The sequence below is a fragment of the Cnephaeus nilssonii genome (genome assembly GCF_951640355.1).
Source record: "Cnephaeus nilssonii genome assembly, chromosome: 10".
Lineage (NCBI taxonomy): Eukaryota > Metazoa > Chordata > Mammalia > Chiroptera > Vespertilionidae > Cnephaeus > Cnephaeus nilssonii.
The window spans coordinates 57,103,063-57,247,241 of NC_137081.1; the positions used below are offsets into that span (position 1 = coordinate 57,103,063).

Genomic DNA, 144,179 nt, shown 5'->3' on the forward strand with positions numbered 1-144,179 from the left:
CTGAACAGAGAGGGCGCCCTTCCACAGACCTGTGCACAGCCGGACCCGGTGGTGGGACGAGCCCGGCGGGAATACACGGGGGCGTCTCAGGCTCAGTCTAGTTGGAAAACCCCTAGGGCACCGGGCTACCCACGAATGCCAAGAGACCTGGACGGGTGGGTTTTCTGTAGCCAACTGCAGAGCGGACCACCAGAAAGCCATTGCTGCAGGGCTTAAGTTTTCCTAAAGTCTTAGCAGGGCTTTCCCTCCCGTCCTGACTCTCATCTCCAGTCCAGGGGGCTCCAGGCCACCCCAGTTCCTTGCTTCCTCCCCCCCCCCCCCCCCCCCAGCTCTGGGCGGCCTCTGCCAGCCAGCCCGACAGCGCCAGGCCCCAGGCGGTTCCGAGGGCGCAGGGGGCGGAGGCGCGGCGGGGGCGGGCCCTGGCACCCTCCTCCCCCCGCCCCGCTCCCCTCCAGCCCGTCCCTGGGGTCAGTGGCAGGAGCGCCGCGCACCGCCGGCCACGGGGGGCGTGAGATGGGGGAGGCCGAGGAGGGGTGCGCCCTCACGGATTAGAGCCCACCGCGCACTTCAGAAGGCGGTGGGGCTGCGCTTCCCTCCCGCGCCCCGGGAACTTCAAAGCGGCGGGCGCTGCCCCGGCCGCCTGGTCCGCTCCGGGGCCTCGCAGCCCCGCGCGGCCGCCCGGTGGCCATGACCCGAGCGCTGGGCGCTGCGCTCCGCCAGGCTCTGCTGCTCGCCGCGGCCGCCGCGCTCTCCGCAGGTAGGAGGGGCGCTGCTGCCCCGCGCTCACGCGGGTGGGAGTCGGGGATCGTCCGCGGGCGGGCGCGGCAGGTGAAGACGGTGCTCGGAGCAAACGGACCTTCCACGGGGCGGAATGGGAAGCGCCTGTTGGATCGAAGGGGCGCTGAGTAGGGCGCGGGCACCTGACGCCTGGCGGTCGTAGGGGCAGACAGGTGTGTTGGGGACGAAGCCACCAGGGGGAGGGGAAAAGCGACAGGGACGTGGGGGTGTGGGTAGTGAGTGAGGTGGGTGACAGATTTGGGGGCAGTTCGCAGAGGAGGGAGAGTGTGCTTCTGGGTGTGCGCAGGGCTGGGAGTTGAGTGGCACCATGAGTTCACCCTGCAAGTGCCTGGGGGACGCGCTGTGCTGAGCTCCGCAGAGCCGAGCCGGGTGGTGGGAGGCTGCGGAGAGGTGGGGGCGATTCAGACTGAGTTTGAGGAGGCCAGGGGTACCTCAGAAGCCGCTGGTGCCAAGCTATGTAGGCGGGAGTGGGAGCTTAAATCTGCGTGGTTTGCAACACACATTGCTTTCGAGGTACGATCTTTACCAAGAGTTACAGGGGAAAAAAATTCTGGCAAGCGTCCCAGCGTTTATAACAGGTCTGTTTCTTGATAGGCTAAGTAGCCCAAGCTAGAAACCAAACGTTTCTTCATAATGTTTACTAGAAACGGGCAAATGCATCTTTGGTAAAATCGTAGTGTGCTGAGATGAAAAAACACATTTAATTCAGAAACTATTTTGATTATAACATTATCCTGGGTTATGGAGACCAGGAGCGGGATTCCTTGCTAACTCATTCTTGAAACATTTCAATCAGACATTTAAGACATTTGCACATAAAAACCTGGTGCATTTCCGTAGAACTGCACTTTGCCCGGAGCTGACTTTGATGCATTTTTGTTTTCCCGGATGACAATGTGTTTGACGTTATAATAGCGATGCTCCGGGGTGGGTAGTTTTGCTCTTAGTGACAATTCAGGAGAATGTTGTGAATAAATAGTATGATTGCTGCATGTACAGATTTCAGTGTTTCAGATGGTCTGAGAGAACCACTACACGCATTTAAGTGAAATTTTGATTATTGGGAGGGGTTAATTAGGAAAGCAGTTACCCAGAGGTTATCAGGAAATTGATGAGATAAAGTGAAATATTTTCATTCAGAGGTAGTAAATTCATCAATAGGGAAAAAAAAAAACTGACTGCAGAGTCTTTATAAGAAATGGGTGGGAACTCTGCTAACTTGGAAGGAATATTCAAAGTACTGATAGAATTTACCCCCCCCCCCAAAAAAAAATAGTCTTCCAGATATTTTGACTAGACACCTGTGAAATTGCCTCCGCAGGCTGTCCATTCAGCCTTATTTATTTTGGGGAGCTAATAGCTTAGCTGCAGAGATTTAAAAAAAGACTCAATTATCTTTTTATATCGCTTGAAAGGTATGTTTTATTCTATGACAGAATCTTTTAGAAAATTTCAGAGACCCTGGCAAAACAAGCTCTGCTATGCTCTGAAAAAGGAATGGAAACTTTTGACATTGAAATGTACAAAATAGAAAAAAAAGAAAAGAATATCCATTCAAATTTGATTGTTTCCTCAAAACCTGAAGGCTAAGAAAAATGCCTGATGTGGAGATAATGTGTCGATATAGTAGAAAAGTGCTTACCAAACTTGAATTTTACAATGAACTTTTGAATCATTTTCAAATCTCTTAAAGAAACTTTATCCTTCATTGTATCCCACAGAAATTTGTACAAATCTTTGATTATTTGGTCGGGGGATTCAAGGTTATTTATTATTTATTTATTTATTTATTTATTTATTTATTTATTTTGTTGTTATTGTTGTTAATCCTCACCCGAGGATATTTTTTCATTGATTTTTAGGGAGAGTGGTAGAGAGAGGGAAAGACAGAGAGGGAAACATCACTGTGAGAGAAACACATCCATTGGTTGCCTCCTGCACGAGCCCTCACCAGGACTCGGGCTGGTGAGGAGCTTGCAACCAAGGTACATGCCCTTGACCGGAATCAAACCTGGGACCCTTTGGTCCACAGGCCGACACTCTATCTGCTGAGCCTAACCGGCTAAGGCTTATTTATTTATTTAACCTTCTAAGTTGTTTTTCTCATGTGGTTACCCGGTCACGTTTACAAATTACATTGTTAATGGTATTGGCCATTTTTGAAAATGTACATGCCATTATTGGTATGTTATATGAGAAGCTGCTATTGACAAGGTGACATAGCAAAACTGCATGACGGAAAACACCACCTTCCAGTTTGGCTCTGCTGAGCACCAGACCTAGGACCTTAAATATCTAAGGACATTGATAAACCAATAAAACGCTTTTTTGCTTTGGCTGTTCTTCGCAGCAGCTCTATCACCTCAGATCTGTCATGCATCAACAGCATAATAGAAACTATTGCTCCTTGATGAGAATCTCAGTGGGTAATCACTGATGAGAATTTAGAGAAAATATTTATTGGTCCAGATTGGCTAAAAACTAGGCTCCTCTGAGTTACTCTAATTATCTTGTTACTGGGTTTCTTCTGAGATGACCTCTCAACAGTTAACCTAGGTACTAAACAAAGAATTGACAGAAAATGTCTCAAATTATAAGTTGTTCTTTGGATATTACATAGATTCACACATTCTCCACTCATTTTATGGAATTCCTTGGTCTTCTGGTTGGGAAAGGATTACTAAACTGAAAACTGTTTCATTTAATAACCAGGGTGGGGGTTGGTCTTTCAGATAGTGAAATTCTTACCACACACACACTTCCCCCCTCCCCCCCCCACACACACACCCGCTCCTCACTACCACCAACAGCTAGCACTTCCCAGTCTATACTTTAAGCTTTGCTGGATGTGAAAGTGAACACCTTGGATTGACTGAGTTTATAAATGCTAAAGGTATTGTCACCTTTGCCCTTCTTTAAGCACAATCATTTGTTGGTTGATGGACACAAATGTGGCAAGAGGCTCTCTGTGTCCAAGGAACAAACTTCTCTAGCCCAGAGGAAACTCTGTGCAGAAGTCCTTGGGGGCAGATTTCTTCACTGACTATAATGCTTCAACCCGTTTTCTAGCCTCAGATGTATGAAGTGTAAAACAGAGAGTCCCCTGATTCACTATAATCATAGAAAAATAAAGGATTTGTGGTATGAGAGAGAAGAAGAAAAGATGACACCAAATTTTGACCCCAGCAATGGAAGAATAGACCGCAGGAGAAGCAGGTCTGGAGACAAGAGGACAGTGGCAGATTTGAAGCCCAGTTTTGGTTATGTTGCGTTAAAAATGCTTATTAGACATTGAAGTGGAGATATCAAGTAAGTAATTGGTTTTATGCACCTAAAGTTAAGGTTATAAGACTGGTCAGGAGATTAAAAAATATGGAGCTAAGGGCACTTATAATTTTAAAAGACACGTTAAATAGAGTCACAGGTTTAGCAATCACAGAACATCCAGTTAAACTGAATTTCAGATAAACAACAGATAATTTTTGAGTACAAGTATGTTCCAAATGTTACACGGGACATACATATATTCAAAGTTAATTGCTGTTTAATTCTACTTTAATTGGTGTTCTGTACTTTTATCTGGCAATCCAACATTAAAGAAATATTGTGGTGAGATGACCAGCTTCTGATACATGTATTTCCAGCTCTTGCATCAGAAAGAGTACTATAGTCCTATTTTCTAGTCCTCATCTCTTAAAACTCGTGTTCTAGCTCTGCTGCTGTCCCGTACGCATCTCTGAATGGGTCACTGCCAGCTCTTTGCACTATCTCCACTGCTTCTCAGTCAGCTTTTCCTAACCTTACAGGAGTAGCTTATTAGGAAAGGATGCGTGAAAAAGATAAGAATAACTCTCTAGACTCCCTGCAAATGATGGTTAGTGAAAGCAGTTGGTTTTGCCCAAATTTATTGTCTTTTGAGTGTGATTGTCATTTTCAATTGCATTTTTAGAATACTTTCCTTTTGAATAAGCATTTATATGTTTCTCTTATAGAGGAGCTGAGATCCAGTTTGTTGATGTTTTCTAGGCAGTGCTCGCATCACTTATTATAAATAAGAGAAGGTTAAGAGGAGAGGTGAATGGATAGAGTAGGGCTAGGAAGGGCTTGAGCCCCATAGGACCTGATAATCAGACACAGTTCGAGGTTTAAGAGCGTGTTCCTAAGAGAGCGATTGCAAGCCCTTTGGGAGAGGGGCAGGGACATGTAAATGTCAGCCAGAGGCTGTTTAGCTCCTGCTATAGCTATGTCTTGAGCTGCTACCAAATGACTTGTATTGGCTTTATTTCGCAGTTTGTAGGGGAAAGTGTCCTATGAATGAGTAACAATAGGCCTGGGTCATTAAAAATCTCAAACAGATATGTTCAAATGTAAAGGATTTATTTTAATAAACATTTAAAATGAGAGCTAATTTTTAAGTACAAATAAAAAAAGAACTAAACGGGGGGGGGGGGGAGGAAAAATTCTAAGCACAAAGAGTATACAAGGAATGTATCATTCCTTATAATTTATATATGTGAAATTTCTTCTGGATTTTCCATTGTTTTGGCCTTCTGTGTCTTAAATTTTTCCCAGCTGATATTGAAAATCTCAAGGTTTCTTCTTACATTGCTTAAGAAATTTGGATAATATTAGGATATGTTCATAAGTGATATAGAAATGCTACTTTTGCTAAGGGACCTAGGAATACCTAAATATGACCTTAGCTCAGTTGTTCCTCACCTCTAGTCTAGAAGAGGTTACTAGGGTATACCTAGAAAAGGGAGGCAAAATAAGGCAAAGTAATTGTTTTGTTACCTGATATTTTAATCTTAAATTGCATGACAGAACTCTAATATATTCCCCTTTTCTAAACTTTTACTAATTACTAAATAGCCTAAGGATAGAGAAAGAAAGTGAGTGATAAATCAGAATCCAGAATCCTGACACTGATACAGTCAAAAGTCTATGCAGTGCCTGGCAAAATAAAGCCAGAGTGCCAGAGCATGGAACCTCTGTCTTTAATACTTGACCTTGGTCCATCCTCCATGTCAGCTCTGAAAAGAGTTCTGGGCGATAAACTCAAGGGTCACTGTTCAGTGAGGAAAAGTTGTAAGTATGTGGAGAAAGGTGGTTGGATCTCTTCTATGAGGAAGCAGGTCCTGTTATTCCCAACTTTTGATAAAAAGATGCAAAAGAAGGCATCATAATCACGAGTCCTGTGCTTTTTGCATTCTTTGAAAGCTGGATCCCTAAGGCATGTGGGCCTCTTGGTTCCCTGGAATCTGAACAATACAAATCATTATTCCTCTCAATTGGGGATCCAATAAAAAGTAAAAGGGATGGAGGAGAGAGATTCAAGATGGCAGCAGAGTAGGTAGAAGCTACATGTACCTCTTTTCAGGATCAACCTGGAATTACAACTAAATTACAGAACAATCATACTGAATAACAAACTGAAGACTAGCTGAAGAAAAGTTTATAGCCAAGGATTTACAGAAGAAGCCACATTGATACTGGTAGGAAGAGTAGACATGGAAGGGGTTGGCCCTGCTCCCATGGGTGGCAGCTGAGGGATATCTCAGCTACAAGAGGGTTTCCCCTGAGAAGTTTGAGGTCTCAAATCCCAGCCCAGAGCATCAGAAGAGGGAAGAGGCACCCACATAACATCTGGCTGTGAAAATCAGTAGGAATTTTGTCCATCAGGGAGGGACAGGAGTCTGCTAGAGACAGAGGCACCCTTTTAAAGGGCCAACACACAACATTTGTTCATAGCCACTCAGCCAGGGCTCTGGCGAAGAGAGGGTGGAGCAGACTAGAGTCTGTGAGGAGAGTCTGAAGTTTCTGGCTCTGAGGAGAGCCCTGAAGGGACAGCCTCCAGGATCCCTGTGCTGAGTCATTCTCTGATACCACAGTTGCCATTGCCATCTTTCTGGGGTGGAACACTCCCCTCTGTGTGGCATCAGCCTGAGGGAATGCAATAGCCCCACCCTCTAGCCTCCCTCTTGCACCACCCTGTGGAGCTCACCTGCTACTGAGGAATCAAATGCCTTGGCCAGACTGTAGGGGTCTGGGAAGACTCAGGGTGTCAGTGACTTAGTTATGTGACTTTTGGATGGGGGCCATTCCCCCACTTTCCTGAGAACCAGACTGGTCCTCCCCTCTCACAAGAGATCCACTAGAACCACCTCCTGGGCTTCTGGCAGACCCACCCTGTGGGTTCTGGCTCCAGCTCAGAAGGCCCCACCCACCCGACTTCTGGTGGCTCCACTCTGCCAAAATCTGACTGAGTGGTGTGGTTCTGGGGAAGGGGCCACACCACCCATATTTCCCGAAGCCTGACCAATACCTTCCCCTCATGGGAGATCCACTAGCCCCATACTCCTGACTCCCCATAGCCCTACCCTGCTGAGCTTCGTTTCCTTGCAACAGAATCTGGAACAGATTGAGCTGTTGGCTTCACAACAGGGGCCATTTTTTCCCCTTGCACACCTGACTTGAGCAGAGCCCTCCCTTCACATGGCCAAATCTTGGTCTCTTTGGGCATGGTAAATTCTGCCAGCCTCACCCTGATAACTCCCTGAGACCCTGCTTCACTACAAAGGTGTGAAAGCACCCACTGGGTGGCAGTGAGGCCACAAGCCAGGCTCCCCAGCACTGGCACTGAGTTTGAACTTGTATCAGTCTGGCGAACATCACTCATCCCTATCAGGTGACTCATTGTGAATGTCTCATAGGCAACGTGAGTACAGCAGAGGCTCTTTCAGTGACCGAGCCTAACAGGTAGCCAACAGGTGGAAGCACATGGAGATGGATCTGGATGCCTTGGGACTTATGCTGACCTCCCAGGCAGATGCTGGTAGAAGCCAGCCTTGGTGTACAGCTTGGTTTTTCCTGAACACATCTAGGCCCAGCAGAGGCAACTACAAACTGTAGATTGCTTGTAGCTCCAAACAGATTGCCAAGGGCCAGTCACAGGCAGCATCATACATTACTTGTACTGGAGCCCCTCCCAAGAGGCCCAGAACCAATAACTCAGTGGCAAGCTTCAGACAACACAGAGAAGGATCCAATAAGCTTCACAAGTAGCATATCCAAAGGGAGATCTCAGCAGGCACCAAACCCTGCTGAGTCAAATTCCACTTCATTGGGTCAGCATCTGCACAGTGGGTTGCATGCCATGGTAGGGGTTGAGCCTCACAGTTAGTCAGCCTGAGGGTCTGTCCCATACATGAATGGGCCAGGAGCAATCAAGACTCAATTAAAATAAGAGGACTCACATAACACACACAAGGGACATTCCTAGAGTACAGCACAGGTGATCAAGGAGACTGAACCACTGGAGCCCAGAGGACACCTACTACATAAGGTCATCCCATGAAGACTGGGAGTCATAGCAAATCTAATACACAGAAAGAAACCCAAAGAGGTAGCCAAAAAAGAGGGAGACAAAGAAGCAGGCCCCAAATGAAAGAATAGGACAAATCTCTAGAAAAAGAACTAAATGAAATGGAGGCAAGCAATTTATCAGAGTTCAAAGTAATGATTAAAAGAATGCTGAACAGAATGAAAAAAGACATAGAAACCATAAAAATAAAAGGACCAGACAGAAATGAAAAATACAATATATGAAATGAAGAATACACTAGAAGGAATAAACAGTAGGTTGGATGAAGCAGAAGATTGAATCAGTGGTTTGGAAGACAAGGTAGAAAAAACACACACACCCAATCAGAGCAGAAAAAAGAGATAATAATTTGAAAAAAATGAGGATAGTTTAAAGTACCTTAGGGGCAACATGAAGTGTAACAACATCTGCATCATAGGGCTACCAGATAGAGAAGAGAGAGAGCAAGGGATTGAGAACCTATTTGAAGAAATAATGACAAAGCTTCCCTAATCTGGTGAAGAAAAAATACATACAAGTCCAAGGATTACAGAGAGTCCCAAACAAGATGAACCCATAGAGGCCAGGCCAAGACATATTATAATTAAAATGGAAAAGTTAAAGACAAAGAAAGAATTTTAAAAACTGTAAGAAAAAGAGTTAGTTACCTACAAGGAACCCCAGTAAGACTCTCAGCTGATTTCTCAGCAGAAACATTTAAGGCCAGAAGGGATTGGCATGAAATATTTAAAGTGATGGAAGCAAGAACCTACAACCAAGACCACTTTACCCAGCAAGGTTACCATTTAAAATTGAAAGAGAAATAAAGAGCTTCTTAGACAAGAAAAAGCTAAAGGTGTTCATTACTACCGAATGAGTATTACAAGAAAAGTTAAAGGGCCTGTCTTAATAATAATAAGAAGAAAAACAAAGTAGAGGAATATAGTTAAAAGAATAAAATGGCAATAAATACATACCTATCAATAATCACTTTAAATGTAAATGGCTTAAATGCTCCAATCAAAAGACACAGGGCAGCTGAATGGATAAGAAAACAAGGCCCATATATACACTGTCTACAAGAGACCCACTTCAGAACAAAAGATACACACAGACTAAAAATAAAGGCATGGAAAAAGATATTTCATGCAAATACAAATTTAAAAAAAGCTGGGGTAGCAATATTATATCTGACTAAGTAGACTTTAAAACAAAGGCTAAAGTAAAAGACAAAGTAGGATATTACATTATGATTAAAGGAGGAATTCAACAAGAGGATAAAGTGAAATAAACCAGTCAAAGAAAGACAAGCATCACATGATCTCACTTATATGTGGAATCTAATAAACAAAATAAACATATGAACAAAAAAGATCCAGAGACATTGGAGTATGGAACAGACTGACGTATTTCAGAGGGAAGGTAGGGTGATAGAAAGAGATTAGCCAATGAACTTATATGCACTTATACATAATCCATGGACAGATAATAGTGTGGGAAAGGCCTGGGGAGGGGAAGGGAGTAGGGTGGAGGAGGTCAAAGGGGGAGAAGAGGGGACATCTGCAATACTTTAATAATTTAAAAAAAGGAAATAAAAGGTTATAATCCTTCTAAATATTTTTGCACCCAACATAGGAGCACCTAAATATGTAAAACAAATTTTGATGGACATAAAGGGAGAGATTGACAGTAATATAGTCATAGTAGATTTTAACACCCCACTGACATCAATGGAAATATCTTCCAGAGAGAAAATCAACCAGGAAACAGTGGCCTTAAATGACACACTATATAAGATAGATTTAATTTACATCTTCAGATCATTTTACCCCAAAGCAGAAGAATATACATTATTTACAAGTGGACATGGAACATTTTCTAGGATAGACCACATCTTAGGACACAAAACAAGTCTCAACTTTAAGAAGACTGAAATCATGTCAAGCATCTTCTTTGACCATAATGGTATGAAACTAGAAATCAATCACAAGAAAAAAAACTAAAAAACACACAAAGCATGGAGGCTAAATAACATTACTAAACAATGAATGGGTTAACCATGAGATCAGGAATAAATAAATAAAAAATACCCTGAAACAATTGAAAATGAGAAAAAACAACCCAAAATTTATGAAACACAGTGAAAGCACTTCTAAGAGGGAAATTCATAGCATTACAGGCCTATTTCAAGGAAAAAGAAAAATCTCAAGTAAACAACCTAACTTTACACTTAAAGGAACTTGAAAAAGAACAGCAAACTCCACCTTTATAGTCAATATTTGACAAAGGAAGCAAAATCCTACAATGGGGTAAAGATAGTCTATTCAATAAATAGTGTTGGGAAAATGGACAGATATGTGCAAAAAAATGAAACTATACCACCTTCTTACACCATACACAAAATAAACTCAAAATGGATTAAAGACTTAAATGTTAGACTCAAAACTATTAATATCCTAGAAGAAAAATAGGAAGTATTCTTGGACATTTTTCATAGCAATGTGTTTTTTTTCTGATATATGTCCTTGGGCAATGAAAGAAAAAATAAACGGACTTCATCAAACTAAGAAGTTTTTGTACAGCAAAGAAAACCATCAACAAAATGGAAAAAAGACAACACACTGAATGAAAGAAGATATTTGCTGGTACATTTGATAAGGGGTTAATATCTAAAATTTATAAAGAACTTATAAAACTCATCACTAAAACAAACAATCCAGTTAAAAAATGGGCTAAGGACCTGAATAGAGATTTCTTTCAAGAGGACATACAAATGTCCAATAAACATATGAAAAGATGCTTAATGTCACTAATCATCAGAGAAATGCAAATTAAATTTGCAATGAGATATCACTTCACACCTGTCAGATTGGCTATCATCAATAAATCAATAAATAAGTGTTGGCGAGGATGTGGAGAAAAAGGAACCCTCCTGCACTGTTGGTGAGAATGCAGATTGGTGCAGCCACTGTAGAAAGCAGTATGGAGCTTCGTCCAAAAATTAAAAATGGAACTGCCTCATTACCCAGCAATTCTACTTCTGGGAATATATCTGAACAAACCTGAAATATTAATTCAAAAGAATATATGCACCCCTATGTTCATTGCAGCGTTATATACAATAGCCAAGATTTGGAAGCAGCACAAGTGTTCATCAGTAGATGAGTGGATAAAAAAAGCTGTGGTACATTTACACAACAGAATACTACTTGTTTGTGAATAAGAAGGAAATCTTACCCTTTGCTACAGCATGGATGGACCTAAGAACATTATGCCAAGCCACTTAGAGTAAGACAAGTACATGATTTCACACATATGTGGAATCCAATGAACAAAATTAACTAATAAGCAAAATAGAGACAAACTCATAGGGAGCAGGTTGACAGCTATTGGGGCCAGGTGAGGCTAGGTGGGTGGGGGGGACAATGGAGGGATTGACTAAAAAAGAAAAAAAAAAGAAAGAAAACTTATGGACATGTACAGCAGTATGGTGATTGGGGGAAATAGAGGTAGGTGGAGGTGGGTATAGGAGGGGTAAATGGTGATGGAAGGATACTTTACTTGGAGTGGTGAACACACAATACAGAGCACAGATGATTGGTTGTGGAATTGTGCACCTGAAACCTGTATGACTTTGTTAACCAGTGTCTCCTCAATAAATTTAGTAAAAGTAAAAAACAACAACAACAAAAGGAAAAGCTAGCAAGGAGGTGGACAGGAGTGTGAAATAGAGAAGGAATACTTTATTTCCATAGAAGCCAACACTCAGCTATTCTCAGGAGATGCTCCCTTGTCTTACCACATGGCTCTTGACTTCCTCTACTTTGATTAGCCAACCAGGCTAACAAGGTTATGCTCTGCCCTGATTCTTCCCTTTTTTTCCTCTGGACTAACTCCCTGTTCCTGTTCTCTTCTTCTTTTTCTTTTTCTTTTGTTGTTGTTGTTGTTATTGTAGGTATGTGAAGATACAGTTTCTTTGGAACTGTTTTAAATAAATCCCCTCAAGAATTCATGGGTGAATCATTTCGTATGACTCAAGAACTTGGCTTATTATTTTTTAAAACAATTTAAATGTGCCAGTGACTTAAGCATCCCAAATTAGATCAATCTACTTTTTCATTAAACTTTTCACATCAAGAAAATGATTAGTATACTCTAATTTTGAAAGTGAAACACATTTTCTCCTGATCTGTTTTACCATCCTTATCTCATGACAAGGTAAAATGACAAAGATAGATGCCATATCTCTGTATGTTGATTAAGTTTCTTAGAAATTTTTGTTCAAAGCCATAATTGCTTAAAATAAATACTCTGTGGTCAAAAACAGGATTGGAAAACAACCTAATCCATCCGGATCTGGACTATGATCATTTCATTTTATTATTTTAAATTTATCTTTATTGTTGAAAGTATTATAGATGCCCCATTTTATCCTCCCATTGACCCCCTCCCCCCCACTCCCACCCCTGCCTCAGGTCTTCACCGCACTATTGTCTGTCCATGGGTTATACACATATACATATCAGTTCTTTGGTTAATGATTATTTTAATACAAAATGCTTAGTTTCATAAATGCATGCTTATCCAAGAGATGTTAACTCGGAGAGTCATAATCCAGATTAACACAGCTTTAAGGAACCAGATTATTTTTAAATAGAACCACAATATATACTAAAGAGTATTAACTCATCACATCTCTCAGTTTTATCTGATGACATTTTCCTGACCTGCTCCCTTAAAGGTGGGTGCTTTTTGTTGTCTTCATTCCCATTATTTCTTTTCAGAAGAGTAAATATCTACTCTGAACATTTGCTTACTCTAATCACAGGGAGACACTGTTCTTAGTCAACTTCCACTTACAATCTGTAGTCTGTGTTTCCAGAAAATAGACAATACACTATAAATCTGAAACACTGAATAAAGAATAATTACGTAATTAACAGAAGATTCCTCACAGAATAATAAAATGCATAACTTAATGACCATCTCTCCTTTTTTTTAACCTTCCTTTCCTACAGCTGTTCTTTAGCTATATTAGCTATATTATATTAAAGGCATTGCTTTTTTTGCACAGAGAAGAAAGTTGACTTTGTCAAACAAATAGACCTTTTTAAAAGGCTTGAGAGTTATTGTGCCACATCAAGAGGAAAATTCTCCTTTAGAATTGCTTTTTATTAAGCTCTGCTTTCGATGTTGCCATTATCATAAAGTTTTTCATAATATTTCTTTATTATCTTTTTAATACCTGTAGTATTTGTAGTGCTATCCCGTCTTATGTTCCTGACATTGGGAATTTGAATTTTCTCTCTTATTATCTTGATCAGTTTAGCTGGAGGGTTATCAATTTTATTGATTTCTTTCAAATAAGTAATGTTGGGATTTATTGGTTTTTCTATGTTTTTTTAACTTGTTTTCTGCTCTTATATTTATTATTTCCTTCCTCTACTTACTTTGAATTTAATGTATTTTTTAAATCCTAGCTTCTAAAGTTGCTACCTTAGATTAAGAGTGGCAAAATTTTTTTAAAGGGTCACGTAGTACATATTGTAGGCTTGTGGGCCATACAGTCTATGTTGCAACTACTTAATAATTCTGCCATTGTAGTATAAAAGCGGCCAGAGGTAATAAAAAAAAAAAGGTGTTTCTGTTTCAATAAAACTTTATTTATAAATGGGCCAGTCAATGAGCTGTAGTTTGCTGACCCTTTCTAAAACCATTTGTTTAAGACCTTTCTTCTTTTCTAATATAACCATTTAAAGCTCTGGATTTTCTTCTTGGTAACTGCTTTAGCCCATTCATAAGTGGTGCTATGCCCTAACCGGTTTGGCTCAGTGGATAGAGCGTTGGCCTGCAGACTGAAGGGTCCCAGGTTCAATTCCGGTCAAGGGCATGTACCTTGGTTGCGGGCACATCCCCAGTAGGGGGTGTTGCAGGAGGCAGCTGATCGATGTTTCCCTCTCATCCATGTTTCTAACTCTCTATCCCTCTCCCTTCCTCTCTGTAAAAAATCAATAAAATATATTTTTTAAAAAAAGTGGTGCTATGTTGTGTTTTCAACTTGAAGATGGATCAATAGAAATTACCTTATAATTATGTAATTATACTATTATAAAATCATTACACTAAAGTGGGCACTGTCAAGAGGTAAAGAGGGAAGAGTGAAAAGAACCTAAACAGAGCATCCAAGAGGTCTGAGACAATATAAAGTGGTATAGCTTATATGTAAATGTAATCCTAGATGGATGAAATAAAAAATATTTTAAAAGGTATTGGTCAATATTTCTCCAAATACAATGAAAGATATCAAATTAGTGGAATAGAAATAGACTCATACATATATGATCAATTGTTCTTTTTATTTTTAAAAAGGAATAAAGGCAATTTAATAAAGGATAGTATTTTCACCAAATGATGCTGAGACAGGAAAAAAACCTAAAAACATGCCTTGCATGTCTATAATTGTTAATTCAGAATGACTCATAGACAAAAAAATCTAGAAAACTATAAAAACTTTAATAAAAAATGCAGAAGAAAATCTTTTGATCTTGGGTTAAGAAACATTTCTTAGATGACAGTACCAAAAGCATATTCCATAAAAGAAAATATTGATGTATTGGACTTCATCAAAATTAAAAGCTTCTATTTCTTGAAAGATGGTGTTAAGAGAATGAAAAGACAAGCCATTGGCAGGAAGATAGTATATGCAAAACACATATTAGATAAAGCACTGAATCAGAATATATAAAAGATTCTCAGAACTAAATGAGAAAAACAAAGAACCCAAAAGAAGTATGCAAAACAATAGGCATATGAAAAGATGCTTATCATTACTAATCATCAGACAAATGCAGATTAAAACCACAATAAGATATTACCTCATACCTGTATGGCTATTATCAATAAATCAACAAACAACACGTGTTGATGAGAATGTATAGAAAAGTGAACCCTTGTGCACTATTGGGAATGCAGATTGATGAAGCCACTATACAACACAGTATGGCATTTCCTAAAAAAGTAGAAGCACTTTATGATTCAGCAATTCCATTTCTGAATATATAGATCCACAGAAACATAACACACTAATTTGAAAATATATATGTACTGCTATGTTCATAGGTGCATTACTTTTAAGAGCCAAGCTATGGAAGCAACCCAAGTGTCCATCAATAGACAAGTGCATAAAGAAGATGTACATTTATCCAGTGGAATATTACTCAGCCTTAAAAATGACTGAAATTTTACCATTTACAACAACATGGATGGACCTGGAGAATATTATGCTAAGTTAAATAAATCAGTCAGAGAAAGACAAATACATATGATTTCACATATGTAGAATCTATAGAACAAAATGAACAAATAAAACAGAAATTGACTTATAGATACAGAGAACAAATCAAGGGTTGCCAGATGGGAGGGAGGTTGGGGGAATGGGTGAAAAGTGAACAGATTAAGAAATACAAATTGGTGGTTGCAAAATAGTCATGGGGATGTAAGGTGCAACATAGGAAATACAGTCAATAATATTGTAATTACTATGTATGGTGCCAGATAGGTACTAGAATTATTGGGGGGATCACTTTGTAAATTATATAAATGTCTAACTACTGTGCTGTACACCTGAAAATAATATTGAATGTAAACTATAATTGGAAAAAATAGCATTGATAAAAAGGCGGGGGGGAAGAATTGGGCAAAAGATTTGAACAGATAAAGAAAATATATAAATGGAAAAAGAACACCCAAAATGCTCAATATTATTAGGCATAAAGGAAATGCTTATTAAAACCACAGTGACATGCCACTGCACACCTATTTGAATGGCTAAAACAGAATGCAAATAATCCCCCAGCAACAAACAAGTAAATAAAAAACAAAGTTATAGTAACAATACCAAGTGCTGACAGGAATGCTAAGTAATAGGAATTCTCATACATAACCGGTGGCCTGTAAAATGGCACAGCCACTTTAGAAAACATAAATGCACACTTTCTATCAAACCTAGAAATCCTACTCCTAGGGTTTTAATGAAGAGAAATTGAAGTTATTTCATATAAAATCTGTATATTAATATTTATTACAGGTTTATTCTTAATCTGCAAAACCTGGGGAAAAGACCACACATTCTTCAACTAGTGTATGGATCAACAAACTGTTGTACATTCATGCAATGAACTACTGATATATGCAACAACATGAATGAATGTCAAATACCTTAAGGCAATGATGGAATCCAGAATCAACAGGCTGCATTCATTTCTCATTTTGGAGAAAGGAAACAGAAAACATCATTGCCTGCCAGGGGCTGGGGTGGCAGGAGGAGTTGTCTAAAAGGGTGTATGAGAAAATTTTGGGGAAGGGGTGGTTGAACTGCAGCTGTCAAATCTCATAAGACTATACACTGAAAAGGATGAATGTTATCATATGTAAATTATATTTCAACTAGAGGCCTGGTGCATGAAATTTGTGCACTTGGCGGGGGGCGCGTCCCTCAGTCTGGCCTGATCCCTCTTGCAGTCTGGGAGCCCTCAGGGGATGTCCGACTGACAGCAAGCCCGCTTCTGCCACTGCCGCTGCTCTCACCAGCCGTGAGCCCGGCTTCTGGCTGAGCGTTGCTCCTCCTGTGAGAGCGCCCTGACCATCGGGGGCAGCTCCTGCATTGAGCATCTGCCCCCTGGTGGTCAGTGTGCATGATATCGACCGGTCATTCTGCTGTCTGGTCAATTTGCATATTATGTTTTTATAATATAGGATAAACTTGACCTCCTCCCCAAATTGGAGTGCATGCGTGTGAACTAAGTCTTATATAAATCAGGAAGTCAGCAGATAACAATTCAAATTGGTTTATCAAGAACAGCAGTATATTTTTAGAGGTAATGTCTTAAGATAATGTCCTAAAGAACAACAACAAAAATAGTTAAAAGTGGGTGCTTCTGGGAAGTGAGACTTGGGTAGATGTGGGTCACTAGACAGATGCTTTACATTGTCATTCTTTCTATACTATTTTTTTTTTTACCATGTGCATTTGTGATACTGATTAAACAACCAAATAAAAGTAGTATAAAATTTCAAATATTTGATTTACTTTTGTTGTACAAGTTCTAGATAAGTAATTAAGTAAACAAAATGTGTTTTGTGTATATACTCTTCAATCTGTAAAATGGCATCAAGTAGATAGAAATGAAACAAAATAGGATGTTAGGCTGTGTTTTGTTCATTGGAGTGGTAATTTCTTCTCTGAGCAAAGGAAATTACAACTGAGGGACATTATCCATACATAGATAAAGCCCTTTGCAAATGCAGCATTACTCACCTGCTCTTTTAGGTTAAAGCATTTGGTTAAACTTGAAAGGTCATTTATCACCTCTAAGGGAGCACTTATGGGCTGTTTGGGCCCTTTTAGCTGGTTTACTATAGCATTAAGCTTGCTTATGGAGAGTTTTGCTTGCATCTGCAGTCTATACACGAGCTCATTAATGCATTAAGAAACCTCATTTTGCTGAGTCAGGTTAGAGGTATCCCTTGTTCAGTACAGTGTCATGCACACAGTGGGCAATCAGCATTTTTTTATTGTCTTTTTCACAGTCAGGGAAAGTCACTATGCCTGTTTTGACTCAATTCCAAGACAAATTACAAGATGAGATGAAAGGTTATGGGAAGGTCATCAGACTAGGCTAATCTGTTGGTGTTGGTCCCCAAGGTCAGGTCAGTTTCCAGTGTAGCGTGGGAGTCATACTGTGATACTCATGAATTTTCAGGGTCAGCCCTGCTTTCAAATATGCTAGCCTCTTTTCAGACTACAAATTCAAATTTTGAAAGAGCAAGAAGTGACTTTAACACAATAATGTTGCCATTAGTTTCTGATCAATGCATTTATATGCATTCATTATATGAAATTAGGGAAAAGTGTTGAAAAATGTAAAAATCATATTTAGTTTCATACGTCAGAGATAGCCACTATTAATATTTTGCTATATTTCCTTCCAGTTTTTATTTCTATGCATATATATATGTTATATATATGTAAATTGAGATTATATCATGGGTGTTCTATGCTCCTACTTTTTTTTCAAATTTATAGTGAGCAATTTCCACTCTAATTAAATATTATTAACAACAGGATATTGTGCCATCATACGGATTTTCAAAATTCATTTAAATGTGTTGTTGATTTGGGGACATTTAGGTTATTTCCATTTTTTTTCTTTTGTGAATAATAACTCTGCAATGGAAATTTGAAATAAAATTTTATCTTTTGATTATTTGATATAGAGGAAGTAGCAATACAACCCAATGATCATAAATATTTTTAGGACTCTTGAGACAAATACATAACATTGTACTCCTAGAAGTTTATACCAACTGATACTCCACCAACTGTGCATAAAGTGAAGTTTAATTGATCCTCCCCTGCCATTTCTGGGTGTTGCAATTTCCAGTTTGGCAAATGAAAATTATGTCTTTTGTATTAATTCGCTGTTTTGATTATTAATAAAATTAAAGCTTTTTATGTTTATTGACAATTTTCCTCTTTGTTCATCTACTTTGTCCTTTTTTCTGTTGACATATTTGTCTTTTCCAAATTTATTTGTCAAACTCAAGAGGTGATTGAGAAGCGAAAAGAAGTGTAGTAACCAATATGAGAGTTAACAGTTTAGAATTCAGTGACGGCGAACCTATGACACGCGTGTCAGCACTGACACGCGTAGCCATTTCTGATGACACGCAGCCGCTGAGGTGGCTGCATGCCGAGGATGAAACATTTGCTGCTCCTGAGGATGAAACATTTGCGAAATAATGTTTTTTCCTCAAAGTGACACACTACCCGAGTTATGCTCAGTTTTTTGGCGAAGTTTGACACACCAAGCTCAAAAGGTTGCCCATCCCTGGTTTAGATACTCCTACTCTTTGATCATGCTCAAATACCAAAGTTTTGTTTGTTTTTATTTTTTTAAACAAAAATGTTTGTTTTTTTGGAGGTGCTGATTTTATCACTTTAGTGTGGCAGTGTCATTATAGAAGGAAAAGTTCATCGAAGCCAGAAAGGAGTGTCAGAAACACGGAAAGTTATTTTTAAGGAGTATGGTTTGGGCTTTGAATGTTGAACTCTCAACAACTCATAATTTGTAATAGCAGGAGCTTAATTTTTAGGTGTGTTTTTTTTTTAAACATCTACTGTGTGTCTAAAATATCTTTTAATCACATAAAAATCCTGTGAGATAGGAATTATTATCTGTGCTTCACCATTGCATAATTGGATTCAGAGAAGTGGAGTCACTGTCCAGGGCACACAGCTGGTCTAGCAGTGGCTCAGGATTTCAGCTACAGAAGTGAAGTCTCTCAAAGCAACAGGATTCTTGCTGAATTCTTTAAGTTTAATCAACAAGATTAAACTCAATTGAACAAAGCTACTAAGATAAGGTTGTTTGCTGTTGTTTTTTGTTCTCACCTGCCTTTGACTTGCCTTTTGTTCAGTCTAATATGAATCTTTGAGAATTCTCTGAGGTTCTCCAATTTCCTTTTTGTAATTCTTCACTTTTATGTCCTGAAATGTATTTGTGTTGGTGAAAAAAAAAAGCAGTTATTTTGTTTAATAATGCTTTGATAAAGAAAAGGAGAGTATAATTCTAAGAAAACCCTTTAATCTACCTTCTAAAGCAGCTATGATATATATATATATATATATATATATATATATATATATATATATACACACACACACACACACTAATAATAGAAGAATATGCAAATTGTCCAGGATGCCGTCACGTAATGACCATTCAGCAGGCTGCATCCTCAACCCCTGCTCAGGCAGCTGCGAGACCTGGGGTAGGTAGGATAGGATACAATAGGAGGGGATAAGAAAGGAGATGGAGAGGAAGGCAGGCCTGCATGTAGACAGGCCAAGAGGAGAAACAGATATACAGAAAGGGAACAAGAAAAAGACGCAGGAATGGAAAAGGGAAGGAAATGTGGGGCTGCCAGTGGGAGGGGGTGGCGACCTCGGAGGGGGGTGGAGTGGCTGCACCCGGCGAGGGGCGGGGCGCAAGCAGTGTGGAGTGGGGAGCCCCGCCCAGATACAGGAGGAGGGTGGTGGTCCCCGGCACCGGCCGTTGGAACAGAGGGGTGGACGGTCAGGCCTTCCGGGCGGAGGTGCTTCTGCTCTGTGGCAGCAGCATCCGGGCCATGGGGGCCTTAGCCACCCTCGCTGGGCCAGGCACCCTGCGCTGGGAGGGGAGGCACAGCTTAGCTGGGGTGGAGTCGGACACTAAGGAGGGTACTGCTTTCGTCCCCGAGGGTTAGGTTGGTGGCGCGTTAAGTGTACTTTATTGACTAGAAGTTGGGGCGTCCCGGGCAGGGAATGAGAGGAAGACGGTGGCGGGGAGGCCGGGGAAGGGGGGGCAGTGAAGGCCTGGCCAGGCTGGGTCCTGGGCTGGGGGTTAACGCCCCCTGAACGGAAGCTTTAATATCAAAGTGCGCTCAGGCGTGGCTGGAAGCAGGTCCCAGAGAGGAAAGGGGAAGGTTTAAAAGAGAAACCAGTGAACATGGCAGGGGTGGTGGGGTGGGGGCAGTAATAATAGGGAAGGAGGGAGGGAGACAGGGTTCAGGCTCACAAGGAAAAGGCAAATAGGGGGGAGGGGGGAGGAGTAAGAAGGAGACGGGGAATGAAGGGAGAGGAGGGAGGAGGGAGGGAGGGAAAGGGGCTGCAGGAGGTTCAAAGGGAAGGAGGGAAACAGAAGGATGCTAAAATGGGGTGAGGTCAGGAAAATCTTACCTAATAATAGACAAATATGTAAATTGACCGTACCTTCGCTATGCCCACAGCCAATCAGAGTGAGTGAGTATGCAAATTAACCCACCAAAGATGGCGGTTAATTTGCATACGAAGGCAGGGCGGGCAGCACCATGGCCTGCTTCTGGGGGTACGGGTCCATCGGGGGTGGAGGAGGCCCTGCAAGCAGCGCCAGATACCACCCACAAGGTACCAGTCCATCGGCCAGGGAGGCGGTGGGGTGGGCAGTGCCAGACGGCACAGGAGGGGTCCGGGTCCATCGCAGGCCCCACGAGGGGCAGTGGCCTGCCTAGCCGCTCCTGGGGGTCCCTGGGAAGATCGCGGCCCCGGGGAGGCGAGGCCGGACCCGCCTAGCCACTCCCGGGGGTCCCTGGGAACAGCGCCGCCCCAGGGAGGTGAGGCCGGACCTGCCTAGCCGCTCCTGGGGGTCCCTGGGAAGATCGCGGCCCCGGGGAGGTGAGGACGGACCCGCCTAGCCACTCCCGGGGGTCCCTGGGAACAGCGCCGCCCCGGGGAGGTGAGGCCGGACCTGCCTAGCCGCTCCTGGGGTCCCTGGGAACAGCGCTGCCCTGGGGAGGCGAGGCCAGACCCGCCTAGCCACTCCCGGGGGTCCCTGGGAACAACGCTGCCCCGGGGAGTCGAGGCCGGACCCGCCTAGCTGCTCCCGGAGGTCCCTGGGAACAGGGCCGCCCCGGGGAGGCAAGGCCAGACCCGCCTAGCCACTCCCGGGGGTCCCTGGGAACATTGCAGTCATGGGGTTGCTGAGACACAGACCTGGCCTCTGGCCACAGATTCATAGCTTAGCGGAAATCGAGGGCAGGGATCTGCCTCATCTGCAGAGAGACAGAGGTTCTGTAGTGCCCCCAAGATGCGGGTGGGCCCATCCAGGGATCAAGGGGCATGGAAGGACTCCGGGCAGAGGGGCAAGGACCCTCACCCCTGAGGCGGGGGTTGAGGGATGGTACCACCTCAGTGGAGGGGTGCTGCACTGCAGGGTACTGGACTGACTGATGTGATTCAGAGAAGCTCTCAGTGCTAATGGGCCTCGCTCAGGCGGCCTTCACACTTCAGAGGCTGCGACTCCTGCTCCCACCTTGACCCAAAAGCAAGCCCGCTCCGCCCTGTCTCATGGCAGAGCATGCCTAGGCAGTGAGTGCGAAGCCTTCCACCTGCTCCAGAGAAGTGGGGGCAGTAAAGAATGGGGGGCAGGGGACGGGGAGAGGAAAGAATGTGGAGCATCTGCAATGAAGAGGTGCTCGAGAAAGAGGCTCCGAAGCCTGACTGGAAGGTTTGTTCTGTTTGCCGGGCGGCTGCCTCTTAGGAAGCGCAAAGAGCATGGCTCTGAGGGCTTCCTGTGTGCTGAGTCAAGTTCCACAGCCAACTGGAATTGGCCTCAGTTTCCTGGTCTGTAAAATGGATGAAGCGTGTCCCAGTGCCTTCACTGAGCTTTGATGGCCAATTGAGATACTATATAAAGAAAATGAGGGAAGAAGTGAGAAAGAAAAGGAAGGACGAGCAACACAAAAGAAAGACTGAAAGGAACCTGTAAACCCATTGTCACTTAAATAGGGAATATAGTCAATAGTGTTGTAATGATGGTATGATGCCAGGTGGGTACTAGAAATATCAGGGAACACTTTGTAAAGTATATGATTGCCTAACCACTATTCTGTAACTAATATAAAACCTGAAACCAATACAAAATAATATTGAATGTAAAGAAATGAAAATTGGAGTGAATTTTTTATAAATTTCAAAGTTTAAATAAAAGCTGTAAAGGAAGGGGAGAATAAAAATAGTGTTTTTTATTTTACCACTTCATTAAAAAGACAGTTGTCTTTATATGGTGCTTTTATACTTTTATACTTTTTTAAGTCATTATCTCATTTTAATTTCCGGGCAACTTAAAGACAAGATAATTATTCCCTCCACTATTCAAAGAAAGGAAATCTTGGTGTCTGGTCCTAATGATTCAGTCGTCAAGCCCTTATTGTACAGCAGGGTTAGTAAAATTTTCTATGCAGGGTCATATCTATACTAATAAAAGCCTTGGGGGTGATCAGGCCAGCAGGGGAGGGTATTTGGGGGCAATCAGGCCTGCAGAGGAGCAGTTAGGTGTCAATCAGGCCAGCAAGGGAGCAGTTAGGGGGCAATCAGGCATGCAGGTGAGCGGTTAGGAGCCAGTGGTCCCGGATTATGAGAGGATGTCCAACTGCAGGTTTAGGCCCAATTCCACAGGGATCGGGCCTAAACCTGCAGTTGGACATCCCCCGAGGGGTCCCATATTAGAGAGGGTGCAGGCTGGGCTGAGCGACACCCTCCCCCGTGCACGAATTTCATGCACCGGGCCTCTAGTAGTTAAATAAAAAGAAGAAACAGAATGTGAGTGTGAGGGGAGTTTCAAAGGAGGAGTTAGTAAGAAAATTAAGTAAGGGTGGTTTTTTTTAAAATGTAGTTGGATATCTCCTGAGGGCTCCCAGACTGTGAAAGGGCACAGGCTTGGCTAAGCCGCCCGCCCCCCCCCCCCCCGCCCCCCCCCCCCCCCCCCCCCGTGCACGAAATTTGTGCAAGAGTAGGCCTTCTTTCCCCTGGCTGCCAGCACCGCAGCTCCCACTGCCACCCATCTTCTCTGAATAGAGGGGCTGGTGATGCTGTCCATTTTAGTTTGTACAGTATGAGTTCTTCAGAGTATCTAAGCTAAATCTTCTGGGCTCAGTGTTAAGAAGAGGCCCAATTGGAATTAGTCTTTAAAAACTTTCCTTTATATCGCTTGCTCTCCTCTTCCCCTTTCAACTCTTCACTGCTATTCTATTTTTAGTTAGATCAGTTTCTGACTTTGGATAGCTTCCTTTTATTTCAAGATTAATAATTATCTATTCCTTACCATATCTGATTATATAAATGAATAGTTGTGGATTGTGATAGAGATTTCTGACAAGTGAGTCCCTGAGAACTCTTGAGGACTTTAACTTTTCCATTTTCTTTGCCACTTTCATGCTAAATTTGAGACAGTTTTGTGTCTTTTTCTATCTGCCTATTCTTTTTGCCCTATAGTTTGATGACTAATTGTTGATTCCTTACTTTTTCTTTACTGATTTTTTTAATCCTCACCCAAGAATATGTTTTTTAAAAATATATTTTTATTGATTTCAGAGAGGAATGGAGATGGAGAGAGAAATATCAATGATGAGAGAGAATAATTGATAGGCTGCCTCCTGCATGCCTCACACTGGGGATCGAGCCCACAATCCAGGCATGTTCCCTGACTGGGAATTGAACTGTGACCTCCTGATTCATAGGTCAACGTTCAACCACTGAGCAATGCTGGCCGGGCAGGATATGTTTTTGTTGTGTGTTTTTTAAAATTGATTTTTAGAGAGAGGAAGGAAGAGAGAGAGAGAGAGAGAGAGAGAGAGAGAGAGAGAGAGAGAGAGAGAGAGAGAGACATCTATGTGAGAGAGAAACATGGATCAGTTGTCTCCCATTTGTGCACTGAGAGAGGATTAAGTCCACAACCTAGGCATGTGCCCTGATTGGGAATCAAACCTATGACCTATTGGTGTACGGAATGATGCCCCAACCAACTGAGCCACCTGACCAGGGCTTTACTGATTGTTTCTTATTTGCCTCCTTTAAACAAGTCAGAGCTTCTTTAGCTTTTAAAACCTTATGTTTTTTTATCATTAAACTTTTGTATTTTCATCCATCTTTCCCAAACAGATAGACTGTGTCACACTCTGTTTTCACCACCAAACTCTCTGTACCCTCTCCCACTTGGTTTTTATCTCCCCTATCTCATGAAGATTAAAATATAAAACTAGACTTCTGTGATTTAATAGATATCCATAGTATTAACTCAGATTATTTACTTCAGTCTTCACCAGAGTGATACAGTACTGTCCTGAATGGTTTTTATTGTGAACTCGAACTCTAATTCCAGGCCAGCAGCTTCTTTGTTCTCTGGGTGTGCAGTCACTCAGAGTGCTTTTTCTGATACTACATGGCCATTGATGCACTCATTTCCTTGGGTCCTAGGACTTTAGAACAATTAGAGATCATCTAACTGAATTCTTTCTTAGACAGTTTAGGACACAGGGGCCTCAATGCCCACATTCAAGATCCAGGATAAGAACCCTAGGTCTCCCAGGTGGACCCTAAATGCACCAGACTGGATCAGAATTCCTCGTGTTTCTTATCTTTACATGGATTCATTTTCTGATACATTTCAGCCACACAGTAGAAGCTATTTCCCCCTACTGTGGGGGAGTGTGAGGCTGCTGTGTTTTCTTCAGGCTGATGAGGGCTGAAAGGAGGGTCTTTGAGGACTGCTGGGAGAGTGGGGGAGAGGAGCAGTACTCTGCATGGGTGAGGGGAGAGGACTGAAGTGATGAACAGTTGTGCTCCTCAAGGCACACCACAAAGAAGCCTTTACTATCGCCCCTGCCCCTAACCCCAGCTGTATTAACCAGTGCTCCACCTCTGTGTCCAAAGTCACTATGTAGCCCAGCTGGCATGGCTTAGTGGTTGAACATCCACCTATGAACCAGAAGATCACAGGTTTAATTCTCAGTCAGAGCACATGCCCAGGTTGTGGGCTCGATTCCCAGTGTGGGGTGTGCAGGAGGCAGCCAATCAATGATTCTTTCTTATATTTGATATTTCTATCTCTCTCTCTCCTTCTCCCTTCCTCTATGAAGTAAATAAAAATATATTTAAAACAAAACAACAAGAAAAACAAAGACACTATGTACACATCCTGACTTGGTTTACCATACTATCATAATACTGGTGTCCTGGTGCACGGATTCATGCACATTGAAAGGAAATTAATTAGAAGAAATATTTTAATATTGCTATTTGCTCTTTCTCTATAATATAAGTGTCAACCAAATTCATGATCAACAATGACAGATCTAAACACATGCGTGCAATTGGTGCCAGTGTGAGCATTATATGTATCATGCATGCACAAGTCAACTTAGCTTTTTAAATCTATACTAGAGGCCCAGTGCACGAGATATGTGCAGTCAGGGGGGTCCCTCAGCCTGGCCTGCGCCCTCTCGCAGTCCGGGAGCCCTCAGGGGATGTCCGACTGCTGGCTTAGGCCCGCTCCCCACCTAAGCTATCAGTTGGACATCCTTAGCACTGCCAGGGAGGCAGGAGAGGCTCTTGCCACCACTGCTGCACTCGCCAGCTGTGAGCCCAGCTTCTGGCTGAGCAGCACTCCCCCTGTGGGAGCACACTGACCACCAGGGGGCAGCTCCTACATTGGGAGTGGTCATAGAGAGCGGCTGTTCCGCCGATTTGCATATTAGCCTCTTATTATATAGGATATATGAAAGCCTAAGTGACCGAACGACCGATCGATCAGTCACTATGATGTGCACTGACCACCAGGGGGCAGATGCTCAATGCAGAAGCTGCTTCCTGGTAGTCAGTGCACTCCCACAGCCAACCTCCTGCAGCCGTCCAACCTCCCGCGGTCCCTTCCCCTGCCGACTGGCCCTGATCGCTCTGGTAGGGCTGGCTGGCCAACCTCCTGTGGCCCCTCCCCCTGACCGGCCAACCTCCCACATCCCCAATCGGTATGGATCACCAGCCATGTCAAGGGACCCCACTCATGCAAGAATTCATGCACCAGGCCTCTAGTATATAGATAAACTTGCTTAATTAGACCTGCTTTCTGATTTAGTTAAACTTTTTCCATCTCAGTGAAGCACCCCAACTTCTCTTTCAGGTAATTGTCAGCAACACAGCAATAAATATCAACATGAAGCCGATTATTATTGTAGATCATGCAGGGAGAACAAAGGGTAAAATATTTAACTATAGCAGTGTTTGACTATATTCTGCGCAGTGAGAAAACCTGAAATCATTTTCAAGTTCCACCATTTTTTACTTCTTTTCAGTCAGGTCAAGTTTCTAAACCTTCTAAATCTTCTTTTTCTGGCTAATGAAAAGAAAATTGGATTCTACCGAGTCTCCTATCTACTTACTCTAGGACTTCTGTAAGGATCAAATGAGATGAGGCACGGGAAAACGCTTCACAGACATTTGGTTAAATTGTAAAATGTTTGTACCTGGCTATAAAGCAAGTTGGGTTCCTAGAAGAAACTCCCAGGAGGCTAGTTGCTAGGGAGAGGAAGCTGGGCATTGCTACGTGACATCATTAACTGTCACCCACAGCAACCGTTTCTGGGCTGGGTTGGGCTGTGGGCCTCATTTTGCACCATGGTGTCTTGGCAGTGTCTGCTGCGATTTGGTGGGGTGTTGCTCTGGGGTGGTGGCGGGGCCTGTGTCCCACTTGGGGTAAGCCAAGTGTTGGTTTGTTGGCGCCAGGTTCATGGTGCCATTTACTTTTAAATGGCCAGTGTGCATCATGGCAGCTCCTGCATTGAGCGTCTGCCCCCTGGTGGTCAGTGTGCGTCATAGCTACTGGTCGGATGGACAGACTCTTAGTCTTTTATATATATAGATTTGTTAATTCAATAACACCTGTAAGGAATGTTCTTTTGGCTTTCCTCCTTCTTTTTCTTTCTTAGCTCTTATCATAGTATTTGACATGTAGTAAATACTTGTGATGGTAATTTTATGTGTCAATTTGGCCATAGTCACTAGATATTTGGTCAAACACCAGTCTGGATATTGCCGCAAAGTTATTTTTAGGATTAGATTAACATTTAAATTCATAGTCTTTGAATAAAACAGATTACACTCCATAATTGGAGGGCCTCATCAAATCAGTTGAAGGCCTTAAGAGAAAAACAAATTGAGGTCCCCTGAAGAAGAGAGAATTCTGCCTCCAAACTGTGTCCAGAGTTGCAACAACAACTGTTCCCTGGGTCTATAGACTGCTGGCCTACCCTCCAGATTTTGGAATTGTCAGCCACCACAATTCAGTGAGCCAATTTCTTAAAACAAACCTCTCTCTAGGTATAGAGATAGAGATAAACATATATATGTATGTATCCATTTATATCTTATTCTGTTTCTCTGAAGAACTTTAATACAATATTCATGGTTTAAAAAATATTTTTATTGATTTCAGAGAGGAAGGGAAAGGGAGACAGGAGATAGAAACATCAATGATGAGAGAGAATCATTGATCAGCTACCCCCCCGCCCCCTCCGCCCAGGCATCAAGCCCACAACCCAGGCACATGCCCTGACCAGGAATCAAACTGTTACCTCCTGGTTCATAGATTGATGCTCAACCACTGAGCCATGCTGGCCAGGCACATTATTCATATTTTTAAGTCTAGTTAACATCCATCACCATACATAGTTATAAAAAATTTAAGATTCCACATATAAATGAAATTGTATAGTATTTTTTCTCTCTGACTAATTCCATTTAGCCTTATTTCATAATGCCTTTAAGACTCATCCATGTTGTTGCAAATGGCAAGATTTCATTCTTTCTTTGTGGCAGAATAACATTCTAATATATATAAATACAGTAGTCTCTCCTTATCTGATTTCACTTTCTGGCATTTCAGTTACTTGCAGTCAACTGTAGTCTGAAAATATTAAGTGGAAATTCCAGAAATTCATTAAGTTTTAAATCCATGTTGTATATGCTACCTGCTTGTTAGTCACTTAGCAGCTGTCTCGATTATCAGAGAGAGAGAGAGACCACATTTACATCACTTCTATTACAGTATATTGTTATGATATTTCATTATTAGTTATTGCTGTTACTCTTAATGTACCCAGTTTATAAATTAAACTTTATCATAGGTAGGTATGTATAGGAAAAACATAGCGACTATGAGGTTTGGTCCTATCTGTAGTTTTAAGCAACCATTGGTGGCCTTGAAATGTTTTCCCCACACATTACGGAGGACTACCCTGCCACATTTACTTTATCCATTCATCCAGTCATCCATGGACAGACACTTAGGTTGTTTCCATATCTTGGATATTGTAAATAATGCTTTAGTGAATATGCGGGTGGATATATCTTTTCAAGTTAGTGAGTTTGTTTTCTTCAGATAAATACTCAGAAGAGGAATTACTGGATCCTATGATAGTTCTATTTCTAATTTTGGGGGGAGCCTCCATACTGTTTTCCATAGTGATTGCCCTAATATAAGTACGTTTTCACTAACAGTGCGCAAGAGTTCCCTGTTCTCCATATCTTTGCCAACACTTATTATTTTTTGTGTTTTTGATAATAGCAATTAAAAAAGGTGTGAAATGATCTCATTGTGGTTTTGATTTTCATTTCCCTGATGCAAATTCTTTAAAATTGTAACATTCTATGAATAATGATTTAAAAAATAATTTTTAACATCTGGAACTTTACCATAAAGTAATTCATTTACCACCTGTCAAAGAGATTGTGTATTATCTTGCACCACAATCAAATTATTTGTGAATTTAAGGGTTAACAGTGGAAGAAAATATTGAACATTTAGAAAATATCTGGGTGTGGGTTTGCCAAGTTTGAAGGCAAGAGAAGAAAGTGCTAACTAAAAGACTGGGAATCAAGAGGAAATATTTGCAAACAGATTTTTTTGTGTGTGTATGTGTGTTTCTTTTTCAAAAACAATGAGTGTGGTACGTTAGAAAAAAACATATAAATATGAAAGTGGGATAAGTTATATGTAACACATATGACAAAGGACTTATGTCTTTATAAAGAGCTCTTTCAAGCTGAAAAGAATAAATTTAAAGTTCATACAAAAGATAAATGGCATGGATAAAAAATTTACCCAAGAGGAAATCCAAAGGAAATATTTGAAAAACAAAAAATTCAACCCCATTAGTAGGGAAATGCAAATTAAAATATGATGCAACTTCCATCTGTCATATTATTAAGATTTTAGTGAGACTAATGCTGACAAGTGTATTGTGAAATGGGTACTTTCATACAAGGCCAGTGGAAATCTTAATTGGTACAACTTTTCTGGAAAGCCCTTTGACAACGCCTATCAAGAATGTCTGATGTTATCATTACAATTCTGGGACTCTAGCCTAGAAAATTAACTTGGTTAAAGATTAATCCACAAAGATATTCAACAGAGTGTTATTTAATTGCAAAAACTGGAAAGAACTGAAGTGCCTAAGAGTAAGGAAATTCTATAAGCCATCATTTAAGCTAATGTTCTAAACTATAAATGCCATCAAATAACTATAAAGAAGAGCTTATAAAGCTCATGACGTAATGCTGACAGAATAAAAAAAAACAACACTTAAAACTTTGTTTGTAGGTGGAATTTGACTATAAAAAACTGCTATAGGAAAAATACACTGAAAGAAAACATAACACAATGAGAATATTATAGGGTTTTGAGTCATTTTATGAATTTGGCTATTTTTCATTCCTTTGTACTTAGCAGTTCTCATAGGCCATATCCTACTCTAGGTGTTGAGGATATAATGGTAGGTAAGACTGGAAAGTTCCGTTTTCGTTTTAGTGGGGCCGAAATAGTAAATAGTAAATAACTAATTACAGATTGCAATAAGAACCAGAAAGGTTGGGGAGAAGGAGATCATTTGTCCAGGGGAGTGTGTGGAGGTTTGTCTTAGGTGATGTCATTGGAGCTGAGACCTGAAGAATTGGAAGGGAAAGAAGAGCAAGGGCTGTGAGGGGGAGAGAACATGTTATTTAAAGCTACAAAAGAGACCAGTGTGCCTGGGGCCTGAGATATAAGAATTGGGTTTGAGAAGTAGGAAGAACCCAGACTTACTAGCCTATTAGGTCATAATAACAATTATGGATTTTGTTTTATTCTAAATGTAATTGGAATCCATTGAGTATCACTCTTCTCCCAAGCAGGAGACAATAAAATGTCTCAAGACCGAGGGAACAGTTTGATGAGACATCACTTACGCTGCCAATGTAAGAAAAGAAAATACCTTCTCAAATTCCATGAGAATTATATGGGAGGATAGCAGAAGAAATGTGTCCTGTGATAAGGGACACTGTTTTTTTATTTTTATTTATTTATTTATTTTTTTGACATGATGCTCCAGATGGGAGACCCCAAATAGTTTTTTTTTTTTCCCTTCCTTACATGACTACAAAGTTAAAGTTGTGATCATGTGTGTATTGTGATTGAGGGATCAGGCCAGAGTCTGGATGTCTAACCCAACTAAGAAAGGCTCTGAACTTTCCCTCCACCTCCTCAAAATATCGTACTGGTATTGAAAAGAACATTAGATTCTCATATGATAAATATAGGACAAGAAAAATCATCTTATTATCCACTGCAGAAATTTCATTGAAATAACAGTGCATGAATTTGGGTACAGACCTGTCCTTCTTGGATGCTCATATTTGTAAACTCAACGCCCTCTTTTTATCTATCATGGATAAGATAACCCTAATGTTACTTATATAAAGAATTGGGATGCGAGCTCAGAGCAGCAGAGGGCTATAAAACTGGAGGGGTCTTTAGAAATCTTTTCATCTATGTCCTGACATCGTAATATTTTAGGAGAGGAATCTACTAGTAAGATGTTGAGGTTGAGAAACTTGCCTGAAGCCTTACGTGGTTCCTGGTAGAGGGGGGCTGAAAACTCAGGTTTTATTTAGGGCTGCTTTGGAACTGAGGACATTCAGAATGCTAGTGCTGTTCTTCAAAACATGCTAGGACCTCTCTAAACAAAGCCCTGTGCTGGAAGTGAAAGTTCTCCTGGGCAGAATCCAGTGAGGGTGGACCCATCCCTCCTCAGCTAGAAAGTTGAGGCTTTCTTGAACAGGAAACATAACTGCCACTTTGCTTAAAGGGACACTTTACCTTTGTTCTGCGTATATTCCTCCTGTATTTTAGGAATTCTGAATTTCCTTGGGTACAGCCTGGCAAATAGAATTTCTAAAAGTCGAGTATCTATTGAAAGCTCATTTGATCCAAAAGTTTGCATTTATATTGCCCATATATTAATGCTTTCTTCCTCTACTCTACTTTTCCTTACTAATAAGAAAGAAAAATGCTTTTAAATATTCGCATGACAAGAAAACAAAGTTCTGAAAAGGAACAGAAAAGGAAAAGAAAATCTTTGCCTGATTTTCTTTGCTCCTGTCTGGCACTACCTCACAGTCACAATTATTAGTATTGTATTGGCTTCTTTCCTGTTGCCATATTTAAAGATTCAGCACACTGATGAGATTGAGTTATATATATATATATTTAATTCAGAAGCCTGCAAATGATGAATATTACATATTCATCAGGTCAAACTATAGAGTGTTCTGAAATTTAAAAAAATATTTCATGTTCGGTAGCCTGTTCTAAAATTAGGAATATTGGCCTGGCCAGTATAGCTCAGTGGTTAAGTGTCATGTGAACTATGAACCAGGAGGTCACCGTTCAATTCCCAGGGTCAGAGCACATGCCTGGGTTGCAGGCTCGATTCACAGTAGGGGTTCATGCAGTAGGCAGCCAATCAATGAATCTCTCTCATCATTGATGTTTCTATCCCTCTCTTCCTCTCCCTTCCTCTCTCTGAAATAAATTTTAAAAATATATATTTAAAAAATAAAAATAAAATTTGGAATATTGAATTAACTAATGTTTGGAAAAGAGGAACGGGTATGTGTCAGAAATTTACATAACACACTGGTTAATAGTTATTTTATTATAGAGACCCAAAATGGAGAAAACCTAGGAAATATAAAACCAACTTATTGCAAATTGTATCTAATTCAAAACAATGATTATTTCTCAAGAAACATTTGATCACTTTGGTTTATTTTTTGTAGTGTGATAGTTTTCACATTTCTGGACACTAGCGTGTGCTTGCCATCACCTGTAAACATGGACAAAAAGTTATTTTCTGGTTGATTAGAAATGTGCACATCCATTGGTTTCATGCGGGTAACAGATGTCTTGAGGGTAACAGATGTCTTGGCTTTTACAGACTAATTGACAGAAAGGGGGAAAGAGGATAATTAAAGGGATGGGAGGAGACACAGGGAAAGTGCAGTCTTCCTTGTGGAGAAAAATCCAATAGACCTCCTTATTATGGGTAATTACCTTCTTCTTCAATTTCATTTGCTATCTCCTTCCATATGACTCAAGGAGAGTATAACGGGAAAGTATAAAATAAAGAAACATAGGGCCGGACTAGTCTGCTAGTAACAGGATTTATCCTGTCATGGAATATTCTAGTATAATTGACTCATTTAACAGCAGTTTTAAAAAAAAACCCACACAACAACAAACAAACTATGAAAGCTTAAGTCTAATCACTAATGGCAACTTATATTTTTATTGGCAACACAAAGGTTCTATGTTGAGGATGGTTGGCATAAATATGGTTTAATTGTATACCAAATGTGACCATGTTGTGGATTGTTGGGAAAGAAAAATTGCAAGACTGAATGAGCTGTATGTTAGATATACATCTTAGGCTCTTGTAATTTGCTTTTTGTTCTCTGTCAGTGCTACAGTACTGCCAATTGACCTGAAATAAATGAGAACATTTAGCAGATGTTTGCTGCTGTTATCATCAACAAATTCTCAGTTATGTCAGTGTATTCCATTGTGCAGCATTCAAGTAAGGTGTCATTTACTACCTCTTAACTATATAACCTGGACCTATATTATTCTTCTGATTTATTCCTTTCACTTTAAATGAAGGTAATTTTATAGCCTCTTAGTCAGTGAGTATCCATGTTATTCATTGATGAGAACTATTATGCAATCGTTTTCTAAGGAGCTAGTACTGCTTTGAAGAAAAAGTATCAGGTTAGGTACCTAGAAGCTTATACTTATTACAAAACTCAGATAACCTGAAAGATAAGGTTCTTTGTGCTTGATGCAAGGCCCATGCTATTGACTTTTATTGGACCACCTGTCTCCTCAGAAAATAGGTAGGTAGAATTGTTTTAAACATATTAAATGTTTTAAAAGGTAATTGGGACAATGCAGATCAAAATCTCAATTATTAAGTTGATTATTAATTTTCTTCTGCTGAATAGCATTACATTTTATTCACATTCACGAGAAACTGGTGAGATGGGAGAATGGTTTCTGTCCCCATTTTTAAAAAAATCAGCTTTAGTAAAATAGAAGCAACATTGCTTGAGTAGTCTAACGACCACATTAATTCACTTGATCTTTTTGAGCCTCATTTCATTATCTATAAAATGGAGATAGTGACAGGTAACACCCACAGTTGCACTGGGAATTATACGCAGTGATAAACACATGAGAAACTAGCATATGTCTGATTGTTGAGTACATTACGGTTGTGTTCACTCAGTGGGTCCATATTCCTTAATTGCCTTGGTTTCCAGGTTAGGCTTCTCCTGGAAATAGAAAATTCAAGGAGGCTCTGATGAGGTGTCTAGTAACAAATAGATTGAGATTGTGTGTCAGGAGATTTATAATCTCAACTTCAGCCCCTAAAAATATGAGATTGAAGAATAAACAGAGTAGAGTCAGTTTCTTTAAATAAATAAAAATGTTCCTTATTTTGTAATTGTGAAAATCCGTAAATTTTAAATTTATAAAGTCATAAAATGCTGGTACCATATGAGACTTCAAGATTTCAGGATCCACTGCCTCCCCGTTTATTTCTCATTTTTAGAGGAAGGCAGTGAGAGCCCATGAAATTAAACATCTTCTCCAAAGTCAATCAGCCTGTGAGTGACCGATCTGGGACTGGAACCTTCATCTTTTCCTGACCTTTATCTGGACCATCACCAGACACCACCCTGCTCTGGGACTGTCTAGGTTCTAGCATGAACAAAGAAAAGAATGAGAACATTGAACTCACTGAGCAGAGCAGAAAAAGATATATTTCCTTGTTATGCCTTTGAAATGGTCTGTGCACCCTAGTTATTTCAGCCATTCCTTTATGGATTACAAATATATTTTGATTATTTGCATAGGACAACTAGCTTCATCTCCTTCAGTAGGAAAAAATACATATTCACTAATAATTAAATAGTACTTTCTATGTACCAGGCACTGTTCTAAGGACTTTACATAGGTAAACTAATTTATTCTTCATAACAACACTATAAAGAAGTATATTTTTCTTTTCTTTCATATAAAGAAATGGAAGCACAGAGGGGCCAAGTAATGCCCAAGAATACAAAGCTAGTGTAACTAGGATTTGAAGGCCTTGAGGTTGGAATTGGAAGATGCTAGAGAGATTTCACTTTCAGAAGACACCTGGGTGGATGGATCCTCATTCTATGCAAAGAAAGTGCCTTAAAACTCAAATCACTTAGATTTTATATATCTAGTTCTACTGAATACCAACAAATCTAGATGATAAAGTTCCACCATAGCACACAAATATCAACAACAGAGTACATTTATCTTATTAAAAAAGTTAAAAGTATATCTACTTTATTCATGTCCTTTTCTCATCTGCCCTCTTCCCCTCACCATTTTAAAAAATAATTCTTTATTGATGAAAGTATTACATATGTCCCCTTCCCCCCATTGACCCCCTCCAGCCCGCCCCCGCCCAACAGAGTACATTTAAATTGATCACCATTGGAATAAATAGAAGAATGAGCCATTATGCTTGGTCCAAAGTTGTTAACAAAATAGTATTTTATTTTATGTTTGTATTTCTCTTAGCACATAGAAATAAAAATACTTATGGGGATGATATTCTACTAGTCAAGAAAAATTATCAAATGAAGATATAATTTCTATTAATCACTATGTAATTTTTTCTTCCTTACTCACCCTCTTATTTAGGAATATTATCCATATTTGCTCTTATATTGGTAGTTGAAGTTGAGTATATTAGTTGCTATTTATGTATTGAATATTTTATAGGTATAAACTCAGCTCCAAATTGACCAATTAGTAATTTAAAGACTTTCATTTGAGTAAAAATGATTGCATTGTAGAAGTTTGGATAGTCAGATAATTGTTGGGGGCAGTTATAATTTTTTTAAAAAAGTTTATTAAAGTAAAAATACAAAAGGCTTATTCAGTATTGTATTATTTGAAAACAATGGGACTAATAAAATTTAAATAAATTGCTCACCACCACTGGACTTTTCTGGCTGACAGATATTTTACATCAGAACACAAGTACTGCATTACTTGGACCATGTGAGTTACTGTGTATGTGTGCATGTGTGTGTGTGTTTGTGTGTGTGTGTGTGTGTGTGTGCACGCGCACGCGCGCTCATGTGAAGAGGGGAATGTGGAGGAAATCTGTGAAGTGAACAAATTAATTTAGCAAAATGTAGTTTTTTTGAAAGTTTTATTGCATAGATATATGAAATTCTATAATTGATGTGTTTTGCTTTATTGAATAGATGTGTTCATTAAAGAAAAGTGCCTGAAGGTCATAGTGTTTGTTCAAATGACTCATTCTAAGATGTATTCTTTAGTGAAGAGGGGGAAGTATAATGGCTCATCAGTGCCTTAAAGTTAACTAGGAGAATAACAATCATGTTAAATGTTACAAAATATACTTGTAGAGACTCTCACTATTTTTTTTTTTAGCTGTAAATATCGACGGTTAGGTTTGTATTTAGCACATTCACTTAAAAGATTACAGGAGAAAGAGTAAGTGAACAGAATAAACTGTGCCGTTTGGTTACACAGCTGCTGTGATCACACTTGAATGTTCCACAAGTGATGCCAGACAGGCCCCTCTTGGTTGCTGTGTTACTGTATCCTAGTGTTTCATAGGCGCTATTGATTTAGGAATGAGCTGATTAAGCTTAAGAAGAAGGGATTTAGACAGACCATGGATGAGAAAATTGTTTTAAAATATAATAGCAATAAATTCACAAGAATCCAAACAAAGTAAATGATGATTGGGCAACCTGTTTAAACCAAACACCTGACAGAGAGCGTTAATGTGTTCAGCACATGTCTATCTGGTGCTGTTTATTTAATCCCTCCCTCAATTTTCATTAAGATTGGGTTTCTACACTTAGGTTTGATGGAACGAATTTGCATGATGTCTTTTGTATCTTAAAGCTTTTTTGCTTGCCTTACACTTTTCAGGACTGAAGTGTGTTTGTCTTTTGTGTGACTCTTCAAACTTCACCTGCCAAACAGAAGGAGCATGTTGGGCTTCAGTTATGCTAACCAATGGAAAAGAGCAGGTGATCAAGTCCTGTGTCTCTCTCCCAGAATTAAATGCTCAAGTCTTCTGTCATAGTTCCAACAATGTTACCAAAACCGAGTGCTGCTTCACAGATTTCTGCAATAACATAACACTGCACCTTCCAACAGGTAAGGGGTTTATCTTTGTTCATTCCAAGTTTAATTTTACTCTTGGGAAATCGTACCCATAGTAGACATCAACCTGTTTTGTGTTTCTTTAAATAAAATCTGTTTTACAGTTCTCTTTCTTTTTTTTTCTTCCTTTGGACTGGTAAAATTGTCTAACGCTTAGGTGAGGTTGATTTTTTAAAATTGTGCAAGACTGTCAAAACATTGACAACACATTATAATTTTAAAGAAATTTGTCTATGTGAATTGCATTTTTGGAAGTGATGAATGGACCTAAAGTAAATGTAAATTTTTATGGATTATTTTAAAGGAAAGACATTTAAATATACATCAAGGAAAGAAAAAATAAAAAAAAGAGAAAAATAAAATATTGTAGACTTCCAACTTCTATGGGGACAGAAGCTTTTATTATGGGTACTTTCTGCATAGCTTCTTTATGTGCCCACACTCATGTGAAAACATTCAGTAGCAGAAAGATATTATTTTTCAGATATATTCCTGCTTTCCCCCAATGTCATGATGTTTTATCCCAATTTACAAAATACTAAAAATCTTAATCTCATATTTTATCAGCAATATGGGATGTGAAACTTTGGGGGATATCAATTCAAACCAAAAACTAACTTATGACATGAGAATGTCGTGTTAGTGAATCTTCTTCTGTATTTATTAATACAGTAAGAAGTAAGTGCTTGTTGATGTGTTAATGTCTATATACAGATACATACTCTTCCTTATAAATTAACATTTTAAGATACTGTTATCCACTCTTAGGCATTTGTATATCACCATATCAATATTTCCACTATGGTACTTTAAAAATTTTATTTTCTTTATTGATTAAGGTATTGCATATGTGTCCTTATCTCCCCATTGCTCCCCCGCACCTCCCCACTCATGGCCTCACCCCCCTGTTGTCTGTGTCCATTGGTTAAGCTTATATGCATGCATATAAGTCCTTTGGTTGATCTCTCTCCCTTACCCCCACCCTCCTCTACCTTCCCTCTGAGGTTTGACAGTCTGATCGATGCTTCTCTGTCTCTGGATCTGTTTTTGTTCATCAGTTTATATTGTTCATTATTTCCCATAGATGAGTGAGATCATGTGATATTTATCTTTCTCTGACTGGCTTATTTCACTTAGCATAATGCTCTCCAGTTCCATCCATGCTGTTGCTAATGGTAAGAATTGCTTCTTTTTTACCCCAGCGTAGTATTCCATTGTGTAGATGTATCACAGTTTTCTAATCCACTCATCTGCTGATGGGCACCTAGGCTGTTTCCAAATCTTAGCTATGGTAAATTGTGCTGCTATGAACATAGGGGTGCATATATCCTTTCTGATTGGTGTTTCTAGTTTCTTGGGATATAGTCCTAGAAGTGGGATCACTGGGTCAAATGGGAGTTCCATTTTTAGTTTTTTGAGGAAACTCCATACTGTTCTTCACTGTGGCTGCACCAGTCTGCATTCCCACCAGCAGTGCACGAGGGTTCCTTTTTTTCCGCATCCTTGCCAGCACTTGTCGTTTGTTTTTTTGTTGATAGCCATTCTGAGATGGTACTGCATTTGTTGTTTTGATTTGCATCTCTCTGATGATTAGTGACTTTGAGCATGTTTTCATATGTCTCTTGGCCTTCCTTATGTCTTCTTTTGAAAAGTATCTACTTAGTACTTTTAACCTATTTTAAAAATAAATTGGCTGTCCCTCTTTTTTTTTACTGAATAACCTTTATTTATTTATTTACTTTTATTTTCTTTATTTATTAAGGTGTCACATATTTGTCCTCATCCCCCCATTCCCATCCCACACCCCTCCCCATGGATGCCCCCACCCCCCTGTTGTCCTTAACCATTGGTTAGGCTCGTATGCATGCACACAAGTCCTTTGGTTGATCTCTCCCCCCTCCCCCCACCTTCCCCTACCCTCCCTCTGAGGCCCGACAGTCCGATCGATGCCTCCTTGTTTCTGGGTCTGTTCTTGTTCATCAGTCTATGTTGTTCATCATTTCCCCTAGATGAATGAGATCATGTGTTACTAGAAATCATACCTAATAAAATGGTAATATGCAAATTACCATCACTCCGCTACGCCCACGATTGGGCCAGCTGGAGGCACGGGGGGCGGGACTCAGGGTGGCCAATTGGCTGGCGGTAGGAGCCGGGGTCGGGGACTCTCGAGTCCCCGACCCCCGCTCCTCCCGCTGGCTTAAACGGCCGGCGCTGCTTAGGCCGGAGCTGCGGAAGACGCTGGTGGCGGAACTTGGGGTGGCCGATTGCGTGGCTGCTGGCACCAGTTTTCCGCCAGCAGCAGTTTTCCTCTGGCCACCCGCCGATCGGAGCGCCTCCCGATCGGAGTTCCTCTCGGGGTGGCCGATCGTGCTGGCGGGAGGCGCTCTGATCGGCGGGTGGCCAGAGGAAAACTGCTGCTGGCGGAAAACTGGTGCCGGCAGCCAGGTGAAGGAAAAGTCTATTGCACGAAACTTCGTGCAACGGCTCCTAGTATACTTATAAGAACCTAATGTGAGATGAGCAATAATAGTTATGCTGACAGGCAAATGAATCAGTCTGTAGTGAATTTCTTTCTGGACCAACAGTTCTTTTGAGACCCAATTTCAATGTCCACCAGTTCCTTATGTGTACATGTGTACTGACTTTTCAGCTCTGGATGGTGGACAAATGGTGGTAATGCAGGTCCGACTCCCTCTGGTTTGGTCTCGCCCGGACCCAGGGGCACGGCTTCACCCGGACTCAGGGGCGCGTGGCCTTACCCGGACCCAGGGGCGCGTGGCCTCACCCAGGCCCGGAACCCAGCCTCATCCGGACCCAGGGGCATGTGGCCTCTCCCGGTCCCAGGGGCGTGGTCTCACCCGAACCCACGACCCAGCCTCGCCCGGATCCAGGGGCGCACGGCCTCACCCGGACCCGGGATCCACCTTCACCTGGACGCAGGGGCACGTGGCCTCTCCCGGACCCAGGGGCGTGGTCTCACCCGAACCCACGACCCAGCCTCGCCCGGATCCAGGGGCGCACGGCCTCACCCGGACCCGGGATCCACCTTCACCTGGATGCAGGGGCACATGGCCTCACCCGGACCTGGGATCCAGCTACACCTGGACCCAGGGGCGCGTGGCCTCACCCGGACCCAGGGGCACGTGGTCTCACCCGGATCCAGGGGCGCACGGCCTCACCTGGACCCGGGATCCAGCTTCACCGGGACCCAGGGGTGCGCTGCCTTGCCCGGACCCGGGGGCGCGCGGCCTCACCCGGACCCGGGACCCAGCCTCACCCGGATCCAGGGGCACACAGCCTCATCCGGACCCGGGATCCAGCTACACCTGGACCCAGGGGTGCGTGGCCTCACCCGGACCCAGGAGCGCATGGCCTTACCCGGACCCAAGGGCGCACGGCCTCACCCGGGCCCGGGACCCAGCCTCATCTGGACCCCGGGGCACGTGGCCTCTCCCGGACCCAGGGGCGCGGCCTCACCCGGACCCGGAACCCAGCCTCACCCGGATCTGGGACCCAGCCTTACCCAGACCCAGGGGCGTGAGGCCTCCCCCAGACCCAGGGGCGTGTGGCCTCACCGGGCCCAGGGGCGCGCAGCCTCGCCCGGACCCAGGACCCAGCCTCACCCGGACCCAGGGGCGTGTGGCCTCACCCGGATCCAGGGGCGCGGGCCTTGCCCGGACCCAGGGGCGCGCAGCTTCACCTGGACCCGGGACTCAGCCTCACCCTGACCCAGGTCCCAGCCTCGCCCGGACCCAGGGGCGCGCGGCCTCACCCGGACCCGGGACCCAGCCGGGCTTCGTCTTCTTGATCCCAATTCCTGTCGGTCAATTCCCTCTCAGCAATTCCTTTGGCCATTTTCTCAAAGCTCCGGGGCGGCTGCCGCGGAATTCGTTGGCGGGCTCGGCGAAGCTCCGGTGCGCCCGGTGCACGGTGGAGGGCTGGTCCGAGGTCGTAGCGGCCGAACTGGGGTCTGCAGCGGTGACCAGTCGCAGGGCGAGCGCTCCTGGATCCTGGACCCAGCGGGGCCTCATCTTCCCGATCCCAACTCTCATCTGTCAATTCCTTCTCAGCAATTCCTCCAACCATTTTCTCAAAGCTCCGGGGCGGCTGCTGCGGAACTCGCTGGGCAGCGGGCTCGGCGAAGCTCTGGTGCACGGTGGCGGGCTGGTCTGGGGTCACTGCGTCGGCGCTCGGGTCTGCAGCGGCGGCCGGTTGCCGGGCATGTGCACCTGGCCGCTTCTGGGGCGCTGAGATTCTCGAAGGACTCGGAGGTCAGCAAGCACGGGGTCTCCCACCCCATGTCTCCCAGGGGCTCGTCTGTTCATGCTCGGCAGCGAGTGGAGCCGTCCCCTCAGCCGGAGACTGCCGGGGGAACTGCGTCGAGCACGTTCCAGGCCGCCATTGTGTCGCCAGAGCCGTAGTTCTTAAAGTGTGATCTTTGGCTGACTGGCATCAGCATCATCCCGCGTACCCCTCTCTTTTATTCTAGTTGTAGAGCATCTGCTCAGCCAGCCCTCCAGTGGTTCTGGATGGTGTCTGCTCTGTTTTCCCGTTGTAGTTTCAAAATTGTTGTGGTAGGCAACAATCAGGCGTCAGCCCTATGCCTCCATCTTGGTCCTCCTTTGTGTAGTTAAGTCTTGATTGTTGTTGGTGTCACTGGGAGGAATTTTCCTCCAGGCCAATTGGCTGTGAGGACCCGCTGTATCTATAAAGGAAGAGTTGCTGTGCAGGAGACACGTTTATGGGCCGGGACTTGTTCCAGTAAGGCTTTGGCGCTCACTGAGTCTGCCTCTTGAATGTGTCCCTTATGCGAGTGGTTGAAATCTGGTGTCATCTCACACCGACCACTAGATGCCCTCGTTTCTGGGTCTCTAATGGGGTGCAGGTCAGCTACTGTCTGAGGCCACTCAGCAGGAGTTACAACAGCAAAAACTGCAGTTTTCTCCTCCTGCTTGAGTGGTTTTGGAGCAGTCTGACTGGAACTGCAGTTTATTTGGTTAAGCTGACACAGAGCAGGCCATTTATATGCAAAAGCCACTGTTTGGAGCCTGGGCGGGTTTGTAGGATGTGCGGGGCGGGTCTCAGGGCAGGGCGGGGTCTCAGGGCGTCACTAGGCTAGGGCGTGGCAAACAGCAATGGCTGCAAGTCTGCCTTTTCTACCTTTCTGTGTTTCCAAGTCCCCGCGTCCCATGCTCCAGCGCAGTAAACACTGATTGCTGGGCACACCTCTGCAAGAAAGTCACTCTCACTTTCCGACACAATGGCCGAGAGTCCAGCTTCTCTGCGTAGGTGTCTGGGTCCCCCGCGTGTTCCCAGAAACTGGATTTCAGAGTGATGGGGAGCTTATCTCCCTTCGGGTTGGAAAAAAAAGCCGCACGTCCCTTCCCCCGCCACCAGCCCAACCCACGCGCCTCCGCACCTCAGCCCCTCCGAGTTTGCTCTTTCCTCTTCCCTCTTAGTTGTAAATCCACCATTCAGCCAGCTCTCCTGTGGTTCTGGGTGGCAGACACTCTGTCCTCTAGTTGTATTTTTGAAATTGCTGTGTGCGGCGCAGTTCATTTGTTTAACTTTGCCGCCATCTTGGTTCTCCTCCACCTTTATTTTATTTAGTACCTTGGGATCACTACCACAAGTGTAGTCAGGAACCATCTTCTTTTAAAAAACAATTTTATTATGGTATAATTTAGATATAATGCAACATATTTTAAGTGGATAATTTGATAAATTTGACACATATAAGGTGTCCCCAAAAATGTATACACTCTTTAACAGCTGATAACTTAATTTTGAAAATGAAATGTATTATAATAAACACATACTCTGTATATGAATGGTTTTTAATATCTCAATTTCTAAATGTTAATTGATAGTATATTAAAATTAATTTTGTATATTCACCATATTTCCTACAAAGCTGCCAAAATAACTTATATTATTTCTAGTAGATTTTTCAGGATTTTTGACGTTTTTACATATACAATCATCTGTGAATACAGGAAATTTTAATCTTCCACTCTGATCTGTATGAATTTTATTTCTTCCTCTTGCCTTTTCGCACTGGCTAACACTGCCAATATGATGAATAGGAGTGATGAGAGTGAAGTTCCGTGCCTTTTTCCTGTTCTGGGAGGAATGTCTTCACTTTTTTTTACCATTAAGTATGATGTTATTTAGTTCTTTTAATACATGCCTGTCATCAAGCGAGGAAGCTTACTTTTATTCTCACTTTAGGGGAAAGTGTTCTTATCTTGAATAAATATTAAACTTTTTCAAGTATTTTCATGAATTTATTGAGATTATCACATGATTTTTCTTTTTTAGTCTATTGATAACACGGATTACATTAATTGCTTTTCAACTATCATTCATAACAGGGAAGATGTGTGTTGTCTATCCAGTAATTATTCCTATGTGATAATTCATTGAATTCGTTTTCTTTTTACTTAAACTAAGAATTTGCTTCTGATCATGGCATTGTGTGATAAATTGACATGAAATTGAATAGCCCTGTGTATGCAGTCATCTGGTGGCAGGTTGTTCTCTCTGGGAGGCAGCACTAAATGGTTATTAGCTGTATTGCAGCAGCAGCTGTTTGGAGAGGCATTGGGAATCTCCAGGCTGAGCGCCGACACAGCCGGTGCCAAGAACGCCGCTGCTTCAGTGTCATCATGAGTGTGATTGATATCCCCTGCTCTGCCTAGCAGGGATTTATCACTTTTAAATGCGATCACATATAGATGATATATATATATAGGAGCGTTCTGAAAAACAGATCGTATGCCATTTCTAGGGTAATTAATACTCTGCATCACTTCCATGGGCCAAGAAAGGCAAGGTTGGGAGGTGATCAGAGGACGTTGGAGAAAATCTGAGACATCCCTTTGAGGGAAGCCAAGTGGATCCTTGCCTCTTTGGCTCATTCATTCATTACCCCGACTGTGGGGCCATTTCTGGATAGCTGTCTTGATGTAGGGACAGTAACTCAGTCTTGTCATATTTCAGCTGGCCCTCTTGTTCCTTAGACCCTGTGTATAATATTGTGCTCTTGCTTCATTTCTTTGTGACAAAGTTCCCACCTTGAATACAGCTTGTGACATTTTTCTCCTTGCTCCTCTCCCTACTGGTTCTCTAGTACTTGGCAATTGGAGAACTGTAGGAACTCACACTTGCCCTCCTAAATTAGCCTCTTGACTAATTCCTAAAACTTTATACTAGTGACATTCATACATGTTTCCATTGTGACACACAGATGTAAATTTTACATAATTTCCCCCAACCTGCATTCACACACAACTGAAACAAGAATTTTATAAAATATTCTTGCCATTAAAATGTGCGAGATACTCTATGCTCTTTCATTAAGTAAAAATGTTGGTTGACCCCACTAATAGGTTCTGTTTACAGTTTAAGTAACACTGTTTTGTTGATATTTAAAATGTAGTGATTTTAAATGGAGCAAGGACATTTATTATTTTAATTTATTAGTAAAATACCTATTAAGAATCAGGTTAATATTTTAATTTCAAGTGTTTTTTTTTTTCCTTTTAAAAGGCCTTTTTAAAAACCTCCTTATCCATTCACTTTTAATACTAAATTGAATTAAATGTAAGTGTGATTAACTCAGATCTTTGTAAGCAGTATTTGCTTTAGATCATATTAAATTCAGTCACTTGCCCTTAAAACATACTTTGTTCTCTGACATTACATGTGGATTTAATTTTTAGAAATTAATAATTTTTCGATAGAAGTAATTCTATAGTTTGGTAGAAATAGTTCCTTCCCTGAAATTTATTGAAGTAGATATGTTTTATGTCACTGGAGTGACTTTCCATGTTCAACTGTTATCACAGACTAGAGGCCCAGTGCATGAATTCATGAATGGGTGGGGTTCCTTGGCCTGGCCATCGATCAGGGCTGATTGGGGCTGTCTCGCCCAGTTTGGATCAGGGCCAATCGGGGCAGATCGGGGTGGCTGGCCTGGGGGAGGGACCACAGGAGGTTGGCCAGCAGCAGGAGGTTGGGTGTGGGAGCACACTGACCACCAGGGGGCAGCTCTTGCATTGAGTGTCTGCCCCTGGTGGTCAGTGTGAGTCATAGCGACCAGAAGATCAGTTAGGGTCAACCGGTCATAATGGTTGTTTAGGCTTTTATATATATAGATACTTAGAGGATTTTTTTTCTATGTAAAACTTGAAAGACAACAACCATTTCCAGAAACAGCCATTTATTTGACTAGTGCTTTAAGTTCATGTCCTTACAAATGGGAAATATGTTATTATTTTCACAAAAGAAATTTGAAAAATTAAAAATAGACTATGCAAATCAGTTAAATAACAAAAGCATATATATTTTATATAGTGTACCCTAATATCTTCTTCCTGTTTGTTTTCAGACCAGATAAGAATAGCTATCTTCAATTACAGAACTATCTGTCCATCTTTCTGGGATGCTACTTTTCTTGCTCTTTCTCCAGTGACCTTTGACCTAGTACTCTTAGACACCATTAATATACAGTAACTCTGCAGATTGTCCACTCTTAGCTTTCTTTGAAATTAGGAGAGGAGCCACGTTGGTGGGAAAAATTCACCTCCAAAAAGTAAATGATGTATTCTGAACTCTTTAAGAATATTTCTGGTTTTCCCTGACTGGTGTGGCTAAATGGTTAGTGTGTTCCATGCATTGAAGGGTCTCAGATTTAATTCTTGGTCAGGGCACATATCCAGGTTTTGGGTTCGATCCTTGGTCAGGGCACATACAGGAGGGAACTGGTAAATTTTTTTTTTCTCTCTCTCTCTCCAGATTCAATGAAAACAAAAACATATCCTCAGGTGACAAAAAAAAAAAAAAGAATATTTCAATTTCAAAAATACAAGACTCATTTATACAAATATTATGCACTTTTGGGGTAGGGGACACCAGGTAGAGTAAACAAATAATAAACAAAAAAGTTTCGTTCACATAGGAAGATGTTTTGGGTATGTGTTTCTTCAATGTGCTCTGTCTGTGAGCCCTCTTATAAGTTCTCTTCAGTTCTCACAATTCCTTCACTGATTTTGCATAAATGTGGCCTTCTGTAGCTATTCCCCATACCTCTTGAACTCTTTTTCTCATATTTGAATTTCTGATAATTCCAATATCTATAGTTAGTTTGCTGTTTTTTATTCTACTGGCTCATATTCTTGTTGGCTGCTTTCCTTGTGTGTTCTGTGATTTTTGATTATGAGGTCATGTTTTGGGGATCCATCTCTGGAGGAAATGTTTGAAACCTATATTTAAAATGTGTTCCTCCAGAGAAGATTTACATTAGTTCATGCCAGGTACCTAGGGGTGATGTTTTGATTAAGTTTTTTTGGCCAACATATGGCATGAATTCTGGCTTTAAGCCTGCCTGTATGGGTACATGCTTGTGGTAAGGAACTATTAAAGAGATTTTTTTTTTTCTTCTGTGCCCAAAATCAAGGTTGAGACAAATAGATGAATATGTTCACTGTCTGTCTCTGAACACCATGTTCTATTTTGTTTTGTTTCCAATATAATGCTATTCATAGTTTCCTAATTTACACAAGGATCTCTAATCTGACCTTTCACTATTTCAGGAACTAGTTTATTAAAAAAATATTTTTATTGATTGCTTTAGAGAGAAAGGAAGGAAAAGAGAGAAAAACATATGAACATTGATCATCTGTCTCCTGCACTCCCTCCACCTGCAACCTGGGTATGTGCCCTGACTGGGAATCAAACTAGCAACCTTTTGGTGCACAGGACCACTCCCAATCACTTTAGCCACACAGGCTAGGACAGGAATCAGTTTTATCTCCTGATCTTGTGAATCAGTCTTGTAAACTAAGCACTTAACCATCAAGAACTGGACAATACTTGTAGGGCAAATGGCAGCGCTGGTGCTCAAGCACCTCTCTCCCTTTGCACTTCAATTTTGCCCATTGAACAGTTCTTTTATGTTCCCACCAGCTTAATCATGTAATAGATTTCATTTATAGTTTATTCAGCATTTTTGTTTGTGCTACACCAAGAAGGGCGTCTGTGGACATTTAAGTGTAACTTGACAGAAGTGGAAATTCCAGGACAGTTTATTTTTGAAATGATGCTGGCATAATTATCTATCCATATGGAAGAAAACAGGGCCCTACAACAGTGTCATACCATATACAAAAATAAACTACAGCTCAATTAGATATCTAATTGTGAAATGCAAAAACAATTTAAATGTCAGAGGAAAATTTAGAAAAAAATGATTTTTGTGACTTTATAGTGTGAAGGCTGTTCTTAAATAAGATAGGAAATCCAACTGCTATAAAAGGAAAAGATAAATATAATTGACTACATGCAAACTAAAATAAAAATGAGTGGTAAAAGATAACATACATAAAACAAAAGATAAATTAAACATGGGATAGAAATATTTGTAACATATATGACTGAAAAAAATGGTAACTATAATATTGTCCCTATGATTTATTAATAAAGAGACTCAGTAAAGTCACCAGCCTACTTCCAGATTTCTTGTTATGTGAATCAATGAACACCCTTATTATTTAAGACCTTATTATCTAACTTTCTGATAATCTTATCTGATACTTTTTTCTCATGTGTATGTTTTTTATCTAATAAGAAAAATGTTGGGCTTTGTTATTAGGGATCTCAAGGTTCAAAGAAGATAAAAGTTAAGAAACATGGTTTGCTCAAATTGGGTTGTCTAATAGAAACCCCATGTTTAGCAGAGATATCAAGGTCTCTTTCTTTATTGAAAGTGTAAACCAGATATAAGCCCATCTTCTTGTAATCCCAGAGAGGAACCTTGGGCTTATTATGTAGCAGAGCAGGGGGGAAAATGAGAGAGAAGAAGAGAGAGAGAGAGAGAGAGAGAGAGAGAGAGAGAGAGAGAGAGAGAGAGAGAGGAGAGAGAGAGAGAGGTAACATAAAGAAATTATCCAAATATGTCAATAACACTAAAATGTAAATAATTTAATATAAATAGATAAAATATTTCAGTTAATAAACAAAGATTATCATATAGGATAATCCAATTTAATTTTTAATGTATAAAAATGAAAGTTTAAAGAAATGTTAAAATTATTGTGATGAAAAAAGATAAACCATGCACATATTGAACAAACAAAAATGTTGATCTATTTTGATATTAAGAGCAGACAAAATAAACTTTAATATTTAAAAAAAGAGTAAAAAAGGTCACTTTATAATGGTTACCAGGGATTCTTAATAAGTTGAAATTTCTGTGTGCTTAAAGAGCATGGTCTCATAAATAAGGAGAATGTTTACAAATCTATAAGGAGAAATAGAGAAATCAACAATCTCAAGAGGAGATTTTAATACACTACTATATTGGTAATTGATAGAAATAGATTTAAAAATTAGAGTAAGACTATATATGATTGAAACAACATGATTAATAACAACCTAATATTTTAGATAATTATAATTTACCAAAGCTGAATAGTCTTATGACATTAAAAAATTTGAATGAGTAGTTTTTAAAATGGTAGTAAAAATACCCATAAAGAAAAATTTAAAGCCCAAGAGGCTCTAACAGAAAATTTGCTAAACTTCTAGAAACAGGTAATTCTTGTACAAACTCATCCAAAACATAGACAAAGAGGAAACACTCCTTAACTCATCTTATGCATATCCTTGATATAAAAAACCACCAAAGACATGAAAAAAGAAATTATAACACATTCTCATTTATGAACATGTACATAAATATTCCAATTTCAACATGGAATCATATAGGAAAAGGGGTTCTGGGAAACACAGTACAAGGGCGAGGAAATGAGTATTCTCTATATCAGGATAATGGTTACTCTTGGGGAAAGGATAAAGTTGTGATCATGTGAGAGTAAGGGGACTGGGGGATTGGGAGTTTATAATTATTTGTATACCCAACCTATATACATATTGTATGTACTGTTTTGTATACTTATTACATTTCACAACAAAAGAACAAAACATAATTTTAAAGTAATTTTTGAATATAGTAACTTTATGGAAGTTACACATTCTATTAACATCTGGAGTTGGTATTGAGAGCTATCTGGTTAAGGACATTATTTAACCCTTTTCTTATAAATTCTTATACTGACTTGTTTTGTTGCATGTATGTTCCTTTTCTAATGAAAAAAAAAAATCTAATGGATGGATCAGAGTTTACTATGACTATAAATAAGTATTTCAAGATATCTAGTTTCTTTCAATACCCATTTAGCCCAGAGCCTAGACTTTTAGTTGGTTGTGTGGCTGTCCACCTAACAGACAGTATTTTCAGCTACCCATAAGGTAAGTGTGGCCATATGACTGAGTTCTGGCTAATGAGATGAGTGGCATGTTTTGGGGGACTTCTGAGAAGACTCCAAAACAGAACTGGCACATTGCCATGCCATCCTCCGTCACACTGCCTGGAAGTAAAGGATGGGATTTTAGCAGCTGCCCCGGACCATGGGGATAATGGCTATACCACAGGGATGGCAACAAGGGAGATGCAAGGAGCCTGGCTGAACACTCATGGAGCCACGTTCTAACATCGGATGACCCATCTTCCAGTTCCTTTTACATGAAAGAGAAGAGAAAACTTCTATTTGGTTTCCTTTGTTATTTGTAGCAAACCCAGTTCTAATGAACACGGAAACAGCAAAATAGGTCATCCAGAATTTTATCTACTTATTATATCTGGCCCACAGACAAGTTTTGTGTTATCTACACAATTTATGGACAATAAAAGTGAATTTTTTTATAACGTTAAAAGGTAAGAGTATTAATATGAAAATCCTAATGTGTGATTTTTCATGAAAAATCAGGAGGTCTGGCATCCTCGATGTCTTTCTCTTCTTATCAGTTGCCTGAAGCCGAAGAGACTGACCCTTCCTTATTGGGCATTGGCTTTCCCTCTTCATTCATTCATTCATTCATTCATTCATTCAATATGTATAGCCAATACATATTGAAGTTGGTTATTTATAGGATTCATTTTGATAGGAATTACTATTTAGTTCATGCTTGCACTAATTACTACCCTTCATATGGAAATAGACTATTCAACAAAAACAGTCAAGTCCCTGGCATCTTTTTTGTTCCCAAAACACAGTGTTTGGAAGGCTAAGTTTAATAATAATTTCTGATGTTTCCTTTCAGATTTCAATAGACTATTTTAATAAAGCTATTATATTTTTGACTAACTCAAATAATTAGTTTCAATAAAGAAAATACATGCACAACATTAAAACGTAGGTGCTTTATTAACCTCAGAACAATTTCCACCTTCCTGTTCTGTTCTTAGTGTGTAAAGAGAAAAAGAAAACTGATTATTTGTATCAGTTAAGAGTATGTGAACTATGCATATTTATTAGGTACATGTCTAAATGAGACTTTCAATATAAACCAAACTGAAGGAAGATAAACTGCCAAAACATTAGAATTTAATTGATCAAAAATTAATAATTTTAAAGCATGTTATAATTATAAAAAATCCAACATTTAGATAGTGAGTAATATTCTTTTGGAGTTTAAAAGTCTTATTTGCATTTCTTTACAAATTCATGGTTGTCTCTTTTATGGTTTTTTACTTTAAACATACATTCATTGATCTAGTCAGTGTAAGGTGACATCCACAGTCTGAGAAATGCTCATGGGACCCCTTGTGGACTTGTTCTGCTATCACATGAACAATCCATTTATAGCTCATTCTCTGAGAATTCAGTGCACACCTGGCAGGTGTGCCAGATGTTTCCCCCCTACCCCCATAAAATGAGAGATGCTATGAATTTTATATTTTGGAAAGTGCTGTGAAATACAAGAATACAAAGAAGTCGAACTTGTGCTTTAAAAGTTTAATGTAGGAAGATAGGAAGCATTTCTTGTCTCCAGAAACAAGTATACTGATTTCAGTTATGCAATTTTGTTCATAGGGATGTAATGGGACATTGAAAGTAAAATTTATAACCAATGCTAAATTTAAGATTTTGCATTATGTAAGTCCCTACTCTCTCAGTTCTAGAAATACTATTACCTATTTACTCAACTATCATTTTGGGTGATTGAACTAGGTCACAATATGATTATCTTACATCAGTCTTTTCTAAGTGAACAAGCTGCTCTGTGTGAATGTGCTACCTGTGGGAGAAATGATATTAGCATGAACTTTAGGACAGAAAACTGTAACTTTTCCTTTGTCATCAATATTTTAATGTGCCTTCTCTGAACAAGGCTCTCTGCTGTGAGCTGGGGAGACAGAGATACAACTATGGGTGGGGCTCCAAAGGAAGTTTTCTTTTTCCCATGTAGAAGGTTGGCTTGAGGAAAAACTAAAATATTCTTCTAGTAATTACTATCTAATGTCTTCACAGAGGATATGCGTTTTGATGACAGATTAAGAAATGAATCTCTGGGTCCATGCCCTGAAATTAAGAAAAGCGGTAGGGTCCATTTAAATTCTCTTTCCCTATGTTTTATTAATCTCACTTCTGCTTGAGTCAAACTTTTTTCATATCCCTTGTGCCAAAGACTATATTCTTCAGTCTAACATTTCTATTTCCTTAAAATATAAAAATATTATTATACTTACGTTCAGATGCTAGTGGATGAAAGAAGATTGGAAGCTTCTCAGTGTTCCTCACATACTCCCAGAAAATCAGCGGCACAAGAACTGTTCAGGAAATCTTTTTATGTGTGGTGTTCCCTGCCTGCCATACACTCATTAGATCAGGCCAGATGAAGACAGTATATGCTTTCCATTTATAGACTGAGCACTGGCCAACAAAATGGCCTGTCAGTGGCTCATCTGATACAGTTCAAAGGCAGAAATAATTCTCATGTTATTTCTATAACTGTCATGGCTCAGTGATAGAAATATTTTATAATCTCTAAAATAAAATATTTTATAATCTTTGATGCTGTTCAGTACTTGAGGTCCATGTTAATCAAAACCAACCTGTTTGACATGATTATTCTTGCTCTGAGAAAAGGGGAAACCATTTGCTCTTCTTTATAGTGGGGCATGTTGGAGGGATCTAACTGAAATAACTTCTAACTGGATTATTCCTGATGACATTTATAAGGGTGACTATGAGGACACAGGAGGCTAGGACAGGCTCAGGGTGTGGAGGGGCTGCCTGCCATAAGCGAGTATAGAACTGCATGGGGATGTTAGATAAATAAAACCAGTGTTTGTGCTCCAAAAACCTGTACTCAGAAAACTACAAGACATTGGAAAAAAGAAGTAGAGGAAAATACAAACAAATGGAAGAATATACTGTGTTTATGAATCGGTAGAATTAACATCATTAAAATGTCCATACTACCCAAAGCAATCTATAAGTTCAATGCAATCTCTAATAAAATACCAACAACATATTTTACTATGCTGTACACCTGAAACTAATATAATATTGCATGTCAACTATATTTTAATTAGAAAGATCTTTACACTCCAGAATTAAAATTAGACATGAAAACAAAAAAAATAAGGTGTTTGTGACTTAGCTCCTAGACTCATTAGTTACATATTCTTTTATATTGGACTGATTCATCATGAATGAAACTCTTCATGATGATTTTTTTTCTCCCACCTCCTTTGATCTTACATAAACTTTCCTCTATATTTTTACTTGCGAAGTTGCTTTGGAATTGTCCCCTAGCTGGATCATGTATTCATTACTAGAATCTAAATGCCACGAGGGTGTGGATGGTGCCCACCTTCTCTGGCATCCCCCTTAGAGAGTTGTCCTCAGTGCAACATTATACAAGTCAATCCATCTGGATCCAGTCTTTGGACCAATTTAGTAAAGCAACAAGAAACCAATTAGAAATGTATTTTCATTACCATCAAGCAAATGTTTGAAATGATGGTACCCACATAAAGATGCTTTAATTTTATTATTTTATTTTATTTTTATTTTTTAAATATATTTTTATTGATTTTTTTTACAGAGAGGAAGGGGAGGGACAGAGAGTTAGAAACATCAATGAGAGAGAATCATCGATCAGCTGCCTCCTGCACACCACCCACTGGGGATGTGCCCACAACCAAGGTACATGCCCTTGACCGGAATCGAACCTGGGACCCTTCAGTCCGCAGGCCAATCAATGCTCTATCCACTGAGCCAAACCGGATAGGGCAAGATGCTTTAAAATGGCAGGTTAAAAGATGGTCATCATGAGGTAGATTTCCCTTTGCTTAGTGTGTCACTATTTTTTTGAGGAATAAAATTATAAATTATTCATTTGTTACTACTCCCTTTCTCTGCGTTGTCTTGGTTTAATGCATGTGGAACTTACATAAGGGAGATATTTGTGGGCTAGGCTCTGACTCATCTAGACTAGTGCTTTCCTCTCCTTTGCTCCCCATCCTCTTCTATTTAATTACTAGGGAGTGAAGTAACTTTAATTAGCAATGCAGCATTTCCCAGACCTCACTTTTGGGATTAACATATCCCTCCCCATGGGGAATGCATCTCAACTGACAAGCTCAAAAATTGGGAATGATCAAATAATGCGTGTTCTCTTATGATAAAAAAATGTAAAACCTGCTCAAAAAATTAATATGCTAACCAGAGGTAACTTATCAAAATGTCTTCTTAACTGCACCATTGTCTCCTTCTACCATGACTCATGGGGTGTAGACTACAGTTTTTCTTCATTTATCTCCTATGAAGATGACAATCAACACTTGACTTAGAAGACTGTTTTACAAATGTTTGCTTTAAAAATTGCTCAGTGTTTCAGGAGGTCTTTCTGGATGGTGTTGCTAGCGTTTTTCTAGCTGAGTAATCTTTTTTCTTACTAACTTGTATCAGTAAATTTATTCACACAAAAAAGAAACATTACCCTTGTGTAATAAACATTCCTGAAAGCAGTAGCCTTCTCTAGAGCATTATTCTATTTTCAGGGTTGCTGACCTTTTGCTTCCTTATTGGTTGCCATAGTGATCTGAGCAATGCATTTATTCAAATGAGGGAATCAATAAGCTTTTTAACTGTAATGTTTATATTGTTAGTTCCTAATAACATATATCAAAATAAAATTTACCCATATAAATGTATCCAATAATGGAATTTTATTTTAAAAATGTTTAAATAGTTGTTTATGTAAATTGCAAGTGATTGAGTATATTCTGTGGCTTTCTTAGAATACTTTTGTGAGCACATAAAAATATAGATAAAACTTGAAATGTAAATTTGAAAGATCCATGTGAAATGCTTAATAATGCTTTTATAAGCAAACTTCAGAAGTTGCAAGTGCCATGGTTAATGATTCTAACGCAAAGTCAAGTTAGAAAACTCTTACACTTTGTCATAAGAACACTCAAGGCCAAGCTCTCCCCATATGCGCCTGTGCAACTTCTAATGATTTCACAGGAATCCTGAAACACTCAGGAGAAGGCAAGTTGGTGATCTGCCAAAATGCAGGAGGCAAAGTAGAAGAGTATGAGTTATGTTTGTTTCCAAAGTTCACTTAACAGCTTTAAATCTTTTACTCATTGGTTGTAGCTAGACTACTGTTTTTAGGATTATAATGAAACTTCTATGAACACAATTTTGAGGATTTTTATTATTTTTCCTTTAGAATTAAATAATAATTGTTTTAAAATTATATTAATATATTCTGGTTGCAGTTGTAAGTAAAATGTAATTACATGTAACATAACTCCATGGTTGTCAGTTGCAAAGAAGGAAGTCTGAGGAGTGACTTAATTCACAAGGTCCATTATCACTGTAATTTGTCTAGACTCTAAGGTGCAGGTGTTATGCTATTAATTCGATGTCTCATATCTATCTAACCCTCTCACTGGCCTATGCGGAGCAATTGGACGGGTGTTGGGGGAGGGTGCAGTTTGCTCAAGGCACAATAGCCACATATAACCTGCTTCTCTCTCCAAAGCCTGCATTTTTTTCTTCTCCTTGATGTTCGAGAACCGAAAATTAGGTTAAGACTCCAGAATTATGTATCCCTATTCTATTAAATATACCCTAAGGTTTATTGAAAACAAAAACCAACATCCCCTGCTGCTAGGACTAGAGGATAAAATTAAATTGATGCTGAGGCTGTCTGCAGTGCGTGAAAAAAACGAACTACGTGCTTATTTCAAGTGTCAAAATAACTTCTTTGAAAAACACAGGCAATATCTGACATCATAGACTTTTCATGTATCACTGTTTTTTTCTAAATTAAAAAGATTTCTTAGATATAGGGCGAACTTTTAAAAAATTTGGCTATATGTATTTTAAAATTAAAGTGCCAAATTTAATTTTATCCCCCGATGTTCTGTGGTTTCCACTATCATATTTATTTTTCTGAAATGAAAAATCTTATCCTTTACTTAACAAAGGTACAAAACTAGTAAAACTTTCGGTGACTCTGCTATTCAAGATCTAGTTATTGACCATCTACCACGGTAAACATGGGGCATCGTTGGGAACAAAGCAGGCGAAGTTCTTCCTTTGATGAAGCGCATGCTCTGTGGAGGAAATCAGATAATAGATAAATGAATATACGATGTGCCAGGTGGCAGTAAGATCCAGGAATTAAAATAAAACAGGAAAAGAGTATAGAGAGTGAATGGGGAATGAGAAGGAAGGACTATTTTAGATAGGGTTGTCAGCCAAGACCATCATTTCCTGCCAGGATTATTTCATTAGGTTTCTAATTTGTCTCTTCTTGTGCTCCTAGTGACTTCACATAGCAGCCACACAGAATATTAAGTTGGATCATATTTCACTTGCCTGCTCAAAATCCTGCAAGAGCTTCTACTTAGAATACAATTCCCAGTCCTTTTAGCCTGGAAGACCCCACATGCCCTTCCTCTCTTTTTCTTCCCTGGCCCCATTTCTTTCTGTCTGTCTCCTGGTCTACCTCACTCGAGGCCTAGGTTGTCCTGAACACACCAGTAGGTCTCTGTCTCAGAGCACCTTACTCTTGCTGTCCCTCTGACAGAACACACTTCCCTGAGACACCCTCCATGGTAGCTCCCTGACACCTGCCAGAGCAGCCTTCTAGGACCACTCTATCTAAAGTAGCGTTGGCCATCACTCTGTCTCTTCTGCTTCCTTTTTCATCATAGCACTTATCTCCTCTTGCTGGATGTGTGGAACGTAAGTGTCACAAGAGCAAGGATTTGGTCTCTCTCACCACTGTATCTCCACACCTGGAATGGTGGCAACATATTATTGCAGGAGCTCGGTAATTACTTGTGGCATGAATGAATCTGAATGAGTGTGCTCTAAGAATGGGCTGCTGAAAAATGGGGAGAAAATAGGAGAAAAATGTCAAATGCTTAGAGGTTTTAAAAAGGATTCCTGCCCTGGCTGGTTTGGTTCAGTGGATAGAGCATTGGCCTGAGGACTGAAGGGTCCCAGATTATTTCTGATCAAGGGCATATACCTCTATCCCTGGCCCTAGTTGGGGCATGTGTGTGAGCCAACCAATCGATATGCTTCTCTCACATTGATGTTTCTCTCTGTCTCTTTCCCTCTCTTCCACTCTCTCTAAAAATCAATGGAAAAATAGTCTTGGGTGAGGATTAACATAAATAAATAAATAAATAAGGAAAGAAAGAAAGAAAGAAAGAAAGAAAGAAAGAAAGAAAGAAAGAAAGAAAGAAAGAAAGGATCCCCTGTGTGAGCGCTTTCCGTGGTCCTAATTCTGTCTCCATTGGCACCTGGCATAGCCATTCCTAGCTGCAGCCTGACCTCAGCCTCCTTTCCCATCCTTGTTTACAACACAGCGAGCCTTTGCCAACTGTCATCAGTGTACACTGTGTAGCTGCACATTATAGATGTGAAATGTTGGTGATCACATTTCCAATTTCTAAAATATTTTAAATGGGTTGATTGATGGTCATGTTTTTTTTTAAACTGCAGCCTCACCAAATGCCCCCAAACTCGGACCCATGGAGCTGACCGTTGTTATTACCGTGCCAGTGTGCCTGCTGTCCGTGGCGGCAGTGCTGAGCATCTGGGCATGCCAAGGTCGACAGTGCAGCAACAGGAAGAAAAAGAGGCAGAATGTGGAGGAGCCCCTCTCTGAATGCAACCTGGTGAATGCTGGGAAAACTCTGAAAGATCTGATTTACGATGTGACCGCCTCTGGATCCGGATCTGGTATGTGCCCAAGGTCCATTTTTTAAGTAAGGAAACTTATTTAAATACTAGAGGCCTTGTACATGGATTTGTGCACTGGTGAGGTCCCTCAGCCTGGCCTGCGCTCTCTTGCAATCCGGGACCCTTTGGGGGATGTTGGACTGCTGGTTTCAGCCCGATCCCCGCAGGTCACCTGGGGCATCGGGCCAAAACCGGCAATCCAACATCCCCCAAGGGATGTTGTAGTGCAAAAAGCAGCAGGCGGCCAGGGAGGAGCCTGAGCCTGGGCCAGGTACCATGCCACTCCCACTCATCCTGGCCCCACTGCACCTGCCACTGCCACTCGCCACTCGCCACTTGATAGCACTGTTGCAGACGTGGGAGAGGCTCGCGGCTGCTGCAGCTGCACTTGCCAGCCATGAGCCCAGCATCTGGTGTCTGTCCATCAGCTGAGTGGTGTTTCCGCTGTGGGAACACACTGACCACCAGGGGCAGCACCTGTGTTGAGCATCTGCTCCCTGGTGGTCAGTGCACATCATAGCGACCAGTCAACCGGTCGTTCAGTTGTTTGGTCATTTGGTCACTTAGGTTTATATATATATATATATAAATAAAAACAGCCCTAGCCAGGTGGCTCAGTTGGTGGGAGCATTGTCCTATATCAGTACACCAAAAAGTTGTAGGTTTGATCCTCAGCTGGGGTGTGTATGGGAGGCAACTGATAAATGTTTCTCTCTCTTCCTTCTTCTCTCTCTAAGATAAATAAAAACATATTTTTGGGTTAGGATTAAAAAGTAAAGAAACCAGTAAAAACATTTTTTAACAAAAAAGGGCCCCAATATGAATTCTATCATTTCAAATGCTTGATCTGGTACATGCTAAGTTCTGACATAAAAGTTTATTTTAGGATTAGAAGAAGAGAAAAAACCGTCATGGCCTAAAGAATTAAGTCCTTTCCGTTGGCTTTTGAGGCTTTAGGTATTCAGATTCTTACTCTGACAGTCCTTCAGAATTCCTGAAGCATGAAAGAGTCTCTCTGCTCTCCCCTCTCCATTATGATGAGGAGGAAAAATTGTTGCTCTCCTGGTAATGGTTCCTGTGCACAAAGGAGTTACTGTATCTAAGGAGCTGAGTTCTGAGCAAGAGAACTCAGTTATGCAAAGTAATGTACTTAGAGCACCTTCGCTTGTGGTTATGAAGGTCTTCTGAATCTGTAGGTACCCCTGGGATGTGTGGGTGAAGTTCCCAGAGAGCTGACCTGAAATTAAAATCAAGAATATGTTCTTAAAGCACAGAAATGAAAGATGAAAGGGAAGAGCAGAGCATTGGTGTGCTGGCTTTTGCTGCTGAGGTTGTATGATAATTCTCTTCCTCTTCAATGGAACTCCAGGAGCTGCTGACACAACTCAAGTACAGGGCTTTGTTCTGGCCTAAGTGAGCCTTTCTTGTAGCACAAAGCGTCTGAGGGCTCTGTGGGTTTCTGGTGATAGAGCAGAGTTTCCCCTGTGATAACAAACTCCCTAAGGGGCAGCAGGCTCCCTGCTCTCACGTAGCGTCCGGAAATCCTGTCAGCATGCGGTGTTGCCGAAATGTGGACTAGGGCGAGGCTAGGTGAGCCACGTCAGATGCCCCTGCATCCCCCCCTTGCTTTGGGAGGATTATTAAGGATGATGACCCCAAACATATTTCAAGGAGCACACAGACAGGCACAATTAACAGGGGTTAACAACAGAGGGGCGCTGGCATCTATATGAGCATCCTATATAATAAAGATGGAATATGCAAATTGACTGTCACTCCAACACAAAGATGGCGGTGCCCACAGGGAAGGCGGGGTTTCCGTAACACATGATGGCTGCACCCACAGCGGAGGCCAAGTTCCCGTAACGAGCCTTAATGAGGAATCAGCAGGGACCTGAGGCTGCGCCCACTCCCCTGCCCCCATGGGGCTTGACAGGGGACCTCAGGCCATGCCCCCCGCCTTGGCACCAGGCCAGGGGACCTCAGGCCGCACCCCCCACCCCGCTGCCAGGCCGGGGGACCTCAGGCTGCTCCCTTCACCCCGAGCTGGGGGACCTCAGGCTGCGCCCCCTGCCCAGCGGGGCTTGACGGGGGACTTGAGGCTGTGCCCCCCTCCCGGTGGGGCTTGATGGAGGATCTGAGGCTGCGCCCCCCGCCCTTCGGGGCTTGACAGGGGACCTCAGGCCATTCCCCCCGCCCGGCAGGGCTTGACAGGGGATCTCAAAGAGCACCCCCCGCCCTGGCGCTGGGCCAGGGGACTTGAGGCTACACCCCCCCACCCGGTGGGACTTGACAAGGGTGGGACCGGCTGGGTCTGGATCTAACCCAATGGGGGGGGGGGTGCCGGCCGGGTCTGGGTTTCACGCGATTTTGAGGCGCATGTGGGTGGGCGGGGACTTGACTCTGGTTCCCGTGGTGTGCCCCAGACTCTGACAGGAGGAAGATTTTCATATACAGTTTACTAATTTTCTTTCATCTCTGACACTTCTATTATAGAGAAAGGGCAAATAGCAATATTAAAATATTTCCTCTAATTAATCCCCTTTTAATGTGCATGAATTTTGTGCACCGGGTCACTAGTCATATATAATATGATATAGCTATGGACTCACCACAGAGTCCAGAAAAGGGAGGCCCGGTCATGTCACCCAGGGAGCCCAGGTAGTTGGCTGCTTCTGGGGCAAGATGGCCTGCTCTCTCACTGACCAACATCTCAGCACTTACACCCTCACTGCCCAAATTAGGTGGCATGTGTCCAGGGGAGGAACGTTGGCAAAGTGTCTCCAAACTACAAAGTTTATAAAACTGAAATCCAAATTAAATTATTGGCTAGAAAGATGGTATTCTTTCTTTAAAAGTAAAACTTGTTCAGTTCACTACTTTTTTTCTTCCTTGAGTATTACATTTTGGGGCCCATTGTGCCCTAATATTTTGAGCGCTGGCAACAATGTAGGCACAGAATATGTGCACAGAGAGCTCTGATGTGTGCCAAGTTCCTTGAAACCTTAAATAATTTCTTCATGAGGTTCAAGTGATTAAAAAACCATCTACTTAATTACCACCCAGACATTTCAGTTCACCCGTGTTAGGTTGAATGTGTATTTTGGAGCAACTCTTTGAATATGTTTAATATGACCAAGGATTTTCCTTTTAAATAAACGTTCTAGAGATTTTTATAACTGGAGACTGTATATTTAATTTAACAAAGTAGTCATGAGCCAGGGCATAAAATGAAAAATTCACATTAAGTTTTTTTGCTCCTTCTGGGCGTCTTTAAACCCGAGTCTGGATTTATTGACTGCTGAACTCTCCTCTTTAGATTATCCTAAAAAGAAAGCTGTAAATGGACCCATGCATGGGTGACTTTTGTAATGCACAATTCGAAAGAGCTTTAGGCACTTTTCCCCTAAGCCAGCTGCATATATGTCCTTGGCAGTGACCGCTGGCTAACGTAAGCGGCGGCAGCACGGCCTTTCATAAGCAGAGCTGGTTTGTCTGCAGCAAGGCTTCTGCCACAAAAGCTCCCCCCGCTGCTGAGGGGATCGGGCGGTTCTGCTTCTCTTAATTGTCCGGTGACCTTAAACGAGAGGCCACTTTGTCAAATGTTGAGAAACAAAAACTTGTGAAGCTTATCCTTGACCTGGTCAGGGACCGATTTCAAGGAGATGTAATGCCCGTGAGAGAGGAACATGGACCGCCGTGTTCCTGGGCTGTCTTTGAGAGCGGACAGTGTCTCAGTGGCTTCTAAGAGACTGGATAGGCTGCTGCTTTGCTCTCATGATGGAGCACTTCTGACGGACGGTGACAGGAAGGTGCCGTTCCATCAGACGGGCATCCGCTCCTACAACAGCCATGAAAAAGAATAAAATGAACCAGGAGGAGAAGCAACGTCCATGTATCTTCAAATGAAATCTCCAAGTGTATAACCCAAGCATTAGATTATCTTGGGGGGCTGCTTTGAATGATACCGAGGCAACTTTCATTGAGTTTTACAGTCTCAACTTAATTGCTGTGCTGAGTACCTTAGGCCATGTCTTACTTTGTCCCTGGTGTGTGGCACTGATTGGGTGCTTGATCAATTTTCAGTTTGAAAGCATTGGCTTATCTAGTTCTCTAGCCAAATATTGTTGCGTTGTTGTTGGTAACGATTGTTGGTGGTGATGTTTTTGTGAGTGTGTGGGTGCATGTCGGGGAAGGGAGGAGAGAGACTGAGGTTGAGATTTGGCTTAATAATTGCTAGTACAACTTTTATTGTGTGTGGTCAAGTGGTAAATCTGACTGTAGCCTACACAAATAGCCTGTATAGTTTGCTGCTAGAAATCTTCCCAGCAGGGGAGAAATGCATCATATCCACTAAATGGTGAGAGAGCAAGAGTCTGGACTGAAGACCAGTGTTTTAGTTGTAGATCTGCCTCCCCACTAACAGCTTATTCCTGGGCCACTTCGTGATTACTGCGGCCCCCAATTTTTTCTTCCCTAAAATGATAAAGTTGAACCAGATGATCTAAGAAGAACTTTATGGCTGTGGGGCTTTGTGACTAATTGTTGAGACCCATAATAGCAAACTTACAGTCTGTGCTTATTTAGCCATAGTGGGTGGTTCTCATGAGGATGAGAACATGTGAATACACCTTGGCTCATCTCAGGAGCAGAGGCGAGTCCTCCGGAGCTTGCACAGTTGTTGCTCTGAGGGTTTCCCCGCTATCAAGTACAGTGACAACAACTACACATGACTTTCCAGAATACATTCTACTGTGACCTCTTTATTTGTTTTCCTCTAATTGTAAGAGTCATATATACCCACTGTAGAAAATGTACAATATTAGAAAGAAGCTTATCACAGTTCACTTTGATGCCACTAAATAGAAGTAGCATTTAGTATATTTCCTATTTCAGTCTTTTCTCTGTGCATATTTTGAATAGATAGGTACACTTACTTAAGTGGATAGGATTTACTGTGCTATTTTATTTAACACAGCAAAAGCATTTAACCAAATCATTAGGACATACCTCTTCATAAGCAGCATCATTATTATTGGCTCTGAGTAATTTGACGTAAGACATAATATTAAGGACTAACTATTATTGAGTATGTAATATGCTAGATACTGTGCTAAGAGCTTAACATGCTTGCTAATTCTCATAGTATCCCTATGAGATAAGGGATACTATTATCTCCTGTTTTTCAGTCAAGGAAGCCAAAGCTTAGAGAAGTTCAATAATTTGCCCATGGTTATCATGTGGCACAGCTGAAATGTGAAACCAGGTTTTTCTTATTTGTGCTCTTAATCTCTGCACTATCTATAATAATCTATAATAATAAAAGCATAACATGCTAATTAGACCAGACAGCCAAACGACCTTCCAGATGTCATTACAGACATCCTACCAGACAAAGCCGCTGTGGCAGGGGCCGAGGCAGAGGCAGTTAGGGGCGATCAGGCAGGCAGGCAAAGTGGTTAGGGGTGATCAGACAGGCAGGCAGGTGAGCTGTTAGGGGCCAGTGGTCCCAGATTGCGAGAGGGTGCAAGCTGGGCTGAGGGGACTCTCCCCCTGCCCCCCTGTGCATGAATTTCATGCACTGGGCCTCTAGCATTTAATAATTTTCTATTATTAGACACCTTTCCTTATTTTTTTTATAAATAATATGTTAAACATTTTGACAGAATTTTTGCAATTACATTGAATCTTTAGGATAGAATTATAGAGGTAGAGTTATTGATTCAAAGAATCTAAATATTTTACATGCACTTAGAATATATTTTCTCTGATGTTTTTTATTCTGCAGAAAATATCCAGTTGATATTTTCTATCATTGCATCTTGCTTTTAGATAACATGATTATCTTACTTGATTGTAGAATTTGATTCTTCACTTTTCAATTTTTATTTGGTTTAAAAAATTCTCAAAGAATTTTTCTGCATTCCCAGTTGTACTAGGAACCAATATATTTTATTTTAAAAGCTAACAGCATTTCTTATACTTTTGTGTACTTAGTAATCTGACTGGCTTTAATGTACAAATCAGGGAATTCGGCAGCAATTCTAGAAAGATCAGACATCTGCAGCAGCAGGCTATGTCCCAGAAATTTGTATTTGTGATTATGAGAAGAGAATTTGGAATATTTTTTTGAGCATGTTTGACATTAAAATTTTGGTATAAAGGTGCTTATTTCTTCAACATCAATAAAATTATTAAAGTGCTTAAATGTTGGCCTTTTTATGTGAAAATACCGGTCATTCTGACAGTTATTTTCTGGTACTTACTGTTATTCACCGTCCATCCCATCTTTTCTTCGGTTAGGGTTACCTCTGTTGGTTCAGAGAACAATTGCCAGGACGATTATCCTCCAGGAGATTGTAGGAAAAGGCCGATTTGGTGAGGTCTGGCATGGAAGATGGTGTGGGGAAGATGTGGCTGTGAAAATATTCTCCTCCAGAGATGAAAGATCCTGGTTTCGCGAGGCAGAAATTTATCAGACGGTGATGCTGAGACACGAGAATGTCCTTGGTTTCATTGCTGCTGACAACAAAGGTATTTTCAATGTAATTGGTTTCAGCAAAGAAAGTGTCATGTCTATTATCAGATGAGAATAAATCATATTTTTATTTTAATAAAGCCTACATAAAAGTCTAATTTCTTTATTGAGAAAAGAAAAGTCCTTTGTCTTCTCCATAGATACACGTGCATAACCATCCAATAAAGCAGGGCAAAGGGCAAACCTGTCATATGAAATGGTGATGACACTATAGCCAGGTTGACATTTTAAATATTTGATGACTGGTGAACCTCCCAATCAGATCAGAAATTTCAACTGGAACAGAATCCTGGGAGAATCCTGCCATGCTGGATTTTTATCCCTGTGGTTGGTGGATCATGAAGAGATCTGGAGGCATCTTGGTGGGGGTAGGGGGTGGGGTGGGGGCTGCTTTGAGTGTCCTGGGAAAAGGAATGTCACTGGGAGTTTTCAATAGTAGCTCTTAACTAATCAGGACAGACATATTTCAGTATTTTGATAATTGGTACAAATATATCAATGAATGCTAGTTGAATATTCACCTTTGCCAGGACTATAGTTTTCATCTGTGCAACAAGCTTAAACTCCAGGATACAAGCTTTCTGTGACCATTATGGGAATGGCAGCAAGTAAGACAATTTTAGTGAAATTTTCTATTACTGTATGAAAATCTATTTGAGTATGATTTATATCTTGACGTTTAACAGTAACAACCCCAAACAGTATCACTTCTTGAGTTTTGTGGAACAAGACAAAGCATCAACTTTCTGGTATTTAAATAATGCTTATAAAATATTGTATATATCACTGAGTAATCAGGTACTGGATATAAAGATTGTGGATTCCTATGCTCTCTTTTCTCTTTTTGCATAGCTTTTATTCATTTAACTGTGCATTAGTTTTCTTAAAGGGGAACAGGGAACAAAGGTGAGTGTATCTCCAGTCTATTGGTTTTTATTCAAATCAGTAATACATAAAGAACTTTGGGAGGTAGAAATTGTAACCTCTAGCTAAAAAAACAAACAAACAAATTATTTGTGAATATCAGGTACCTACCAATACCTACAAAAATTAAAAATCTATGATTATTTTTATATAATACTAGAGGCCTGGTGCATGGATTCTTGCACGGGGTGGGGGGGGGGTGTCTCAGCCTGGCCTGTGCCCTCTTGCAATCCAGGACCCCTCTGGGGATGTCAGCTGGCCTGCAGGGATTGGGGCAAAAACAGCAGTCTGACATCCCCTGAAGGATGTAGTAGTGCGCGAAGCAGCAGGCAGCCAGGGAGGAGCCCGAGCCCGGGCCAGGCGCTGCACCCCTCCCGCTCATCCTGGCCCCACTGCACCTGCCGCTGCCACTGGGTAGCACTGTTTCAGAGGCGGGAGAGGCTCATGCCTCCATAGCTGCGCTTGCCAGCTGTGAGCCTGACGTCTGGTGCCCCTTGGTCAGCTGAGCACATTGACCACCAGGGGGCAGCTCCTGCAATGAGTGTCTGCCCCCTGGTGGTCAGTGTGCATCATAGCGACTGGTCGTTCAGTCGTTTGGCCGTTCATTCGCTTAGGCTTTTATATATATAGACAATCTAGATCATGAAAGTATTTATTATTAATTACATGGCAAAAGAGAAACTTAAGTTATTATATATTTTGGCCATGATTATATTTGCTGATGATTTGTCTTATCTGATTTGCTAGAGAAAAATGGTGTAAAGCCAAGATGAGCTTTAAAGATTCTTCTAGGAAACTTATATGCATACTAAAGGCCCGATGCATGAAATTTGTGCAAGGGGCTTGGCCCTTGCAGCCGCGGTGGCTTGCCTCAGCCCTCACAGCCCCAGCTTCATCCAGAAGGTCGTCCGGAAGGACGTCCATAACGTCATTCGGCTGTCCAGTCTAATTAGCATATTATGCTTTTATTATTATAGATTATTATGTATATGCATAGCCTCTGGGCACAGACAATAATGTGGTGAAGGCCTGGGAGGGGTGGGTGCCAGATGGAGGAGGTCAATGGGAAAATAAACAAACAAAGAGGACATCTGTAATACTATGCTATATAATAAAAGCCTAATATGCTAAGTGTCTGGTGGTCTGGTCGGCCATTCAACCAATCAAAGCATAATATGGTAATGATATGCTAAGGCTGCTCAACTGTTCACTATGATGTGCACTGACCACCAGGGGGCAGACAGTCAACCAGTTGACCAGTTACTATAACATGTACTGACCACCAGGGGGCAGATGCTCCAACTGGTAGGTTAGCTTGCTGCTGGGGTCCGGCCGTGGAGCTCTCCCATAGTCCCTCCCCGGCTGGCCAACCTCCCACATCCCTCCCTGGCCCCGATCGTGCACTGGTGGGGGTCCCTCAGCCTGGCCTTTGCTCTCTCACAATCTGGGACCTTTTGGGGGATGTCGGAGAGCTGGTTTTGGCCTGATCCCTCAGGCCAGGCGAGGGACCCCACTGGTGCATGAATTTATGCACTGGGCCTCTAGTCAACAATAAAAATAAATTAAAAAGAAATAAAAGATTCTTTCCAAATTCTTAACTACATATTCTTTGAAAATATATACAGCCTATTGAAAATGAAACATTTCTTGTTAAGCTGTTAAGAAATTCTTTTCCTTCCTAATGTTGAGTTAAACTACCTACTGGTTAGATTAATTAGAATGTGGTGAAAGCAGTAATGACTATAGTTATACGGATCATCTTGATGGGCTAATTTAATCATGACGTTTTTTGGATTATAAAACAAGAAAGATCATTTGCACAAGAAAGATCATTCTTGATTTTCTCTTCTTCAGTTACTGGTCTATCTCTGTCAATGGCTTCCTTGTCAGTAGCTTTGTGTCTGATTCTAAATGGTCTCTAACATCACTTTCATCATCATGCATTTTTGTATCTTTTGCAACACTTACAGTTTCACTTTTTAGTCAACTGTCTGACAAAGACATTGATGTGAGAAGGCAAAGATAGCCACTGGTGCTAAGCTGGGAGAGAGGTGTGAGTAAGGGTTAGTTTTATATAAGGTCAGTTTATTAGTAAACTTTATTATGTTATGTGTTTTTTTTTGTTTGTTTGTTTGTGTTTTTTTTTTTTATTATTGCTAGGAAGTGTTATCACTACCAGCTTTGGAAATTAAATGTTTGGATAAAGAGGAGCTCTTGTACTTAACAATAGGTAGAAAAAGTCCTTAGCAAATGTTTTTTATAGTTTTGTTTCTCTGAGCATCGGAACTGGTCAGGAGTGCCCAGGGCTATTGTAGACACTTGATCCTGAAAGCTAAAGCTAGCTCTAGGACTATAATTCCTAAAGAAGACTTAGGTTGGTTTCTCTTCTGCTAAAAATCTTTTATAAGCTTGATTAGCTTTTGGTTAAATAGGGGAAAACTATTTGAAAATGTCTAGTTATTTTATTTGGCTCTTAATATGAACTTTTGGGGAAAATCGTCAACTTCATATTTGAAAGGTAAGTAACATTAGCATTCTTAGAATGTTAGAGCTCCTATGGCAGTACGAATACTTTGTGTAAATTTTTTATATTTCTATTTTTTATTGGTACAATATTTCTTAAAATCTCAAGAGAAATTTATAACACAACACTGAGCCTAAATGCATCTCTCAGTAGTTTCTCCTCTAATGTGGTTGCTATCATTGGCAAATATCAAGGGAATAAGAAAGTTGTTCAGTCAGAATCACGGCCTCACAGCTTCCAATAGCTATGGTGGGAACATATAACTGGTTGTAATATATCAACATCTTCAGGAACTCATTGAGACGTTTTATTTTACGAATTCGAATCGTCGGCATTATCCACGAAGGAATTAATTTTGTTAACAATACAGATTTACTAGAAGCACTGACATTTCTTAAAAACTTTTGGCTTCTTTTTCAACATATATTTACAGCACCCAAATTTTTTCCTGTTAGATAATGGAACTTGGACCCAACTTTGGCTTGTCTTGGAATATCATGAACAGGGCTCCTTGTATGACTATTTGAATAGAAACATAGTGACCGTGGCTGGGATGATCAGACTGGCACTTTCCATAGCTAGTGGTCTGGCCCACCTTCATATGGAGATTGTTGGTACACAAGGTAGGTATTTTATTTCTCAGTTTTTCTCCTTAAATATGAAGATAGGAACACTAAGTTGTATGTTATTTATTTACTAGAGGCCCGGTGCACGAATTTGTGCATGAGTGGGGTCTGGCTGGCCCACCCCGATCGGGGCCAATTGGGCCAGGCCAGCTGGGGGGAGGGGCCGCAGATGGTTGGCCAGTTGGCCCCGCCCCCTGTTCAAACTCCTGGTTGAACTCCCAGTTGAGGGGACAATTTGCGTATTAGTCTTTTATTATATAGGATTGTTATTAATCATCACCCCAGAATATTTTTTCCATTGATTTTTTAGAGAGAGTAGAATGGAAGAGGGGGAGAGAGAGAGAAACATTGATGTGAGAGAGACACATTGATTGGTTGCCTCCCACACACACCCCAACTGGGGCCAGAGATCAAACCTGCAACCCAGGTACATGCCCTTGACCAGGGATTGAACCCATGACCCTCCGGTCCACAGGCTGATGCTTTATCCACTGAGCAACACTGCCCATCTGCCCATGGAGGAATACTATGTTGTATTTTAGTATTTAGTTGTATTTTAATTTATTACAGTTATCAAATGTAAAGAAACACTAAAGGTTCTTTATAAAGCTGAAGATTTTGTCATGATAGAACCAACTCTCATCTACATACTTGTCATTTTGTATATTATCCATAATATTTTTATTCCTGGTGACTCCATATTTGCCATTTAGCGTGTATATCTGAGAGATCTGGCTTTGATGTCAAAGGGTTCATATTCAGAAAATACAAATAATTTTTTTTTTTACCTTTGATAATTAAAATAATTAGAAAGGGTAATGTGATCTTGAAAAAAAAATCTATATATCATGTACTTGAAGATCAAACAATACCCATTGTCTTTTCTATTTACTGAGCTAATAGAGAATTGGCTCTAGAAAGTTATTAGTTCCGTCAGAGTACTGGTTCTCCAATTTGGATTCATGATCCTTTTAATTTCTTAAAAATGATTGAGGACTCCCCAAAGTTTTTTTTTGCCTGTGAATTATATCATTAATATTTACTATATTAGAACTAAAACGGGGAAATTTAAAAATACTAATTTACCTAAAATAACAATAATGATTTAGCCAATTAAATATTAGCATAAATAACATAATTTGAAAAAATTCACATATCTTTTTATAATGCAAAAACCAGTTTAGTAAAAATTATGGTTTTGTTTTACATTTCTGCAAATCTATTTAATGTCTGGTTTAATGTCTGGATTTTCATGCCTGTTCTTCATTCAATCTGCTCCAACATGTTGCTTTGGTTGAAGTATGGGAAGAAAAGGTGACATCGCACAGACATATAGTTGGAAAACAGTCTCAAGGACCCCCAGGGATCTTCGGGCCACATTTGAGAACAGTTCATCTAGGATCATAGATGTTTGAAACTTATTTTGTAAGAGAATATTTGCTGTGTTTTCATGTGTACATAGCAATGCTAATTCTTTCCCTATTCATTCAGCAAACATATATGAGTGGCTACTAAATGTGAACTAGTGATCTAAGCATTTAGGGCACGGTGATGACTAAGACACAATCTCTGCCCTTATGCAGCTTATAGTCTAGTTGGGAGAGGCAGATAATTAAACATGTATATGAATAAGTAAGACATATGAAATAATCATAAGAGCTATAAAGAAGGCAAAACGGGGTATCTTTGGAGAATGACTTGGGATGCAGAATGGGTGGTCAGGGAAGACCTCTTTTAGGCGACATTTGAGCCAAGTCTTCCAAATAATTCCTTTTGGAGAGATTCAATCTTCAGTAATGACAAAAGTGAATATGCTTGTCTCATCCATCACAGGAAAACCTGCCATTGCTCATCGAGACATAAAATCAAAGAATATCTTGGTGAAAAAATGTGAAACTTGTGCCATAGCGGACTTCGGATTAGCTGTGAAGCACGATTCCATACTGAACACTATTGACATACCTCAGAATCCTAAAGTGGGAACCAAAAGGTAAGCCAACTTTGGCAGCACGCTAAGACTTACAACTGTCCCCTACGCATGAATGTCTGGGATGTGTGTAGAGACGGGGGCAGAGGTCCAAATGGGAAAGCATTAGACCCAAGTAAACAAAAAGTCTTCTCTGGTTCACTGAGCAATTAGTGGCACAATGGTTATAAAGCAAGGGGAGTTGGCATTTGGTCATACAGAAGGTAGCCATTTGGCCAGTGGAGAGGCTTGGTGAAGGAGATGATGGTATATTGTTTTTAGTGTGTCACATTCTGAGAACATATTTTCCTACAGAAAAGAGGAAAACAATGTCAGTAGTGTTCAGCTCCTCCAAAGCCTTTATACCTCACAAGTGAACTGAAACTCAGGGCTAGTTCTATGTGCTCAGATTCTAAACAACAGATACGAATCAATATAGTGGACTAGAGAGGTGAGGACTGCGCATAATGCTTACATATATACACTATTGTGTTCTCTCAATATTTGAAAATGTTCTGTAACAACTTCTGCATTTACTCATAGTTGTGTTTAACCTTAAGTCTCCCAAATTGATGATGAGTTTGGACAGTTTCCACATTCAATCAAGGAACAGAATCTCTGAAAGTTAAGAGCAAGCATGATATTAACCAGTATACCACACATGTGCAGGACGGCCCCATTTGTAGTGGGGCGTCTGGTGTTTTCTTGTTGTGGCCAGCCTGTGGCCATGGGGCCAGCATGCTTCATTTCCTTTTATTTGTATTTCAGGCTCTGTGCCCCTTTGGCATCATCCCAGGTTTCTTGACCTTGAAATGAGAAACAACCCAAACATTTCCTGGAGTTGTTAAAGGCCCTTGAGAAAGGAGAATTTCTAAGCTGGCATAGTCGGCCTCCAAGCCATAATTGAGAGTCCAGGCCAGTCCCTCTGAGTCCTCCACTTGGTTCCTGGGAGACTTTAATGAGGCCCCAGAAACACTCCAGGAGAGTTTATTCAGACTGGGCAGCCCTACCGGGCTTCTTTTCCCTATAAAAAGCAAGCTTTTGACTTTTGCTCATCACATTAGGGACCCTCAGGGGAGCCTTGGATGCCAGATTCCCTGGGATCTAAAACTTTTAAAAGAGTTAGGGAGCGTGTTGCATCCTCACCTGAAAACTCTGAGAAGTTCTCAAAGTCTCCCTAGGACAGCTCGCTAGGCTCAGTCAGGTCTCAGCAACTGTATATTACTTTGATTTAGTCCTGTTAAGATAAGACCGTAATTTTGTTGGAGCCAATATAAAATGTGTATGTTTCTTGGAGCCAGTGTGTCCATTCAGAACAGATATTTGTGGGCCACTGCTGAGCTCTGTGTTGGAGGACTGGGCCCACCATGAATAAAACCTACTCTTTGTCCTCAAGGAGCTTTCCTTGGCAAGAAGCTACTGGTAGAAATTGAGTTTCGTCTCTCCCATTGAGTGTTGTGCTTACTGAATCCCCTCCGGCTTGTGCTTTCCAAGCATTTGGCTCCTGGCACACATGCTTTAATACTGAGGGCGATGCCCCCTCATTCTATTAAAATATTTTTTAAATGATGGTCGAGTCAATAACTTTATTATTTAATTTTATTCTGTTATAGCATAGTGGTTCAGATCCACCTGTAAAACTGATGTAAACTATCTTCACTTGTATTTTGTATCAGGATTTAGTAAGATTATGTTTTACTGGACTGCTATAAAGCCATACACAGAATCTGACATGTGCATGTTTTGAAGGTATATGGCCCCTGAAATGCTTGATGATACAATGAATGTGAATATCTTTGAGTCCTTCAAACGAGCTGACATATATTCTGTTGGTCTGGTTTACTGGGAAATAGCCCGAAGGTGTTCAGTTGGAGGTAAGATGTTGGGCATATTCTTTGTGTCTGCTTTTGTTTGATGTTCTGAATACAATATGTGATTTTTTTTCCTAAGCACTATATTGAATGATTTCTTACTAGTTAAGAGAACACCTATTGGCATATATTTTAAGTGGCAAAAGTAGAGTGTACTGCACATAATGGGAGACTTTATATTATGACTAGAGGCCCAGAGCACGAAATTCGTCCACGGGGGGTGCAGGGGTGGGGGAGGTCCCCTCAGCCCAGCCTGCACCCTCTTCAGTCCATGACCCCTCAGGGGATGTCTGACTGCCGGTTTAGGCCTGATCCCCAACTGCACTGCCTGCCAGCCTGGTTGCCCCTAACTGCCCCCCCCCGCCCCCGCTGGCCTGGTCACCCCTTACTGCACCCTGCTGGCCTGGTCGCCCCCAACTGCTCCCCTGCCAGCCTGGTTGTCCCCAACTACCCCCCCCCCCCCGCCACCAGCCTGGTTGCCCCCAACTACCACCCCTGCCAGCCTGGTAACCCCCAACTGCCCCCCCCCCCCCGCCGATCTGGTCGCCCCCAACTGTCCCCCAGCCGGCCTGGTTGCCCCACACAGGCTGCTGTTCAGTCATTTGGTCGTCCCTCACTAACCCCCTGCTGGCTTGGTCACCCCATGCAGCCTACTGTTCAGTCTTCCGGTTGTTTCAGTTGTGACAGCCCCTGGCTTTGTATATATTAGGATTATGGCTTATGTGGGGGTGACAGTTCTGATAATTTTGATTTTCATAATGATACTTAGTGAAGCACTTGAAATTTTTACTTGAGTTTGTATGCCATTAGCTATTTCCCCATTTTATACCAGAAATGAAATCCAAAGAAGTGAAATAGCTTGCCAAGGCCACAGGACTTGAACTGAAGTCTTCTGATTCTCAGACTTTTCTTATTCTTTTCTTTCCTGTGATGAGGAATGTGTGGGGTATCAAGTGGAGGTTGGAGGTGAGCCAAGACTAACTTCCTGATTCTACTGCTCTCAGCAATTTAGAGATGAATAATGAGAGGAAGAATTTGAGAGAATGAAACCCTACCAATGCAGTCTGATGGTACTCTTTCATCAGTGGGAGAAAGTAAATACTGGGATTAAATAGTTTAGAGTTTTATCTTTCAAGTGAGACAGATTTAGGGCTAAAGCCTTGGTTTAACAACTTCCTGAACATCTAACTTTAGGCAAGTTACTTGGTATCACTTTCCCCAAGTGAAATGAAGAAATGATAAAATGGACCCCACTGGCTTTGAGGATGTAATGGATTAATTCAATTAATTCAGGTGAAGCCTTTAGCACAGATAAACATTCAATGAAAGAGCTGTCCTTATTTAACCACTACTAACTTTTTGCCTTTTGTTTTGGTCTCATTTTACCTTACATCAATCTCATTTAAAAAAAAAAAAAAAAAAGAAAAACTTAAAATTGTGTTTGAATGAGGGAACATACTTTCCCCCTGTATTCACTGATGAGTTAATAAAACATTCAGAAAGATGAAACTATTTCTAGAAGCAATGTAAATACAGTGATGTAGAACACAGACACTGGAAACCCTGAGCCTGGGGCTGAGTTCCAGATCTGCCACTAATAGCTGTGTGACCTTCAGCAATGTCACGACTCTCTTTGTGCCTCAGTTTCCTTGTTCTGTAAAATAGGAATAATATAGTACTTTCTTTAGTCAGTCGTTTTGGGGAATGATTAGTTAAAACATCTACAGGGCTTAGAACCGTGCTTGTTAAATATCAAAATTCAAACATATTTGTCGTTATTTATATTGATATTTGTCTAGCTTTGCTTTTTGGTTTTTGTCCTTAATTTTTCTTCAACTGTCAGAATAGTAATGTACTATTAACATGTTTTGTAGTTCATTTTCCAATATTATGACACATCTTGAATGTTTTAAATTAAAAGGATTGTGGTTAATTCAAATTATTTTGTTAGGAAATTCTTGAATTCAAGTACTAATCTGGTAATTAAGGTTTAGTCTTTGTCTAAGTATTTGAGACTCTTTACATATTAACCTTCATGTTAAACCATCCATCTTCAAATATTGGTTGCTTCTTCGGAACATTCTTAGTTATAGAAGTTCTAAAATTCAAATGTAACAAATTCAGCTCTTAAAAGATTGTCTAACAATTTTTTTTAAAAAGAAAGCTATTTTATTTTGAAAAAGTTAATTAATAGAGAAATATACTTCACTCATAGCAATAAGGCCATGCTATAAATTTTATAATTAGGTGTTATTTTTTTCTGAATTGCACAGTGGAATGACATGTAAATAAAAATTTATATACTTTTCATAATATAAATTATATTTTATATAATTATTAAAATTATATAGATTTAATGTATTTATATGAAATTATATATAATATGTAGTAGATAGTTATATAATAGTATTATATAAAATAATTATATAATTTATATCTAAAATTTATGTAACTATCAAGATTACATAAATTTTTATGAAGGTGAAGGGATTAGTTAAAGAACATATTTGAATAGCCCATTGACACAGACAATAGTGTGGTGAGGGCCAAGGGAGGAGAGTGGGGGTTGGGTGCTGGTGGGCAGAAGGGTGGAAATGGTGGACATCTGCAATAGTAGCAACAACAAAAAATTTAAATAAAAAATTTATAAATGTATATAATAACTATTCAACCGAACACTTTAAACTTATATATTTAATTTTTAAAAAAATATTTTTATTGATTTCAGACAGGAAGGGAGAGTGAGAGACCAATAGAAACATCAATGATGAGAGAGAATCATTGATTGGCTGCCTCCTGCACGCCCCACCCTGGGGATCGAGCCCGCAACCGGGGCATGTGCCCTGACCGGGAATCGAGCTGTGACCTCCTAGTTCATGGGTTGACATTCAATCACTGAGCCACACCAGCTTATAAATTTAATTTTATAGTGATGCATAATTTTAATAGACCTGACTTTCTAGTTTTCCATGGTACCATTCCATGGTGCCTAGAAGACTTAATTGTTAAATTATTTCAAATTAAGCATCTTTGTTTATTATTCACACTGGGACATTTAATGTGCAAATTTCTTATAGGAATTGTTGAGGAATACCAGTTGCCTTATTATGACATGGTGCCTTCAGATCCCTCAATAGAGGAAATGAGGAAGGTTGTTTGTGATCAGAAGTTTCGACCAAGCATCCCAAACCAGTGGCAAAGCTGTGAAGTAAGGCTAAATTCTTATGTATATTTTTCCTATTGTAATTGTGAGGTAAGTATCAGGGAGGATTTTCACAGGCCATATAGTTCTTCTCTTTTAATCTAGGCATCTAATTCATTTCATATATGTAGGTATATATCTTTGATGTTACTCCCTTTAGCTGTAGTATATACACCTAATGCTAAGTTATGGGGCAGTAACAAACCCAGGTTAGGCAACTTGCAACAACATTTGTGTTCCCTGTGGTGATTCAGAAATCCAGGTGATTTTGATCTTGGGATGCTATCTCAATGCATAATTTTTAGGTGTCTAGGCCAAGAAAAGAGAGACGCTAGAGAGTCACACACTGGCTCTTTAATGATTTGGCTCCAAGTGACTCACATCCCTTACACTCCCAGTTCATAGACCAGAACTGGTCTCCTGGTCCTATCTAACAGCAAGGGGCCAGGAACTGTGGGGAGCGAGACATATGGGGGGTACTCAATGTCTTTGCCACACAGAGTATTACAATTTCAGTCATCCTTTTATTTCATAAATTATCCCTAATCCCAAACCCTGCAGAAGCTTGAGTTTATTCTCTTTCCTCGGAAAAGCTTCCTTTTCTGGCAGGGACGGTTGTTGTTTACCTCTTAATCCCCAACAACACATGTACTAACCATCACAGAGTAGACACACAGTAAGTGGTTATTGCAATGCTTGTTCTGCCTTACCTGAAGATACTTTTCTGGCTTCCACAAAGAGAAAGGAGGGAAGGTGGGGAAAGACTGTAAACCATCTCCCCTACCCCGGTTATTACTGTGTATCTTCTGCCATACTTAAATGTAATGCTTGAAGTCTTTTTGTAAGTTACATGTTTTAATTTGACTTTGTCATAGGCATTATTTTATACAGTTGCTTTTCCCCCTCCATGCTTCACTCAACTCTTTCTATTTAAGGCAAGACTTATGTCTTGGTGTTTTTATGTAGATAGTTTACCTACATACTTATTTTAGAGGTAGAATTTGAGGCATTTATAACCAAATTGAAATTAAAATTTTTCTTACGTTAATAATGTCATATATATGAAAGAATAAATGTCATATCTGTAAAGTTTAACGTGTAATAAAAATGAAAGGCAGAAAATTCACTACCAAGCTTTAAAAATGGAAAATTTCCAGCACCTATGAATATTCTTTACTCCTCTGAAGGATTTCTGTCATAACTAATTATTTATTGCCTTGCTTTTCTTTAGAATTTTGCCATATATATATATATATTGCTTACTTTTGTATATTGTGAAACTTATTAAATCTCACTGTACATACTTCTTAAAATTTTTATTTTACTCTCTCTTACATATTTATCCCAAATCTGTTCCTTTTTATATCTGTATAGCATTTCATTGTATAAACATAGCACAGTTTCTTTAACCACTGTACTGTTGATTGTCAGATCTGTGATTTTTCATTTTTTTAAATAATGCTGCTATGTATATATGTATCTCTGTGTGGAAAAATTCCTTTAGGATATTAAACTATAGACTCTTTTGGAGTGCGCACACATATGATTATGTCTCCAAATAATGAGAGTTTTGGGACCAGTCCTCAAGCCTTCTCCTTCTTTCTATTGCACTCTTGAGGATTGCCAGTGTAATGTCGCCTAGAAGTGGTGATAGTGGATATCTTCGTCTTGCTCCTTAGAACCTTGCATTTTCTACACTTAAATATGATGCTTGCTGAGTTTTGTTTTTAAAAACTTTAATTAGGGTAAATAAAAGCTAACTTTTGTTTGATAAAAATGTTTGTGAGGTGATTATATAGCATTTCTGCTTTAGTCTCTTTTTTAAAATTTTATTAAATATATGGGGGTGACATTGGTTAATAGGATTATATAGGTTGCAAGTGTGCATTTCTATGATACATGATCTGTATATTGCATTGTATGTCCACCACCCAAAGTCACCATATATTAGGCGTCTCCCCACCCCAACCCCCTCACCCTCTTCTCTCTGGTAACCACCACACTGCTGTCTGTGTTCAGAGTTTCAGTTTTATGTCTTACATATGAGTGAAACCATATGGTTCTTACCTTTTTCTGACTGACTTATTTCACTTAGCATAATATTCTGAAGGTCTATTCATGTTGTTGCAAATGGCAGTATTTCATCTTTTCTTATGGCTGAGCAGTATTCCATTGTGTACCACATATTCTTTATCCAGCCTCTATTGAAAGACACTTTGGTTGTCTCTATTTCTTGGCCACTGCACTCCCAGAATAGACCTAACAGTCATTTTTTTTTAATGTAATCAACTTTTTGTACATATCAACATACACTGAGTGGCCAGATTATTATGATCTCTGAATGCATAATAATCTGGCCACTCAGTGTATATCCTATATAATAAAAGGCTAATGTGCAAATTGTCCCCTCGACCAGGAGTTCGACCACCAGGCAGGCTGGCCAACTGCCCATGTCCCCTCCCCCTGACCAGGCTGGCCAGACCCCACCCATGCACGAATTCATGCACTGGGCCTCTAATATGTGTGTGTGTGTGTGTGTGTGTGTGTGTGTGTGTGTGTGTATATATATATATATATATATATATATATATATATATATATACTGAGTAGCCAGATTATTATGCATTCAGAGATCATAATAATCTAGCCACTCAGTGTATATTGCTGATATGTACAATTTTTGTCTATTTTGCCCAGTATTTTAGTTCTATCTTATTTTGTTTTAACCCCATGTATTAGATATTGGTGTGATTTTATGCCATTATTATTTGTTTAGACTTATGAACATGTTTATAATTTTCTTTGTTCAACATTCCTTCTTGGCTCTCAGAGCTTTCTCTAAAGATCATTTTCTTATTTTCTAATGTGCATCCTTTAACCATATTTTATTTAAATTGTTTTTTGTTAGTGAGGATCTAGTGGTTGTAAGCTCTTTCAGCATTTGGGTGTCTGAGAAAGTCTTTATTTTGTCCACAATCTTAAACAAATAGTTTATATGAGCATAAAAATTTAGGTTCAGAATTGTTTTCTCTAAACACTTTAAAGGTATTATTTCACTGTCTTCTGGCTACCTTTATTGCTATTGAGAAGGTATCTAATTTGTATCTCTTTTGAGTTAATTTTTATTTTCTTCCTGACTCTTTTAGTATTCTGCAGTTTCTTATGGTGCATTTGGTGTTGATGTCTCTTGATTAGTCTTGGTTGGAATTTTTGGACTTTCTCATTCTGAGGATTTGTAACTTTCCTTGATTCTGCAAAATTCTGAGCCATTATCTCTTCAAATAATTTCTCCTCTCATTGTCTCTATTACTCCTTTTTAGGAAACTCATTGGATGCAAGTTAGACCTTTTATTTTACTTTGCTATTTTCTTATTCTCCCCTATTTTCCATATTTGTGTCTTCTTCATACAGCAACTCTCACATTTATCTTCCAGTTCATTAATTCTGTCTTAAGATGTATCAAATTTGCCATTTAACTCACCCATTTAGTTATTTTAATGGTTATGCTTTTTCTTTGTTTTGAAGAGAGAAAGAGAGAGAGAGAGAGAGAGAGAGAGAGAGAGAGAGAGAGAGAGATGAGAGAGACATCGATTGGTTGCCTCCCACAAGTGCCCCAACCAGGGATTGAATCCACAACCCTTTGGTGAATAGATGATGCTCCAACTAACTAAGCCAGAGTGGCCAGGGCTTAATGGTTATACTTTTTATGTCAGTAAGTTTTATTGATACTTTTCTTTTTAAACTATCTATGCTCTTATTTTATATTTATAGTTTGAATTTCTTCTTTGCTTTAAACAAATTATTTTATATATTTATTTTACATGTTATATCATTTAGTTCTAGCATCTAATGTTTTGATGGGTCTGATTTTACTGCTTCTTGTTTCAAATGACTCTTGCTTATGTTACTTTATTTCCTCACCTGCTTGTGAATTTTCATTATGAGCTCAGGCTTACTGCAACAGTTTAAGAGTTGGGTTTGATTAAAAAGAACCCACAAAAAACGAGAGCTAAGAGTTAGACAATTTTCTTTACAAAATTCCTTCTAAGTCTGATTTATCCTTACACTCAGAACTTTGCAAACATCTTGCTCTGACACCTTCTGGGTGCTTCAGGCTGTGTTTCCTCTCTCACATGTGGTCCATCAATTCTGAAATTCTGCAGTGAGTTCAGCAGATGCCACCAGAACAGCCACTAGGCTTTAGTGACTTCTTATATCTCTCTGGATTCATGCAGTCTCATTATCTTCCACTCGGAGTATTTATTTTACTTATTTACCAATTCACTTAAACTGATTTATTAAATTCAGAATTTTCAATATTTCTATTTAGATCATTATTTTATTGTGGCATAATTTACATATGCACAAATCTTAATATGTAATTTGGTGAACTTTTTAAAAATGTATGCATGTGTGTGCTTACCATCCAGATAAATATATGGTAAATTTCTAAGCCATCCCATTTCCCTTTTTTTTTTCTTCATGTCCCTTCTTAGAATATTTTAAACGATAGCCATTCTACCATACCCCCAGCAATCAATGGATGAATTTTCAATTAAAAGTTAGCCTCTGTCCTAACTGGTTTGGCTCAGTGGGTAGAGCATCAGCCTGTGGACTGAAGGGTCTCAGGTTCAATTCTGGCCAAGGGCGTATGCCGGGGTTGCAGGCTCGATCCCCAGTGGGGGGCTTGCAGGAGGCAGACAATCAATGATTCTCTCTCATCATTGATGTTTCTCCCTCTCCCTTTCCCTTCCTCTCTAAAATCAATAAAAAAATATATTAAAAAAATAGCCTCTGTAAGGTAAATACACATGTGTGTGTGTTGTCAGGATTTTTGAAGAGGTTTGGTCCTAATCTCCTTTTCATATTATTTTTTATTTACTATTTGTTCATCAGAGATTAGCATCAATTTCTGGGTTTGTTGTTTTGCTTCTCATGTACGTGTTTTGTGTGAGTAAAGTCTTTGGTATCTTTCTCTCTTAAAGGCACTCCGAGTCATGGGGAGAATAATGCGCGAGTGTTGGTATGCCAATGGGGCAGCCCGCCTCACTGCCCTTCGTATTAAGAAGACTATTTCTCAACTTTGTGTCAAAGAAGACTGCAAAGCCCAACGATGATAATCACGTTAAAAAATCTCTCGCAGCTTTTTTCTCTCATTTTCCCTTTTTATGTGAATGTGTTTTGCCTTTGTTGTTGTTGTCTACCTCAATGATAATGCAGTACAGTATTTAAGTGTGCAAAGGCAGCATGAAAAAAATAACTCACATCAAGCAGGAGTTGACTTTATCCAATCTTCATGTTGTCTAATTTTATTTTGAAAAGCAACACATCAGCTCATGTATTTAATAAGAAAGATACTGTAAAGGTGTAAAATAAGCTATATAAAATAGTAAGCGTCATTAAGGTTTTATTTTACTTGAACCAAGAGTGCATGAATGAATGGAAAAAATGTGTTGAAAAAAGGTGAGATGAAAACATTCATTAAAAATGTAAACTAGAATATGTAAAAATGTAAACTAGAATATGTACACCTAATCAAAATGTAACATCATGCAGTCTATGGTGTTCTCCATTTTTTAAATTAAGCAGGATCTTTAAAAAAATAAATGTTGCTCCAAACTTCATATACAAAACATGGAAAAGTGGAGCTTCTCAGTTGGAAGGTGGAAGTGAGGTCTAGGTCCCAGTTACTTGGTCCCCCAACCCCTACCTTTCCCTACTCTTCATAATCCATCACCACAGCAGCCCCTGAAGCAAACAGTTTGAAAGCCACTGAAATTGTTACTTCCTCTTATTTACAAAAGAGATGCTTGACATTTGGAGACATGGAGAAATGTCTCAAAGTCACACCACTAGTGGTAGAGCTGGCTCTAGGTCTGAGCCTTGTGACCATCCGCACTGTAGAGTTAGCTAGCTTCTTACTGCCCTTTTAATTCCAACATTATTTTTCTTCCTGTGCCAAAACAGCATCTTTCATGATGATATTTGTGGTTTAGTAACACAAGACAAATTGAGGGGTTTTTGTTTGTTTGTTTGCAGAATCATAATGGACCTACATGAACTCTTAGGACAATATCCATTGATGTTTTTTTCATAGAGTTGTCATAGTCACCCTATTTGTTAGATAAGTATTAATGTTTTCTAAAAACTTGCAGAGGTAAATCAAACAAAGATCCATTGTCAGAAGATGTCTTTAAGATGCATTTCAGAGGTCCCTGTTACTTTTGTGCATACACATTTAGAAGGAAAAGAACAGAAAAGGAAGAGGAAACGAGGAAATATCTTGAAAAAAATTTAAGAAAACCTTAAATGAAGTATAACAACCAAATTCTACAGAGGGTATCAGTAAGTATAAATAGACATTTCCTACCCTTTCAAAATGAGTGAGTGAGTGCAGAAGAAGGCTCATGATAATATTGCCTGTATTCTACTTCCTGTGGAGATAGAAGTGATGAATTCTGAAAATACATAGAACATTAAATATTTCCTACAAATCTATAATTCTGTTTTGGTGAAGGAGTTTAACATGGTATCTTCTATTGTTCTAAAATATTATTTTCTAAACTCTGTTCCTTAGAACACTCTTCTACTGAGATGATCCAAGACCAAAAGGATTATTTGATAGATTCTTAGAATGTGATACTGCACATTAGTGTGTCGTGTGCTTTGATGGGTCTAGCAGTAAAGAAATGTTACTTGGATTTCTTTAGACTGGATTTCCCAAATTATTTGACCATGGAACCCTTTTATTAAGAGGAGGGGAAATCTTTTACTACCCCACATTTCAATGTTCTACAAAGCACAATTTTGGTAACAGTGTTCTGAAGAATACATTTTTTTTTTCCACATAGACTGAACTGCAGTGCTTATAATTTACTTATCTGTGGACCTGTGTTACTGAACCCTTCTTCATTTGACTGGGATGATATATCAAAGCCAAAACCCTTGCAGCTGTAGTTTGTATATACTTTCATTCTCACTCACCCATTCTTTAAATAATGTGGGGCATCCCATATCTTCTTGCCACAATATTGGGCCCAATAGGGAAATTAAAAGATAGATAGGTTCTGCCCTCAGGGATTTTAAACTCTAACTTGGGAATGGCAACAGAAATGTAGGAGTGTGGGGGAAGAAAGCAAATTGACAAATAAACATAGCACAAAGTAGGATGTTTTGAGTTCTATCTGACAAATTAAGATGATTTGACTTCTATACGACAAATTAGGATGTTTTCAGTTCTGTTGACAAAGTAGGATGTTTTGAGTTCTGTATGACAAATTATTTTCATTTTGCAATACATTTAGAAACTTCTTTATTTGGCTATTCCAGACGATCTAAATAATATGTGACCTTTTTAAAATTGCATATGTGAAGAATTTTTTAAAAAGTTTATGTGAAGGGAGTAATCTTGCTCATGCTTGTTACCTTCATTTCTCATAGATTGTTTCTGCATATATGAGAATGAAGTTATTTATTTACTATGGTTGTACTATAGTTTCAAATAAATGAGAATAACATTTTCTGTTTTACTCACTTATGTTGGGTGAATATACTTAATTTTTAAGAAAGGCTGTTTTAATCTCTCCATTTTCCTTGTCATTATGTTTATAATTTATTTGAGTATGTCCAAATATAATTTCACGTTTTTATTGGTTCAACTTTCAATCCAGAGAAATCTGTACATTTTGAGATTTTTGTTTTGTTTTTATGTTGGCTAACTATAATCCTAACTCAATAGTTTTATATTTCAGTTACCAAGTACATTATTTTTAAGAAAGGGGGTAAATTAACAAAATGATTAGAAAATTTAAAAGTTCTAATTTTTCTTAATTCTTAAAATTGTAAACAGAAAATGCTCACTTAAAAATAGGATAAAGTTTAGAACATTAAGCCAATTTACTGTATATATCTATGCTGTAAAACTTTATGTTTTTGTTTTTGATGGAGTCTTATTGTGTAATATTTATTTCTTTTGAATTGTGTTAAAAACAAAAAATATTGTTCTTTGACTCAAAGTGTCATTGTTCTTTGCTCCTTTTAAATATTATCTTTGAGTATAATATAAAGCTTGGGAAAATGCTATTTATGAAATTTCAGTACTGTATAAAATAGTGAAGGAATATATATATGCAGCGTCACTTCCTTAAAATAAGGGAAACAATATTTGTTGACAATTATTTCAGCATGAACTTGTTGCCTTATCATCTTTGCATGTAACTGGGTACAGATTCTGTCGTGTGCTTTCTTCTATGTCTAAAATATTTGGCATGTAACATCAAAAATTCTTAATTTTTGTTCTGACTTGAAAGTTAAGTGAAATATGACTGTGTCATGCACTATTTTAGGTGTAGCACTTGCTTTTCCTCTTTACACTTTCAGTTAACTTTGCATTTTAAATTCCATGATTGTATGAAAATAGTATCTGATTGCAGTGTCTGAAGATTTAAAAATCAGGTTTTAATTTAAAATGAAGATCTTCAATAGATTCATTAGAAGTCTCATAATAATTTAGTACTGCTTTTACTTTAGTAGAATGATTAAACAAAACAAAAGAAAACTACTGCTATGCTGGAATTTTACCACCATGTGACTTATTGGGGGCAGAGAGAACTTGCCTTTGAGTTTACACAACAGGACGAGGGCCTCTACTAGCAAAGCATCTGAGAGCAGGGAGTCCACATTTGCCATTATTCAAAATCCAACGTAAAATTGCTTGGCAGGGAATAGTTTTTGATTAATTATTTAAAATAAATATGGAAATGTATTTTGTTTAAATAAATGTATTTAAAATATGGATATTTTATTTCCCATCAGGAAGTTAAGTAAAAGTAGAGTATCAAATGAATACAGTTGATGGCAATTGATGTTTTCAGTATTCATTCCTTTAAAGAAATTTACAAATATGCCATTTTAATTTACTTGGAATGTTTGATAATTAGTATCTTAAAATGTTATTGCTGTGGTCCTTGGAGATATTCTAAATCTCATTTCTTTTGGGAAACATACTACTTTTATGTGTGACAATGCTTTGTGTTAGCCCTCCATAAACTAAGACCTAATGTGGACTTTATGCACTATTTAGTGAAAAGGCTAATCTTTCTGCTCCTGAGGGCTTCTACTAAACAGAAAAAAATGTCAGTTGGAAAATAAGAAAATTAATCAAAGAGCTAATGTTAAAAAATGTTATAATACAGGCAGTTTTATGAAACATTTCAATGCAAATTTTCAGATATTTGACTTTCTTTTTCCCCCTCTAGATTTTTTTTTACATTTCATTCTTTTTCTCACCTTCTTTTTCCCTCACTGTCTTCCAAAATTAGGTTTAGTCTCTAATTAAAAAAACACACTAGTTATTATTTAATTTAATCATCTCAGTACTTATTCTAATGACAGAGAATCTATTGCTGGTCTAAATTATTACAGATGTGTCACAGACAAAAACAAAACCAGAACTTGGGAATCATAAAGGATGTAAAAGATTTTATAATTCAATTCCCATATTTTATAGATGAAGAAACCAAGGATCAGAGATGCTATTTATTAGCAGAACTGATATGAGAACCCATGGGGCCAACCACCATGGTGCCCTACTATATCCAACATTTATTAATGAAAAAATAATTAACGTGCATCTAAACCTACCTTGAATGTGCCATTTGATGGTGATGATCAAATCCTACTCTTTATTTCTGCTGAAATAATTTGCTCACTCATGGTGAGGTCAGTGAGAAAAACGAAAATGGGCTAAGGAAGAGTTTTAAATAGCTAGGTAGTGCTGAATAAATTTTAGGAATTATGAGAACATGGAGTTTCTTAGTGCAAGTAATGATAAGAGATGCTTCATAACTCTCTTTTTCTCTCCTTTCTCTAGGATTGCTCTTTCTCTTTATGCATTGGAATGGGAGTGAAAGATGATTTGGCAGTTGAATTTGAGACAATGTTGATAGCATATTATCTTCTCTCCTAGTTTCTCATTAGTTATCTTCGGCACTCATCTTTTTTATTACATTAAAAATTTGTATTTTGAATCCTCAATTCTAAACAGTCTGTAATTCCTGTTCTAATACTTCTAGCCCCTGTCAGATTGCTACACATCAAACTTCTCCACAAGATTTTACTTTCCCACACCCACATATGAGAGGTTGCATCTCATGCTTTCTCTAGTAATGTTTCACTCAGCCTGATGAAGAGGGTGTTTGTTAAAGGCAGAGTGGCTTTCTTTTACACTTTAAAGAAGACTATCAGTCTACTTATATTCTAGCTTTCAGCTAACATATAAGGAATGTGTCTACATTCGCCTTAATGCTAAAGTTCACTTAAGAAATAGTGACTTGAGCAGAGAATGTGAAATGTATGTCCCATAATGTGATTGCTAATGTTATTTCTGCATACTACTGCTTATTTTGCTTTGGCCATCTTTTAAAATTAAGCTATTATACCATATGGTTTAAATACAATATTATATTGAAATTAGGTAATAATTCCCATTTTAATATCTCTCTAATGAGGGCTGTCAGGGTACTTCTTAATTTAGTTGGGAGAGTATCTCATCCTAGATTTTAATATTGTCAGATATGACTACATTTTCTTATTATTGGTCCATGTTATCCTACACACAGTTTTTCTCTCCAGATCTAATAGTTCTGACTGCAAGATGCTTACCCTGGGTTACATGCACCTGAACGGTAAAAGAGCCACTATGAATCTGAGTGTATTGGGAAATTAGCCTATACCGAGTGCCACCGGATCCAACTGGGCCTGTGTGCTCTGCACACACTCTCAGGGGCAGATAGGGGCTAAAATCCAACCTGTAACTGGCTCCTCAATGCAGAAGTAGTTTTCTATTTTCTAGAAAAGGGCCCTGCTTATACATCTTCAGAAAATGAGAATTAAAATTTCAAAGTGATTTTGGCATCTGCAAACACAATAGAGAACTGAGAGGGGAAAAAAGACATTAGATTTTCATCATAATATTCCCAAGGCAGCAAAAGAGAGTGTATGATTTACCCTGTTGATTAAAATTTTCAACTCAGACATTCTGCACCAAAACACATGGACCCTAATTTTGGTATCTCTGAGTTTTCATTCCATGTGCAAACATATTCATTGACTTTGCCTATAAAGGGGCAATTACATGCCTAAGTTCTGATTAATGCAGGTATAGAATGAGATTTACCAATGTCCCCATTTCCTCCAGTAGGCTAAATACAAGTAATTAGAATTTTTAAAAATAATCCAACTATTTTTTGCCTTTATATAAAGTAAGGACATCTGAGCCAAAATATTAAAAATTCCAGTTCATTTCCACAATGACTAGTGTCAAGCTCTTCTACTCTTTGATCCTAGACTGGAGAAAATTATTCAAACTTAATCTGAGTTTCAGGTTTTAAAATGTCCTAAAAACAGAAAATGAGATTCAGATCTCAAAAAAAGGGGGATTTTGGATTGCCTTTCAAAGTACTAATACTAATTATACTTTTGGTAGTGTGACTTTTCTTGTACCTGAGAGCACATTACAAATGTCAAAACCATTGCAGTTTGACATTGTGAAACATGCCTTGAACTCTTGAACTACTGTGAAAAAAAAAGCACTGTTGTAAAGACTTATTGTAAGCTAGCTGATGTTCTTAAGTGTGTAACATATAGTATCTTTCGATAGGCCCAAGTGAATGTATATAAGGAATATGAAGAAATCGGTCTTGAAATGAAAATTGGGCAATAAATGGTAGCAAATAGTATGCAGGTAGCAATTTTAATAGTTGCAATTAATTGTTGAAGCTGAAGAGAATTCCAAATTCCAAAGAGAAATGAATGATATTCAGGTGTTTCATTGATTTCTAGTCTGTGGAAATATGCATTTTATAGTACATATAAAATATTATACTATTATTTTTGTTTAGAAATAATATTATTTTAAATTTAGTAAGAACTCAGTGATAGTCTTCATACCAAAATGTTTAGCTTTACTAACAGCAAGTCATAAAGTATTTATTTTAAAGCTTTTTAAATATAACTTTTAGCTGCTTCCTGATGTAAATACTTATTGGCCTAAATGTTATATTTTTATGTATGCATTTTCTGAAAATGTATTGTTTTGTAAAGTGGCAAAGATAATAAATTAAGCACTCCTTGCACTTGTTTCTGTGAATCATATAGAGCTCTATTTTAAATAAAATGAAAATGTGTCATCTTTTGGTTTCTATGAAATTATGTTCTATTATTTAAAAATTATGTTTACATATGAATGCATTATATGGAGGGCGTTTTGGAAATTGAAATATTGGCCCTTGAACTTTGCTTCCTTCCTTTCTGGCAGAGACACTTTCTTCAACAACCCCTTCTCTACAGGGCACATAGGATAATAGTCTTTGATTTTTCTTGAATAGTAACCATTCTTTGCATGTATTTAAGCATTTATTCAAAGACTCCTGGGTTGGTCTGCTCTCAAGCCTAAAATAGCTTCTTGAACACTTAAATCTCTAAATAATCACATGGTCTACCAGTGCCTTAGGCACAGGGAACCTGACCACCTCTCTGCCTTCATTTCCGGTATCCCCCTACCTCCAGCCCCAACTGTTTTCCTGCTTCTTTCTGTCACTAAACTTGGCATGCATGTGCCTGTCCCAGGGGATTTGCTCTATTTTCCTTGGCCTGGAATATTCTTCCTCTGGATATTTGTATAGTATCTCTTGTCACCCTTACTAGATAGAATAGCACCCTTTGTCATTCACTATCCATTAATCTGCTTTATTTTCCTTTATAGCACTTTGCATTAACTATTTATATCATATATCTTTTAGTATATATTATCACAGTGACTAAATCCTTGAGCACTAGAATTGGGAGTTTTGCACAGTGAAAATACACTGTGCTACTCATGGCCCACCACCTCTCCCCACAAAAGTCTGTAATAAACCCTAAGAGATATTTATAAACCCAACCAAGAATAGCTTAGCCAAATTCATAGTGGCTTTTCCAGAATAACATTATGAGAAAATTAGGTTGTTCGGTTTATATTTTCAACCCTACAATGATGCCCTCCCTCCCTGCCAGCCCCGTGGGACTTAGCATGAGAGAGGCAGAACACAGGGTTGGTTTTACTTTTGGTATGGGTTCTTAAGTTCTTTCCTCCCACCTCCAACCCCCATTTGGGGGCAGTTCTGTTATTATGTTCTCATAATCTGCATTAAGTTGGTACTAACCAGATTCACAAGCCAGATATTCTTGCTCAACAGTCATGAGGTCAGGTTCTCATCTGGCTTCATTTAGCTTCTTCTTGGGATTGTAGGGAAAGGAGAAATATTTATTTCACATCAATCTAGATTGTGAAATTTATGCATGAAATAAAACAAATGCTGTAGATTCAACAGTACCACTAGTAGTGTTTTCTTCCTTCAGTTGTAATAACTTTTCAGCATTTTGATTTTTTAACACTAAAGTGCAGAAGTTGGTGAACATCACATTGTTGACATAGTTTACCTATGAGTGAAGTTGAAATTGAAGTTACTTTTGTCCCCTTAGGATGACTCCTAGAGATTGAGGGAATCACTAAGTCCAGGCTGTTTTATGGGGTGTCCTAAAGTGAGATTTTTAAGAATACTTAAAAGAATAAGAATTGAAGGGGTCAATGGGTGAAATAGAGGGACATATATAATACTTTCAACAATAAAGATTTAATTAAAAAAAGAACACTGTCTGACTTTTAGAAGAAATATACATATGCTATGGTTAAGGATAGTTATTAAAACTTTTATTTGACTACTTTCTTTAAAATTTATTTAATGAGAAACATTTTTCTATAGAGAATTTTTTGTTAGCACTATATCTAACAAAATTGTAATTATAATCACTTATATTGTTAAAACAGATTAAAATATTTTCCCCTCAAATATTAGCCAACAAATCTTTATCAAACATTGCTACTAAGTGCATAGTATAACCATCATTGCCAGGGGTGCTAACAATAAGCTCCTGCATTTAAGAAGATAATCTATTTAGGAAGACATGTCATAGGGAATAAATTATTAAGGCTGATTTAGAGTACAGATATTGGGGTATGAGTTAGGTTGGAAAATTCAAGAAAATGAACAAGTTGAAGATGTAGGTTAGGAAAGATTTTTATAAGTGTTATGTAGACAGAAAGGAAGTCCCTGGTAAGAAAAATGTAAGAATGCTCATGGCAGTGAGTAACCTATAGGACTAGAATGGAGGGTTTTTTAAGGTTCAGATTATAGCATTTGAACTTGATTTGCTTTGAGGGAGACTAAAGATTTTACAGTAGCAACGATAATGTGAATTTGGTGTTTAATAAAGGCAGTAAAAGTTACCTTCTTAGAAGATTTATTAAAGAACCCTGAAGAGTCTATCCTTACTTCCCCCCGCCCTAATTGGTGAATATTTGGAGATAGATAGCAGGTAAGGAATTTCAAGATGAGCTGTATAGTTGGTGTGAAGTAGGTGTCTTTCTATGGTGCTTCCCCCCTACATTCTAGTGTGTCTCAAAAGCAAAGCAAAATATATTCACAAGAAAGAGAAAAAAGAAATGAAAGATTATTAAAGACATGACCCAGGGATTTTTAAAGCACACACGGAGAAAAAAAAAATCGTTTAAAAAGGTCTACCTCGTAATTCCATCTCCGCCTGAAGAAATTCCCAGTGCCACTGAACTGTGCGCAGTAAATCTTAAATATAATCAAATTGGATTTAGAAATACTAATGGTGATTTCATAGAAGAACCCTTGCTTCAGCAACTTAGGAAATTACACTTGATTTTCTTTTGAGTGTTACTCAATTGTGCTTGAAATTGTTCATTTGAACTCTTCTAAACAAGAAGCAGGTGGTTCAATGTGGGTGCTATTTAACATTTACACAAAACATTCCAAACACAATGCACTTTTGCCCTTTGAATGTCATCCAGCTTTTGCTGTCCCTTTTTTGCCGGTCGATTTGACCTCACTGCATCCCTGAAAGGAGAATCAGTTCAAAAGTAGTTACCTGCTAGGGAGCATTAGACTATTTTTATAATCTTCCAGCTAAAGCTTTTAATGTGGCAACTGTTGGTTACTGAAGCATTTTAAGAAAAAGGAACTGCTGAGTTTGCCTTTAACTTTTAAATGGAGAAACACAAGGTGACACAATCACATGAGATATAAATGAACCAGAACAGGGAAATACAGCTTAGTTTTCTGCACAAGAGCGAAAGCAAGACTTTGCAAAAACACATTTCAATTCTATAACGCAATCTGGATCTCTGCTTTTACATAATACATGAACTAGTTCATGAAATCCACTTTTCTCTAAGTCAGCTTTTAAAAAAAAAAAAAAAACAACCAGAAACACATGGGTGATATTATGAACCTCTTACTGAGAATCCACTTGCTGCAAAGTAACTATTAAATATGCCAAATTTACAAACAGGTAGGAAGATGAATTTCAGAAATGCACAGATGTGGCTATTTCTTTGTTTCTTGTTTCCTTTCTGGAATAAACTTTTGTGGAAGTAGGGTACATTCTCTGTCCCTATGTCCTCCCTGCTCACTTACTCTTCGATCCACCACAATTCACCTTTTGCTTTCATTGCCCCTCTAAACATTGACTTCTCTACACTCACAAATGATATAGCCTAGTGCAAGGAGCACTTTACTCTTTTCTTACTTAGTCCCTCTAGGATTTTTGACACAGAATGTCCTCTCCCAGAATTATTTTTCTTCTGGCTTTCTTCCTTATTCTCTTTCTTTTTCTCAGTGTTCTTCACCTATTTCCTCCCTCCCTCCCTCCCTCCCTCCCTCCCTCCCTCCCTCCCTCCCTCCCTCCCTCCCTCCCTCCCTCCCTCCCTTCCTCCCTTCCTTCCTTCCTTCCTTCCTTCCTTCCTTCCTTCCTTCCTTCCTTCCTTCCTTCCTTTTTTCGTGTCCCTAAAATGCTAATCTTTACCCAGGATTCTGTCTTTGGCTCTCTTCATCCTAAACCTCCCTTTTTGGTGACCTCATTCACTGTTTTGTCTTTGACAAAACTACATATTTGTTTCTGAGTTCTCTTCTAAGATCCAGTCCTAATTTTCAATTGCTTCTTGATGTATCCACTTGAATATATTATAGTTACTTCAGACTGGAATGCCAAAATGTACTTTTGTTTGTGTCTGACTTCTTTTGCTTAGATAATGTTTTTGAGATTTATTCATGTTGTTGGATGTGTCTGCAGCTTGTTTTTCTGTATTGCTGAATAAAATTCTAATGTGCTAACATGTTACAATTTGTTTTTTCATTCACTTGTTGGATTTTTCCAGTTTGAAGCTATTTTGAATAAATCTGCCACAACTATTCATGTACTAGTATAGGTCTTTTGTGGTTATACATTTTCATTTCTCTTGAGTAAACAACTAGGAGTGCAATTTCTAGGTCAAATGGTAAGTGGGGAATTATTGTCCAAAGTATTTGTACCTTTTTACACTCTTGCCATCAATGAGAGTAATAGTTGCCCCATTTTTTTTTATTTGAGCCTTTCTAGTGGGTATGTGTAGTGTATCACTGTTATTTTAATTCCACTTTTGTGATGGCTAATTATATTTAGCTTCTTTTCCTGTGAATATTGACTCCTATACTGTGAGGTATATTAAAATATTTTGCCTGTTTTTTTATTGGTTTGTTTTCTTATTATTGAGTTGTAAGTGTTCTTTATATATTCAAATATTTTGTCAAATGAACTCATTGACTTATGTCCTTCAAGACTAATCTATGCTCATGCCTATGATCCCTCTTGTTCCCCCCCCCCAAATGAAGTTGTACTGTTTCTACTTCCTTAGGATATCTATCTCTCCTCTCCAACTTTATGCCACCACTGTTTTAATTCATTTCCACTCCTATATGTTTTCTTTCTTTCAGATAACATTAGCAATTGTTCTCAATAATAAATATGATGGTTCTAAATAATAAAAAGTAGGAAGGGGCAAAACCCATTCTCCTTCTTTCCACTTCTCAAATAAGAACGAGCAAGTTTTACATACTTTGACCAATAGGTTCCTGGAAAAAAGAGTATCTTCCCAGTGGTTTGCAGTATTTCCCCTTTGCAGATATGTTGTCCTGGCTACTGGGATCAGTATCCTGAGCCCAAATCTAGTTCTACCTACTCATAGTTTTGTCCTGAGTTGTCCATACTAAAAATGGTTTCTGTCTTCTTCTATTTATTGAGATTTGATTTATGGACCTGAATATGTTTGATCTTGGTGAGTGGCTTTCTGTGTGCACTTGAAAATATATGTATTCTGTAGTTTTTGTGTATTGTGTTCTATAAATATAAATAAAGTCAAGTGGCTTAGTAGACTTTTTAAAAATATATTTTTATTGATTTCAGAGAAGAAGGGAGAGAGAGAGAAAAAAACATCAATGATGAGAGTGAATCATTGATGGGCTGCCTCCTGCATGCCCTTGACTGGAATTCAACCAGGGACCTTTTGGTCCACAGACTGACACTCTACCCACTGAGCCAAACCAGCTAGGGCATTAGTAGACTTTTTAAGCTATTTTTGGCATGTATTTCATTTGTTGTTACCTTTTTGCTATTTTCTTATGTTGAATGAGTTCAGTATTTTTAGTATTCTATTTCCTCTGTAACTTAATAGTGATATCTCTTTTCCTAGGGATTGTTCTAGGGTTTACAATATGAATTTTTTTTTATGATAAATGTTAACTTATCATAACCTACCTTCAAGTACTATTGTGCCAGCTTATATATAATATAAGTATTTTAGGATATATATTTTCATTTTCTCCCTCCTGTCCTTTGTGCTTTTGTTATTATACAATTTACTTTTATATGTGTGTAATTTCACAAAATATTGATTTAATTTTACCATAAACTGTCAATTATATTTTAAACTAGAGGCCCGGTGCATGAAAATTCATGCACTGGAGGGGGGTCCCTCATCCCGGCCTGCCCCCTCTCACAGTCCAGGAGCCCTCAGGGGTGGGAGGCGACCTGGTGATCAGGGGGAGGCGACACCCCCATCACACTTCTGCTGCTGCCACTGCCAGCAGCGCACGCCTTGGCCAGCCCTGGGTGGCTGGGCAGCCACCATCCAAGGCTTGCCTGCACCTCGGGCTTCGGCTGGGCAGTTGCCATCTGAGGCGCAGGCAAGCCTCAGACTGGCCCTGGGTGGCTGGGGGCTGGGGGTGGGTCTGCCCGCACTATGTGCCTGCCGCTTCCCTGGCTGGGCTGAAAGGACTGTGGGACTTCAGTGGGGCTGAGGGGACTGGGCACCGCCATCTTGTGGATATGAGCACTGCCATCTTTGTGATGATGTTATGGTCAATTTGCATATTCTCTCTTTATTAGATAGGATGATTAAATTAAATTAAACATTTTATATGAGGACTATTCCCCCATTATATTTACTACATACAATGCTATTTATTTATTTGTGTATTTTTGAGTTTTAAATCTGATACTGTTTTCTTCAATCAGAAGATTTTTCTTTAATATTTCTTATATGCTACAACCTTTGCAGTGAGGTTCAGGATCTGAAGGAGGGGCCAATGCACAAATGAAAATGCTATACAAGAAATATGAATTTAGAAGGCATTGGGGGTCAGGTGGAGACTCTTTCTTGAAGAGATACACCGACTTCTGGCCTGGTGTGCTATTTATTTATTTGAATATACATTTTCTCTTTAGCAATGCATACAGGCATATCGAAGGTAAAGTTTGGTAAACAGTAAAAGAATTATCAGGTTAGGGAATTGCCTTGAGCCACCACTTATCTCAACATTAACAATTGGTGCTTAGTGTCAGCCCTGCTAACGCCCAAGGTCCATCGGCCTTCCGCATTCCTTGGTGCACTGTCGTGACAGTATCAGCAAGTAGTGGCTTCCCACACTTATATAGTACTCAATTTTCTCAGCTTTTGTTAATATGAAAATACTTTCATTTTTGAAGAATAGTTTTACTGGACATAGAATTCTAAATTAACAAGTTCTTGGTTTTTTGTCAACCCTTTAAAGGTGTTGTTTCATCATCTTCTAGCTTGTATTATTTCTGATGGGGTCAATGGTAATTCGCATCTTCCTTTGCTTGTATTGTACCCTCCTAAGATTTTCCCTTTTCACAGGTTTTTAGCCATCTGATTATGATGGACCTAGTGATTTTCTTTGTTATTATTTTACTTTTGTTTTTATTGAACTTCTTGGATTGGTGTTTGTATAGTTTTCATCAAATATGGATATTTTCTCTGGCCCTTAACATTTTTTTCAGATTTTTTTTCTACCCCATGCACTATCTTCTCTTTTAAAGGGGCTTTAAATACATGTATATTAGGCAACTTGATAGTGTTATATTGGTAACTGAGATTTTATCCATTTTGTATACTTCTTTTCTCTCTGTGCTTCAATTTGATTCATCTAGATTATGACTTCCAGTTCATTACTCCTTTCTTTTGCATTTTCCAATCTCCTGATATACGCTTATACTGAAGTTTTTACTTCAAATATTGTATTTTTTACTTCTAGAAGTATCATTTGGATTCCTTTTGCATTCCTCTAGGTCTTTTTCTTTTAATTGCTTTTTCTCTTGTTTATAGATTGTATTTTACTTCTTATTTGCATGACTAATAATCTTTTATTAGATAGTGGACATTGTAGATTACCTTATTAAGTGTCTGGATCTTATTTGTCATCCTTTCTGGAATGTTAAAGTTAGATTTAGAAGCCATTTAAGTGGCTTGAAAAATAGTTTTATCATTTCAAGTCTTATTTTTAAAACTTTGTTAGGGTAGGCCTAAAGCAGCCCAATTCTAGGGCTAATTTAATCACATTATAAAGTACTAGAGGCCCGGTGCACAAAATTCGTGCATGGGGGGGGGTCCCTCAGCCCAGCCTGCACCCCCTCCAATCTGGGACCCCTCAAGGAATGTCCGACTACCCATTTATTATACAATTTACTTTTATATATGTGTAATTTCACAAAATATTGATTTAATTTTACCATAAACTGTCAATTATATTTTAAACTAGAGGCCCGGTGCATGAAAATTCATGCACTGGACGGGGGGGTCCCTCAGCCCGGCCTGCCCCCTCTCACAGTCCGGGAGCCCTCAGGGGTGGGAGGCGACCTGATGATCAGGGGAAGGCGAAACCCCATCACACTTCTGCTGCTGCCACTGCACCCTCTCTAATCTGGGACCCCTCAAGGGATGTCCAACTGCCCATTTATTATACAATTTATTTTTATATATGTGTAATAAACGGGCAGTCAGAAATCCCTCTCACAATCCAGGACTGCTGGCTCCCAACTGCTCACCTGCCTGCCTTCCTGATTACCCCTAACCACTTCTGCCTGCCAGCCTGATCACCCCCTAACCACTCCCATGCCAGCCTGATTAATATCTAACTGCTCCCCTGCCAGCCTGTTTGCCCCCAACTTCCCTCCTCTGCTGGCCTGGTCACCCCTAACTGCCCTCCTCTGCAGGGTTGATAGCCCCCAACTGCTCTCCCTTGCAGGCCTGGTCCCTCTCAACTGCCCTCCCTTATAGGCCTGGTCCCTCCCAACTGCCCTCCCCTGCTGACCATCTTGTGGTGGCCATCTTGTGTTCACATGGGGGCGGATCTTTGACCACATGGGGGCAGCCATCTTGTGTGTTGGAATGATGGTCAATCTGCATATTACTCTTTTATTAGATAGGATAGAGGCCTGGTGCATTGGTGGGGGCCAGCTGGTTTGCTCTGAAGGGTGTCCTGGATCAGGGTGGGGGTTCCCTTGGGGAGTGGGGCAGCCTGGGTGAGGGGCCTGTGGTGGTTTGCAGGCCAGCCATGCCCCCTGGTGACCCAAGCAGAGGCCCTGGTATCTGGAATTTATTTATCTTCTATAATTGAAACTTTGTAGCCTGGAGCAGAGCCAAGCCTCCTGCTTCCTCCATGGTGGTAGCCATTTCTGTTGGAATTTATTTATCTTCTATAATTGAAACTTTGTAGCCTGGAGTGGAGGCCTAGGCCGGCCAGGACTGCAGAAGCTTGGCTTCCTCCATCGCCGGGGGCAACCCTAGCCTCCTGCTCTACCAGCTCCGTGGCTGCCGCCATTTCTGTTGGAATTTATTTACCTTCTATAATTGAAACTTTGTACCCTTGAGTGGAGGCCTGGGCCAGCCAGGGTGTGTGGAAAACTTGGCTTCCTCCATTGCCAGAAAAACCCAAGCCTCCCTCCTGCTCTCTGTGGCCGCAGCCATCTTGGTTGGGGTTAATTTGCATACTCACTCTGATTGGCTGGTGGGCGTGGCTTGTGGGTGTAGCAGAGTGATGGTTAATTTGCATATTATTCTTTTATTAGATAGGATGACCTTCATGAGATTTCAGCTGAACACCCCAGATTTTATTTATTTATTTAAAAAAATATATATATATATTATTGATTTTTCACAGAGAGGAAGGGAGAGGGATAGAGAGCTAGAAACATCAATGAGAGAGAGACATCGACCAGCTGCCTCCTGCACACCCCCCACCGGGGGATGTGCCCGCAACCAATGTACATGCCCTTGACCGGAATCGAACCTGGGACCTTCCAGTCCGCAGACCGACGCTCTATCCACTGAGCCAGACCGGTTTCGGCATGAACACCACAGATTTTAATGAGCCCTCTCCACTCTGCCTGGTCTATACTCAAACATCTCCTAGTCCTGTGAGAACTCTGGGAATTTTCCAGTTTACAGCTACTCAAAAATTGTTCTTTATCTTGTTTCATAAAGATTCACCTAAGTAACACTACTTAGCATTTAGCAAAAGACTCAAAGGTACCTCCACACAAACTTTGGAGTCATTTCTCTGTAAAACTTGCTCCTGTTATGCAAATATGAGTTATCTTAGCTTTCGCAATCCCAATCTCTGTCTCCACAACTCACTCTCACTGAGACTACCATGCTTACCTTGGTTCCTCCTTTTGTCTTACAATCCTCCAGGAAGTGCTTCCAAGAAAAGATTCTGGACCAATGGAGGGATGCTTGTTTCATATATTTTCCTTGTTTTAGGAATTATACTCCTGTGTTTCCTATGGTTGTATGTCTGGAGATTATCATCTATCTATTTATCATCTATCTACCTATTATCTATCTATCTATCTATCTATCTATCTATCTATCTATTTATCTATCATCTTTCTATCTAACATTATATGTAATATAAAATATATAACATCTCATGTATATTTCACATATCTATTTCACACTTAACCTGCAGCATTGCACATATATTTTGTTTATTTCAGATTTTTAACTATTTATGGCAGGAGGACAATTATTGTATTGAGAGTCTGTCATGATGGAAACAAAATTTGTTTTTATTGTTAAAGCTTTTACTACACTAGATTTGTTTTTCCAACTATTTATCAAAAAACTTGGCTATTTATGTACTAGGTCTCTAAGACTCAATCAAGTTGAATGCATTAGCACAAGTACCTAAAATAAAATATTGGACACATTTAACTCATTATAATTTACTAATAATGTAAAAAGTTCCATGTATTTTCCTTGAAACTCTTTACAGGGAAACAGGCAATGAGAAAAAGATCAGAAGAGCTTCAAAATCATTTGCTCATATTGAGGAATTGGTATAGACCAGTGATTTTCAATCTTTTTCATATAATGGCACACATAAACTAATTACTAAAATTCTGTAGCACACCAAAAAAATACCTTTGGCCTACCTGGCAAAAAAATAGGTATAATTTTGATTGATTTACAACAATAACAAAATAATAACAATAATGGTAATTAGCTACCTTTTTTTGTTCCAAAGTTACTTTAAAAAAAAAATCAGGTGCCTATACTTCTATATAAAGATTTCAGGTACCAAGAATTAACCAATCAGATGCAACCTTATTATGTGGTGTGACCAATAAGATGCAACTCCACTCTGACCTATATCTTTATGGTTCAATATAGGGCATTCACACCAGATCCTATTGTTGTGTTGGCTGTTGTAATTTTTTGATTTGACAATCTAAGGGAAAAGAGGTCAGTGCCCCTGACTAAATAGTCAGGTACTGAATGTTTTAAACATTCTTGTGTGACACTTGTCCAAAATCGTTGGTATAGACAGATGGTGGGAGATGTTGAATAATAGCTTTTGAGGGATGGATTACTTCTTAGCAGTGCAAAATCTCCAAAATTGCTCCTGAAATGTTAAGTTTCATTATAGGCATAGTATGAACATAATATTTTGTATGGCATCTAAATTACTTGTATCTTTAGTGTTAGTTCTCTATGAATTTTACAATTTTTACAAAACTCTAGAACAAAATCATTATTATTCTAAATGAATGTAGGTAATTATGCATACTTTTGACACTTCTACAGTTACTTTTTCTTTCTCCTCTGGAATAGTTGGGATTGGAGTGCTAGGTGATGAACATGCTTCCTAATATGGCACTAATGCTCCCCTTTATAACTATTACTTTTTCTTCTTTTCCTGATTGTGTGTATTTTTCCATTTTCCACTCTTTGTACTAAAAAAGCAGTAGATAATGAGAATTGATTTAGAAGCAGAAAATAATTTTGCTTCATTACTTTCTCCAAGGCTTGGTCACCTAGGTGCTCTGGCCAAAATAATCTAGCACAATTGATCTGCAGCATTACAGGAAATAAGTCCATTTTCTAATAATATATTTTTAAAGCATTGCACTCTATGATATATACTATAGCATTAGTTCTTAATCATATTTTTCCTAGTATTTTAAGAATCTGATGGGTTCTCTTCACATAAGAAAAATTATACACGCATATATACTCATGAGATTTTTCATTCAATTTAAGGCATCTTTAAAGACCATGAATTTACCCTATGTTAAGGTACTACTGTGGATGAGGATAGAAGACAAATGTATGTTTTTCTTGAGGCAGGGAGCTGACATGTGTTGAGCATTTGTTTTTTGTGATTTATTTATTTATTTATTTATTTATTTATTTATTTATTTATTTATTGTTTTACTTCAGCACCATTTATTAAGTGATCTCAGCTGTTATAGCTGCTATGTGTCAGCATGTTTTTAAACATAAAATGCTCTTCCAATTCCTCCTGTCCAGGAAAGAAGGATTTTCCAGGTAGCACACCAGCAGAACAAGAGACTCCGATGATGACAGCTTCAATGATGGTGCCATTCTGAGAGGGAGAGGGTCATGGCACATTCAACTGTGGCTTCCTGAGGTTTTGACAAAGAGTTCATTTAACTCTTTTGAGGTAGACTGTATTTTCTAAATATGGAGGCAATAATATTTTTAGTCTGACATGCTCTTCCAGAAACTTGCTATTGCCCCATCTGTGAAATATATTTCTCCTGCACTTGATCTTATGGGTCCTGTATGACTGTCTCAATGAAAAGAATGTGGCAAAAGTGACATACGTGCCTTCTGAGGCTAAGTCACAAAAGACAATACATCATATACCGGCTCACTATTTCCCCAAAAATGTTCACTCTTGGAATTCAGCGACAGGTTGGAAGCTCGGGACACATAGAAAGATCATGTGTAGGTGCTCTGGCCAACAGCCCCAGTAAAGATCTCAGCCAACAGCCAGTGTCAACCATCAGGCATGTGAGTTAAGAGGCCCTCAGATGATTCTAGGCTCCATCCTGAGAGTCATACATAGGTTTTAATTCTACCAACCAAGGTCCCAAACACATCATGGAGCAGAGGCAAAATGTGAATTCAGTCCTCAGTCAGTGAGTTGTCCCTGATAAGGCTGATTTAAGCAGAGATAAGCATCACCCAGAGTCTTCCTCAAATTGTGGATTTCTGAGCAAAATAAATATCAATCTTTTAGGCCATTAAATTTTAGGGTGGTTTATGGGCAGCTGTAGGTACCTGGAACACATTTTGATTTCAGGAAATAAGTGCAGCCAAACTCAACCTAATACATGTGGTAGCAGCTTTAGGACCAGAAGGTAGGTGGAAATGAAAAGCATCTTTACAAGATGGTTATTGAAATCTTAAAGGGGCCAAAGAGACTATTAGAGGAAACCTCATGGACCATGAGAATGTTGTTGGTGAGGACTTTAAGAGAATAGAATAGTATTGAAAGCTAGAGGAGAGGGGACTCTTTTATGTAGTGATGGACAGTTTAGCAACAATGTGTCCTGCAATAAGGTAGGAAATGAAAAATATACCTATTTCTGAGCTTAAAAGATTTGCAGAAAGAGGATTGAAAGCACGTTGCCTCCTATCTGCTTCTAGCTTCCTGTAGTAAAATATAAGGAAGGAATATGAGCTAAAGAAGGAAATGTTATATATAAAGTCTCCAAGACTTGCTGGGTTGGAAAAGAAAACTGTTTCTCATTCCCAGTCTCTCCAGATGGCAAATGATGCTAAAATTAAGATATGGCTTCTGAGTAGAGATCAAATCCATGGTGCTGTCAGGAAAACATGACTAAATATAAAACCTTTTGTTAAGGCCTCATAAAGTTTTAAAATAGTGCCTTATAGACCATTTCAAACAGACAAAAGGCCCTTCAAGGATCTTATGGGGTGCTTCACAGATTCCTTCTATAAAACAATCGAGTTTCTAGGAATCTTACGGTAGGTATTCTTAAAGGGGGTTCAAGTTAGAAAGAGGCTTATCTCAACAGGATTTGGATATACTTCAGTTGTTTAATGGGGTGGATTTTAAGTTGATTCATAAGAAACCCACAGAGTGTTTAAAGGAATTTTTCTCACCTTCTACGGAAAAGGATAGAAGAGACAGCGCAAAACACAACAGATAAAGAAAACCACTCAACTGCAAAGATTGCCTACATTTTATGGACTAAGAAAGATAAGTTAATGGGTTGAAAGAAGCCAAAAGGCAAACAGCCATGGAGAATCCCTAGGTAGTAGGGCTGAGCCCTAACCAAGGAACTGGTAATATGCACCTGTCTGTGTTTCAGAATTGTTATGGACCAGTGATGGCTAAATTTAATCAGTTTTCCCTTTTTTAATGTGAATACATTTAGTGATTATCCTCCATCTATCATATCTTTACTTGTCAGGGGTTTGTGAAATATTTGAAAAATCTTCTTTAGTTCACAGTTCTACAGATCAAGAGGAACCACACCCAAAGAATTTCATCTGATTTAGATGACAATTTCCTGGACCTCAATCCTATGCCTGTAGAGCTTGGGAGATGGGTGATGGGGAAGAAATTAGTGTATTTTTCATGTGGAGTAAATGTGAATTCATGTGACCCAAAAGTGGATTGTGGCAGATTTTAGTTCTAAGAATAGTGGGATCAATACTTTTGGTCCCAAATGTTCTTCCAGAATGTTGCCACTCCTCTATTAATAGAATATATATCTCATCCCCTAAAACCTGTGTAGTCCATAGTGACTACCTCAAAGAATAGGATGCTGCAAAATTGATGCTGTGTGTCTTCTTAGGCAAGGAGCATATAATGAAATAGAGCTTCCAACTATGCATTCTCTTAGAAGCTTACCTTTGGAACCCCATATGTGAGGAAGCCCAAGATACAGGGAGAGTTCACGTATAGATATTGGATGACAGTACCAGCTCAGGTATCAGACAACACCCAGAAAAATTCCACACTTGTGAGTAACTAAGCCTTTACATGATTCTGCCCCCAGCCTTCAAGCTGCCCCAGTGACACTGAGTGGAACAGACAAGAGCTCTCCCTACCAGACGTTGATCAGATTATAGAATGGAGAATAAAATACATAAGCACATTTTTAAACCAATACATTATGAGTGTTTTAAAAAAAAGGGAATAAATGACTGAAACAACCGCCAAGAATATTGTAAGACTAGAGGCCCGGTGCACGAAATTTGTGCATGGGTGGGGAGGGGTGTCCCTCAGCCCAGCTTGTACCTTCTCCAATCTGGGACCCCTTGAGGGATGTCCAACTGAGGGATGTCCAATGGGCAGTTGGACATCCCTCTCATAATTCAAGACTGCTGGCTCCCAACTGCTTGCCTGCCTGCCTTCCTGATTGCCCCGAACCACTTCTGCCTGCCAGCCTGATCACCCTCTAACCACTCCCCTGCCAGCCTGATTGATGACTAAGTGCTCCCCTGCCAGCCTGATTGCCCCTAACTGCCCTCCCCTGAAGGCCTGGTCACCCCTAACTGCCCTCCCCTGCAGGCCTGGTAACCCTAACTGCCCTCCCATGCAGGCCTGGTCCCCCCCCCCCCATGCCCTCTCCTGCAGGCCTGGTCACCTCCAACTGCTCTCCCCTGCAGGCCTGGGTCCCCCCCCCCCCCAACTACCATTCCCTGCAGGCCCAGTTGCCCCAACTTCCCTCCTCTGCCAGCCTGGTCACGCTTCACTGCCCTCCCCTGCAGGCTTGATCGTCCACAACTGCCCTCCCTTGTAGGCCTGGTCCTTCCCAACTGCCCCCCCCCTGCTGGCCATCTTGTGGCAGCCATCTTGTGTCCACATGGGGGCAGCCATCTTGTGTGTTGGAGTGATGGTCAATTTGCATATTACTCTTTTATTATATAGGATAGAGGCCTGGTACATGGGTGGGGGCCAGCTGATTTGCCCTGAAGGGTGTCCCGGATCAGGGTGGGGGTTCTCTTGGGGCATGGGGTGGCCTGGGCGAGGGTCCTGTGGTGGTTTGCAGGCTGGCCACAAGTGGAGGCCCTGGTATCTGGGATTTATTTATCTTCTATAATTGAAACTTTGTAGCCTTGAGCGGAGGCCAGGGCCAGCCAGGGCAGGTGGGAAGCTTGACTTCCTCCATCGCTGGGGGCAACCCAAGCCTCCTGCTTGCTCCAGCTCCGTGGCCTCTGCCATATTTGTTGAGTTAATTTGCATACTCACTCCTGATTAGCTGGTGGGAGTGGCTTGTGGGCATAGCAGAGGTATGGTCAATTTGCATGTTTCTCTTTTATTAGATAGGATAGGTATGCTTGTCTATTGCACAAATGATGAAATATGCTGATGACCACATATGTAATGGCAGAGCTGAGCTGTGGATGTGAGGGTGTCTGAGTCCACAGTTTGAATTCTTTCCACTCCTTGACCCACTCCTGAAAGAGAGCTTAGGTGGACCAGAAAGACCACTAAGCTCTACCCTGAGAAGACTGAGCCCATAAGAAGGATGACGAGATTGCAGCCTGCCAGATGTGGAGGCCTTTTTTAAAAACAAGACACGCTTTGCAGTAAAAAAAAATTGATGGTCAAATTCTGTCCTCATATTTGTGAGCTTTGGTGCAACCTTGAGCAAGCTACATAATTTCTCTGTGTGCAAGTTTCCTCAATCGGGAAATAATGATATATTGTGCCTTGCAGAATAGTTGTATTTTAATTTTTAAGTTATAATTTTAAATGGAAATAAGAGAAACTATTATTATTAGTCTGAATATCTTAATGTGGTCATGTGAAAGTCCTGCTCGATTATGAGTGGCACACATCCATTGCTCTCTGACCTCTGATCAGATGTCAACACTGAACTTGACCATTATCCCTTTCTCTTTTGAAATCCTGCTTCCATCTTTTCCCCTAGTTTACAACACTCACTGCCCTCAGGGCCTCTAGCTACCAGTTCCTCTACTCCTTAGAAAAGTGCTTGACATCTCCTTCCCCTTCCACACTATTCTGCCTTGACTTTCAGCTAAAATTGATTATTTGTTTAATGACATTCAAGTGCAAATGAGCTTTACCCTATAAGAACTTTGACTTTAAAATAACAGCTTATTAACTACCATGAAATCTCTAATTGATAGAATTAGTGGGAGAGACACTTTTGTTCAGAGAGTTCTTTGCCTACTCTTTCTTTCCTCCCACAATAAGCAAAAAATAGTCCTGAAAGCTACTTTGTAACCTCTCTGCACCCATTTTAGAAAACACTATATAGGGTGGGGCAAAAGTAGGTTTATAATTGTTCATATGGAAAATGATACAATAATAATAATGTAAGAATAAATTGTGTTTTGTGTACTCACAACTGTAAACCTAATTTTACCCCACCTTGTATATCCCAACAGGGCCCAATAAAAATAAATTTGTTGCCTTGGGAGAGAACTAAGGCAAAACACAAATCAACTTTATTTTAAAACTAGAGGCCCAGTGCATGGATTCGTGCACCAGTGGGGTCCCTTGGCCTGGCCTGCGGGGATCAGGCTGAAACTGGCTCTCTGACATCCCCTGAGGGGTCCCAGATTGCGAGAGGGCAGTTCTCGGGTGATGCACTACAAAATCAGGTTCCCTCCTCTCTGGTTCCGGATGCATCACCTGAGAACCACAGCTGCCAAGTCACCACAGCTCGGCAGCTCCTGCATTGAGCATCTGCCCCCTGATGGTCATTGTGCATCATAGCTAACAGTCAGCCGGTCAAACGGCTGGCTGGTCAGCCAGTTGCTTAGGCTTTTATATATATAGATTGTGACTTTTTTCTACCTCTTACCCTCCTCAAACAGTGGACAGAGTTGGGTGGACAGAGTTGACCACCCTTACATAGCAAGTCTTGATGCAGTTCTCATTTAATGCCATCACCTTCTTGTGTTTAACTGTCTGGATTAGCCAAAGTTTATTTTCTTAAAGATGTACTCACTATTAGTGATTATTTGGATCCAATCAGATATATAGAGAGAAATAAAAGGGTAATCGGGTTGTTTCTTTGACTATGGGTAAGTTCATTCCATTTTGACTGACATTGAAGCATTTCTCTGTGCTGTGCTGTGGAAGCTCAAGAGGTAGAAATTACAGAGAATAAAGAGTATAACTATAAGATATTTTGAACAAGCATTTGATTAACTCTTTAGGAAATATGCAAGGGAGATTTTTATAGCTCAGGATAAGGAGGGAGATGAAAAGAAATAGGAGTAGATAGACTTGTATCACATATGTTTGTATCCATCCATATACTCCCCCAAATACATAAAATAAAACTTTAAATGCATAATTTAATAAATATAAAATATTTTATAATAAACAATATTAAACAGCCTCCATTCAAACTTCTGGCTCTGTTTCTAATCAATGTAGAATTGTCCATTTTATCACAGTCTTTTTGGATTTATTATTTTGAATTTTTGTTTTGTTCAAATGCTTTGTCTTATACTAACTAAACCTGCAATTTTGCCGTGGTAGCCTTCCATTTTCCTTAGCCTCAATCTGGTTTCCTTTGAACACTAATTTCTATGTCCAGGGCTCATGTCTTTATTAATGTCACCATATGGTACCAGTACCCATTCTAGTCTCAGAGTTCCTATGCCTGGCTGTGTTTGGAATTTTCTGGGGAGCTTTTAAAAATTACACATTTCTAAAGTCTATCCAGAGCTGCTGCATCATAATGCTTTTCATATATGTCTCTTTCTTTACATTCTCATTACTTCCACAAAGTCCAATCTCTATTAGCTGGCTTGTTGCAATGATGTATTAATTGGTGTCTCTAACTAGTCTCTTGTCTCCCCAAGAATGCCTTTGCCAGATTAATCTTCCTAAAATAGTACATCACACAAGTTGTTTCAATGTTTAATAAACATTAATGGATCCTTATCGCCCTCAGGAAAACAATCAATTATCTTTAGTCTGACATTTAAGGCTTCTACAATTTATCTTCTACACACCTGGTCAACATACTTCAGTACTTATAGCAAATAAGTCTATGAATCTTTCTGTTTCAGTTTGGGCTGCTATAACAAAATGCTTTGGGCTTAAAAAATAAACAAGTATTTTCAGTTTGGAGTGCTGAGAAGTCCAAGATGAAGGTGCTGGAAGATTCAGTATCTGATCAGGGCCTTCTTTCTGGTTTGCAGATCCAGCCTTCTTGCAGCATCCTTGTCTTATAAGGGCATTAATCCCATCAAGGGGCTCTACTCCCATGATGTCACCTACACCCAATCATATTCCAAAGGCCCTATCTCCTAGTACTATCACATTGGGTGTTAGGGCTTTGAGGGAGACATAAACAGTTGGTTCATAATGCCTTCCTTCTTATTAAAAGGCATTCTTCCTATGATTTCTTTGAGATCATAAATTCTTTTAAATTTATGTTGAAATAATTTCTGACTTACAGAAAAGTTGTTAGTACAAACAATTCCTGATTACCCTTCACTCAGCGTCCTTGTTAACCGTTTACCACATTTTTCTATACTATTCTCTATCTCTGCCATATATAATATTTACATTCTCTAAACACAAGGATATTCTCTTAGATAACCAAAATAGGAAATTAACATGGATACAATACTACCCTTTAATCAACAGAAAATGAAAAGATAAGACACTAAATGGAAGAAAATATTGGCAAAATATTGTATTGACAATATAAAAAGAACTTTTATAATTTAACTATAAGAAGATAAATCCTCCCCTCCCCACTGAGCCAAAAACTTGGATATTTCACAAAGAAGAGTGACAAATAACCAATAAGCATAGGAGAAGGTACTCAATATTAAAAATGCAAATTAAAACCACAGTAAGATAGTATTACACATTCAGTAAAATGCCTAAAAATACAAAGTCAATATAACAACCCCAAATGATACAAAAATATGGACGATTGGAGCTATCATGCTTATGGATTATAAAATCATTCAAACATTTTGAAACTGTTTGGCAATTTATTACAAATATAAACGTAGATTTTCCCTATGATTTATCAATTTCACTCCTCTTTACTTATCTGAGAAAGATGAAAACATATGCCCACAAAAATATTGTACAAAAACACTCATAATATTTTTATGTAGAAAACCCAATTACTAGAAACCCCCCAAATGCTCATGAATAGAAGAGTTCAATTGTAATACAGACATACAATGGCATACTATTCACAATAAAAGGAGGTACAATTATATAAGGAATCTCATAGACATGATGTTGAGAGCAAAAAGCAAGACACCATAGAATAAAAGCTCTGTGATTTCATTTATAGTTTGAAATGGGCAAAAGTAATCTGCGGTGCCAGATAGCAGTGTTTGCCGTGGCAGAGAGTGTACTGACTGGAAAGGGTCGTGAGAAAGCATTCTGATATGATGAAAATGTTCTATATCTTCATTGGAATGTGGGATTTCCAGGTGTATACATTTGTCAGAGTTGCTTGGCTCATGTGTATTTCACTGCATTGATTATACCTTAATAATAAGTGTAAAACAAAAGGGACCTGGCTAGGTAGCTCATTTGTTTAGAATGTCATCCCTATAAGCCAAGTTTGCAAGTTTGATCCCTGTCAGAGCACATACAAGAATGAACCAATGAATGCATAAATAAGTGGAACAACAAATCTATTTCTCTCTGTTTCTGTCTCCCTGGCCCCTCTTTCTCTCTTCCTCTCTTTAAAATCAATTTTTAAAAAGTTGTGGGTGCGTGCAATGGAACACAGGTCCACTAGGAGTGAAACTACTAATATCTCTAGATGTGAAGGCTTGAATGGGAACAGAAATTTCCAACATTTAGGAAGGAGAGTGAGCCCCTACAGCAGGCCAGTGAGCTGACTTCAACAAGGGACACAGATAAACTTTGGTGAATTTGTAGGGATGGAGTCAGTGGAATAACCAGAACTCAATTATCCTCTGTCCCTTCTATTTCACACCAGGGCTTGCCATTGGATGAACCATTTAAAAAGCCAGAGGGGCATGGGAACTTTGCCTATGTATTCCTTATAGGTCAGCTTCTCAGGACACAGAGTGGGGAGGAGAAGGAAGGAGATCGGGTCCAAAGGGGAAAACAGAAGATATTTGGCATACACTTTATTTTTTACACAATTCCAAAGGGCATCACTTATTTGTATAATGGTGGCTTTTCCAAGATATTGTATATATTGAGCATAAAGGGGTTGAAGGTTTATGAAACAGAATTGAAGCTGTTTAGAAGTGAAAGTGAGCATATGTTGGGATGAGGGACAGTGCAATAGTGAGTGGTAAGATCAATAGAATGTAGGGCCTGATAGAGTCAAAGGATGATTGGAGTTGGAGTATTAGAAGGAGTTTTTGCAAATGAGACTATGGAGGGATTTCAGTTAATAGTAATAAAAGGTCAAGCATCTGTCCATGGGAATCAGTGGCTAAGGTGACATAAGAATACAAAATGATGGAAGGAGAGGAAACCAAGTAACTAAGCAACCAGGATAATGGCAGGATTATCTGTACAGATATTGAGAGCATCAAGAATTATTGCAGGATATAGAGAGCAACAGAAAGCTAGGAGTTAAAAGTGCCAAAAAATGATGAGAAATGGTGAGGGGGAGGGCCACAGATGACTGAACAAAGGAGAAAAAGTGGGTGGCATAGTCTCTTAACTTGAGTCATCCTTGATACCTTTCTCTCTCAGCCCCCTGAGTCAACCAACCATGAAGTCCTGTCAGTCTATTGCTTTTCTCAATATTACCAACACTCCAGTCACCAGCCATTTAAAAAAATATATTTCTCACTGTTTCAAGGCATTTGTTTTCTAATTGGTCTTCCAGTAGCTACTCTTGCCAGTCTGCTTTCTTTGCTGCAGACAGTGAACTCTTTTCAGTAAATTTGATTATGTCATGCCATCCCCCTTATCTTCCTCTAATTCAGCACTTAAATTTTTTTTTTCAGTGGGTCTCCACTGCTTTTAAGATTAGGAGCAAAATCCTTCAGGCCTAAAAGGACCCAGATGATCTGGCCTCAGGTCTGCCTGTTTTGTCTTATCTAGCAATATATTCCCCTACCACCTCTCTGTGCACCAGTCACACAATTTCTTATCATATCCTCCTCCAGGGTCTTTGCATGTGTTGCTTGCTTGGTCTGGGATGTGCCCTCCTTTACCTCCGGGTGTTTCACCAGGTTAATTAGTATAATCAGTGAAAACTCGGTTCAAATATCACCTGCCCAAGGAAACCATTCCCAACATTGCCCAGACTGAGCCTATGCTCTCTAGACCCTTCATTATGGAGCCGTATGAGTGCTTCTTAAGGGAGACATTCAAAGGACAACCTTGTAGGGGACATGTTTAAAATTTATGTTGGCTTCTCCTTTGTCTGGGGTTATGCTCAGCTGGTTGCTGGGATACAAGGGACTAATTCACATGAACAAGAGAATACACTTAAAAAAGTCACCAATGAAGGTGGGTTAAATGGCATGGTTTCAGCATGAGAGTCTAGTGGAGAAGAACTGGTTTAGACAAGTGTGTAAGGTTAGCTGGAACTCCCTCAGATGCAGCCTTTAGAGCCTGATGCTGATTCCACTTTGAAGAATAAGGACTGGATTTTGAGCTGCATGCTTTGCTTCAATGTGAAACACGTTCCCCTGGATCTAAACCTGCAGGGGCGCTGCCGTGTAGGAAAATTGCAGTGGCTTCAAGTAATGACACCACGTGGTAGCAAAAAGCACCAATAATAGTGGGCCAGTTTAGAGCTTGAAAACATACTGATTCTGGTCATGTTTGCACAACTCCATAAATTTACTTTAAAAATTATTACATAGTACACTTAGAGTGTGTGGATGTATACCTGGGTAAAGGAATAGAAGGTATAAAAAAGGATATCAATTCTCATCCAGACTCTTCAGCCAATTATGTCAGAACCTTTGGGGGTAGGGCTCAGACACTGATAGGCATTAAAAGCTCCCTAGGAAAATTTAGCAATATCTAACAAAGATACATATGCATTTGCCTTCTGACCCAGTAATCCTGTTTCTAGGAAGTTGTTCTGAAGACACACACAATATTTTTTCATTGGAACGTTGTAAATGCAAAACATAGGAAACCATCTGAACACCCATACACAGGAGAGTGGTTGAATAACTATGGTATGTCCACACAATAAGGAGTATATGTGGCTATTAAAAAAATGAGGAAGACCATTCCAAACCAACATATAGGGGTATCCAGGGTATACTTTGATGTGAAAAAAGAACAACATAAAGTGCCAAAATATGTCTATATCATGGCATTCTTCAAGTATAAATGAAGGCGATATAAGAAAATATGCATATATATATATGCTAATTTATGGAAAAAGGGATATGGCAAAGATAAATTAGAAATGAATGTAATTGGTTATCCACAGAGGTGGGTGGGAATGAGTGGAAAAAATGAAGAAGTGAGAATGGGTAGAAGGCATGAGTGGAGACACTTCTTTAAGCACATCCTCTTGTACAGTTCTGAGTTTTAGAATCAAGTACTATTTCAGATATTAAAAAATAGATAATTAATATTAACCAGGATGTGTGGGAATCTAAACAGAATACAAGTGGTAACCAATGAATCTAACTGTACTAGAAATGAATACCATAACCATAATAAATGGGATTAAAAAAGAAAATAATAAACCTAAGCAATATTGGAAAACAGTATTTTGAATATATTCTACAAGGCCCAAAACAACAAAACTGCACAAATAGTGCACACTTTTGAGTAAGTTTGTTTTTCACAGAGATATGTTTTAATAATTGTTTAACTATCTTAAGTATATTGCAAATTTTAGTAAAGGAGTAAATAAATTGTTTATAATCAGAGCCAATTTATCACTGTCAGAGAAAGGAGTTACAATTGAGGAATGAGGGAGACTCTCTGAACTCTATACATTAGAATGGAAGGTATCAGTTTTAATTACCTCTATCTATCTATCTATCTATCTATCTATCTATCTATCTATCTATCTATTTACACATCTGTATCTATTTGTATTATAGCTCTCTATATATGTATACATACAAATAGATACAGATGTGCATGTATTTGTGTATGTACACATGTATATAACGCCTCACTCTGTTCACTTAAAAGGCCTAGAAGCCTTTGACACCCCAGCAGCAATGAGCATACCCAATACCAGAACTCATTTTCTAAGTACCACTTTCCAGTAAAAGGCTGAATCCAGGGCTGAGTACAGAAGCCCAGATTATCTTGTGGTGCCAGAAAGTTAGTGTTCAATAAATGACGGGAGCATATTAAAAAGTTTAGACACCAACCTGTAGCATCTCCCAAGTGCCAAAGCTGGGACAATTTGGGCAACAAAATAAACGATGATAATATTGGATTATAACCCATAGAATAGAATAAATATCTGTGAGTCTGTAATGATAAAAATAGATAATTGAATAAATATATAAATAAATAAATATGAGAGAAAGGACTGCTCTTCTTACCTCAGGTCTTTTCTCCTCACCAGGCTTGATTACTTCAACAGAAAAGAAAGGCCTTTGGAGTTTTGAGTAATGATTTTCAAATTGTTTTAAAGGCTATTTTGTTGTTTTGATTACAATGAGTAGATTGTATGTTTGCCTATTTTTGTAGGCCTCTTTTCTTGAAAAGGAAATCTGTATATAGTGCCCAGAGGGATACATAAATAATACAGGTAAAAATTAAATTGCTTTTGTCTGATTGGGGGAAGGGAGGGTTGAGGAAGGGGAGTGAGTTGGGAAGTGATGCAGAGCCTGACCAACCAGCCATTCTCCACCCAGATGCCAGCCAATTCTGGAAGCCTTCTGGTACTGATGACAAAGTTCTTGTCCGTAGTTTGAAACTCTAAAAGATTGCTACAATTTTTCTGCCACATTCAAAAGCACTGGTTAGTTTCTCTTTAATCATGATGAAACATCAGATAAACCCAAAATGAAGAACGTTCTAAAAAACTTTTGACTGAACTGTGGCATTTATGCTTGTCCCCTTCCATTTTGCATTTACCATGCTAAAATCTGGACTAGAAGGAATGGGCTATATCTTTATAGATCTAAGGCCTAATATTGAACCTTCACCTAGTAGTTCACTTGCTAGGAATTCAGTTGGTGAAAGTTTGATGATCACTGGGGCCAGGATCTCCAGAAACTGCCTGGAGGAGGTCCCTTTTGAGTTAGCTCTGGGGAGGGAGAGAGGATTTTAATTAGTGGGCATTGGGTTATTAACCCTTATTAGTGGGGGCTGTGCCCTGTGCTGGGATGACAGACCAAAGAGGCCATGCAGTGGGGAGCCATTAGGAGTTCTGAAGGACAGAGAAGGATAGCAGGTGAGGGTTGAGCTGAGATGGGGAACCCAAGACAGGGCATGAGTGTCAGCTGTGACATGAGATGACCTAAAACCAGAAACAGAAATTCTTATGCTATATTTAAATTAATTCCCCAGTGTAGCCTCCTCAGCAAGATATTCCAGAAAGATAATTGAAATTGGCTAGTGTCCAGGTATCTTCAAGATCAAGTCCAAACAAAATGTAGGCAGCTTCAAAAGCAAAACTTTTCCTGACATTTCCCAGGACATGCCCCACACCCTTATTCTCAGCTCAAGCCCACATCTTTTTTTCAGATCCAGGTGGGAAAGGATGACGGCTGTACAGTCAGAGCACTCCACCAGGTAGTCGCTCTGGTTGGGCTGGCAGCACCAGCCAGCCGGCTGTTGGTGGGAGCATCCTGCCCTCTGCTGGATTTGGCAGGAAAAGGATTTTGCATTGCCTGCTAAGAAATTAATGAAGGTTGAAAGTTTGGGGTTTTATCTGAAAATAAACATTTGCTTGCATGTGGCTCAGGTCTAATTAACCAGGGAATGCATCCCCTAAATGACACATGGATTCTTAGGGGATTCCCAGTACCCAGGAAAAAATATTGTTGTGGATCATATGTATACTTTCTGCTCAGTAAGCGGGGCAAAATATACAGAGCCAGCATTTTTTAAAGAAATGCAAAGAATCAAAGCTGCATCTCTAATAATTGTTAAAATAGTCACATAGTATGATGTGATAGAAAAAACCTTGGGGGGTACTATTAGCTTGTGTCTATATATTAATTCTGCAAGATACTAAGTTTTTCTGAGACTCGATTTCTTCATTTGTACAGTACCTTACCCACCATAACAGGCTACTGTGAGGGTCAAATGAGCTAATAATAATACATGTGAAAGAACTTCACTGTGCCCATTAAAAGTGTGAGGTTCAGCTCTAACCGGTTTGGCTTGGTGGATAGAGCATTGGCCTGTGGACTGAAGGGTCCCAGGTTAAATTCCAGTCAAGGGCATGTACCTTGGTTGTGGGTACATTCCCAGTAGGAGGTGTGCAGGAGGCAGCTGATGGATGTTTCTCTCTCATTGATGTTTCTAACTCTCTATCCATCTCCCTTCCTCTCTGTAAAAAAATCAATAAAATATATATTTTTAAAAAGTGTGAGGTTTAAACATATGCTCTGTGCAAGAGGACCCATATATATGGTGTACACAAGTTCATAAAAAGTACAGAGCAACATTGTTCAATTACTGACTTTCTGAAATTTGGCGGCGGGGGGGGGGGGGTAAATTTAGGAAACATATCAATATTTCAAGAGAATGAAAGGAACCTTCCTAGACACATTGAAAGAAAGCAGGATGCCCTTAAAATAATTTTTGTAAGAAGCTCTAGACACAGAACAACTTTTTTACTGGGTAGTCTTTATCTTCGACTGCCTATCATTATGCTCTGTACAACCTATAAGAACATCTATATTTTTCAGTTTCCAAAAGATAAAAATGGCAAACATGGATTCTAAGGGTAATCATTCACAGCAATCCAGCCCCTCCCTTTCCTCCTCTCCGCTTTGTTCTGGGCCCTTCCCTATCCCTCCCTTCTGTTCTCCTCTTGTTTGATTTGAAAGCAGAAATGAGTAGCCTCAATTAGCATTGCCATTGCTATCAAGCTTAACTGTTTCTTATCTCCTTTACCCATTCAGGAAATCTACTGTTTTCAATGCTGTTATTACAATTGGAGTAGAATATGGTCCCAGCTCTTGAGCTATTGGCCATCCCTAAAGGTGAACAGCTGAATGACAATGGTGTTGATATTAATGTAATAGTCCTTTAATTTAAAAATAGATGTTTTTAACTTAATAATTTCTTGGATTGCTTTTATCCTCTTTTTTTTAGCAGCTCTGTTTAATAAAGAGGTTTTAATCATCCCATTTGTGCTTCCATCTGCAGAGTAAACCCAAGTGCAACCCATCCCCTCGCCAGCCTCAGTAAGTGCTTTACTGATGCTCTGTAGAAAAGTCAACTTCAACAAAGATTTGAAACTAGGCGCTGAAGATACAAAGGAATAAAATGTGATGGCTCTACATGAAATATTCAGGCTTTAGTTAGATACCTATATAAATGTGATAAGCTAATGGTGTGGGAAATGGGAAGATGTCATCTGATCTTGAAGAATGAATACTTTTCCAGGCGGACAAACTGTGTGTGTGTGTGTGATTGTGTGTGTGAGTGAGGGAGTGTGTGTGTGTGTGTGTGTGTGTGTGTGTGTCTTTGTGTGTGAGCGAGGGAGCAGCCTTCAAGGCAGAGGGTATAATGTAGGTCTGATATAGTAAACATAAAAATCTGTGGTGGCTAGAGTACTGGGGAGGTGAGGCTGCGGCTAGCAAGGTAGTTTGGGGCCAAATGAAGATGTTGTTTAACTGATAAGATATGGAGCTTGAATTTCACTGAGTATGTGTGTTGTTAACCAAAAAATACACTTGAGTAGTGAATCAATATAATACTTCTATTTAGTTCAGTCAGGGATGTGTTTATTAAAAAGGGAAGTTGAACTTCAGATGACGGTGTAATTTCCTAGGACTTTTAAAATATGTGTAAATTTCTGAGTGAAAACTGCAGCAGCCTGGGTTGGGTTAGTGACTCCCAGAACATACTAGAATCCTTATCTAACATCCTTAAAACATAACAGCTTAAATCCCTCTTGATTCATCAGAAAGTCATGCATTTTTAAAAAGCAGTCACCAGCCTGGTCCAGTTAATCGTAAATAAAATGTCTGGAGTCTGTTGCCTAAGGAGAAAGATGTAGAAATGGCATAAGTCACTTCCTGCACCTGACCTGTCATTTTGTCACAGAAAATAAGAAAGAGGCCAGGAAAAAAAAAATCTCATGGATAAAGGCTCTCCACTTCACCAGACATAAGCATGTCTGATTAATCATTTTTAAAAGCCAGGTTATTTACATAAACTGCTTGGCATGTTATTTCTGATCTTAACTCTCCTTGTCCGGTCTAGTAATTCCACAAACATTTCAAAGGGACAGGATTGCTCACAATCAAGCTTTGTTTGTAGCATCTTAAAAGAAAGCACTTTCAAAATATTTTTTTCTTTAGTGTGTTTGCTCAGCACTTAGCACATTATAGACATTCTAAAGAATAGGGCACAATCCATTAAACAATTTGGACCAAAATAAAGTGTAAATGAGTGTAGTCAGTAGTGTTTCCAACTGCTTAGTACCCTGTCTAAGGGGTAAGCAAGTGGGCATGGCCTAGTGTGAGAGCCTGTAGGAGCACCGACCTTGTCTGTCATACTCCCTTTCTTAACTGCAGTATCCAGCACATAGTAGGAGCTCAATAAATATCGGAGGAATTACAAAACAATGAACAGACTTGCTTTCCTAGTGACTTTGCTTGCAATGGTTATCTGAAGAGCGTCATAAAGTAGTAATTGCTCTATGGCTGCTTGGCCTCATGAGTTAATGTTTGCAAAGTGCTTTGAACTCCTTGGGAAAAAGAATGGTGCTTTTCTTGGCACCCTATCATGTTTGCAGTGGCACAGAAATTACTCCTCCTTCTCTTCCTCCGGCTGCCCATACTGTGCCCTCCCCCAGCGCCGTGCTGGGCCAGGATCTTCCAAAGGGCAGCCACATTGCTCTCACTGCCTTCTCCAGCCCTGCAGGAGAGGTAAGGACAAAGTACACGCCAGACAGATTTCTTTCTCAAGAGACGCTGGGGAAATGGAATTTAGGTAGAGCTTAATGATGCTTAGAGCGATTGCTGTAGAGAGGAAGGCAAGTTCTTGGCCAGGCATGGAAGAAGCTACTGGGACAGACAGGCTGATCTGTGAGGACACATCAAACTAAATCCTGGAAGAGAGACAGAGGTTGTTACATGGGTGATGGCGAGGATGTGCCCAAACAGCTGGTCTCTAAAGTGCATATGGTTATATACCCATAATATAAGACCTGGACTCTAGCTGGCAGAAACTACTGTAGTTTTGTTAGAAGAAACTCCTAAGACAAGCCAGATTTCTTTCATATGGGCAAACATTTTAACCACTGTGATTACATTCCCCACAATTTTTAAAAAAATATTTAATGATGGCACATAAAGGGGTTCTGTCTTGCAATAGATAATCATAGGCTGCAAATTTTCCAACCTATTTATTACTATAAAAATTGCTTTTATTTTTAGGAACTTAATAGTTAAATAGTTTAAATATGATTTGGAAAAATAAAAGCTGTTTTTCTATTTAAAATGGCTGTTCTTTATGAACAAATTCAAGAAAAAAATTTTCCTTTTGAGGTTCTATTCGCTTTCAACTGATCATGCATAATCATTATCTCAAAGAAATGCCCAGAGAGCTGGTTACAGGTGCGGAATCATGAGAAGGACTATAGGTGGCAGATCTTGCCTTTAAGGCAGGAACAGGTCCTATTTTCCACAACTTTGAAGTGACTTGCTTTCTAAACCAAACCATGAGGTTTTCTGTGTATGGACTTTTTCATGATACATATTTATATGCTGGTTGCTATACATACGGCAAACTTGCTGTTTCTATAAATTGTTTCTAGGGACTGGCGATGAATGTTTTGTGGACAAAAGCTAACATGGGTTTCTGTTAAAAAGATAGACCATGTAGCTGGTGTCTGTTTTGTACTTGCTATTAATCTGAAACCAAGATCAAGCACAGTGAAATTCGTAGTTAGACCATAGTAAGCAACATTGAAACTCTGAAAGATCAGCACGCCCATAAAAACCACACGTGAAACATTGATTTGAGAGTGACTCTGGATAAGAAATGGTTTGTTTTTCCACTTCATTCATTACAGAATGAGGAACCCCGATTTTCCACGTGTATAGGGCTTGTGAATCACATAGGCATTATTGAATTGTTGTTGGTTTTTCCTCTTTTATTTTAAGGTATTTGGTACTAGACAGTTTGTCCAAGTCCTGCAATAAACACATGGGAGCGTCCTTGGAAAGGGGAGGAGGGTGGCATGAGTTGGGGTGAGATCGAATTTCCTTTCCAGAAGGCCAGTGTCCTGTTGCATTGCAGGGCGCTGTAAATTCATTTAGCACAGAAGAGGCGAAACCTCATACCTTCTGGCTGGGTGACGAGGAATCACTGTCGGTGATTTGCCCACTCAATTCCATTTGCCAACTGAAGTTCTATGGTAAGTGTGGGTTTGAAACGTACGGGTTGATTCTCATTATGCATTATTGTTATTTTCTTTGATGTGGGGAAGTGGAGGACATGAACACGTTTTAGTGTAGTATTGCATATTAAGAAGAATAAAATATTAGTGGAATTATTGCTGGAAATACATTATTCAAATGTTTCTTGAATAAACTGGTTAGCTTTTAGGGTTTCCCCCCTTTAAATGTTCCAGACTTTCACTTGTATTTTTATTGTAGTTATTCTTGTTACTAGGTCTCTTCTTACATCATAGCGTCAGTGAATTTAATAATGGGTATTTCTTCTATCAGGTCAAATATTGGGTTTGTGACAGCCAGACAATTTTTGGTAATAACCAGAAAGGTGCAATAAATACAGGTGTGTGATATCATTGAAAGGAGAAGGGGGAAAAGACTGGTCAAGAAAGTGAAAGTTTCTTAGTAAAAGAAAAAAGGAGTTGGTGAGAGTTAGCCAAGTTTAAAGTGGCTAAGCACTAGAGCTCAAACATGATATTCTAATGAAGACAGGGTAAAGCAGCTCATGGAAAATTTCTCTCTCTCTCTCTCTCTCTCTCTCTCTCTCTCTCTCTCTCTCTCTCTTTCTCTCTCTCTCTCAGAGGTTTTTTCCTTATCTATAGATACATTAACATTTCTAAGACTAGGAATCCTGTCCTTTCAGTTCTGCATCACCTGCTAGTAGACAATTGATAAATATTTATTGATCAAAAAGTATCTCTTTTTGTAGCTGCTACCAAAAAAGGTTATCAAATTAGTTGCTTTGATGTGCTTTCTATGAGATAGGCCAGAACTCAAGCCAGAGGCAGCTGATACTTAATCAAATAAAATTCGGCCAAAGGTGAGCTATGAGCTTATCACAGAGTATTTTCTCAAATCCCTATCATGGCAGAGTCACACTTTTGGGTTAGACCACCAGAGGTCAGCCCATTATTTCCAGGAAAGTTTTATTAAAGGACATTTTCTGTGTCAAAGAAGAAAAAACAAAACAAAACAAAACAAAAAAACAAACAAACAAAAAACCTAGGGCAGTGGATCTCAAACTTTTAAGCATGAAAGGCGTTCAGGACTGGTTCCTGAGTCTTATTGCTATTTAAGTCTTATTATATAACTAGAAGCCCATTGCAGGAAGATTCCTGCAAGAATAGGGCTTCCTGTGGCCTGAGCAAAGCAGAGAAGGGAGCAAAGCCCGCTAACCTACCGCCTCCCTGTGCGTTCTCTCCCACTGCTGCTGCCGCCCTCGCCCCACTTTCCCTCCCTCTTGTACACTGTCTTCAGTCTTCGCTCCTTGCCTGCGTATGCAAATTAACCACCATCTTTGTTGGGTTAATTTGCATACTCTCTCTGATTGGCTGGTGGGCGTAGCAGAGGGGTGGTTAATTTGCATGTTTCTCTTTTATTAGTGTAGATTTTTTTCTTGAATTTGTTCATAAAGAACAGCCATTTTAAATAGAAAAACAGCTTTTATTTTTCCAAATTCTTCTTGATTCTGATTCAAGAAGTTGGGGGAGGAGTGTCCCTGGGAATCTTCATTTTGTCAAAGCTGCAGGTGTTGGAGGACCTCATGTTTGAGGAAAATGTGCGGGTTCTCTCTAGCTTGTTTATCTCACGAGAGGACTGTAGGTTCGGAGCCCGCCAGGAGCCTGGCTCTCAGACCCAGAGAAGCTCAGGTGAAGAAGCAGTGCCTGTTCCAGAGACCCGGGTTTGGATTCCCTGTGGCTTTGCACAAAGTGCTTTTCTTCTCTAAGAGACAGGTTTCTCCTTTTTATTTTTATTCATTGTTGAAAGTATTAAAGATGTCCTCTTGGTTGGTTGGTTGGTTTTTTTCCCATTGACGCCCTCCGCCCCACACCCACCCCTCACAGACCTTCACACCCTATTGTCTGTGTCCGTATATGCATATAAGTTCCCAGGTTAATCACTCCCGCCCACCACCACCCACGCCTTCCCTCTGAGATTCATCCGTCTGTTCCATGCTTCTGTGTCTCTGGATCTATTTTGTTCATCAGTTTATTTTGTTCATTAGATTCCACCTATGAGTGAGATCATGTGATACTAATCTTTCTCTGACTGGCTTATTTTGCTTAGCATAATGCTCTCCAGGTCCATCCATGCTGAGAGGAGAACCATACTGCCTACCTTATGGTGTTTTGCCAGTGAAAATGGGGTTCTTCCATGGTGTCACAAGGAAAGCATTTTAGGGACCCACACATGGGAGGGCAGGGTGTAGTGGTAAGATTTATTGAAGCTGTAGCAAACACAAAGGGCCATCCCGGTGTTGGGGGTTTCATCCACCACCAGGTAGCTTAGCTCCATCCCGCTGTGGAAGAAGTCTTCATCAAGTCCATAAAAAGGGCCAGAGTCCAGAGATGTTGTGCCACTACCTGGCATCAGCAGGGCATATGAAGTTGTCGTCATTCAGTTTAGTCCATGCCAAAGCTTAATCCAGCCCAATCTCTGTCCCCACCCCTTTCTGGCTAGCTTAGTCTCTGTTTTAGGCTGTGCTTGGCTGGTGCTGAGCTGTTGCATGGAAGCCGGTGCTGGGAGCCCTGCTTGGAGCCCACGCTTGGGTGTGCACAGCTGCCAGGCCTGCATGGCTGCAATGGACCTGCATTTGGAGCTGCACAGCTACTATGGAGACACAGCAAAGAACACACAAACAGGCCAACGAAGAGGTGTTACCAAGGGGGCCTTTGTTAAGCTTTGATTATATTACATTGGGCTTGGGAAGAAGTAAGCTTTTTTTTCAAACTAACCAATCTCTTTACTGCCTCTTTGCGGGCTTGTATTGGGTCCTCCCCCTATCCAATCCAGTCTTTTTCCCAGTTCTTGGATGTGGGGGTCCAAGGCCAGTGTCTGAACGTAGGTTCTAGAACAGAAGATGAATATTCCTCCCCCTTTTGGTTGCCATTTTGGCTCCTACTGTACATGCACCCAGCAGATGAATTTTCTCTTTATTATTTTCTCTCTCCCTGGGTAATCCTGGATAATGGCTGGTCCTGACCCCACAGCCTGCTTTGGGGATTAAGTCCCCTTGTGACAGGGTGTGGTGGACCCTGGGAAGCCTGTGAATGTTATAGCTTCTTAGTAAGTCAGGCTTAATGTCCGACTCTGCTCCGTAGTTTATTATACTTAACTAGAGGCCCAGTGCATGAAATTCATGCACTGGAGGGGTCCCTCAGCTCGGCCTGTGCCTTCTCGCAGTCCAGAATACCTCGGGGGATGTCCGCTGCCCTGAGAGTGGGCCTAAGCCAGTAGGCGGACATCCCCCGAGGGGTCCTTAGAACTGCCTCAGAGGCGAGAGAGGCTCCTACCACTGCCTCTGCACTTGCCAGTTGTGAGCCGGCTACTGGCTGAGCAGCACTCCCCCTGTGGGAGCGCACTGACCATCAGGGGGCAGCTCCTGTGTTGAGCATCTGCTCCCTGGTAGTCAGTGCATGCCATAGCGACTGGTCGACTGGTCAACTGTCTGCTCCCTAGTGGTCAGTGCATGTCATAATGAGCAGTTGAGTGGCCTTAGCATATCATTAGCATATTACGTTTTGATTGGTTGAATGGCCGACCGGTCGACCGGACACTTAGCATATTAGGCTTTTATTATGTAGGATGTCTGATTCCCTTTGCTCCCTTACTTTATTAATAACTAGCTACCTATGCTAATAATGGGATTGAAAGAAATAATGCATACAAAGCACTTAGTGGAGTGATTGGCATATAATAAAGCACTTAGTAAATGTTAGCTCAAGGTAGGGAGAGAAGGGAAATGTCAGTGACAAGCCCTCTGTAGCTAGGAAAATGACTGCAGACAAAGCCAAGGTGTGACTAACCCGGAGGTTAGTTCTTGGATGTGGGGGTCCAAGGCCAGTGTCTGAACGTAGGTTCTAGAACAGAAGATGAATATACATGAGGATGGGAGACATACTTTCTCACCATTACAAATTTTCCCCAAGAGTGGTAATGAACAACCCAGATGGCACAGTTAATTGGAATTATAATTGATTCCCAAATAGTATTTAAGTCAACAGTTTAATTGACTTTCCTCAGGAAAACTATGATAAGAACTTCTAAAAGGGAACAAAGTGGAATATATCAAATTTGGTGATTTGTTCATATCTGCCACCCACACTACGTGGAGTGATGAACGAAGAGAAAAACGATCAAAGGAGGAACGGAACAGGGACCACGAATCAAATAGACTGCAATTAAATGAAATCCTTGTCTGGTAAATGTCAGGTTGTACTGAATTTGCTGGCTGGCTTGCAGGTGGCTGTTGCCAAGTGCTCTCTCAAGATGAAGCCTGAAGAGCAGAGTAAAAGGGGCTGACACCTTAGTTAGCTGCCTTTCTTAAAAGACAAAGATGAAATTGAGCAGCACTTGAATGCTGCAACTGAAACAGCCAACAAGTGTATAGATGTGTGTGTGTAGGGGGAGGGGGGAGGGGGTGTATGAAGGATAAGTAGGGATAGGGTGGATCAGACTGTCTTAGGCAAACCATGTAGCTTCTTTGGGCTTTCCTTTCCTAAGTCACCTTCTAGTCCTGAGACATTGTGGTAAGGTACAGAAAGTGGGCTGAATCCCAACCCTTTTATATTTTTCTCAGCTAGAAAAGTAGTCCCTAAACTAGGGTACCTAAGTTATTGTCAAATGCTAACTATTTTGAGGAATTTTGTTTACCCGGAACTATGAATGTTTTGGTGCTGTGGGTTTATATGTTTTTTTTGTTTGTTTTTTGCATAAACCCTGATTTTAACTTAAATACATTTTTACCAGAGTTGTTAATTCTCTGGATATATAACTATGATAATAGATGGCAATCTATATGTATAAAAGCCTAAGCGACTGTTATGACTGGTCAACCGAACGACCTGTTGACCGGTCGCTATGATGCACACTGACCAAAGGGGGCAGATGATTAACACAGGCGCTGCCCCCTGGTGGTCAGTGCACTCCTACAGCCAACCTCCTACAGTCCTTCCCTCCGGCCTGGCCAGCCTCAATTGGCCCTGATTGGGACTGGGAGAAACGGCCCTGATCGGCCCCAATTGTCCCCGATTACTGTCCAGGGCAAGGGGCCACACCCCTGCATGAATTCGTGCACAGGCCTCCAGTGATAAATAAATGGTAAAGAAACAATGCCGATAATAGTAGCCACCATTTTCTGAGCACTTATCATTTGTTAGGTATTGTGGAGGTTAAAAAATATGAATGCTTTTTCTCCCACCTTCTAAATTCTTAGGTAGGGCTAATCATCAAATTAACAGAGGCAGATTAACAGGAGAAAATCAGTTTTAATACATGTGATATTGGTGGAAATGGAGTTCTTGGGAGAATGGGATGTGGTGGAAAGCTTTATTGATATTGTTAAATTAAGGGGGTTTCCCTGCAAGTTCCCATCTCTGTCCGTCTCACTATGGATAAAGTCTGATTTTGTCTTCAGCAGGGCCAGAATAGAAACCAGTATCCAGAGTTACTGTTCCATAGTAAAGTCCAGCCCAGTCCAGCATCTGGCTAGCTTAGATTGTGTTCCCAGCTGAAGTCCATTGTGTGAGGGGTTCACACGGCTGTAGGCATGTAGCTGCTTAAGGCCACATGACTATGGAGAGAATATACGAACACATGGGCAAGTGCAGGTCACAGAGCCAGAGGAAAAAATGCACACAGGAGCAGGAGTGAGCAAGAGAGGGGGAACTCTTTGTCTCAGGATTTTAACCATCTAAGATTTGGACATTTTTTGATGGGCTCCATTCCTAGCCAATCTATTGTTCCCCAGGCTAGACTGACAGGCAAGCACTTTCCCTATATCACCCTGATTTCACTGCACCCTTCCCACCTTTGTTCGAGCCCTTCCCCCAGTGACCTGCAGGGAATGGACTGGAGGTTCCCTGGGGAGTGTGAAGCTATAGCTTCCTGGTGAAACTGCCCAGGTGACCATGCTTATAATGTCTGGCCTTCCCTTCGCCCTCTTCCTATTATTAATATTAATAAGCTAGCTAACTATGACAATAACACATATGCATGGGGAATTCACATAGGCATGAAAATTCCAAAGACAGTGAGGCAACATTGGGTATATAAGACATTTTGGACAAAGGAGAAAAGGAGGGGAATAGGGTCTTATTTCAGAAGTGAGAATGGGCAATTTACAGGTAGTTGAGGAATTGGGGGACATACATGCAAGACATTTCTTACAAGGCAACTCAGAAATAATGGGATACAGGGGGCATCTAGCTCATAGGCACCTGCCTGAAGCCTTCCTGTTTAACACACTTAAATCAAATTAGTCTGAGGTGAACATCCTAAGATCCCCTTTTGGGAGCAATATTTTCTATCTGAATCTCTTGGGCAGGAAAGTGGGGAGGATCAAAGTTTCCCTTTGAGTTCTGCTTCCCAACAAACAGCTTAAAAATCATCATCCCAAAACCCTGTTTCCTCTCAGTAGTAGGCTTGTCACTCTTCATCTGCAATCCTTACACTAACCTTGTTAGGAGGCACTATTGTGGCCCTTTTCCATGAGGATTTGAGAGGTCACAGAGGTAGCAAATAGCAGTCAGGATTTGAATCCAGCTCTTTCTAATTCCAACACCCATGTTTCTCCACCTCTAATAAAACATCAGTCTGCTGTGCTGAGTGCATTCATAGGAATAATGCTGTATAGTTTTCTCTTTAGTTCAGGGTCTCCTAACTATTAATAAAAAATACAATGTAATGAAAAAAAAAGATAAAAACTAAAAAAAAAAAATACAATGTAATGTGTCTTCCTCCTTAACTTTTCACTTGTGACCACTTTAGTGGATCACTTTTTTCCTAATGGAAATATCATATTATTTTGTTTGCTCTGAGTAATGACTTTGCTGACTAGTCTGAACTTGCCTGGGGCTTATACATGAGAGTAACAATTATTTTTTCTCCTTCAATTACTTAAGCTTTGTCAAATTTCCCTTTCCTTAGGCAGATACAATAATCTTTTGGTCCTTTTTCTTCTTCTTCTTCTTCTTTTTTTTTTTAACAAAACTACTAATTCTGTGTTATAAAAATTCAATTTCAATCCATTTTAAACTATCTTAACTGACATCATAGGTTAGATGCAGGACTTGGGGATCAGAAGGAGAGGGGTGTGGTATGTCCCTCTTTTAGCTATGACAATTTGGGGAGATTTGGGACAGGGACAAAGGGGAAAAAAGGACAAGTCTCTCACATATAATAGTCCTTCCTCTGTGTAAAATTTTGACTTTTTCCTGGTTCACATGGCCTGGCAGGCTGAGGTCCTCTGTGGTTGGCATTCACACGAGTTCTCAGCACCTGGGGGCATCCCCAAGGCAGTCATTGATGTGGGAGAACCAGTCCAGAGAGATCTTATCCATTTGAACATCCCAGCCTCCTGCACCTGGGTCTGCTCATTCAGCAGCCAGCCCTCATGCATGGAAAATGGCAAGTTAACCTTTTGCACTCAGATGTCGAGTGTGACTCGACACGGTTAGCATTGGTAGCAGCTCATATGTCGAGCCACACTCGACACGTAGTTTCACCGCGGGGGGGGGGGGGGGGGGCGGGAAGGGGGATTTTTGTCTATTTTTCCAGTATCTTTTTTGTTTTCATTAGCATGAAAGGAAAAGTAAAATGTAAATGCCATCTCAACTGATGTCAATAAAGAAAAAATGAAAAACCGATAACGCATGTGAAATTTATTAGGAAACTAGTACATGATCTTGTTGGAGAATTCAGAGATGGTACACTAACTTCCAGGGATAGATTATTATCCACTAACTGAGAGCAACGTTTAGATGGAAAGCTCCATATAATCACACCTCACCCTAACAAAAAACACAAAGATTGTGTTGTTTGTTCTAACAGAAAAATCAAAGGAGGAAGAAGAGAGACGATTTATATTTGCGAAACATGTGAATGTAAACCAGGTCTTCATGTGGGTGAATGTTTCAAAAAATATCACACCATGAAAAATTATAGGGATTAAAATTACTCTTTGAGTGTATCAATAATTTGAAATATAAAAAAATCCAAATAAATAAGTTTGTATGAAAAGAAACTCCAATTTTTTATTCTACTGCCGCACTTTGTAAAATCTGGGGTATTTAAAAAATTAAATCCCGAGTAGAATAAAGGAATGGAGAAAAAAGCAAGCGAGTGCAAAGGGTTTAACACAAACCCGGCCACTGTGCCTGAGTTCACTCAGCCCACGGACACAGGTTGTGAGTTGCCCCATGGTTGTGACTTCTTTTCCATGTCTCTTTTTCTCCTTAATTCAGATGGGGACAGGGTAAGGCCACTGCATATGCAGAAGTCCAAGCTGGAAAAGAAATAGTGGCATTCCCTTCCTACAGGCACCCCTCCTGGCTTTAAGAAGGGCTCTCTTGGCAGTCCCCCAGCCCCCATACTCGGCTCTGCTCCGGCTCGGTGGTGACAGGCGTGTCCTTGGGGGAGTGGATGGAAAACCGGCAGCATCACTCTCTTCCACCCTCCCCAAGGCCACCTCACAGCGTTGCTAATTTTCCACTTCTCTTCCACAGCGCCGTCTCCTTTAAGACTCCACCAGGGAAGGGAAGGGCATGGTCTGGGTGACCATTGAGAGCAGCACAGCCTGCTCCCTGACCCATAGTATGTCTGAAAGAGGTGATGGCTCCAGCTGTTAGTTCTGTAGCTTCTTTATCCCAGTATTGGGGCCCTAATGTCTAATTCTGGGGTTACAGGAAAACTTGCACTTAATAGTCTGTTACACTTGTGCACTTTGGGCGGCAAAGTTAATTAATGTAAAATTTAAAACTTATTTGTGAGAGACACTGTTAAGATAATGAGAAGACATGCTGGGAGAAAATACTTGCAAAAGATGTATCTGATCAAAGACGTATCCAAAACATATTTGCCAAAACTTGAAAGCAGCCATGGTGTCCTTAAGTAGGTCATAGATAAACTGTGGTACCTACAAGCAATGGATATTATTCAGTACTAAAAATAAATGAGCTGTTGAGGCATGAACCTAATCTGTATATTACGATGGTGGATACAGTCCTAATATACTTGTCAAAACCCATGGATTGAACAACACCAAAGTGCACCTAATGTTAACTATGGACTTGGGTGATTATGATGTGGCAGGATAGGTTCATTGATTAAAATGAATTGACTGATGTGGGATGGTGATAGTAGGGGAGGTTTTGCATGTATAGGGGCAAGAGGGGATGAAAACTTGGTACTTTAGGGTCCATTTTGCTGTAAACCTAAAACTGTTCTAAAAAGTAAAGTGCATTAGAAATTAATTTATATTAAAAATATTATAAAAAGTCAAACATAGCCAAAATAGAGAAATCTATTTTCTAAATGGATAACAGATTGCTTTACTTTTTTGCATGGGACTGTGTGATGTCTTGTTATATGACTCCATCCCTTGGACAGGGAATGTCTGGCAAATGATAGACATGGTTCGTTCTTCTATCTCTTCTCTGTATTTTATACTCATGGATACAGATCCTGAGATGACTGGGCAGCAGCACAGGTGGGTGAGTAGAGAAACCTCTTCCTGGAAGCCCTCTCCTTGGTAATGTAGCTCCCTCAGGGCTGCACAGAACTCTGCATCACAGTTACTGTTGTGAGTGATGCAACTCTGCAGTGACTCATTATTACCTAAAAAAACAGGAATCCCCAAAAGTTGTGATTCTGTCTTCTTAGAACACTCTTTTCTGTGTTCACAATTTTAGTCTGTCTTTAAACCAGGTAAAAGCAGCAGAGAAAGACAGAATTGAAGCTGGCAAGTTAGACATGGTATAGTTCTGAGAAATTTAGCTACTTGAGCAAAACTGGCATTTGCCTATTATGTCATTCTTTCACGTTTAGTTACAAACACCCATTCTGAGCCTTGGTCTCTCAGACTAGCTTCATATCAAAACTGGAGGCCCAGTGCATGAATTCGTGCACGGGTGGGGTATCTCGGCCTGGCCGGTGATAGAGGCCTATCAGGGGGCCAGCCAGCCAGGGGAAGGGACCACGGGAGGCTGGCCTGCTGGACCCCTGATCAGGGCCTGGGGGGAGGGGCTGTGGGAGATTGGCTGTTGGAGCACACTGACCACCAGGGAGCAGCTCCTGCATTAAGCATCTTCCCCCTTGTGGCCAGTGCATGTCATGATGACTGGTTGATGGGTTGTTCTGGTCGTTTTGGTCATTTGGTCATAATGGTTGCTTGGGCTTTTATATATATAGATAAGAAGTTTTGCCCAACTAATGAAGAGTTAATATTTGGTAATTTCCTAGCTGGATATAAATAACATGTATCTTTGGGTGATGGGTTATAAGTGATTTAAAATTATATTTATGCATTTTCTGAAAAATGTTCCTATAATGGACATACACTTTTTATTATCAGAAAAAATAATATATTTTCATTTGTAAATGAAGGTTTCCTGAAAGAAAAACAAACAAAATATTTTTGAAAGATAAGATTTTTAAGGACTTACCTTATTAATATGGGATGACAATGGCAGTAATAGTTAACATTTCTGTGACACTTTCTATGTGCCAAGAACTCTTCTAAGCTCTTTATTTTATTAACCAATTTAATCTTCACAGCAATCTCATGATTGAAGTAGTATTGGTATGACCATTAGACAGATTATGAAACTGAGTCATAGAGAGGCCATGACTAGCTTATTGTTAGATAGCTAGTAAGGAGTAGATTTGAAATCTGAGAACATGCAGAGTAGAATTCTTAATCATTCTACTGGGTTCCAGAGTAGAATTCTTAATCATTCTACTGGGTGCAAAAGCCAAATAGTAAGAACATCATAGTACTAGCTAAAGATCAGAGCTATGAATGTAATAGAAATAAATAGGCTGTTCAGTTCCTATAGAAATGAACCCTCAGAGAATTCCAAGCTTGGCCTGGGGTCAGAAGATAGCCGGCTAGAGAGGGGAGTGGTTCCATTTCAGTAGACTGGCCCTGGCCTTCACTTGTTTTTCCAACCTCCTCAGCCTCCCCCACTCCCACCTTGTCTTGCACTGTGCACCTCTGCCCTGCACTCCACTCAGCCTCCACTGCAGACAAGCGCTCCACCCTCCACCTTCATTTCCCCACCACTGCAGCCACCACCAGGCCTGTTGTTATATGCCAATAAACAGCAGCTGAAAAAAAATATGTTGGCCATAGAAACTAGAATACGGAAAAGTTTAATAATGAATAAAACACCATAAATCCGTGAGATAGGGCATGGGTAATTTTATAATGCTATTTGGTAAAATTCATTATTCAGATAAAAAAAATTCAGGTTAGTGCACACACACATACCCTCCAACCCCAAGGGAAAAATAATTACCCATTTTTACTCCAAGTAGATTAAGGAGTTAAATAGAAATAGCTAAACCCAAAATATTTTGGAAGAAATGTAGATGAAGATTTCTCTGATCTCTGGATAGAAAAGGACTTTCTAAACTTATAAGCAATTAAAGAAATTACAGAGGAAAAGGTTGATGGAGAAAATAAAAAATGTCCATATGTCATAAACAAAATGAAAAGATAACTAACACATTTGATAAATTGTAATTTTAAAAATACATATCTGTAAGAAAATCACAGAAGAAGAAACATAAATGGTTAACAACGTATGAAAAATATCCTATTTTGTAATACAAAAAAGACAAAATTTCAAAAATCAAATAAAAAACAACATTAAGGTAGTATTTTTCACAGAGCACATATTAACAAAGATTTTTAACTGGTAGTAATAAAAATTTTCAGGAATTTTGCAGGATCAATGACTTAATACACAACTTTTTGGTCAATAATTTAGCAATATCCATCAAGAGCATTAAAAACAGCCATATTTTTCAAAGCAAAAATTTTTATATAAGGATTGATCCTATGAAAATGTTGACAAAAATTTAAATTCAAATTTTTATCATGCATTATTTCTAATGCTGAAATAACTTGATAGTTAATAAAATTGGATAAGTTGAATAACTAGAAAAGATGGTATAGCTAGCTATAGGATGTACTATTACAATTAAAATCATGTTGTAAATAGTGAGAAAAGAAAATGCTTATTAGATAGCAGTTTAAGTGGTTCAAGAAAGGATACATAATTATTTAAGCATAATTGTCTCATTTGGTTAAAATTAGTAACAATAAAAAAGGACTAGAAGGCTCATGACAAATGTTCACAATAGCTATTGGTTGGTGGTGGAGGGATATCAATATTTTATAAACTGCCTAAAACAAACAGATAATAATTGAGAAAAACTTATTTTGAGTAAGAAAAAGTTAATACAAGGTCTGGGTAGCTCAGCTGGTTAAATAATTGTCCTGATATGCCAATGTTTCAGATTTGATTCCCAGTCAGGGTACATACAAGAATCAACCAATGAATGCATAAATAAGATAACAGATATCTGTCTCTTAAAAAAAATAAATAAAAAAAATAAAAGAAATGTTGTATCGTAAATCAGTGAATGAGATACAAGACACCTTAATGAACCAATTAATTAGGAGTCGTTTATTGCGAGCAGCCCAGAGGGAGGTATCTCTTCCAAATCTCTGAGCAAAGTCACACAGGAAGTTTTTCGTATTTATACCTTTTGGGTTTCTTTGTCTGCAGGTTTTATAAAGGGCTTTGTGTAAGTTATTGTTACAGACAGTTGTAACCATGAACACATAATGCGTTAGTACTTGGCATAAGAATATGGGAATTATTATCAGTATTAGTCTATATTAGTCTATTACATTGGATGGCTAGCTTGCAAGGTCAGACAGTTAAGTTTATCTTTTTCTATTATTTGAACTAAAAACAAAGTCATTTTATAGAATAAGAGACTGTCTTAAAGTGACAGAGTTTACAATGACAGAGTTTACAGGACTAGGGACTAGCTAACAATAGCAGAGAATTCAAACAGCAGTTTTATAAAAGATGGAGGTTACTATGCTTCAGAAATACAGAGGACAATACAACAAATTAAAAAGTCAGATCATTGAAAATGGTGAGGAGTACATGGATATGATCTCATATCTGAAATGATGGCAGAGCCAGGATGGAGCTTAAAACGGATAAAAATATTAGAACAATTTACGCTCTTGAACAGCACCTTGAAAGTTAGGGTCAATAGAAGAACTAAAAGGACAGGACTTTGCTTCTCTCTCTACATTTGGGAAGAGATACCCCTGGGAAATGTTGATAAAACCTGTGTTTTTTTTCTAAAACAAACCAGTTCCCTACCCAAACTCACATTTTCACAGATGTCACATAGATGTTCAATGTCACCTCTAAAATATCTGGTTAAGATGTTTCAAAGGAATGAGTCTTGGAACTCAGTCTCTAGCGTTTTCTCCTTATTTTGTTTGAGTCTGTGAATTTTCCAATTCATACTACAGTATACATTTTGGAGAGTAGGGGGAGCAGCAGGAAAAGGAAAAGTAATTTATTAATTTGTGTTTGTATTTTTTTTTATAGTCGAAACATACAGAAGTTTCCAACTCTTCCTACCCTCATCTGAATTGCACTTCCTAAAACGTCTGAGAGGAGTTTGAAGCTCTAATTATTTTCTTTAAATGCTTTTCTCCCCTGGGAAATTGCATGCATTTATCTCTTCCCTGTAGGCTCTGCTCCATGGCCAGGAGAATTTATTTCCCCACATTTTTAGTTCTCATGTGGACCTCTTATTTTAGAGTCGAGCCCTTCCATGCTTCTTCTCAGGGTACTGGATCCCTGGTCCACACGGTCAAGTTTACATGTTCAGTTTCCATCTTTTCATGTTGCTCTGGGCCACTCTTCCTGGCTTCCCTGGCTCTAGCCTGCCTACCACCACCTAATCCCATATCCCAACAGTGAGTGACCTCAGGGAAGCATGATAGAAAATAACATAATTTTATTTCCTTCCTTTTTAGGAGATATCAATGTATTTTGGTTAAATCGTGAACATAATTTTCTTATGTCTAATAAACTTGAACAGAAACACAGTGTAATTAAAGCTGTATTTTCCATTGAGTCATCATTGAACTGTTTCATGTAGAGAGGAGCATTTTTTTACCCCTCAGTCTCAGTAAGATTCCATGGGGTTCTCCATCCAACCAAGAGATGTGATTCTGGTTGTTGGCTCCACAAAGCACGATGTCACCGAGCCCCAGGGCATTAATCATCATGGCATTTGCATTGTTTTGCTGCTTTGCTCTGCTGAGCCAAGAGATGATGCATATGAATTCACACTCCTCCACTCTTACCTTTTGTCTCCCATCTCCACTTTCTCTCTGAAGGCAGTTTTGGCTGCCACCAAATACTGTCCCCCAAGTGCCAAATTTTCAAGTGCAAATGGCGTTTTTCCCATTTACAGGAACATCTTGTCACTTGGGCCAGTTCATCTTTCAGTGGGTACATACCTACTGGTAGTACAGCTCTGAGTTTGGCACTGCTCTGTATGGTAAATATAGACGTTGCAACCAGAATTGTGTAACGCTCCTGTAAAATTGGAAGGCCCATTGGTAGGCTCAAATGCCTCCGGAGTCACTAAGTCTCCTTAGAAGTGTGGAGCTGTATCAGCCTGGGATTATACTCCGCGTCACATAAGCCCCTCTCTTCCCTTTTGGAATCCCTGTTGCTAAGAACCTCTTCAGTAAACACTGTCACCATTGCTTCTACCTTCTGCAGTCACTCATTCAGTTAGCAAATAGAGAGAGAACACCAACAATTGCCAGGCACTCTGCTAGGTGCTAGAGATACAAGCAAAAAAGAAGGAAGGGAGCCTGCCCTGAGGGAGCTTACATTCTATTGGAAACTATAGAAAAGAGAGAGCCAATTACAATATGGCCTGACAAGAAAACCCCCTCGTGGTGTGGTGGAACATAGACCACCAGAGGGACACTTAGATTGGCCTTAGGAGAGGGTGGTCAGGGGAAGCTGCCTGCAGAAGCAGTCTAGAACCTGAAGGAGAGAGGCCTAAGGCGGTGTGGGTCTGATGCCTCATGGGAGGCACAGGAATGAAGCATGTAACACAAGCACACACTGGGATTCCAGAAGCCCCAGGATACCACAGCAGTAAATCACCCAGACCGAGCTTGGCCAGGCTCTGGCAAGCAATGAAAATCACTAATTTATGTTTCTGGTGGTGCTTTGGATCATTACATTTTTGAGGTGTGTTTTGTGTTACTTAATACAGATTAAACATAAAAATATATAAATAGTGATTTCTTTTTATGAACAAAAATCCTGAATGTGCTTTGCTGGATCCAGGGATCCTTCTAGTATCTTACTGCAGATCTAACTTTGGCAGACGGTTAAGAAAGTGTAGACATTCCTTATCTGGAGGGAATAAAGTTAGAGCAGGTGTCGGATTGGTTTTAATAAGATCTTTGAAGAGGCACTTAGAGTGGTGGAGAGAGAGCTATGGCCTGAGAGACTAAGAATGGAAGGTGTATTTAGCCATAGGCCATGGGGTGGTAGGACTCTATTTCTTGCTGTTTTGGAGTAAAGTAATGCCAATCTCAGTGGACTTCTCTTTTTCCCTCCAGCTTCACTAAGATACAATTGACAAATAAAATTGTAAGATATTTAAGGTATACAATGTGATGGTTTGACAAATGTACACATTGTGGAATGATTCCTCTCATTTTGTTAATTAACACATACATCACCTTATATAGTTACTTTTTTTTCCCAGTGAGGACATTTAAGTTCTATTTTCCTGGCAAATTTCAGTTGCACAATATGGTGTTATCAACTATACTTACATGTTATACATTATGTCCTCATACTTTATTCTTCTTATACTGAGTAGCCTTTTTGTTGAAGCAACCTTTTTGCTAATGGTTTGTGATAAAAGGCTACTACAAGATAGCCAAGAGAATCATTGACTCAGTCTTATCTGAACATGGCCTTCCACTTTCTTTTCCAGAATGTTGTTAGTCTAGGCAGAGACAATGAAAAGGAGGGAACGTGGTATGGAAGAGGGCTTGGACTGACTGTTGCATCGTATTATTCTGTGTACAATTATTTTTTTCTGGTGGCTTTAACCAGCTTTCAGAAGTCCCAGCTAAGTGTTGTCATATAATTGTTGTAGGTAATTTTCCCCCTTCAAGAGATAAGCATTCCTATAGAGCTCATTAGGAATGCTTCATGCCCCTATACAATTCTATCCAATGTATCAGTAGGAAATTCGATTATGCAATCTGTGTGCTTCATATTCATTACACTTCACATACACATTTGTTCACATTCACTACATAATGAATCTGGAAATCAACAAGATTTTTTATCATTAAAATTTTTTATTTAATTTATTGGGGTGACATTGGTTAATAAAATTGTATAGGTTTCAAGTGTACAATCCTATAATACACTATCTGTACATTGTGTGTTCACCACCTAAAGTGGAATCAGCAAGATTTTGTTTGTTGTTTGGTTAATCTCTTGGTTTATTCAGTCTCACCCAGTTTATATCAAAAGGCTAAATTTTAGTAAAATTCATCAAGTTAGCTCTTGACCACATTTAGCATGATTCCTCTTGTCTTTGGAAGACTTTCATTTTGTTGTTCAATTCATTGTGAGTTTAGATCGATCTCTTATATTTGAGAGGCTGGTATCATCTCTAAGTTAAAAAAGGGAAAATGGAGATGTAAAATTATTCCTAAAATGCCATAAATTTGGATGAGATGAAATGCCTGGTTCGTAAAAAAAAAAAGCCCCCACAAACATCAGGTCTAGCCACCTAATATTTCACGTTTCTAAGATACTTGGGTAAATTAAACCAAACAGGAAAAAACAGAAGTTCCTGAGTCAGAGAGGAACTGTTCATTACTCATTTGACTTTGCAAACAGAATGATGATGCCATTACCCTAAAATCTACAGAACTTAAGATAACTCAATGTCGATTATGAAAATCCTACTGTTATGCTCTCACATCATGAATCCCATGAGCAACTTTGCCTTATCCATTTTTTAGACCACTCCAACCCTTCATACCTCTAGAACTAGATCATGTTTTTACCAACTTTTTAGATGATGGGGCACTTTGGGAAAGACAACTTAACTCCATCCCATCTTTTGAATTGCTCAACATTTTGGATATGTTGAATTTAAAATGACATATATTGCCAATGGGCCACTGAAAACAGCCATGATTCTCAGTGGCCCAGTGGCCCATGATGGCCCATTCTATATAGCTTGAATGAGAAAACTATATATGAGAACAAATGGAAAGACAAGTGTTCCTTTGACGTAACAGAGACAATGCTCAGTTTCTCAAAATGCAGGGACAAGCTAAACATTACGTGCAAAAGCAAACACTGATCTCTTTGGCCTCCTGCGGATGGCAGTCATGTGTAATATGCAGACCACTGTCACACCCAGTGAAAACCATGAAGGGGAAGCAGAATGGAGAAGTAGGTGTGAAGGTTTTAATTTAGTGGTCTTGTAGCATTTTGGAAAATATAAGTCAGTGTGGTATTTGCAGAAGTTCTCACAATGTTATCAAAGATGTCATATACCCTCTCTTGCAACATTACCTAAAAAATGCTGGCTCCTTTTAATCCTTAAATCTAGGGAGGAGAGAGAATATTTCCCTTTCTAAAGCAACAGTCCACTTCTGCCTCCTGGGTCCCTGGGTCCACATGCCATGCCAGTGCTCAGGAGCTTGGGATTTCTTAGATATTTTAATTAACATTTATTGAATACTTAGTATTTTTCAGGTACTTCTAAAGCACTTTAATTTTCACAAAAACCCTCTGAGGTTGGTACTATCTATCTATATAAAAGCCAAGCAACTGAAACGACTGGATGACTGGTCACTATGACGTGCAATGTGGCCGGCCAACCGGCCCGATGGGGGTGGGGCCAGCCGGCCCCACTCCCATTGGCCCAATCAGGGTGGCTGGCCGGACCCTACCCATGCACAAATTTGTGCAATGGGCCTCTAGTTTTTTTATATTGATATAAAAACAGGCACAGAGGGAGACAATGAAGCTAGTCTCAATAACTTGTATACTGTCCTCATAGGGCACCTGAAGTAAGTCCTTATGTGGTACCTGCGGCACTTTTTTTTAGCTCTTTCCCTCTTAATCTACAATTATTTTAGAAATTTAAACTGATTTTGAAATTACAGAAGTACATGTATAAGGTAAGGATTAAAACATACAATCAGGTAGACAGAACTTTTTCCTTTCCTTATACCCAAGGACTACTCCACAGAGGTGTAACTGTGGAGTTACATTATTTCTTACATTATTTCTTAATGTTTTTAGAAATAATCTATGCATAAACCAGGCTATATACACATATATGAATACATATTTATTTTAGCTTTTGGATCTCTTAAGGATTTGTGTTATACCTTGACATATTAACGTCATTTTGTGAACGTGCTTATTTCCCTGAAATGACCATAAGTTCTCTGAGTTCATGCTATGTATACTGTTTTGGTTAGCTATTATTAAGTAACAAATGAGCCCAAGACTTAGTGGCTTTAACTAATGAGAACATTTATTTTGCTCAAAAACCTGCAATTTGGGTGGGGCTCAGTGGGAACATCTCTTCTTTGTTTTATTCAGCAGCAGTTGGTGGCTCAGAGACTGAGCAGGAGTCATTTGAAGGCTCAATCGTTCACATGTGCGGTGTTTGGTGCTGCTTTCAGCTGGGACCTTGAGTAAGAGAGCACCTAGCACACCTATGCACGGTCTGTCCATGTAGCTGCTTGGCTTCCGCAGAGCATGGTGACTGGATTTTAAGCATCCCAATGGCAGAAGCTTTATTGCCTTTTATAACTTACCCTTGGATGTCACATAGTCTTATTTCTGCAGAGGTCACAGGCTTACTGAGAATCCATAGGGAGAAGGCATATCCCAACTCTCAAAAATCATAGGGTAAGAAGAGCAGGTGGGTTGGGCTATATTGATGAGGCCATCTTTGGAAAATACTATTTGCCACAAGTGTCTTTTCATCTTGGGCTCATCCCTCTACTGTCTAGGTCTTTATCCTCATAGCTTTGTATAGAGTAGATGCTCAATTAATGCCCAAAGACAATTGTTGAATGAGGGTTAGGAGGAGGCAGCTCTCTGTACTGAGCTAGGCTAACAAGGGAGGGGAGGTGGGGCTCATGCTTGGGAAGACACTGCTGGGTATCTCAAAAGCAAGATCCAGGGTACAAAACCTCATTAGGCACAATTGCTAGGGGTGGTTAGAAAAAGTGTTTCTACAATTATTCCCCTGGGGTAACTAGCAGATGCCTTGAGCTTTCTTCTCTGTCCAAGAGGTTTCTGAGAAGTGCCATTTTGATTGCCAAGGGGAAACGGGCTAGCACAATGCTGGGTTTCATGACAGCAGGTGCATTGAGACTGCATCTTCTAGGAACCACAGTCAGCACTTAAAGCCCTACCCTTTTCTAGGGAAGCTCCCCTGAATTGCTCAAACGCCTTTATTGTATGTTTGGCAGTGGTTAAATTAGTATGAATGTGAAACTCTGGGTAGAAAAGATGAGGGTGGAGTGTGAAGGCTGAACTTTGTGTGCTCTTAGATTTTATGGGCATAAATATCATAGGTGCCTACCAGAGCAGGGCCTGAACAGCTGATAGTATCAATGTGGGTCCTCTGCTTCTGAGACCAGGTCTCTATCTCCAGCTGAGGTTTGTATTGAAGAACTCATCTCCTGGCCAAGCAAAGCAAAGTAAGCTAAACATGAGAGAAAGGTGGGTACAGAAGGGAAGGCCCTATTCACAGAACTTGTTTCAGAACCCATTCCTGTTATGTCTTGTCTTTTTTTTCTGGTTTTATTTATCTTTTTTTGGTTTTGTTTCGCTTGTTTCCTGAGTCAGTTCTCAACCTCCTCTGCTCACTAGACATTGATTGAAACACTTGTTCTCATATGGCACTGCATCACTTAAACTTGATAACCCTTGCCATAGCCTGTGTGGCTCAGTTGGATGAACATTGTCCCATGCATCAAAAGGTTTGATTCCCCGTCAGGGCACATACCCAGGGTTTCAGCCTCAAGTCTCGGTAAGGGGCGTGCAGCAGGCAGCCAATCAATGTTTCACTCTCACATTTTTCTCTCTCTCTTTCCCTCCCTCCCTTTCTCCTTCCTCTCCCTTCTCATTCTCTCTAAAACATCAATAAAAACATATTTAAAAAACACACACCTGATAACCCTGAATCAGACCAACTGGCCCAAGGAATAATCTCCACCACACCCCAACCCTACTCCCTACAATGTTCACATACTGCAATACACACACTCTTTCATAGGGGTCTTAAATGAGGCAGTCAAGCCCCAACTGCTCTGCTTTTCTTCCCATTTTGTCCTGATAGAGTTAGACTCACACTCATTAAGATTCAGTGATGATGTGTTTACAGAGCTTAGAACCAGAGATACAATTTTAAAAGAGCTTGTGTGCACATCTTTTGCTAATATTTCTGGCTATTTGTAGAAGCTTTCTGTCACATTGCCTACACTGACTTCTCCACCCAAGTGGGTATTCATAGTGTTTCCTGACTCCATTTTTTCCCTTAATTTAGTTTATTATTTTTAACATTTAAGCTGATTTATTTTTTTAAAAAAAGAGATATTATTTTTTTTTAAATATATCTTTATTGATTTCAGAGCAGAAGGGACAGGGAGAAACATCAATGATGAGAATCATTGATTGGCTGTCTCCTGCATGCCCCCTAGTGGGGATCGAGCCCACAACACTGACATGTGCCCTTGACTGGAATCGAACCTGGGACCCTTCAGTCTGCAGGCCAATGCTCTATCTACTGAGCCAAACTGGCTAAGGCACATTTAAACTACTTTAACTCATTAATTTTGTTTTTTATTTTTTAAATATATTTTATTGATTTCTTACAGAGAGGAAGGGAGAAGGATAGAGAGTTAGAAACATCAATGAGAGAGAAACATCGATCAGCTGCCTCCTGCACACCCCCCACTGGGGATGTGCTCACAACCAAGGTACATGCCCTTGACCGGAATCGAACCTGGGACCTTTCAGTCTGCAGGCCGATGCTCTATCCACTGAGCCAAACCGGTTTCGGCTATTATTTTCGAATAGGTCATAAAAGTTCAACCTTTAGCTGCATACCCATCACTGTCCACATTCTTCCCCTTCTGATAAGATTAACTGGTAGAGTATGACGTCATGGTAACCATTGGGGGTTGCCTGATATAGGAAGAGGAAGCAGCTGAAACACGAATTTCATGACAGCCTTTGGTGCTGAGGTCAGATTCTCTTACTGGACATTATTCTGAAGGGATGGTCAGACATTAATTATCTAGTTGAGTTCAAGGTGTACATTTAGTGTGACTTTCAGAGATGTTGTTTTTGGAAAGCTACAGAATCTTGGTATTTGTTAACCTGCCATTGTAAATGTTTTCTGTAGTGTGGAATAAAGCAAATATAAGATTTTCCAATGTGACTTAAATTTTGGATCTTAGAGTTTGAACACTGGAGCTTGACTACTGTTTTGGCAGTGAAATAGCTTCCTTCCATCATTGCCCAGGATGGTTCAGAATCATCAACTCTCTCTCCAATTTCTCCTTCTACATAGGAGTCACCAAGTATGATTGCTTAGCCATCTCCAGTGCTTCTGGTTTCTCTTCTTTTCCTTTCCCCTCTCCTCACTAACATTGTTTAAGCATTTATTGATTATTTATAAGTTTCTGGCATTAGTCAAACTGTAGCTCTCTCCCCTACAATTACTTATAATCCACTGCCAAGTCAATTTTCCTAAATTTTTTATTTAGTTAACTTATACGTCACTGCTCAAAATATTAGTGATTACCCTGTGATTATTTTTTAAATTTAGTTTTATTTTTTATTAAATTTGTTGGGGTGACATCCTACCTAATAAAAGAGTAATATGCAAATCGACCGCACCTTCGCTACACCCAAGCCACGCCCACCAGCCAATCAGGGCGAGTATGCAAATCAACCCAACCAAGATGGCGGTTAATTTGCATATGCTGAGGGAGGGAGGAGTGAAAACTGAAGACAGCATAGAAGGAAGAGGGAGGGAAAGTGGAAAGCAAGGCGGCTGCTGGAGGGAAAGTGCGGGCGGCACGTGCGGCCGCAGAGGTGGGCAGCGGTGCGCAGCTGCGGAGGCGGTGGCGGCGGTGGCAGCAGTGGTGGCATCGGGTGTGGGAGAGGTGGGGGGCGGGAGAGGTGGCGGTGGCGGGAGGGAAGCCTGCCGGAAGTCTTGCAAGAATCTTCCTGCAAAACAGGCCCCTAGTTGATTAATAAAATTATATAGGTTTTAAGTGTACAATTCTATGATACATCATCTGTATATTGCATTGCATGCCCACCACGCAAACTCAAATCTTCTTCTGCCACCATACACCTGACCCTGGTGATTATTGATTTATGTCCAATTATTGAGAAAATAGGGACCCTTACCCATCCAGCCCCAATAAGGTGCTTGGTAGTTATCTTTTACTAAGCACCCCACCCTCCTGAAATACCAGCATTTAAAAATCAATCTTTGATCAGTTATCTCTGTGTTCTCTCCTCTTGATGACTCTCCTTATACTCTCATTCATATGTAAATGTTTATTCTTCACTCGCTGCCATATCTAACTGTTGAAATTACACTGATTCTCTAAACTTGTCTTCCTCCTTCAAAGGCAACTCTTGCTCCCATCCCAAGAAGAAATCGTTCTGTGTTCTGTCTTCTTGAAGTGCTTTGTGCGATTTCTTTCGTTTTCCACTTAAAAAAAAAATTTATTGTTGAAAGTAATACAAATGTCCTCCTTTTTATCCTCATTGACCCACTCTACTCAGAACCTCCCCCCCCCTCCACTATTGTCTGTGTCCATGGATTATGCATATATGCATATAAGTTCTTTGGTTATTCTCTCCCCTACCCCACCCTAACCCTCACCCTAGCCTTCTTGTACTCTGTGGAAGTAGGCATGCTGATCTCTTCCTAGACTCATGCAGAGCAGAGACAAGGTTTTAATAACTTCAGCATCGCTTTCCCTTAGCCCAGAGCCAGATATGTAGTAGGCCTTTGGTAATAGTCATTGTTTTGAATTTGATTTTTACAGATTCTCTCTGGGAAAAGGTCAAATTTAACTCAAGGTTTTCTGTAAGGGGTGTAAAATTGGTGTGGTGAAAATGTATGATTAGTTGGGTGTCTAATTGCTCTGATTATATTTTCTAAGTAAAAAATTTTAAATGTGATTTATTATGTTTAAGAGATATAATCGTTGAATGACACTAGGACTCTTTCCTCAAAAAATTGGGGCAGGAAGAGATTAACCAAAGAATTTATATGCATACTAGAGGCCCGGTGCATGAAATTCATGCACGGGAGGGTGTGTCCCTCAGCCCAGCCTGCACCCTCTCCAATCTGGAACATCCCTCACACAATCCAGGACTGCTGGCTCCCAACTGCTCACCTGCCTGCCTTCCTGATTGCCCCTAACCGCTTCTGCCTGACAGCCTGATCACCCCCTAACCACACCCCTGCTGGCCTGATTGATGCCTAACTGCTCCCCTGCCAGCCTGTTTGCCCCTAACTGCCCTCCCCTGCAGGCCTGGTCACCCCTAACTGCCCTCCCCTGAAGGCCTGCTCACACCTAACTGCCCTCCACTGCAGACCTGGTTCCCCCCAACTGCTCTCCCCTGCAGGCTTGGGTCCCCCCAACTGTCCTTCCCTGCAGGCCTGGTCGCCCCCAACTTCCCTCTTCTGCCGGGCTGGTCACCCCTAACTGCCCTCCCCTACAGGCTTGATCGCCCCCAACTGCCCTCCCTTGCAAGCCTGGTCCCTCCCAACTGCCCTCCCTTGCTGGCCATCTTGTGGCAGCCATCTTGTGTCCACATGGGGGCAGCCATCTTGTGTCCACATGGGGGCAGCCATCTTGTGTGTTGGAGTGATGGTCAATTTGCATATTACTCTTTTATTAGATAGGATAGAGGCCTGGTGCACGGGTGGGGGCCAGCTGGTTTGCCCTGAAAGGTGTCCCAGATCAGGGTCGGGGTTCCCTTGGGGCATGGGGCGGCCTGGGCGAGGGTCCTGTGGTGGTTTGCAGGCCGGCCACGCCCCCCGGCAACCCAAGCGGAGGCCCTGGGATCTGGGATTTATTTATCTTCTATAATTGAAACTTTGTAGCCTTGAGTGGAGGCCTAGGCCAGCCAGGGTGTGCGGAAGGCTTGGCTTCCTCCATCGCCGGGGGCAACTCAAGCCTTCTGCTCTCTCCAGCTCTGTGGCTGCCACTATTTTTGTTGGGATTTATTTATCTTCGATAATTGAAACTTTATAGCCTTGAGTGGAGGCCTCGGCCGGCCAGGGTGTGCTGAAAGCTTGGCTTCCTCCATTACTGGGGAAACCCAAGCCTCCTGCTTGCTCTGTGGCTGCAGCCATCTTGGTTGGGTTAATTTGCATACTCACTCCTGATTGGCTGGTGGGTGTGGCTTGTGGGTATAGCAGAGTGGTTAATTTGCATATTACTCTTTTATTAGATAAGATATGTATAGCCCATGGGCAGACAATAGTGCAGGGGGCCGGGGGCAGCGGGGAAGGCCAGGGGATGGGGCAGGAATGGGGTGAAGGGGGACACTAGCTGGGAAAAGGGGACACCTCTGATACTTTCAACAATAAAGATGAATTTTAAAAATATTTGATGTGCAATGATTGATTTGTGTATTAGAGCTTCTCAATTCTAACCGCCCTCGTAGACACAAATAGTAACACCAATAGTTGTTTACCCAATGTGCTGCCATGAGAAGTCTTTAAATATTTTGATTTATATATGTTATGCCTTTATTTTCCTTATATTTTTTAGAGGTAAGCTCTATTATGTGGTACGTTTATGAGAAGTGAGACCTTGGGGCGTGGGGCGGCCTGGGCGAGGGTCCAATGTGTCTTTCCATCTTCATCTGTACTAACAAGATCCAACTAAGGTGTAGGCCAATCTGAGAATTAGGGTCACAGAAATTTGGGTATTATCGACATGAAACTGCTCTATTTTAAAAAAAGTTTTTTTTTTCTTGCAATTTGTTGCCTCAAATTATTATTCTTTTGTATTAAAAGTTGTAGTGTTCACAACTGATTCTCTTTGTACCTTGTAACAATATCTAGTTACCTTGTTTTCAGTTTTGAATACTGTCATTTTTCCATCACCACCTTCAGGTAATATATACCTTTTTTTTTTTTTTTTTTTGGTAATGTTATTCATAATGGACCTGCTTTTCAGTCCCCACTACACATTTAACTACTTCTTTTGGGTATAGATCTTCCTTTGAAGCCAGTGGGAGCTTTGTTCGCAGATGAAGTATGAGCAGGAAGGGAACGGTTTCCCACCTTCCCCCTCTCTGACCCTTTCATCATGTGTAACAAAGTTTTCCACTCCTCTGCAGATAAGAATCTTTTTGTGAATTTTCTATATTTAACACCAACTCTACTGTTAAGCAACATCAGCCATTCTCACCACATCCACCCAGATGAAAAGTGAGCAAAGACAATTAGGTTACTCTGGCAGGAACTGGAACCCTACAAACTGATAATTTTTTTTATAGTATCTTCTAGTCCCTGTAGATACAAACAACGTGTTCTCTTCTGCAAATGTCGGGAGACAGAGTAAGTTAATTTTCTTTGTCCTACCTTTATTTTTAAAGAGAATATTATATGTTTATTTTGTCCACACATTCTTGGTCCTTTGCTTGACTTGTTAGAGGTAGAGGGGTGCTTGATGATTCTAAATTGTTATACACTCAGTTCTTATTGCAGTCACTGGAATTCATCCAACCCTCTATGCCTTGCCTAACTTTGTCAAACTTCAGGAAAAGACACTCCACAAATTCCCTTGATGAGACATGCTAATGTTGAATGGTCTTTCCTTTCTGGATAGCACCACCTCAAGTAGTCACTTGAAGAACAATAACCAGCTTGTTCTTGTCTGGACCTCTGACGATGTCCTCTTTCAGATAAAACATACATCAGATGGTTCCTCATGCTCTGCCACACCCTGTCATTCAAGTCTTAGCTTCCTCCTGATTTCTTCTCTGAACCCCCTTCCAAGTACCCACAGTCTACAAAAGGCTAAAGTTGGGCCTTTCTTTACTCTGAAGCGTTTTCTCATATTTAAGCTTTTTCTACATAAAATAAGCTCAGTGGGGGAAGTTTGCTTTTCACCAGCCAGTTCAGCTCCACTTCTAGTTAAGAAACTCAGGGACCAGGAAGAGATACTCCTCTGACAAGTTTTAACGAAAGGACAGTATTAGCCTTTAATTGAAGTGTTTTCATAAGCATGGATTGAACACTTGAGGCAGACAGTATATCTTTTCTAAATATTCAGTTATGAATTATTGGTAAACGGATCTAAATGCCCATTTCCCCAGAGTAATTTTGTTTTGGAGTCAATTTTTTTTTCTTTGAATTGATTTAGAATAATTATCCACGTGTCCTTGTATGTAAGATGAAGCAGAAGAAGGGGATTGTCCCAAGCATGTTTTTAACTCTACTCATATCTTTAAATTTTTGTGATTCAAGATAAACTTTGTTGTGGATATAAAGATGACTTGAAGGTATATTTGGCAGAAAGACATGAATTATAAAGTTAATAAAATTTGGTTCAATAAATTTAATTTAAAAATTTGATGTCAAATTAAATTAATCTGTTTCCCTCTGAGAGAGTCTTCACATAACTCAGGAAGAGTCTCCTACCTTCTCCTCCTGCTGCTTTTTTTCTCCTTTTTCCCCTTATTTTCCTCCACTTTCCTCTTATGCTCTTTTTTCTTCTTCTTTCTTTCCATTTGATTTTTCAAGAGGAAAAAAAAAAAGGCAATTTTTAAGGACGTTTATGTAATGACTTCTCCAAATTCCTATTGTAATGTAGACGGATATTGAACAAAATAATCTGTAGCAATGTCCATGTGTGGCTTTTAAGCTGTGCTATTTTTATGCTAAATTAACTTTGCAATTCCCTAGTTTCCCACCTGAGACAGCAAGGGCTCAGGAGAGAGAATATGTATTGGAGTGTGAGTTCCCTTCCATATCCACAATATTTTTCCTTCTCATGAGAAAAGGGCATGCTCATTCAGTGTGCACATTTAATACAATGGATTTTTATTGCTTTAATATATTAATTTTATTTCCCATTGAAATTCCAGTTACAGTGATTGCCTCTGTATTCTATCTCCTCTTCTACCCTACCTCAAATAATCAAACACAAAAAAGTGTCTTATATTTAGAACAGACAAAAAGAAAATCAGTATTTCATCTAGTGTTCTTTTATCTCGGTCT

The 144,179-nt window shown here is 39.9% G+C and overlaps 1 protein-coding gene across 1 annotated transcript; it reads left to right on the plus strand.

The window, feature by feature from the left end:
- The first annotated feature begins 456 nt into the window (after nt 1–456).
- Nucleotides 457–80,149, plus strand: ACVR1C (activin A receptor type 1C). The gene is made up of 9 exons (XM_079781830.1): nt 457–757; nt 36,901–37,131; nt 57,027–57,266; nt 63,570–63,800; nt 67,708–67,875; nt 69,712–69,868; nt 71,594–71,718; nt 74,793–74,923; nt 79,903–80,149. Exons 1-9 carry the CDS (start codon nt 688–690, stop codon nt 80,032–80,034), a joined length of 1,485 nt encoding a protein of 494 aa, XP_079637956.1. The 5' UTR covers nt 457–687; the 3' UTR covers nt 80,035–80,149.
- The last annotated feature ends 64,030 nt before the right edge of the window (nt 80,150–144,179 follow it).

What these genes read in the sequence shown, in the direction of transcription:
- ACVR1C (XM_079781830.1), top strand. Translation starts at nt 688, where the DNA reads ATGACCCGAGCGCTGGGCGCTGCGCTCCGCCAGGCTCTGCTGCTCGCC. An exon ending in AACACTGCACCTTCCAACAG is followed by an intron (nt 37,132 to 57,026) that starts GTAAGGGGTTTA and finishes TTTAAACTGCAG; the next exon opens with CCTCACCAAATGCCCCCAAA. An exon ending in CCGAAGGTGTTCAGTTGGAG is followed by an intron (nt 71,719 to 74,792) that starts GTAAGATGTTGG and finishes AATTTCTTATAG; the next exon opens with GAATTGTTGAGGAATACCAG.